This window comes from Rhamphochromis sp. 'chilingali' (genome assembly GCF_963969265.1).
Source record: "Rhamphochromis sp. 'chilingali' genome assembly, chromosome: 21".
Classification (NCBI taxonomy): Eukaryota; Metazoa; Chordata; class Actinopteri; order Cichliformes; family Cichlidae; genus Rhamphochromis; species Rhamphochromis sp. 'chilingali'.
The window spans coordinates 30,442,718-30,579,900 of record NC_137949.1 but is presented as its reverse complement, the minus strand read 5'-3'; the positions used below and the strand labels follow the sequence as shown (position 1 = coordinate 30,579,900).

General features: G+C 42.2%; 4 protein-coding genes across 6 annotated transcripts; all 4 read right to left on the bottom strand.

The window, feature by feature from the left end:
- Positions 1–6,671: 6,671 nt before the first annotated feature.
- vsx2 (visual system homeobox 2) lies at positions 6,672–12,528 on the bottom strand. 2 transcript variants are annotated; one of them, XM_080871003.1, is made up of 5 exons: positions 11,740–12,528; positions 11,256–11,340; positions 10,646–10,769; positions 8,019–8,199; positions 6,672–7,643 (listed from the first exon to the last, which is right to left on the bottom strand). In XM_080871003.1, the coding sequence occupies exons 1-5, from the start codon at positions 12,155–12,157 to the stop codon at positions 7,264–7,266; spliced, it is 1,188 nt and encodes a 395-aa protein (XP_080727129.1). In that variant the 5' UTR covers positions 12,158–12,528; the 3' UTR covers positions 6,672–7,263. The 2 variants fall into 2 exon arrangements, with proteins under 2 accessions (XP_080727129.1, XP_080727130.1); XM_080871004.1 differs by having other exon boundaries at positions 6,672–7,580.
- A 3,889-nt stretch (positions 12,529–16,417) lies between these two features.
- lin52 (lin-52 DREAM MuvB core complex component) lies at positions 16,418–27,887 on the bottom strand. Its single transcript, XM_080871254.1, has 6 exons — positions 27,845–27,887; positions 25,742–25,816; positions 25,619–25,656; positions 25,453–25,519; positions 25,182–25,265; positions 16,418–16,813 (listed from the first exon to the last, which is right to left on the bottom strand). The coding sequence occupies exons 1-6, from the start codon at positions 27,861–27,863 to the stop codon at positions 16,758–16,760; spliced, it is 339 nt and encodes a 112-aa protein (XP_080727380.1). The 5' UTR covers positions 27,864–27,887; the 3' UTR covers positions 16,418–16,757.
- Positions 27,888–28,419: 532 nt separating this feature from the next.
- On the bottom strand, positions 28,420–37,086 carry pomt2 (protein-O-mannosyltransferase 2). The gene is made up of 21 exons (XM_080871252.1): positions 36,010–37,086; positions 35,850–35,934; positions 35,660–35,764; positions 34,780–34,888; positions 34,451–34,559; positions 34,173–34,332; positions 33,971–34,077; positions 33,805–33,887; positions 31,983–32,092; positions 31,814–31,880; positions 31,629–31,689; positions 31,452–31,530; positions 31,162–31,313; positions 30,984–31,075; positions 30,818–30,894; positions 30,657–30,728; positions 30,525–30,584; positions 30,339–30,444; positions 30,120–30,260; positions 29,741–29,852; positions 28,420–29,151 (listed from the first exon to the last, which is right to left on the bottom strand). The coding sequence occupies exons 1-21, from the start codon at positions 36,300–36,302 to the stop codon at positions 29,046–29,048; spliced, it is 2,286 nt and encodes a 761-aa protein (XP_080727378.1). The 5' UTR covers positions 36,303–37,086; the 3' UTR covers positions 28,420–29,045.
- A 2,742-nt stretch (positions 37,087–39,828) lies between these two features.
- On the bottom strand, positions 39,829–132,506 carry LOC308389590 (latent-transforming growth factor beta-binding protein 2-like). 2 transcript variants are annotated; one of them, XM_080871073.1, is made up of 41 exons: positions 131,547–132,506; positions 128,877–128,950; positions 111,905–112,175; positions 94,347–94,606; positions 93,275–93,448; positions 90,226–90,426; positions 88,567–88,850; positions 87,477–87,579; positions 78,283–78,357; positions 73,472–73,594; positions 73,213–73,377; positions 71,466–71,786; positions 70,284–70,303; positions 70,019–70,055; positions 69,003–69,077; positions 68,013–68,138; positions 67,437–67,565; positions 67,139–67,258; positions 66,697–66,816; positions 63,210–63,329; positions 62,896–63,018; positions 62,659–62,784; positions 62,416–62,541; positions 62,095–62,220; positions 61,851–61,976; positions 61,223–61,348; positions 60,142–60,267; positions 59,764–59,883; positions 59,503–59,628; positions 57,708–57,830; positions 56,932–57,060; positions 51,251–51,379; positions 49,523–49,657; positions 48,298–48,495; positions 48,106–48,201; positions 47,372–47,500; positions 47,081–47,221; positions 46,746–46,919; positions 46,313–46,582; positions 43,998–44,147; positions 39,829–42,535 (listed from the first exon to the last, which is right to left on the bottom strand). In XM_080871073.1, exons 1-41 carry the CDS (start codon positions 132,014–132,016, stop codon positions 42,360–42,362), a joined length of 6,243 nt encoding a protein of 2,080 aa, XP_080727199.1. In that variant the 5' UTR covers positions 132,017–132,506; the 3' UTR covers positions 39,829–42,359. The 2 variants fall into 2 exon arrangements, with proteins under 2 accessions (XP_080727199.1, XP_080727200.1); XM_080871074.1 differs by having other exon boundaries at positions 46,746–46,916.
- Between the last annotated feature and the right edge of the window lie 4,677 nt (positions 132,507–137,183).

The following is a 137,183-nucleotide window of genomic DNA, read 5'->3' as shown; positions in this document are numbered from 1 at the left end:
GAGTGACACTTCTTGTTGATGCAAGGGGTCAGAGGAGAATGACCAAAACTAATTCAACCTAACAGGAAGGCAACAGTAATGCAAATAACCACTCTATATAGGCAATGCATGCAGAAGAGCATCTCTGAATGCATAACATGTTGTACTTTAGAGCAGGTGAGCTACAGCTGCAGAAGACCACACAGGTTGTCAACTAAGAACAAGAAACTGAGATGTTGAGGCTATGATTCAAATGGGCTCGTCACAATTGGACAACAGAAGTTTGGATAAACATTGTATGGTCGATGAGTAAACAACATGAAAGCATGGATCCATCCTCCCTTGTATAAATTGTTCAGGCTGCTGCTGCTGGTGCTACTGCTGATGGTGTAAAGGTGGCAAATCTGCAGCAACTGTGTGCTGCTGTCATGTCAACATGGACTATAATCTCCGAGGAATGTTTCCGGCTCCTTGTTGAGTCTGTGCCGTGAAAACTTGAGACAGTTCTGAAGACAATATAGGGGGACCAACACTGTACCAGCAATGTGTCCTCAAAGGCATAAAATAATCTCCGATCACTGAACTTAAAACTGTGTTTGCTGCTGAATATATGCAAGTCCAAAGAGAACCTTCTGATTTTAAGTGCTGGGTTACAGTATTGTAGTTATGGCAAAAAGAAAGCACATCCTACATCAGTTCTAAGGTACTTTTCAGACTATCATAAAAATAATCATTGGTGGGTCTTAAAAGTAGGTTGAAATCAGATGGACAGCACATGACATATTAGACCGTGCCATTATTTATTTATCAAAAATTAAACCAAAATGCAGAAATAATGTCTGAAAAACTAAGCACACCTTAACTGCTTCGATAGGAATTAGGAGGATAAGTAGCAGCCAGCTGCTGCTAACCAGTCACATCTGATTAACTGATCATCAGCAAACAAGTATGAATGCCTCCATAAAAGCACAAGCTTTAGTTTGCAGTATATTGAGGTGTGTGTTCGTTTGGTGCCGAGAAGCAAAGACATCAGCGCTTGTCTAAGAGAAGCAATTGCTGCTGCCCATCTGTCTGGGAAAGGTTATATAGTCATTTCTGAACAATTTAAAGTCCATCATTCAGTGAGAAAGATGATTCACAAGTGAGCAAGAAGTGACCCAGGAGTGGTCATCCCAGGAAATTCACCCCAAGGTGAAGGAGTGCTATGCTTCTGTGTCTGTAATGGACTGAAACAAAGCTATGACATGTATCAATTATAATATCAAAACTTTTTTATTTGCACCCCTTTAAAAAAGTCATATCAAATATTCAGTGCAATAAGTTATGAACATGAACCAGGGACGTTTACTAAAGTATCATATATGAGTACAGTTGAGTTTACATTAAAGTTCTTTCAGGGTTTTACTTCATTAGACTTCACAGGGAAATGACACTAGATTTTGTGACATCATTGAGTAATTTATTCGTCTGTTTTTCCTCTTTTGGTTGTTTAACTAGTACTTTGCAACATTTCTAGCTTTTAAAATGAAGCACAGTCATTTTGAGTCCTTTTAAAATACAATCTTATGAAAATACCCAGTGTAATATTCCATAATAAAACACGCACACATACATCTCAAGTACTTTATTTCAGTAGAGTTTTGAGGTACTTCTACAGTACTTTATTTTTCCACTTTATACTGTTTCATGGGTCTGCTTCATTATTTTTCAGAGAGAAATATTGTACTTGTCACGCCACTACATTTTTTAACACTACACCGGCTGTTCTTTTAAGCTGTTGGTTTACGACCTTTCCTACCTTTGAAATGAAGCAGCAAATGAGTATTTTTACTCATTTGCTGCTCTGATTATTTCATTTCAGTGAATTTAAGGGATTTAAAGAGGTTACCATATTCAGTGTTTCATTTTGGTGTTTCCTGTATATAAAGGTACTTGTTTTCTGGGCTCTGAACTGCAATGTGTGGGAAACAATGTTACACAACATTGATATTTTGGTGGCATAGCCCACCTTTACTTCAATTCAGTTCAATTCAGTTTTATTTAAATAGCACCCTATCACAACAACAGTCACCTCAAGGAGCTTTAAGGTAAAGATCCTACAATAATACAGAGGAAAGTCCAACAATGAGACTGTGAGCAAGCACTTGGCGACAGTGGGAAGGAAAAACTTCCTTTCAATAGGAAGAAACCTCCAGCAGAACCAGGCTCACCTAATCATTCACACTGTAACCTATGGTCCTTGTAATTGAGATCCATGTAACTTAGTAGGAAAAATCTGTATTCCAAACAGGTGTTCCAAGGCACTTTTTAGTATGCATCAGGAAATAAAGACATCCCCACAACTCTTAGCACAACACTTGTCAGCATCCGTTTCTGTAAACCCATCTGTCTTCTCTTCTCTCCCTCCCTTCAAACCCCACTTTCACATCAGCGTTAAGCTCATCTTTGAAGCATTTCACACATTCATGCTTATCTGCCCTCGCACCTTTGTCGCACAGCAACATGCCTCCCTCTCTGTGGCGCCGGCATTTGCCAGGATGCACACTGGATTGATAAGGGCCTCGCAGTCTCATCTTCTGGCTTCACTTATCACCCTTGAGCAACAAGGGAGCACGGTCTATGCATTCATGGTTCTCTTCATTGATAAGAACAGACTGGACACTTTTTTCCCTCTTTTTTGCCTCTTTGCTCAGAGCATTCCTCAAAACTGCTGTCTTATGCCAGCCAAAGCATTTAATACAGCTCTAAGATAAGACTCTAGAAGATGTGATGGTTTTTAATTGCAACCTGAGTGCCTGACACCTTACGGGTAGTGGTAATGTAATTTTCCTAGACAAGAAATATGAAGCAGCAAGTAATAAAAGCCAATAATATCATTTTAACGTAAACAGAGTCTAACACAGTTTATGTCTGCCCAGATGACTGGAGCTGGCATCTGAAACTATCTACAGATGGCCTGCTGAAAATACCAAGCACCGAAGGCTGGAGGGCGGCTGCAGTGGATGGCTGCTGGTGTCATGCCACACATCATAAATCTTTCTGGGACAAGCAGTCAAGTCCAACTTCAAGAGATAACTGATATCCATTAGTAGAGTAGGCAGCAGTGACAAAGAGCAGTCTTTGTCTGTAGCACTCAGATGAGACAGAGGACACACATCCAGAGACAAAGAACTCCCATCATGCTGCTTTAATCGGGCTATAAATCTGACACACAGCATTTAGAGAAATTTGAAATCCAGCAGTGTGTTTTATGCAAGGGAAATGTGTGTATAACATTTTTGAAGGAGAAACATTGTGAAAAAATCATTCTCTCTTGCTTAATTTCACAATGTTGATGCTATAGGAAATGTCAACAGGTGAGCAGGTGAGGAAACATAATGAAATGTTCTTGTTTTTTACACCAGCTACTCATAAATCTGCTATACTGGGGAGACAATAGAGGATTATTCAATGCAGCAGACGTCAACAACAGATTAATCAAATGATTTGAGGGTTAAAGAAGCATAATTATTGCACAAAGAGACTAATATATCATGCAGACACTCAGAACACTGATTTCAGTGAAATTTAAATATTAAAGAGATAATAATTCTAATCCAGAGACTTGTAAGAGACAGCCAGCTGGGTCAGTGTGGCTTTCCAAAAAAAAAAGAAAAAAGAACCTTGGAGATGAAATCAGTCCCCGGGCAGCACAGATCATTTAGCCACAGTATCAATTCCATCTCCATTAACCCACAGCAGACAGCCTCATCACAGAGAGCACCAGAAGACTGACAAGAGATGACAAATATTGATCAAGATATCAGATCCTGTCTGCTCAGAAGCTTGTTATACGACCCTTTTTCTCTTCATCCTGACAGATATGAATCGATGATAAGATGGAAATGATTTTCTTGGATTTTTGTACATGGACAGGATTTTGTGAAATATGTAATTGAGAAGCTGTGTTTTAATTAAATTTACATGGACATACGTGAACTCAGGGCTTTTGATTTTAAATGTTCAAGATTGAAGCTCAAGACTGCCACCGTGTGGCCAGAATAATCGATTTCTTTATCAACCCAGAGCATTTTACATTTTATGGTATTGATAGATAGAGTGCAAATACTCTACCTATCTATGTTAACAGACTGTATATGCACACTGTTTGTATTTATAAATGTTATGTTAGTGTATAGTATGTGGGAAAATAAAATACCAGTGCATGAATACGTGCACAAATCATGGCACACATGCTTTTGCTATGGTTATGGGCATATAACGATTATTTTATGAGATGTGGATTGATCGTTCAGATTAAAAAGGAAAACAAAAAAGAGAGAAATGGAAATTTTGCAAGTTTGCAGACAACTCAGCCATGTGCTGATAATGAAATCTCCTGAGCAGATATTGAGTTTTCACCTGGAGCTTTATTATTTCCTATTAGTATTATTGTCGTTTTAAATCTAGCTTGTGGCAAAACCTTCATGCACAAGAGAAAGGCATGTTATTCATCACACGAAGAATCACTTGAGGTGAGAGTTTTGACTTCTTTAGTTGTGCAGTGGCTTTATTTCTATGGTTTGGGGTTTTATTGTTAACTCCTGCTTGTGTGCTGACATTTGAACCACATACTTTGCAATTTCTAAACCCACCAGAGAACCTGTCATCATGTTCTCAAATAAAGATGTAATGAAAAGCCATCTGCTCAGCCAGATGCTCAGGTTTTTGATTGTACTGTTAGGGTTATGCAGCAGGGGGCAGAACAGCACCACATTTCATTACACTGCGGTTTATCTATATCTCCATTTGATTTCAAGTCTGCATGAAACTGGAGCCAAGAGGCTTCCAAAATGATCTGTATGCACTTAATCTCACTCATAAAGTCATATCGCTCAGAACCCCATCAAAAAGAAATTGAATGTTAATATTGCATTAGTCAGAAATCTTTCCATAAAGCTCCCCCAGATATCACTTTGCATGGATTGAGATGATCTTATCATGGTCTTCAACAAGCAGACTGCCCATCAAAAGGGATACTGTGAATTACCTCCTCATATCCAATGTAAACAGCTTGATCTTCACCAAATCTGGTCTATAATAACCTTCTATTTCACTCTCAGAGGATTAAATAGCTTTGCACTTTAGAGGAATAATCCTAGCTCTGTATATGTCTTGGCCTCAATAACTGAAACGGGCTGAGGGTATGTGCAGTAGATGTGTATGTATATTGCCATTCATTACGCTCACTCGATTTCTTCTTCAAGGATGGTGCAGTAAGGAGGATGCAGTTTAATGTGATGTTTATTTTCAGCTTTAAATTCTTCAGAATAGTAAGAAAGAGGAAGATTGAGAAGGAGAGAGAGAGATAGCAACTTGTAAGAGTTCAAGAGTTTAACTTCAGGGCGCTTTAGGAAAGACAGGAACCATCAATCGCCAATTAAGTACTGTTAATTGGTTGGCAGTTGCCTCTTATTGGCACCACAGAAGAAGTCATGAGACCACCAGTAGGGTTTATCCTCTGAGGATCATGAATGTCAGTGCAACATTTGATTGCAGTTCATCCAACAGTTTGTTGAGACCAGCAGAAGGGTATAAAGCTAAAATAAGATATCATTTAGTGATACATAAACTGAAAACATATGTCTAGGTTAGCAAAGGATACGAAATAAGATTAGCTTGAAACCAGTAATGGTTCTTGTGAGCATGAAATGTATCTGCTGCAGTGTCCCTTAATGCTAGATCTATCAGGTCTGAAGATTATTCTGCAGCTGGTTATTTTTATGCTCTGCCCTGAAAATATAGCAGGAACAAATATCACAAATGATGACATCTGAAATATCTTTCTAAGGTTATAATCAAGAATTAAACCTTCCTTAACATTGCTGCTCACAAATTAACTCATCAGTGGAGAAGAATCTTCTTAACATCAACATTTCCTGCTATCCTGGCACATCCCAGAGCATTTTTACCCATCATTGTTGATTGTATGTATACTTATCTCTGTCAACAAAGTAATTAACAACCTTTTCCCTATCGACTGACATCATGATTTCGAACTGAGAGCCATTCACTCTGGGGCCACACTGAGCGCAGTCATCCCTTGCCTTTTGAAATTGCTCTCTGTTTAATTGGAATGGAACTCAGTTGTTCAACTCATTAAGAAGCCCCATTAGAAAGTGTGTGAAATGTGATATGGATTATAGCTAATGCGACCACGTAGATGTGTTGTAAAGCCGAATTCAAATGCCCTGATAGAAAGTTTTATAAACAGCCGGGGGAGAAATGAAGATTACCAACAAATGAAGCTGTTAGACTTTGGCTAAGTATTCAGATAAGAGGATGAAAGAGCTTGAGTGTTGGATGCTAACAGCATCTATTGAAGTGATTTGAAATCAGGCTAAGGTCATCCTGCTTCACTCTCTTCTCCTGTCCCAAAAGCTCTGGTTCCCCTAGTTTAATCTGAAATTGAAGGCTCTCAACTGCGACAGATTATGGGGGGCTAACCCAAGCATGTAGCCAGGGGCGGTCTCCTAATGAGCCCAGCCAGCAGAGCAGCAAGTGACAGCAAGTAGCTACTCCAGCAAGGAGGGGGTCTTCAATGCCATTCAATAGTTAGAGCAACAGGGTGGTAATCGAATCATTTAAAGCAAAAGAACTGACACCAAAACCCGCATTTAATAAACAGTGATTTCTATTTTATGCTTTGTATTTTGAGTGATACATATTTTGAAATGAAAACACAAACATTTTTAAGACTACATGAAAACATATTTCAAATTTGTGTCTTTAGTGGGAGCGATTAATATATCAATTATTTACAGCACGATATAGGACAACATTTACTTTCTTTCTCTTGAAAGAGTTCTGTCGGTGGGGCGCCTCTTATCTAAAACGCCAGCACTTAGTAACTGTACAAGCAAAGGTTAAAATGAAATGCAGACTTTGACACACTGACTGCTCGTTGCAAGTACTTCATGTTGCACTGGATGAAATTCTGCTCATCTGGCTGTCTCTATATAATTGCGGGATCTATATACAGGGATATTTCTCACTCTTGCTCTTTTCAACCTTTCTATATGATGATCAAGCAACAGCTGTATGTTTTGAAGTGAATCAGGGAGGGGGGGAAAGTGCATTTGCATCTTGTGTGCAGCAGCAAACCAGATGAGTTTTCTCCTTAAAGGAGTCCCGATGCAGACCATCTGCAGGACAGTGAGTCATACCAGGTAGGTCCATGCTTAAAGCAGCCAGACCACTGGGTTCACTCGTGAAAACAAGAGTCCTCAGCGAATTCGACAGTCTCTATGGACTTTTTTGCTCCTCTGGTGAACTCAGGGGGTCGCTGGCCTTCTCCTCGGCTTCCTGTCTCTCCGGTTTGCCCTCCAACTGTCTGTCATGAGAAACTGTTCCCAGCACTTTGGCACTGTGCTCCTGTGCCTTGGCCCTGAGCGCGGCAATGCTGTTCTCTCTCAGTTCCTCTTTAGAAATGACGGACTTGCCTTCTGACCTCTTCTCCTCCGCCTCGGCGTCTTCTGCCCTCTGAGAGCTCGGCTGCTGGGGTGCATCGTCCTTTCCTGACGGCGGGGGTGCTCCAGCCTCCACGGACTTTTTGTGCATCCCTGCAAAGAGTTGCGGGTATTCAGATTTAGAATAGCGTCTGTTGATTGGTAAGCCATCCTGGACTGAAAATAGCAAGCAAAAACAGTTGCGGTTTAGAAAATAATGTTTAAATGGACAGTGGCAATGCATGACCAGGGTACTGGATGAAAAATATTTTGCATGCTGATTTCAATTTAGGAAATATATTAGTTTTAAAAGGTCATGCTTAGGGGGGAAAGGGAACAAGACACGGGGTACTTGTGGAAAGTCAGAATAAACGCATTAATCTCAGCTTGTTAACTCAATGAAGTGCAACCTCTGATTATTTAAAATTATGATTACTCAGTCATCACTAACTGACTGAACTGTGCAGCTAAGATGTGCTTTACATCTACAAAAATGGATGAATTAGAAAAACAAAAGCGGAAAAATCAGTAAAAGTAAAACAAAAGCCTCACCAAGCAGCCAGGGGGCGCAGGACTCCATGATACCATCCTTTGCAGACTTGAGGATGGACTCTGGCAGAGGGATTGAATGCCTCACCATGGCTCCATACAGTCCATATTCAGCCATCACTGTGCTGCGACCCCAGCATTTCTCCCTCTTCCTCCACTTGGCCCTCCGGTTCTGAAACCACACCTGTAACACAGGAAGAAGTTCCCCAGTTTTTAGCTATATCGCTTAAGTCATCATATTCATCAGATTTCAGGTCACTGCAGCAGAGGCCAAAATACGTGCAAGAGATTAAATTTGATTCATTCAAATAACCTTTTAATTTTGAATGAATAGTTTTTGGAAACAGCCGAGATGGACTTGAATAGTGTTGGGGCTTTTGATTACTGTTACAGAGGATATTGGGAATGAGTTTTCAGTAATTTGGGAACCACAAGAAGAGGAAATCAGAGGAGTTTCACCGTGGCAGACTGTTTCACAATGGCAATCTTATTGAATCTGCTGCATTATGTGCAAGATGCAACAATTTGTATCCTAAACAGGTTTGGGCTTTTTTGATGGATCGTCTGCATATCTTCTAAGCCACCGATGAGAGCAAATATTGAGGAAAAAATCGGTTTGAGTTGTGTTTATCCAGCCAAAACGTGCTGTTAGTCCAATAATAAACGCTTAACGATGACAAAGAAATTCTAATTCAAACGTTTCCAGAAGGGATCATCAAACCCTCCTAAAATGTAACTAATTAATCCATTCCATCCACTTACTGACATTTTAGGCTTTTCTAAAAGCACCCTTTTAGAAATGTTAAGCCTAGTCTTAGCTATTTTAAAGATGATCCATTTAGGAATCCAGTGCGATTCAAAGTGACTTAAGATAACAACTTAAGTCCTGTTTTGCTTGAGTCCATTGATTTCCCATAGCCTGCAGGCTCCAGGTGTAACAGATCTCTGCCTCCTGTCACTGCTTATCGCAAACTACCTGGTGGCATTATAGATGGTGTGACACAACAAGACACTTCACTTGGCTACAGCCAGCAAACTGCTTAAAGCCCGGAGTGTCTGTGTGTGCGCTGAGAGAAAGAGATAGGCCAAATTGATTGTATAGCACAACACAGGATTGTTAAGCACTCAGCTTAGGCACCTCTGGCTCTGAGAGAGGAGGAAGGTGGGAGGGCAGAAAGAAGACTCGAGCGAGGACAGATTTTAAATCGAAAGCGATCAAATCGTTTTCAAGCTTTTTTATTAGATTTTTTTCTTCTGGTAATTCTGATGGATAACCCTTATTTCATACAAGATACTTTTTTTAATGAGAAATTGCTTATGTGCCCCTTAAAAAGAAGCCAGTGTGTAAGCCGCGAGGAGGAGCGACCCAGGGGCACGCCGAGGCTGATTGAAAAATAAGTTAATTTCAGGCCCAATCGATGGTGGGCAGGCGGGCAAATATCACGGGAAATTAAACTACCGGGACTCGTGGGATCAGCGCTATTGACCCATGCTAATAAATTCAATGTAGTTATTTCATTTGAACTCCCTGCGTCTCTCTCCAAGCAGCAGCAGCAGCCAGCCTCCCGAGCTTGTCTGATTTAACTAATTACACTCAATGAGAAAATTGGGTGTTAATTTTATTTAGGATGGGAGCAGGGTTATTTATTTATTTCCTTTTATTATTTATTCCAGGCCCTACTGTTGCAGCCCGGTAATGAGAACGAGATTAAAAGGCACCCCGGCAGATGGATGGTCCAGGTCACACTGCAATCTTCTTCCGCCTTGATAGCTTGATTAGGTCGTTAGCGGCTCCTTCTCTGAGAACAAATTGTTTCACATCCAACTGCGCCTGATGAGAGATTATCTGTCCTGGCGAGGATGCTGGAGGAGAGCAGTCTTTGTTCAGACGGGAGGAGGAGGAAGAGGAGGAAGGGGAGGAGGAAGGGGGGCCCCATCGCTGATCGATTTGCTGGGGCTCACTTAGACCATCGTCCCTTTAACATCAGAGCAGCATCAGGGGCAGCTGGCGGCCTCCACTCAAATATTACAGCGGGTTATTAGCACTGATGGAAAGGTGAAGGATGAGCGAAGCGCATTCGCCCGAACAGGTGCATATTCATGAGGAGAGCGATTAGAATATTCACACAAATCATTACGGCAGATGAGTTCAGAACGAACCCGGTTTTAAAGAGACTGTTGCTTATTTTTTCAGAATGGCCCACAAAGCCCAGATGCGCTGTTTAAAAATGTAAAATTAGATCGAATCCTTTGAATACAACGAAATGAATGTGAAACACTATGAGATACTTTCACTCTGCTGTTGCTTTGATTAGCCAGTTGTTTGTATGTGCAAAGCAGCTGTACGAAAAAAAAATATGTACAAATAAAACTATGCTTCAAATGAAGCATTCCTTTATATTTTAAATGAATAATATGAAACGTCGCATTTTTACAGGCACAACTGGGCAAAAGTAGATTGAAATAACCGAACAACTTTATACTTCATATAAAATAAAATAAAATTCTTTGAACAGCAAAAAAAAAAAAAAAAAAAATTGGAAAAGCTCCATGGTCTTTTTTTTCTAATTCAATAAATATTCATAATTTTTTTTATAATTTCTTATTATAATTATCAGGGGTTTTTATACCTGTATCCTGTCTTCAGGTAGCTCTGTTTTCATGGCCAGCATCTCTCGGGCATAAACATCCGGGTAGTGCGCTTCATTAAATGCCTTTTCTAGCTCCTCCAGCTGATACGAGGTGAATATGGTCCTGTGGAAACGGGTTAAATACAGGCGAGAAATATATATTAATGTGCTTTGAAAACAAAAAACACACGCACACGCAAAAACCCGATTTTTTTCTTTCTGACAAACTAATGAATACATGTGCATGTTTTAACACACACAATTTGCACTGGAGAAAAGCTAAAAAGGCGTTCAGCTTTAAGTGCCAGTTTTAATAACTTAAATAAAAACTAATCATAACATTACCCTGTTTTTCAGATAATTTTTTTTTCAATTTGCCTAGATGGCAATAATTTGAGAAAATAAAAGCTCACGTGCAGTAAATCCTTATGTGCACAGTTGTGAGTGCCAAAGAAAGAGTAAGACCAAAAATTAGAAATTAAAAATGTAAGAATAACAGCCACTGTGCATTTTATTTTATTTTATTAAGTTGAACAAAGGGATGTTGTATTAACATGAAATTTAACATTTTCATCATTTTCCCCCCTGAAATCCAGAAATCAGCACTAACCGGTGGCGTCTTTTCTTCCTTTTCTTGCTCTGACTTACTGACGACTTGGAGAGTTTTCGTTCATTAGAAGACAAATCTTCAGAGTCTGAGAAGAAGACGTAATGTTAAATGAAATTAAAAGATCAGAGCAAATGTTTGCAACGACACAGCACAGGTTTAAATAAACCTGTCACAGCCTAAAACATTCCAGTTCAAACACGATACTAATACTACTATTACTATTATTATTATTATTATTATTATTATTATTATTATTATTATTATTATTAATAATAATAATAATAATAATAATAATAATAATAATAATAATAATAATAATAATAATAATGATGATGAGGAGGAGGAGGAGGAGGAGGAGGAGGAAATGGAAGAAATCTGGAATCTGTCTTAATCCACAGTAACACAGTGAGTGGAAATGCGATAATAATATAACTGCTGTAATAATTTCACGGCTATGAATCATTAGAAAGTGACTGCAGATCACCTGAGCTGGCAGACTGGCTGGTGTCCAGCGGGCCCACGGACCTGCTGTGGGGCTGCAGGTGAACATCTTGCCCGTCAGACAGCACAGTCTCCAAAAACGCTGGCTGGCTGTAAAACGATGGAATCCCACCAGGGCCGATTAATCCCATCCCGACACCCACGCCGGCGGGGCCCAGCATGGACCTGGCGGCGATAAGGTGCGCCCCGGCCGGCAGCGAGGCCAGTGGGCTCCTCGGGGCTGCGGATGGCTCCTTATTCAGACCCAGTATCTCTTGGATGCCGAAGCCGGTGCACCTGGGCGGTGGATTGGTCGCGCCGCTCTTCGGCTGGTGGCTGTTACTCCCTCCATTAACACCCAGAGAGGTTTTCTCCGATAGATTTAAACTTTCCGACAACACGGAGCCCTGTTTCCCCGTCATAGTGTCTCCGATGTTCCTTGAAAGGCCTGTTTCTTATCACGGCGTCTAACAGGACGGTCCCCAGTGCATGATCCTCTGCGTAACACACAAGAGCCCTTTAGAAAATGGTCCTTTTATCCAACAGGTCCATCCCAACAAGAGGCAGAACCAGCAGCCAATCAGCTGCAAGGATTCGGGATTCCTGTGGATCATGGATGCATTATACGCCCTCCCGAATGGATATCTGTGTTTTCCTGAGGACTGCGTGGATAAATGAAGACTAGATCCGAGGTAAAGAGGAACAAGCGATCTTTAAGTTTGCAATCTGTTGGAAGAAATACGAACAATGAGCGATGGAACAGATACACACACACACACACACACACACACACACACACACACACACACACACACACACACACACACACACACACACAAAGCCAGTTCTCTCTGCCCAACCACTGGCTCATAGGAGTGGATAATTGATCTCCAGATGCTGTGGGAAACTCATCACACGCAAATCAAAGGCCCTCCCAAAAACGACAGCTGGACGACATGGACACAGTCTGCGCTGCACGGTCCTGCACAGCGTTAATCCCACAGCAGCAGCAGACTACACAGATTATAAACCACAGGGGGATTTTTCTTGGAGGATGTGGGAAATTAAACAGAATATGAGCAACGAACACACAAAATAATACAAAACTAACAAGAAACTCCCACAGCATGTTTTTTTGTTTTATAATAATAATAATAATAATAATAATAATAATAATAATAATAATAATAATAAATTATAATAATAATAAATTATAACATAATAATTTCATTCATTTTATTGCAATAACACAACAAAAGAAAAAATGTTTCTTTGCGTTACGGTTTTAATGACCTTTATCTTTATTATTATTATTAAAGATGCGGACCAAAATGTTAAAAATAAAAAATCTTATAAGGATAATTTAACAGTTTTCTTTAAAAAAAAATACTTATGATACATTTACTTGGAAAGCACAGAGGACAGGGATTTGCCCGCTGTGTGCAGAGATGATGCAAATGTTTTTCATTTACTTTCTTTACTGAGGTAAACGTGCCAGTATTATGCAAAAAAGCAATCTGTGTGGTAAAATCAGCATCGTCACAGGTATATCATTCTAATTAAAACCTGTGGGAATGAGTCATGTGGGTGGTGAAAGCGTGGGTCTCCGTTATGGAAAGAAGAGTCTGGTGGAGCTCAGAGCCTCAGCTGATCAAGACTTTAAAATATGACTATTAAGAAGGAGAAAAAAATATTTATTGCAATCAGTGGTTGGCCAGTTGAAACTAATTAGGCCCTATTTGGTGGAAATTCTATTAATGACGAAGTCAATGTTATTAGGATATGCTAATGGCACATCGGCCCGCTGGGATCGAGTCATTTATTAACAAGGAAGAGTGCGAGTCACAGGGACATGGCAACTACAGGGAACTTAGTTCCCTCCCTCTCACTCAATCATCACTCCTGTTGCAATCTATACGTTTTTTTCTTCTCTTCTCATGATTTTGTCGGTAGTAGGATGGTTCCTCCTTTGTGTTTACTTTTATTAGTCCATCTCCTCTGAAAACTGGTCCGTGCGGATTTACATGCAGAAGAGAGGATGACTAATAAGGCTCGAGATTAAGGGAAGATTTAGTTCAGTCATTCGTGTAGATTAGGTTGCCCATCAAAGACCTGCAGGATCTAACGCATGTAGATTAAAAAGAAAACAGCTGTTGGATTTGTTTGTTTTTTTCAGTTTGTTTATTTACCCCCCCCCCCCCCCCCTCCCCCTCCGAGAACGCACATACACACACACCCTACATCATTTCTTTTCTTCCCCCCGCTCTTCGTGCTTCCGTGCTGCGTGTCCTCAAACATTTGGAAATGAAAGCAGCTTTCAGAGAGGAGTGGCCTGCAGAAGGTGAGGCTCTGCTAAAACAGCTGTGAGATTTAAAATGTTAAAAATAAAAAGGCCAATGCAGCGTATTTACGGGAAGGTCACACACACACACACACACACACACACACACACACACACACACACACACACACACACACACACACACACACTGGTGAATGGATAAGTCACATGGACTGCCTGTGGCTTTCTTTTGAGGTGTCCAATCTGACTGTTGTCAAACTGTTCAAAAAACAAAACAGAAACGTCTTATGCAAGAGGTGTGGGTGCTCAATCAGTTTGAATCCTCGGTGTTGAAACAAGGTGCAGGCAACTTGATGACAGCGCACATGTAGCGCCGAGTCAGGGAGGGGGGGGACTAGTAAAGCTCAGCCAAAAGCCTCTGCTTTCCCAAAGCACTTCCAGGGCATGATGTTATGCGATGCCCTCCACCCCTCTCCTCCTCCCCCGGTATACTGAAAGAGTTTGCAAGCCCCGCAGCTTTCTCATGGCTCCTCCACAATGGCATGTTTGGTAGCTGCCCGTCGGCATTGCTTAATTAGGCGAGGAGTTGATTAATTTGCACTAATTGACAGCTAATTTAAGGACTCGGGGCACATCGGATTGACGTTTGTCGGGGCACAGAGGCTACGTGAGGTCAGGGCAACGCACTGCGGATGGATGGAGTGTTTCTCTTTTTTTTCTCCCTCCATATGGATGACCAGCTCTGCGGGGACTGACCCGTTTCTCGAAGAGACTGCTTGGCTGGACTGAGGCTATACGGGTGACAGGAAGCCACAGTGCGTACACCATATTGAGGATGTCAGCTCGTTTAACACGTCAGCGCTCAGCAGACTGATCAATGTTCGCCAGTCAGCATCAACAGGTGTCTACATTCAGCCAGTCCCACAGACGGCAGGGGCACTTCAAATGGGCACAGTTGTTGCACTGAATGCATAAATGCGGGAAATGCAGACACACTGACTTTAAAATAATGCACTTTTTTATAATGTGTATAAGTTCTGCAACAGCCTACGATTAGAATCACAACATCGTCAAATGCACTCTGTAGAGCATAAATAAAAGAATGCATAATCTAAGCTTCTGCACTTTAATATGAATAGAATTTGCATGATTTCAACCAATCCCCTCACAAACTATTAACTTGTCCTGTTTTGATATAACATTATTACACGTTTTTGTGTGGGGGCTTTCACAGATAATATGAAAGTAGTTTTTAATATTTATATCTAGAGGGACTTCACCTTTTAGCAAACTAGGAAGTGTAATGCGCTTTAAAGTTATTGAATGCATTAATAAACGAAGGCCTTCCGAAAAGAGAATAGAGACGATAAAACTGGAAACACTCAGTTTATTTTTTTGTGGCTTTAAAATATCTACAAATTATCAGTAAATGTTTTAACTTCATAAAGCCACCGCGTCACAAGTCATTGGTGACACTTGGTGGGATCAGATCTAAAAAATAATTCTTCAGTTTGATCCCTGGTTTTATTTCTAATGTTTCTCAGCACCCGAATGACAAACTCCAGCTTAAGAAGCGTGCACAGGCCTTCAGCTTCTTGAGGCCATAAATAAAGACGGGCTGGGCTTCTTTTCTGTCCACGCTTTGCGTCAGCGGCTCGCCAGACTGCGCGTCCCAGGACACTTCAGTAAGAAACACGGACAAAGCCAAAGTGCTGCATGAATACATATTTTCGGAGGGGTGAGCCAGGGTCCGTGTAGGTCACGAGGGGTGAAGCCAGTGAGGCAATGGCGGCCTCTGTCCGTGTGAATCGGAAAGACGACTGGGGGCTTATTACCGGCCTGGGGAGAAGTGTAACTTGTTGGGAGTGAGCGGCCAGAGCCCCTGCGACATCTCCAGCCGAGAACAGTCCGAGGCATTGTCTTACCTAATTATGGCGGATGGACTTCTTTTTGTTTCCCATTCGGCATGCCTGTCTGATTCTCTTTTTGCCCGACCGCTAGCTCCGACAACGTTGAAGTGTGCTAATTAGAAAAGAAATGGTCCTAGTAATTATGTCAACTCTTATTAACGGCGATGACAATGAGCAATATTATTTTTACTCAATGTTTTGTGTAGGAGACCCTGCTTCCAATGCTCATTAAAAAGAAAACATGCCCCGATAGCCGAGAAAGTACTCCCACGTCGGAGCTCCTTACATGTTCACAGCAGAGAGGTGCTGCACTCTGTGGAGTGGCAGAGACATGAAGTTATTGCCCTAATTAAAAGAAGTTGAACAGTCTCTAAAAACTTTTGCATCACTACAGTTGGCTCCTTTGGCTGCAAACGTAATCAAGTCACAGGAGACTTAAATTCTTTAAAAAAAAAAAAAAAGCAAAGATCTTTTCATTTTAATAGTTTATTAAATAATTTCACAAACTGAAAAAAAGTTTCATGTTCAAAAGTATGAATAATTAGGGAACATTTAATCAAGGTAGATCTACAAGTCAGAGAGAAATCCAGAGAAAAGCAACAACTTTCAAAAAAAAAGAAAAAGATTATTTAGAGAACAGCAGTTGTACAGAGGAGTCTGATGAGAAGACATCAGCAATGTTAGTGAGCATTTTGCTCTATTTAATCAGAATGCAGTCCTTGAACTTGACTGTGAATGTCTGAACATGTTCATAGCGTACTGGTGAATGCAACGACTGCAATCACTGTGAAATCCAAACAAAAAGATAAATCACTTCTTGGGCTTCTCCAAGATGTTTAGGAACTTTCCTCTGGTCATTTCTCTGGCTGGAAAACAAGAAAACACATATTTTAGATAAACTACAGCACAGTGTCAGAGACCTTTCAACAGTCTTCTTAGTAAGTTGTTAAAATCAGAAACAAATCAGTCTTGTGCAACACTTGGTTACAGCTCTAACAACTTCAGAAAAGCTTGTTAGTAATGCACAGCATGTATTTAATATCTCCAGTGTCACATCGGGAGGCAATTTATACAAACATCTGTTCATCCAGGACATGAAAATCAACATAAAATTGAGACGTAACTACCAAAGAGTCTTGTGATTACAAAATTGTTGGCTCGCTGTAGTGAGGTACAGGTACTTAGACCTATGCATGTATAAAAGTATTAATGTGTATGTGATTTAAGAAGCAAAAATGATTACAGGTTATGAATAGTGACAGACACTAACAGAAACATAATACTCATTCAAGTATTAAGATGAATAATTGAGTGAGTGAAGGCTTCATTGTTAGGGTTGCGCAATGAACTTAGTAGTTGCCAGCCTAGAGGTCCCATTGATAAATGTACGGGGCTGTGACAGGTCATCCTCCCCAAGAAATATTACATTATTCAGACAAGATGCACACTGTCCTAAAAAACTATGAGTTGCTAGTTTAGTTAAAACTCTGGATACAACTGTTTTAAATCTGTTGGTTTTCTTCCCTTTTTTCTTATAATTTAACTCTGTGGAAGCTGATGCTTCAGATGAGAAGAAATTTAAACATAATACACAGTGAGTGCAGCAGCCTCACTTGCTATTAAAATGTTATGTTATTAAGGGGCGGCCAATCAGAAAGAAGGGGAGAATTGAGGAAAGAAGAGAAGAGCCCAGTAAGGAGGATTATTTTCAACTCTGAAAATAGAATAAAATGTGAAAATTAAAAAAAAAGAGGTGGAAAAGAGCATAATAGATCCTTCTATATTGTATCTACAGGAGATGAGTCTTCATACCATTTAGATTTTCCATTATAACAGAGTGTAAGCTATTTAATTTGAAATGTGTATAATGAACAGCAATTTTATCACATCCACACACTAATAAAAGACCAACCCTACCAACACAGTCGCTTACTGTCACTATAGCACCAGATAAAGAAATGTATTCAAGTGGGATTCAGTGAACAAGGTTTTGCCAGCATCTTGGCACCGAGTCTTGAAACATAATCGTCCCTGCTGAAGATCCTTTGTTAAAATGGCTTTCTCTGGGAGACCAATCATTGCTGAGGCTTTTCTATCAAAGACAAACCCGAGTGTGAATATAGAGACTACAGACAGTTTCCTGCAGCATCATCATAAACCCCACAGAGGCACCTTCTTGGTACAGTAATTACTCTACTCGAGATAAGAAGACGATCAGCCTCTCTGCTTCAACTACAGATTTTAAAAAGCACAAAGCTTAGATCGCCTTCTTTACTGTTACAAATGTTGTACATCAGACAAATAAATGATGACAGAGCAGCAGACAGCACTTATTTTAAATGGGCTTTAAGCACAAAGTCGCCCACCTTCATAACGCCTGTTTGGTGTCTGCGTGTGCTGGTGCAGAGGGGCCCCGCCTCCTCTGTCCAATGTGGCTAATGAAAAAGCCAGGGCAGTTAGTAATTTAGATGAGTTGCCCAGGGTGGAATGATAATGGTGCATCTGGGCGTGGGGGCCATGTCACCTTGAGGTGTCCATCATTAGGTTGAAGATGATGCTAACTGGAATGGGATGGGTTCATTTTCCAATTTTCCATCTCTTCAAATCACCCTAAACGGAGTCATCAACGGACCTCTGGCCACGCATAGGATTCTTTAGATTGAAGTGAAGCCATCAAAATTAGGCAAGGGAAAGCAATTACACTGGGATGACCCTTAAACTGGCAGAAAGATGGTGTCACTATTATTTGAAGCAGCATCAGAAGGAACGGTAAAAGGGCAGCAGTTAATATTTGCATTTTTAACATGAAATGCTTCTCTCCTTCTTATTATCAATTTCTCCAACCCGTGACGAGCTCAACCTGTAAAACAGATCAAAGATAGCAGTGCCTCTCCTGAGATTACGCGCCCTGCTGAATGTCTCATTCACTGTTACAGCTGCAGCCTCCAGCATGCTTCTGTAATATACTCATGTACAGAATTTTTATAAATGCTCAGAGATATGACAGCTACAATGTACAGAAAAAACAGCAACGTAGTAGAGTCTATGGCCTTAAATGTGGTGCAGCATTCTGCTGTTCATGCAACAGGGATAATAAAAATTATGCCTATTTGTGGAGTGATGATATATTCAAGTAAAGTACAAAATCTCTCAGTCACACAGTTCAATTCAATTTTATTTTTTAGCGCCAACATACAACAAGAGTGACCTGAACGTAATGACATTACAATATTAGAGAGTAAACTCCAACAATCAGATATAAGCGAGCACTTGGTGACAGTGAGAAGGAAGAACTCCCTTTTAACAGGAAGAGACCTCCATCAGAACAAGGTTCAGGACAGAGCAGCCAGATGCCATGACTGGTTGGGGGTTGAGGGGAAAGACAAGACAAAAACTATTGCAAGGGAAGATATATGTTAACAGCTGTCTGCAGTGGTTATCTAGTTAGTGCACAATAATCACACTTTTTATTGCAGGACTGAGTAGACTAGACATAAATAAAATTTTGAAGACAGCCTTTGTCTTCTCCCATTCAGACTGCATTTGCACGTCAATGGCTGTGTCCCAATTCAGGGTCTGCAGCCTTAAAGGCCGCATTTTAAGGCCGATTATGTCACAGCGACGCGACGAAGGCTGTCCCAATTCAAGGGCTGCTCGAAATGCGGCCCTCAAATGCGTCCTTCATTTCCCTGAATTTTAAGGACGTGGCGGTGTAGACTTCGTGACCCAACGTATCCCAGAATGCATAGCGCGGCGCTGGGTGTGGATAATTTTGCCGGAAAAAAACGGCGGATGAGGGGCGGCCGAAGAGTGAACTTTAAGTACTGAATATTATGTCACTTATTTATGTGCAAATGTTTAATAACGAAGAACATTAAAACATTCCTGTTGGCCACATGTCTGCAAAGTTATGTGACGTTAGTGACGTTTGTACTAACTTGGTTTTACAGCCTTTACTTTAAAATATACGCCGTTCAATAGCTGAGCTTAATCTCACAGAGAATGATCAAAGCTCATGTAGAAACAAACAAATGAACAAAAGATTTTGTCCTTCATTTCTGTCAAACACAGCTGTATGACACGTTTCTATCATGGTTGCTAGGCAACCTGGGCAGCGCAACGGAGGCTAGAGCGTCCCATTTCACAAGCCTCGCACTTCCGGCCTTAGCGGTCTTTAAGTACGCGGCCCTTGTGGGCCGTTAAGGCTGCAGACCCTGAATTGGGATACAGCCAGTGTTTTCTACTTCGTATCCATGTTCTCTTTTCCCTGTAACTCATTTTGGATTTGAGCCCAGCATCCATGTTTACAAAGTATAGACGGACCAAAGTGGTACCCTCACAACCCAAAAATCACACATAGATTGCCATATACATATACTGTAAACACACTCAGACGAAATTATGTATCTCAGATAAAATGTAACAATAAGTGGTTGATCTTAATTACAATGTTTATTTTGCTGGATCTGTCTTTTCGAGATTTTCTATGACTGATCAAAAGAGACTCCAATAGCTGTTCATTTTTGGAAAATAAACAAAAGAGCATTACTACAGAAAACCTGACTCACTCAAAAGCTTGCTGACCAACGCACACAAACACATACACACAGGCTTTGTCATACACCCGAAGAGATCAGATCAATACTGATTAGGGAGACTTAGAGATTTGTTTAGTTGATTAGAAAGGTCAATCACTAATTTTGCACTAAGTTAATCAGCATCTTGTTACGACTACCATCCATACTAAATGGCACCTCATGGATTCTGCAGGCCATCGCCTTGTCCTGTTGATTTGTTACCATCTAATTATCATTTAGCCCTAATGGCCACAGATTCCATCATCATATGTTATGGTAGGTTATCAAACACAGCCACAACATACAATATATGTCAATTTTACCTAAATTAAACATTCCCCTTGGCTTGATTTGCAAATTTAAAAAAAATAATAAGAAATTGTACCTTATCAGCCCCATACCCTCTGGATGTGGATTTTGGCTCTGATTTGGTCCACTGAAACAATGGAGATTAACCTATATCTGCAAGCGGCTAAGTATGCCAGGAAATATGCCCTCTGAAGTATCAGAGCCTGCACTGTTGCAACCCAAATGTTGCTGCAATTTTCTGCTCCACACTGGTAAATCATCCTCACTTGCCAAATCCCATGTGGACGAAAGGAAAATGCAGAGGAAACGCAGTGGTGTAACATCTCACTTTCCTCTCATTTACAACAAGTGATCTGCGTGCCATTGTAACAGCCCCCCTCCTACCAATCCCCTGTGTATAAAATGAGAGTAATCATCACTTTGCCCAACCCAAATCCCCCCCCCCCCCACCACCACCCAAATGACATGCTCCCAGTGAGCTCCCGGATGCCTGTTAGAAGCCAGGACCGATGACCACCTGGGTTAACTGAAGTCGCAGACCCCAAGTCTGACGGACCCGATTCACTTTCATTAAGCGTTAAGAGGACTTATCTGACCCTCAATGACCATCGCCGAGAGGTGCTCAGCTATTACGGGGTGTAAGCTTTATTTAATGGATTTAACATCCACTTTCACTGCCCTTGTCCCCAGGGATGAGGGAGACACAGAGGAAATGACACACACAAACACTCAAGCATGGAAGGACTTGGAGGCACACATATTCATCCAACGCACCCGCTGAACACCCCCGCCTTGCTACACATACACCTGACGCTCATGTTTGTGTTCAAAATTCAATTACCCACTTATTGATACTTCACAGGGATATTTAAGATGCAGACACGAGCTGTGATTTCCCAGGGGAGCCACTGGTTCCTCTTTATGTCCCAACCGAGAGAGGCCCACCCCTCCTCCTCCTCCACCTCCAATGCATTTTCGCCCGGTTGACTGACACACACACACACACACACACACACACACACACACACACACACACACACACCAAAACAAACACATCTGCACCTCCCAACCCCTGCCCCAGCCTATGCCTGTTCAAGAGGTGTCCTTATTAATAGGCAATCAGTCAAAAATCATTCATTAAAAAGCCTAAAAGGTTTTACACCCGCACTATGATTAGCTGGGAAAGAAAATCCAATGAATTCCTAATGCCTTTATGGAAATGAGGTGTCATTTCCGATCTGCTCAGGGAGGCAGCAGCAGGCAGGCAGGACTGAGGAGCAGTGAGTATGTGTGTTTGTGTGTTAGCTCTGCCTCTCTCACACAGCCCCAACACTGATTCTTGTATAAGATATGACGAAGCTCTGTCAGATACAGCTGCAACATGCTTACCATGGAAGGAGATGCTCATGTCAGCCTTTTGCAATATGTCTGTTGAACTACTTAAGAGTTTTCAAGATGATGAATGATGACGTGTATAATTATTAGTGCTAGTTATGAAATAAACCCCATCCATATTTTAGCAATGCCTGTGCGGGAGCCAATTTCAGAAAGCTAATAACAGAAAGCCTACAGGTACTAAGTGCTTAAGATGATTAAGAAGGTAAGAATTGAACCATCCTAGATGCTTATTTTACTTTCAGCACACATGAGGTGCCACTGTGAATGAGATGCACCACAATGCTGCCATTCATTCTAACTATGAGACCAAAGAAAAGCAGGGGACAGGTAAAAAGGCTAGCACAGGGAACTAGCAGAGGTTAGGAGGAGGAGGAAGAGTGGTAGCGGTGGTGGGGAGGTATCCTCTGTTCCTCATTCAGCTGTTGTCAGCTGAGGTACTTCATAACCACCCGCCCTGCGGTCAGCCCGCCCTGATGGATTGATGGAGGCACATTAGCACTAGTGGGGCCCAGTGAATGCAATCATATTCAGCAGCGGCATGCTTCTAATAGGCCGGAGATTGATCCTAAGGGTGTGGAGGAGGTGGTGGTGGATGAAGCCCCATTAGGAGCTGTCAAAGCAGGGTGACCTTCAGTCTCACCTTCACACAAGAAGATGCAACAGAGTTGGCCGGGGTATGTGCTGGGTGGCATCATGGCAGGAGAGAGGTAACGCAGGGTGCAACAGAAGCCACGACATATGATTGCACACCCAGAAGGCAACGAGTCGTGTCGTTTTTCTTTTTTTGGAATCGAATTATAAGTGATATTTTTCCTTACAATTTTTATAACAATGTGGAGATGACAAAATTATTTTGATTAGTTCTAGCGCCTGGCAAAATTTTGAGGGAGGAAAATATATTTAGGGTTAACTTTAAAACTTTAAAAGGGTGCATGTTCTGAATATATTATAGTAACCACTGCTGAGAAACATCTGATGTCACTGTTATAAGTTCATGAAAACACTCAACAACCACAACAACAACAAATTTTCTGTTGTTCTGTGTAATATGAATCTTCAATAACAACAACTAATGACACATTCTAGGGAAGACATGTTAAATGGCAGTCAGTTGAGGCCACAAGTGTGAGAGTGCAAAATCCCACCAGCTCCAGCAGCCGTGTTACCAGTCGTGTCAGTAGCTGAGGCCCTTCAGTGCATCCCAAAGGAACACTCAGCTTTCAATTACCTCCAATAACAGCACTTATCAGAGTCCTCAGCTTTCCCTAGAGACCACAGGCTTGATGCCCACGCTCAGTGGCCCACGACAGGGGTATTCATCATGGGGCGGAGTAACAGATGGGGCCTGAGGAATAGGCACGCGCCAAACCCTCTGGGACTAACTGGGCCAGCATCACACAGCCCTTTTTTAGGGTTGCTTGTGGGAGGAGGCTGTGTCCTTATCCCCCTCATATCCATGTTACATACATATGTACAAATATTAGAAAAAGCAAAAACCTACACTAATTCTGCTTAAGCGCATTCTAGGAAAAGGGACATTTCTGGTTCAAATCTCCTTTCTCACTGCAGTATGGTGGGCGGGTTTTCACTACTTGATTGTGCTCTGCCATTAACCAGCTCCAACTTTAATGGTCCACATGTTGAAGGGGGGAGGGCAGTAAATCCTGTCCTCTGCCCTCGCTCTGCCATGCCTCTGCGGAGTATGTTTACGGGTACTGAAGAGTGCACAAACATGATGAAAAAGTAGCTGAGATTTACAAGGCCTCCCCTGACAGCCCGGAAAAGGAGAAAATTAAACCAGAGAGCATTAAACAGGCACCGATTACAGGGCTGCTCTGACACCAATAATAACCGTCATTGCGTCCCGTCATCCCGGGGTACATGACATGATTGCAAAGCCTGCAGTCCTGCACCTATGACAGCTAACATCTTTATACCAGCCAGATTACATGCTTCTCCTGGTTTAGGCAAAGGCTGGGAGATCAGACATTTTTCAACTAAATAGATTTTAAAGTTATGGCTTATGCAACTAAAGCACAGGCACCCTGTTAATATTTATGTACCGACAGACATTTGTAGATGAGAGCATTGTAGCAAATCTTTGCCATTAAAATCACTCAACCATCTAAAAATCTCACATTGTTAGACAGTTGAACATGTGCTGCTTTCAAATTTTTATCAAAGCCTATCCATATTATTTTTTGCATTATTTGGCTCAGATTGTCTTTATTGACTCTTACAAAGTACTGCACTTCTAGTGTAATTGAGCCAAAATCTGACCATTTTGCCCTTAGGTGGTAATTTAATTGAGTTAGCAAACTTTCCATGTATATTTGTAAACATAAAAAAATGCTAAGGTTGTATTGCCATGACAGGGGTATATCACAGTTTTTCACCACTTGCATGCTTCTAAACTGGAAAAATTAAAACCGATTTTTCTCTTCGGGAAATATGAGCACTTAGCTACATCTCTCTAATCCACACTCCACAAGGATTATGACAACGGTGGCACTGAGGGAATGGATTAAAAATAGATTTTGCATCCATCAAATGCTTAGGCATTTGTCTCCTCTGGGCATACTTTTCTTTCTTACCATTCAAGTTTACCAATATTACCCTAAATACGGTATTTAAGGCGTTGAGGTCAACATGCTTGCTGTTAGACACAAGCTTTGGGAGTTGAAGTTACATTTTCATTTTTTTTTCTGTCTTTGGACAAAAGCATACAGGCCCACGTGAACTTAAATCTATTAGGATTTCTCAGTGTTATGATTCTTAAAGATGCTGGGAAGTTACTTCTTCCAGACAGAGAAGCAAAACCCAAGAGAGGCCTATGAGCACCATCTAGTGGTAACATGTGACCACATCCTTTTCGCACTCTCAGTGATTTTAAAGGTATAAAGGCTGGATTATCTGTACACTGGCATGTGTGTGCTGTTTGTGTACTTACACTCCTCTAAGCCCAGTTGGTATGCTAGATTCTGAAGTCCTTTGACCTTCTCCATCAGGTTGGCTGTGGTCAGGCTACCCAGCTCTACAGAAGGATAACAAGACCCATAATAAAAGCGCTAACCTAACTTCAGCAAAATGTTAACCATTTTGACAGGATTATATATTAAGTCTGCTTCTGTCCACCAGTCTTTCTGTTTAACACCAACTGTAACAAGTAAATTGAAAAATCTGTCTGGAAAAACCCCATAATTTTAGCTATTTGGACCAACCTTTCAACATTTCAATATCCTCACTCTCCAGATCTGACATCCATTTTGGAGGTGAATTGCAGATGGGCTGTGATAAAGAGTTACAGATCACACATCATGAAGTGTGACAAGCCTATTTATGTTTCTAATGTGTAACTCAAACTCAGCCATATTAAATCTAACTCACAGTTTTACAAGATGCAGCAAATTCTGCGACTCCAGGCACTGTATGAGAGATCAGAGAATAATAAAGTTTATGCATAATAAAAGCTACGGTAACCAGTCACATAGGAGCAGGAGATAAACTTACACTGCTCTGGCCACAAGTCTGGTGACGCTCTATCCAACTTCTCAAAACTCAGCAATGACGACTCAAAATCATCACCTATCAAGACAAAGAAAACAAATTAGAGCCAGTAGATTTATGTTCCTACTGTAACCACGAGGGACGAACTGTGGGCGACGAATACAAGAATGACATTGTGGATGCAAGTGGCAAAATGATGCTTCAGCGTTTTCTTAGAGCTAATATTCCTCTGCATCAGAAGGAGCCACCTCAGGCATCTGACGAGCTAGGCACTAAATAGATGGATGGATTTTTACAGAGTAAAAACATCTTTATAAAAAAAAAAAAAATCTTTCACCCAGTGACAGTTGTGATAGGGTCCATTCTCCCTGCAACACTGAATAATCCTGAATAAGTGGTTTTTAGATACTTGTTAAACTGTAGCCAGCAGGGTTTAAGTGTCTCTGTTATGAGGAGGGAATTTTGTCAGCATGATTCGGGTTCACTTGTTCAGAAAAACATGGGTCTCCTAAAATCAATACATAGCTGTGTTTAATAATCACCTTTATCATATAATTAAAAACAATTCTATTTTGATTATAGAATAACAATGGTCCCATCTATATCAGATTCTATGGTACTCACAGTCACTAAACCTTATTTTGGACTGATAAGTCACAAGGCGCTCCATTAAAAAATAACAGATAAGGATCTATGTTTAGCAAGAATGGTGTTTCAGTGAAATTACAGGGATGTAATAGCCTTAAGAATTAACATAGAATTAAGTTGTCTATGTATACTTACAGCATGTCACAATTATATAAAAAGTGGAAAATGCTGGGCTGTTTACCAGCTTTCCAACAATGTATTTCACAAACTTTCACAAACACTGATTGACTGTGCACCATTATCTGCTCAGCAGTAACATGACCTGCACACAGTAGTGACAATACAGGCAGAAAATTGGGTCAGAGCCAATCTGTTGGGCAAATTGTGTGATAACACCTTATTTTAACAGCCTTGGGCATCTTCTTCCATGTTTAATGTCATGTACAGTACAGTGCAAAAGTCTTGAGCCACCCATCATTTCTTTGCATTTTCCTTCCACTGAGCCAGACTTTGACCAGTGTTGGCTAGTAGTTTTTCTTTGGCCATTTGTTACTTTTCCCCTTATTTTCCACCTTATGATTAATAGCTGACCATTTTCAGAGGATTGTTTGTCAAACCACTTAACACTGATTTATGAATTCATTCAAGCATACAAAAGCACTAAACTCAAGAGGTATTAGGCACTTTGTTACTAGCAGCCAATTGCAAAACATAATTTTCTCTAATTTCTTCAGTTGAATCTACAAAGAAATGACAAATATAACACGGACTGAAAATATAAAATAGCATTTCGCACATCAAGGAACCCAAAGAGCTATTACCCCCAAACCTGGCATATTTACAGAATGCAATGTGCATCTGAGGAAAATGTCAAAGTATGTCAAATTACACAAAGACTAGATTGGATGGATTGCAATGTTAAATTTTGGGTCAAATTACTCTGAATTTGTATGGATGAAATCACGAGAGAGGTACAACAGTGAGTGTCTACAGTCATCTGTAAAACACACGGTGCTTTACTGTTAAACATACAAGATGATCAATTTCAAGTACACAGCTTCCAGTAATAAGAATAACGAGATGTACAACACAGAAAAAAAACGTTGGGAAAAAAAAGAAGAAGAAAGCAATACAACCAAAACAAAAACACTATACTTGTTATGAAACTGGTCTAAGGAGGGATGATTTAACCTGTTAGTAGTACAGCAGTAACTAACAGCTAATATTTTAGCTAGCAGGATGCACAGCTTCAGCTCTGCGAGTCAGACTACACGAAAGAATTCAAGCTTGCTACCCGCTCTTCTTCCCCATTTACTGGACCGAACACCGGGGCTAGTGAGGGCTTTAGCCAACAGAAAAACATGTCCAAACAGCAAAATTACGGCACTAACATGCGTATTCTGTCGTCTGTGGGTGTTCAAATAAAACAGGATTATAGTTCTTAACGGTTTAATGTGCTTAAAGATCTCAATTTTACATTTTATACACAGCGTCGCAGGGTAAAGAATTAGAATTTACCTCCATTTGGAGACGCCATCTTCACAATAATCACGTGATAAACGACAGCCAATGGCAGCGGCAGCAGCAGCTCTGACAGTTGACGAGTGTATGTGGTGTACTTCAGAAACACGCCACCAGGCGGCCCGCCGGTTTATTGTTATATCCAGCATTAAGTTCAAGTCAGAAAAAAATACAACGAACATTAAGTAACTGACGGTTATATTTGGGTCGGGGTGACTTCGGTTCCTACATTTAAACTAACAATATAACTTTGGGAGCACAGGAATATGTTTATACACCTGCAACCAAAGCAATGTATTATATTATATGTAATTATTTTCAAGGGGACCAATATCAAGCTGTTGCAGTGTTACTTTTTATGTTTTTACATGGATATTACTGGAATGATCTTTTGAACTCTATGACTTTTATCAGATTTCTAAACATTTCTGAGCTTTTGGGGATATCTCAAGTAGTCAATCATATTTTAATTATCAACACTGAAAATACCATGTCTAGTAAAGACATGCTTCATGTTATTGTACAGAACATAAAAACAATTTAAAGGTTTCCTTCAACTTCAAAAATGTAGAAAACTTTACATGTATAGATACAGAATGCAGTATCACTGTTTATTGATCACATTAAAATGTAAACAGAGTCGGTAATAGTCTTACATAGTATAAAAATAGTGTGTAACACACAGCACTAATGGCTAAATACAGTACCAAAATACTAAGTAATGAGTAAAATCAGAAAATCCCTAATCAAAATACAGTCTAATAGTTTCTAACTGTACAAAATTTAAAAACGAAAATCAGGGAGATGTAGCATTTAAACCTTTAAAACTTACTTTTTAAAAACTTTTTCCTTTCAGGCACTTTAGCTTATTGTTTTTAATTACAGTACACGTTAAATCTAGGAACAGAAGTTGTGATGTTAGTTAAGGCCTCTCAGAGACAAAGTTAAGATTCCCACTTACACCACAATCGGGCTTTCACATTGCATTGAGTTAGGTCTGCCTTAACAAGCATTCTTCATGCATGATAGACAACGTCAGGTGCAAATGCTGTGACACAAATACTAAGACACGTAGAATTTCAGTCAGTACCTTTTAAGAATCACTTCTTTGTGCAAACACTACTCTGTCAGTTTTAAGTCCCTTATACTCAGAACAGGTGCAAGTCACATCATTAGTGTCATCTTCCTGCAAAGCAGACTAGAACTCCCAGGAGTCCATCCACTTCAGATCAGCCATGGCGCTGCCCGGCTCGTGTGCTAGTGGACCCGTCATGCCATAGGACAGCGGATGAAACAGGTAGAAACTGACAGACAGTGAATGGATCAAAGTCAGTTACACTAAGTAGATGAAATACTTCCATTCTTGTGCTAAAATGGGCTATGAGATCTAAAGTCACAGCAGCAAGAAGTTCAGTGTAATTATTCTTTTAATATTTAGTAAGAATTAGCAGAGAAGCTTCTTTCTGAGAGCCAGATGAGAAGGTTGTAATCCTATTAGAATATCTGTATGATAGTCCATCCAAACTTGAAAACTGTATTAAATCTACATGATATACATGACAATATATAGCATATTAAGAGCACCTGCTTCCTTTAACTTAAATGATTTATCAATCATGATGGGCTGTAGGTATTAATCTTGTCATTAACTCTCAACAAAACAATAACAATCCTTTAATAATTCATAATCTTTTCATCCACAGCAAACAGAGTCTGCTACAAGAACTTCATGGCTAATTAAACCATTAGGACCATCAAGAGCATCAATCAAAGTATAAAACAATAGTTGGACTATCATAAGGAACTACATTATGTAGCAGATACCTCACAGTAATGATAGGCTGTTTCTGACAGTGTTAAGAACAAGCTGATTCTTCATAGTACTCAGCTCACCTGTAAAGAATACTAAACAGAAGCAGCAGCTGCCCAGCTCGCTGGAACCAATAGGAATAAGGTGGGTGGAGTAGAAGGTCAGCACTTCTGAAAAGGATGTCTAACGTCAGTCCTGGAGGAAAAAAATACAATTATTTAACCAAAATTGCAAAAACTGTCTGTCAAGTATGCAAAACTGAGATAACTGTGTCCTAAACACTGTCGACTCTAATGCAAGCCATTAAGTGAAGTAAGCTGTAAGTGAAGTATTGGCGACACTTTCACCCACCAAACCTGCTGAAAAAAGGTTCTTATGTGTGGCTTCTACTTCACTTCTGTACCCCTGCACTCCCCTCTACACGTTATAGTTGGAATACAGAAATCCAGCACAGTTTGGTACCTGTTAACATGCTGCTGAAGAGCATTGCAGGGAAGTAGTGGTGAAAGTAGAGGATACGACCCATGGTAAAAAAAGGTGCATAATGCAGGAGCCAACCGAGCATCAGCAGTCCACCTCCTCTCACAAGCACAAGAGAATGCTCTGAATCACAGGACAATAACGCTTTACTTAAAGTCACGATGCAAACACATACTGTTAAGGCACCATTATTTACCATACCTATTCTTTGTTGGCCCAATGAAAAACCTCTTTGGGTGGCTATGGAAGCCACCGCCACCATGGTGAGATACAACCCCAAACTGGCCAGATTTATCCACCACACCACCTGAAAACCATTTTCACCATGAGGACACTGATCTGCTGGTTAAATGAGATTGTAAGCATAAAACTTAAAAACAAACTTACAGGGTTCCCCAGCAGGTAAACGCGGTACTCTGTCGCATTTACTCCTGAAAACCTCAAGCCCTTCACGGAAAGAAATTACATGAAGTTAAAAGATATTAAAAAAATAATTTTATTTATTTATATTTAAAGCACCTGGTAGTTGATTGGCCAGTGCCAAGGTTTGGAATTCATCTCATTGTCTTTGGGTTTTAAGCCACTATTTCCCTAAAAGACAATAAAATAAAATGAAAAGAAATGAAGATGCACTTTCTTTTAAAGCAGATGAGCTTATTTATTCTCTTATTATTACTTACTCTAAACATAACAATATGGGACTCCAGTAAGATTTCCAGAAAATTGGGCTTCAGCACAGACAGACTAATGTTGGGTACTGCCAGAACACACAATACACAACATGTTAGCTGCTGTCTGACATCAAGAAGTGCAAACACAAAATAGGAATGAATGAATTAATCATACATTTTGGATTAATATGGTCCTCAATGTTCCACTGAGAGCTTGGGGTCTCCTTCAAGTAGGGACTACAGGTCACCTCTATTTGTTCCCAGCCCCTAAACAGAAACAACACTTGTAGTGCGTCGTGTACAAATCGGTTGTGTACAAAGTCATCTCAAATTTAAAAGTATGCTCGTTTTACCACTTTGGAAGAGTTTTGCCAGAGGAGTAAAGCACACAGCCGGTAGCTCGATGTAGAAAGCGAACTTTGCTGCGCAGCACCTTTACTGGGTCACCCTTCCGACCTCCGCACACCTCCACCTGCCACAGGTCATTGGCGTCCCCTGTGCCATTCTAAGAACAGACCAAAAATAATTTTAGTGTTGGGGTACAGAACACCCATAAAACCCCAAAACAGAATATGCAATAAATCTGTCGAGTCCAACTGAATCTGTATTTTTAGTGCAGATGTTATGTTAAAGCCTTCCTTACAATGCCATAACCTGTAACCTGGAAGTGCTTCTTGGTCAGAGGCGCCTCATGGAGGTGACTGTGAAGGTTACGAGTTGTCCTGAAAGAAAAACACACACACAAAGAGATTTGGGATAGAACTGAGACTGAATCACTTTAAATAAAATGTGCATTTTTCTTGTCACTCATAATACTTACTCTTTATGCTCCAGTCGAACGATATCACCATGGCGAACAAGATCAGGGTTGCCAGATTGAGCTTATTAAAAAAACAAAACCCCAAAACAATAGATATGAACAATAAAACAACAACTCTTTATCCCAGCTGGATTTTAACATTGTATTTGGCAACATTGTTAAATATATCAACGTCAGTTCCTCACAATTATTATCTTGTTGTCTGTGAACCACCCACAAGTTGTTGTAGTCCTTATGGAGGTAGGCTGTCACCTGTAAGCAAAGAAATTATAAGAAAACATTTAAAGTTAAAAAAACAAAGAAACTACAAATATAAATATATAAAATATTTCAGTTTTCAACAAGTAGCCTGACCTGCTGCTGCCTTGCGCCAACTCCTTCTGGGTATAAGTGCCAATGAGAGTGCAAATAACCTCCAGCAATACGGAGGTTTTTTATCGTAACGGTAGAGCCAAATGCCAGGTCTGCATGAGAAAATCAACAAATCATAGGATCACTACCATCGTCAGAAAATGTAAATTAATAAATTAAATTAAACTTTTTTTTGTTATGTCTCACATAACCACATAATGCACACAATCAAAAAAATTTTAAATAGCTAAGAGACTTAATAAAGTCCAATTATTTTACTGTTAAACAATTAATTTGCATTTAATAATATTTATATTATAATAATAATAATGGATTGGATGTATATAGCGCTTTTCAAGGCACCCAAAGCGCTTTACAATACCACTATTCATTCACTCTCACATCCACACACTGGTGGAGGCAGCTACAGTTGTAGCCACAGCTGCCCTGGGGCAGACTGACAGAAGCGAGGCTGCCATATCGCGCCATCGGCCCCTCTGGCCAACACCAGTAGGCAAGTAGGGTAAAGTGTCTTGCCCAAGGACACAACGGCCAGGACAGAGAGCCCAGGGATCGAACCGGCAACCTTCCGGTTACAGATGCGATTCCCAACCCCCTGAGCCACGGTCGCCCCAATCTGTAATCTTACAGAACATATTTCTTTATATTTTGCTTCGAAGGAGCAAGACTTTGTTGCAATGCAGTTCCTTATTTTAAAAGTGCTCTTCTAAAAGTCTTTCTTTGGACATCGGCTGCTTTTTCACTCAGTTTCAGTCCAGTCCTCGTCTCTGATCACAGCAATATTTTTTGTCTGTTAAGCCACTTAAGAATCAATTTTAAATTGTTTCTTTAGGCACACTGTTAGTAGAACTCTGGTACAATAACATGCCATTTGTTTCCATTTATTTAGCAAAGATAACACAGTTTGACAGGCACAAAATTATTGCACCAAGGTGATTCCCAAAGTAAAAGTGGAAAACCTGGCATACATCATGTGAAGTGTGCCGTAAAAATAATTGAGGAAACTGGACAAGTGGAGGACAAAAGAAGAAATGCCAGGTCTAAAAACTAACTGTAGGAGATCAACAGCATCTAAAAGTCATGTCCTTAAGAAATGCATTTAGTCAAAGCTGTTAGGTTTGCTTTTGCACTGATCCTGAGAATGAGACCGATCTGTCTTCCCACAGCCTTTCCCGAAACCAAACCATACAGTTAGAGGAAAGCACAAAATGAAAACAGAACTTATCAGTGAGCGAAACAGAACCCAAATTGCTGTCTCCAAGTCTTCTGTGATTTATGCCACCGCAAATATCACAAACATAAATTTGTGTGATGCAATGTAGTATTGCAACGGCTTCGACTTTGTAATAAAGACTCGGACTGCGTTCTACAAACAAATGATCAAACAATTAGTAAATAATGATTAGTAATCAATATATCATTTGACATTTACGGTAAATAACTATTAACAATTGCTGAATTAACGATAGATTTCCCATTTATCAGCAACAGTTGATGTCAAGGTGTTACATCATGGAAACAAGTAAAATAATTACATTTATTCAGAGTGTCTATTGAAATGTTTTGAAAAGTAACAAGTGGTCCTTGCACCAACCGCTTAAGGGATTAAACCCTTGATAGTGAAATCCTTATAAAACTTTCCCAGGACAGTAAAATGTAAGCAAACCTTTCAGCCCATCTGGCTATCATATTAGAGGAATGTCTACGTTTCTCTTTGACCTCTTTTTCCACTTTCTGAGTAGCGTTTAAGTAAACACAGCTGCAGTGACATTTGGTTTTATTTAGAGCTCTGTTTGCAACTCACACTCAGGCATAGATGCATTGTGTAGGTTGTTCCCAATTAGACGAGACTGAAAGGCCGAACTGAAGAAACCATCTCCTGGTCCACTGGCAAGAAAAAAAACATAATGATTACTCACATAATACGGTGAATGTCAACATATGTGTACTTATTAAACACCCATTCTCACCTTTTGTTCAGCACAACAAAGTGGACAGCAAATATTGTAACATAGAGGATGACGGGAAGCAGGATGAGTGCAAAAGCCCGAGCAAGAAAGTGCTTTGCAATGTCCACCTGGTGCCAGGAAACATGAGGAAAAGGGCGGTCAAACCTCCAATAACCACTGACGATATCGGCACCAGTAAGCTTAGTAATATCCTGCTGTTTACCAGCGAGAGACTCATATCTCCCAGAAGTCTCCATAGGTCCCAGATTGTGTTCAGTCCCACCAGGATGATGACAAACAGACCCACAAACTTTACCCCCAAAGCCCCAGCAAGGTTTATACCAGTAAGTACCAACCAAAGCCACCAGGAGGCACTGAAGGACCTGGAAAAAGAAGAAAGAAAAGAAAAGATTCAGTAGGGAAGAAGGAAAGTAGTTAATATTATTAACAGGCCATAGTGAACCTTTCACCTTTGACAAACAGATTCTATTGGTGTCCTACCTATATCTCTGCTGGTTGAATTTCACCATACTCAGCACTGCTGCCATGATGAAAAACATGAGTATAGGGTCTAACAGGATGTACTGGGAGATGGTGATGCAGCCAGTGTCTGTCAGAAAGGTGTTGAACATATTGATTCACCTCAACATACACAGTAATCAAAGGAGGTATCAGCTGAAAAGGAAGACGATGACCAGGATGGAAAATCATTTTTAAGTCACTCTGAGTCAGAGTCATAGTGTAGTCATTTCTTCACTGCTTACATACTGTTCGTATGTGTAAGAAATCCATAGCAACTTTCATCATAAGACAATTAAATGATGATTTACCAAATATGAGCAAGGTAGCAGCGATGATAGCAGCGGTGCAGGAGTTAGACAGCTCCAGCACTATAAGGTAGGCAAAGATGGGGAGGAAGGAGCCCAGCGTGGCGCAAAACTGCAGGAAAGGAGGAAGAACAAACAAATCAGCACCTTGAATTCATTTCTTAGGTATTTCTTACATTTGTCTATTAAAACTGTATCGGCAATCAATTAGGAAATTCCATGTCGACTGCATACATGCTTCCAGTCTGACAATCTCTGAGACATTTCTTCATAAAGAAACTACCAATTTTGAGCTTTCTAATATTTTAAGTTTGCATATAAAATATACATATTTTGTGATGAAGTTAGGGGCATTATACATTTTCCCCAAACTAATTTTTTAAATATTTACATTTTTCTTTATAAGCACAGCCCCAGAGGGTACATTTCAATACTTGTGAAATTGACAGACTTTATGAAAAAGAGCATACATTTAGTATGGTGGTTAGCAATACCTCACAGAAAGAACGTTGGGTTCAAATCGACCATCCTACTGGGACCTTTCTGAGTGGAGTTTGCATGTTTTCCAGGTACTTTGGCTTCCTCCCACAATCCAGAAAGATACAGTTTGTGGGGTTAGGTTAACTGGTGATTACGCAGAAAATGCACTTCAGAAAAGGCCCCTGGGATCAGCACAAAAAGTCTTTTTTTGTATTAACATGCAAACTAATTTCAATTCAATTCAATAAAAATTTAATTTAGCAGATTTACTGTTAAGAATCATATCATAAACCAGGATTTTTTAATCAGGGAAATCAGAGAGTGTCAGACAGGGAATTCTTATATTTGGTCAATTCATGTTTTGACCCAAAAAGCAGTTTTCCAAGTGTGACAAGCAGCATACCCCTCTCATCCCCCAGTAGTTTTGGTTTTCATATTTATCTCCTGGCTTTATGAAAGGAAAGGTGCCATCGTAGCCACTCATGTAACCAGCCAGCCCTATCAGCATCTGCAACAGAGTGTCAAAGGTCAACAGGTACGGGACTGAAGAGCCTTGCATGAAGACAGACCAAAGACATACTCTGCCATCTCACCTTCCCAAGAGGAGGGTGGACATCAAAGAAGGAGGTCCTGTTGATGTAGTAGCTCCCCATTTTTCCAAAGTGAGTCTCATCCCAGCTGAAAGACCCAAATCACTCATCTTGTAAACAAGACTCAAAGTAAACATTGCTTCATGGAGTAAATGTCACTCACCACACATGAGGGGGCTCAGTTATCATGTAGAGGCGTGTAGAAAAAGACAGCCCTGCCACCAGCATTAGCAGCACTTTGCTTGGAGACTCAATGCTTTCTCGAGCCAAAAACTGACCAGATGGTCCGTTTGAGGACTGTGTGTCACCTCCTGCTAAGTGTCCAGCAGTTTGACTGTTCTTGTCCTTGGACACAGGAGTGAATGTGGTCTGAAAGCTCTTTTCTGGTGTGGGGCATGTTTTCCTGTTCCGTAGTGCTAAGGTGTTCCACTTTGGAGTGCATTCTGCTTTTGCCATTAGGAAAATAATCCTGTAATACAAACGACTAGATCCCTTTCCCACCAGGTAAATCAGTATTTGGGTGATACTACCTAACCATATGATATGTGGTGATACCTAACTGCGCTGTCAGGGGGCGAGGAGCTAGACTCAGCACGGATATAAATAGGAAGAAACGTTTGAACAGCTAGCAGCACTTCTCAAAGCTGTGTGTCAAAACAGGCGATACAGACAGTGAACGTCACACCTACTCTACTCAACAAATTACAACACATGATATCAGTTACACTGCCCCCAACTTAATGACAAATTTCTTCAATAACCCCCCTCTCTAACTTTCTAGCTAAGTACGCCGCTGGTCCAATGGCGACATTTAGAACGATATTAGCTAGGAGCTAACAGTCTACAATTACTGCTTAATTAATCAGTGGTTTTACATTAGGAGGAGCCCGGCACCTTACGGGAGGTTGTAGCTCGAGTCAATGAAACACGTTTGAGACACGCTGGCTTCTAGGAGATGTATTTCTGTGTAATACATCCACGTATTTATGTGGACGATGGATGATGAAAGAATAAACTAAATTTCCCAAAATCCTTCTTCTTCTTCTTCTTCTTCTTCTTCAGTCAAGTTTAACGGCAGCTTGCATCCAAAACTGTTGCATTACTGCCATCTCCTGGCTGTTAACCGTCCGTCACTCCTGAACCCTCAGATCCTCATGATGAGACCAGTACTTCTCAAAAAACGAAAAACCACCACTTTCCCTTCACCACGACTTAACTTTTTAACCACTTGTTCAAACGTAAGTTCTTCCCAAAATCCTTCTGGGATGCCGTAGGGATACCTACGGATCCCTGAAAGGGTCATGTTGGCATGTTAGGAATTTTTCTTTGAGATTTTTCTAAAATATTGTTTGTTAATATTGTTTAATATTGTGTTTGTACATTTCCGTTTTCCTTAATACACTCATGGTATACTCACCAGATCAGGGAGCCGCTTTTTAGACTGCGAATAAACGCATTTAAAATTTGGCCAATGTGGAAAGGCGTGAATACGTTGGTGTAGTTCAGAAGTAAGCCCACTAGAGGGAAATATAGTATAATAAGTACGTTTAATTAATAAGAGAACATCTCACGGTAGATTTTGTTAACACAGTATGCACTTGCTGACCCCACACTCGTTAGCCTAGTGGATACACATTTTTTAGGAACTGGATTTGGTCCATCACTGATCAGTCTTGCGCTGCAATGTTGAATCATTTTTCTTTGACATTTTAAGCTTTTAATTTACCACAGTTTGAAGAAAAACGGTCAGCATGTTTGTGTGTGTTCATATCTGTCAACCCCTGCATTTAAAACAAGTGTATTAATTTAAATAAAATGTTATTTTGTCATAGATCATCCTAACAAATAGTTGTCAAAACAAAAGGAAAAGTATTATCTTTATTTAGCTTTATTTTGTATTTTTAAACGTAGTTTAAGAAATTTGTAGTGCAGTAGAAACAGGTGCAAATTGTAGGCTTTTGTTATGTTTTGAGTACAATTATTTTTTATTATTTTTTATTTACGTGGCTATAGCTATATATGGGTAGGATTCAATTGATTACTTAATAAAATTCGATTAAATGTTTAGTAATAAAAATCTAGAGGGTTTTTTTTGTTTTCCAGAAAATAGTAATACTCATTCAGGAACATGTATTCATATTGTTATAACTTGTTACTGTAATATACGTATATATCATTCTTTATATAAAACTGTGGCCTTCAGATCAATCTTTTGACCCTGAAGCTGAGGTCAGAGGTCAAATGTGACAAGATAATTTTTATTGTTTTATGTTGCTTTCTATATGTTGACAGGACACAACATACGTGTAAGAATCTGTCATGGTCTGCGACTCCGTGTTTATGTTTAGTTTATTAGTATTCTGTGGTTTTGGTTACCTTGGGTGTTTGTACTCTTCTGTTTCATGGTTCATGTTCCTATGTTCTGTGTCCCCCAGTCTGTGTTAAGTTGGTGTGTTATGTCATTGCGTGTATGTGTTTCCTGTTTTATTGTGAAGGTCTGCGTCTTATGTGAGTGTTTTCAGTTTGCCTCCCTAGTCTCGTCATGTTAATCACTCCCAGCTGTGTTCCCCACCTGTGTGTAATCTCCCTGTGTTCTCTGAGTGTTTTTAAGTTGTGTCTTCTGTCATAGTAGTTGCTATTTCGTCTGTGTTGTTTCCCCTCGGTCTCCCTGCGTCTCTCCACGTGTATTTCCCCGGACCTCCCTGCATCTTCGTTTCTGGTTTGTTTTGTTAGTTTTACCCAGTTTAGGTTTTCCTGTTTCACCATCACCCACACCATTGCTGTTTGTATTTTCTTTTGTTTAATAAATACTCATCTGCACCAGAGCTGCCGCATTTTGGGTCCTATCTCCTATTCCACACGTCTGCCACCCGCGGTCGTGACAGAATCATAGTCATCACAGTATTTATCGAAGTCATAAGGCTTTTTGTCCATTTTTGACCAATAAATCATTGAGCTGACCCTGAAGACCTTGGTGGGTGTAAGCCAGATTTTAATGGATTTTAAACATCACATCATTCTACACCCCTGCAAAGTTTCTCAAGCCTTTTTGAGCTAATGTGTTTACAGACAGAAAGAATGGCGTGCACGCAAATGCTACCAAAAACGTAACCTCCTTAGCAGAAGTAATAAAAAAATCAAAATAACTCTGCTTCAATTTATATGGCTTCTCAAACAAATTTACTTTAATAATAATTCAGTAACATCAGTAGTTCCTAATAAGGCTTAATTTATTTCAGAGGGGAAAACACTGACATTTGTGAAAAAGAAAAGAAAGAAATCCTACACGTGTTTAACGACAAGATGTGTTTCTGCATCAATACTTTTACTTCAGAATGATTTGAAAGCTTATAGTACAATTAAACTCTATTTTAAAAATATAAAATAAGTTATTAGTTTTTATTTATTGATTGAAATTGTTCCAACAATTACCACCAAACATATCATGATTACAAAATAATATGCCCATGATTGGTGTAGATACTTTAACCACACTGTTTGGGAACCTCACAGCTTTGTGTAGCAATAAGCCCTAATGACTTTAATGATCATCATTTGTATATTGCATACTAAAACAAACTTACTGTTCTTGTTTTATCCCAGTAAACTCCCCAAATTACTCTGCGCGTATACACATGATGAATGCAATGTGTGTTGGGTGCTATTTGTCAAAGTAAATTATCAAACGTGTAGATCTTTTTTTATGTTTTATTTTGATGACTGATAGTGATTACAGTCAAGAGGTAAACAAAATGAATGAGCATGATGTTTCCACTGACCACAGCTTTACATTTATCTCAGGTTATTTGTGGTTTTGAAAGATTTTAAATATTCTTTTAGTTCTTTTAATTCTTAAAGTTATGGTTCAGGTGATGATTTAACCAGAAGAGAATAGTGGATGTAGAAAACAACACAAAATATTTATACAACTGTAGGTTTATAGGCTGGGGAAGCAGGTTAATGGCAAAATGTAGTCATCCTCCAGACTCTGAATTAGACTTTAATGTTTCTGTGTTGCTGCAATTTCATCCTGAAAATACAAGACTACAAGGCACGTGTGGTTACTCAGAAACCAGAAAGCTGATACTGTCTATGATACATTCATGACATAAGGATCCACCAGAGACTAAAGCTCACAACGACTAATATTTAGCTGTAAAGTTGTGATGTGCAGAAGTGGGTGCTCGCCTTCCAAAAGCATCGTCTTTGCAATGGAGGAGTCAGAATGTCTGTAATTAGAACAGTGCTGCCACTTCCAAAAAATATAATTCATTGTCTGCTCCACAGGGCAGGGTATTCACACAGTTCCTCTGGTACAGTGTCAGCCACTCTCCTCATACATAAAAAGAAATGCTTTAAAAAACATTTTTACAGACATATAAATCTACAAAAAGCTATAATGACAGATATTTCTTACATTTTATGTTTTATGTTGAACAAAATATTTGTTGTGCTATAATGCAATGAGAGAATATATAACAAAAATAATACATAGTACTAGATCTGTACAAAATATACCAAACCTCTCCAACAAATGAAGCCTTTGTCTTTACATGTGTTCAGAGATGCAGACATGGGAAGTGTCTGGATGTGAGATTCGAAACCAAATATGTTATGTGTGGAAAAAGAAATCCTTTTGCCTGTTTGATGTGGTTGCATGAAACAAATTTGCCCTCGCACACTTTCAAAGCCAACAAAGAGAATCAACGCTGTGATCGTCTACTGTAAAACAAGCTTAATACTGTTAATAAGAAAGGTACTGTTTTCCTACATTGCTGCTGATATCGCATGAAAATGGAGTCAAACATAAGAAGACAGGTTCTATACGCTCACTGTCCATTTCATTAGGTACAACTGTTTATCTGCTCCTTAATGGAACTTGCTAATCGGCCAATTACATGGCAGCGACTCTACAATTTAGTAAATAGACCTGGTCATAACGAGTTGATGAAGATCAAAGTACGCATCAGATGCTGCTGAGATTTTTCCCACATGACCATCTGTAGGTTTTAGAAGAAGGGTCTATGTACATGTTAAACTTTGAATCAGATTGGCTACGGCAGCAAACGACCAGACTGGGCGCTAGGCCTGTCAGGTTCACCAAAATTGGACAAACAAAGATTGGAAAAACGCTGCCTGGTCTGATGAGTCTCCGTTTCTGCCATGACATTTAGATGGCTGGGTCAGAATTTGGAATAATCAACATGAAAGCATGGATCATTGGTTCTGGTGGTGGTGGTGTAATGGTGTGAGGGATATTTTCTTGGCACATTTCTACTCCTGAGAACTGAGAGAAAAAAAATCTTTTAGTTGAACTTTTTTTGTGATTTGTTTGTCCACTACAGAGGACATAAATGAACAAGCTGGGTCTCAGGAGCATAAGCAGAGATCCCACCTGGGCTCATTAGTACCAAATAAGTCCACCAAAGTATTGTTGCTGATCATGTCCATCCCTTTATGACCACTGTGTATCTTCAGATGGCTGCATCCAGCAGGAAAATACTCTGTGTCACAAAGTTCTAATCATCTCAAACTGGTTTCTTCAACATGAAAATGAGATCACTGCACTTAAACTGACCAAAATCTCTGCTGAATGTTTCCAGGACCTTGTTAAATCTATGCCACAAATAATTAAGGCAGTTCTGAAGGCAAAAGGGGGCCCAAACCAGTACTAGCAAGGTACACCTAATGATCTGGTCAGTGAGAGTACATCACAATGCTTTCCATGTGTCACACAGATCATCTTATACATCTACAGTCTCTCCATGCCCACATAAAGGGTGAAGCTGGTATTATGGAAGCTTCGCTGCTTTGACCTCCCAGTTCTCAGTCCAGAGCTTCTTCAACGGCAGCTTGTAGGTCATCTTAAAGGAAGACAGCTGTGGGAAAAGTTCCGTGTTGAATTTCTGTTTAGTCCAATGTAACTGAGACTGAGAAATTGATGAGAGGTTTGACAGTGATGAGCATCCCGATATACAGTATGGCTGATTTCTGATGACATTCCTTCTTTTACAAAATACATTTATTATTTCCCCACACTGTCTCTGACATCAATTACCGAGACAAGTAAAACGAGACGAATCAAGTACGCCATCTGAAATATTTTGCTTTCTTAGTTAGCAGAGGCCCGTCATGTAAATGAAATAAATAACACACAAAAAGAGAAGGTGATAGAGAAAATAAAGTGGAAATATATATATCTGCATATCAAATTGCCTGGGCTTACTGAATAAAAAAAGTCCACAAAATCCCTTTAAGGCAAATGGATATTTGGAGAATGCTAAATCCCATGTAATACATTCACTGCACAATTCCTGGTCCTCTTGAATGTGTGTGAGGGGGATATAATGCATCCTGTGCTGAATGCAAGTGTGTGTTTTCTATATGTACATGTGTCAGTATGTGTGCGTGTGGTATGTAGGGAAACGAGACTGGACGTTTCAGCATTACTGTTGGAGGTTTAGAGTCAAGCCCTGGGGGAAAATGGGCAGAGAAGCCGGCACTCCAACATACTCAGTTTCCTGCCTCCCTAAGCCTAGACTCTGGGATCGCCGGGATGCATTTGTGTGGATTGGCGGAGGCCACGAAGCCCGGCAAGCAGGTGCATTTGTACGATCCCTCTGTGTTTGTGCACTCCCCGTTCTGACACAAAGGCACTTTGTCGCTGATGTCCTCACACTCGTTTATGTCTGAGGAGAAAGGACACAGCATGAGTTAGTCAGCAGGGAGAATCCCAGAAGGAAAAGCTGCCTATGACACATCTGCTGCTGAGGGGTCACCTCAAAATTATAATTCTTCCCTTTCCCGTCCTTTCCATGTTAAACTCCAACAAATTTGAGTTCTGTTCTAACTTTTCATCGTGATAAATGATCACATCAGAAACTATGATTTAAACACATGAAAATACTTTTGATAATTACTTGTTTTTCAAGAAAATAAATCAAACAGCTAATAGTTCTCAAATGTGAGGATTAGGTGCTTGCCTTTCTCTTGAAGTATTGTTCGACTCACATCATACAGTACACAAATCAGTGAATGCATCAGGGGTAATTTGGGGTTCAGCTTCCTGCCAAGGACACTCGATATGTGGACTGGAGGAGGTGGGGATCAAACCACCAACCTTCTGATAAGTGGACAGCTCATCCTATCTCCTCAGCCGTAGCTGCTCAACAAGTGACCAACACAAGTGTTTTAATTACTTTCACAAAGGTTTGCTGTTGGAGTTACTTTCCCTCAACACGATAAACGTGTTGCATAGAATCTCATATATCTTTAATCAAACATGCCGTCATGTTGCGTGTCAGCTGGACAGGATCTGCACTCGATTTCCCAGCCATCTTGAGAGCCGGACTTCTAAGAATGATGGTAAAATTAACAATCCACTGGATTGTGTTTCCTTTTGGCCTTCAACAGGTTGTTCTTTCTCTTTTCCAGCATGGGAGGTCTGATTGTCATTTCATAGCAGTCAATCTCAAATGACCCTCTTTGTGTTTATGTCATGTTCTGCTGGGGAAACGCTAGCGGTGAGATTTATAAAAGGAGGCAGGGCATGAGTTGCATAGCTCCCACATGTTTCCACAGTTTTCAATGACTTTTCTTGGGAAAACTGGCTAACCTTGAAGTCGATAAGCCTGTAGCGGACACAATCTTGCAATCATAGAATTTCATTACTAAAAGACAGACTCTGTTTTCTTACAAAACAAACAAAGTACATTTATAAAAAATATCTCATGTAACACACAAGTGGCTAAGATTCAAGGCCTCCTTGCTCTTGGCAGTGTACAACCAGGGAATGTCAAACCAAAGGGTAACACACGATGGTTTTGTGGAGTACACGGCTTTCATTAGTTTCCCATAAAACACAAGTTAATGCAAGGTTGTTAAATTTAAAGCTTCTCCTTGAGGGCAAAGATTTACTGCATGAAGAGTTAACCTACTGGCTCCAGAAGTTTGAAACATGAAAGCAGAGTTCACTGTGGTTTGTTTTCAAGATTCAGCACCATATTTTTAAATGAGATATGATGTTATATGAAGTGACTGATTCTCCTATTGATCCAAGGAAGCCCCTGAACATTCTTTATTAGGAAAACATGATCTAAATGTGGGCAGCCTACTGAGAAGGCCCCTAAAGATGCTGCAGGAAAAACCCACCTATACAGGCCATCTTGTCTAGATCAAGTTCATAACCGTCTAAGCAGTCGCAGGTGTAGCCCTCTCGCACTCGAACGCAGCGACCGTTTTCACACCCATTCAGGATTCCACATTCCTCCGCCCGGAGACCTTCAAAACCTTCATAGCGTTCTGATTGGACAAATATACAGACAGACATGATATTGTTGCAACATTTATTTAAAGAAAATATTTTCAAACTCTCATAATGCTAGATGTCAGTTGACCTGTTAGGACATCCAGTCCACTAATGGGTCATTTGATATCCTCGTTCACAAAACTAATATAAAATATTCTGGCTTATACGTTGCTGTACAAAAGTTTTGAGCCACCCGTCATTTCTTTACATCCTAGTTCTAAGGAGCCAGACTTATCTTGTACTTGAGCTACAGTTTTCCAGGCTTTTAAAGGTCTTTCAAAGATTTTCTTTGGACATTGGCTGCTTTTTCACTCATTTTCACCCCAGTCCTTAACCATTTTCTCAGCAATGTTTAAGCCATTTAACACTGATCCATCGATCATTCAAGATTAAAAAAGCACCAAACTTGAGGGATGAACTAGTGTTGTGTCTACACTTAAGAGACAACTTAGCAAAGAACCAATTTTAGGTCATTTCTTCAGCCATTTTGCTACTATTAACCCTTTCAACAACACATCATTTGCTCTAATTTCTGTTATTGAATCTGCATAAAATTTTAAATATAATGATGTTTGACAGCATAAAATTGTATTGTAATTGCACCAACAAGGTGACTTACAAAGAGCTATTAGATGAAAAACTGACATGTATTGGAATGGTGTGCGGTGTGTCTTTAAAACAAAAAAATTATCTACAGCAGATGAAGAGTGTTTGTAAGCTACGTCTTTAAGAAACTGGACAAATTTCTCAATGAAGCCTTATCAGGAAAGGTCTCATTCAAAGGGTGGCTATCAAAAGGCCATTCTTAAGGAAGGGAAAGAAGGAGAAATGTCTGAAGTATCCAAAATGACACAGTGATTGGGCTGATAATCAGAGATAACAGGTCTTATGGAGTAAAGAATCCAAATGAGAAATTTTGGGTTCAACTTGTCAAAATGTACAAAGGAGATGACAGTAGAGAGGTACAGCAGTGAGTGTCTACAGGCATCTGTGATCATCTTGGGATCTTGTCACAACTGTTAGAATTATGAACAATAGATCAGATTTGATCCACCATGCAATACTATCTGGTTTGACACTATCTCTACTTTCAAGATTAGGCTTCAAACTTTCCTTTTTGCTAAAGCATATAGTTAGGGCTGGACCAGGTGACCCTGAATCCTCCCTTAGTTATGCTGCAATAGACGTAGGCTGCCGGGGGATTCCCATGATGCATTGAGTTTTTCCTTTCCAGTCACCTTCTTCACTCACTATGTGATAACAGACCTCTCTGCATTGAATCATATCTGTTATTAACCTCTGTCTCTCTTCCACAGCATGTCTTTATCCTGTCTTCCTTCTCTCACCCCAACCGGTCGCAGCAGATGGCCCCGCCCCTCCCTGAGCCTGGTTCTGCCGGAGGTTTCTTCCTGTTAAAAGGGAGTTTTTCCTTCCCACTGTCGCCAAAGTGCTGCTCATAGGGGGTCATATGATTGTTGGGTTTTTCTCTGTATCTATGAAGCGCCTTGAGGCGACTTTTGTTGTGATTTGGCGCTATATAAATAAAATTGAATTGAATTGGAAACAGCTTCATTCTTAAGCATGACAATAATCCTAAACACACTGCCAATACAGTAAAAACATACCTGGATAGAAAAACACAGAATGGAATACTGTCAGTCATTGATCTCCCCAGAGCCAAGAGCTCAACATTATTGAAGCGGTGTGGGATCATCTTGTCATGATGCTTAACAAGTATGAGCCAACATCCAAAGAAGAGCTTTGAATGTCCTTCAAAAAGCCTGGAGAACTATTCCTGAAGACTACTTAAGCAATTACAGGAAGCTGCCTAAGAGAGTTCAGGCTGCGTTCAAGAATAGAGGTGCTCATACTAAATACTGACTTTCAGGCTTGTTAGAAGTGTACAAGCTGCTAAGTTTCTCCCTAATATGCTATATATCCATGTATGTTTGCACAATTTAATAAACTGATGTACTGATTTCCTAGCAAAACATAAAGAAAGCAGGGTGCGGCTCAAGACTTTTGCACAGTACTGTAGCTGCTGTATATATTAAAGCTACTTTGAATCCCAGGTAGGTATATTTGCCTATACCTGATAAGCTTATGAAATATTATGTTAAACTACTAAAACAGAACACAACTGCATGCATATAGTCACCAGCATATGGATCCACTCGCTGCGGCTGGTACTCTCTTGGCTGCACACTGGGCACACGGACGGGGACGTGGAGGGGTGGCTGTTGAATGCCGTAGTAGTTCTCACCTTCAGAAATATCATAGGGTCCACCAGCACCGCCGTAATGATCCCAGTATGGAGGGCCAAAATGTTCTGCAGGGTCATCTATCCCCTCAACACCGTACTCATATCCTATTCGCTCTCGCAGACTATCTGAACTTCCTCTTACGTTGCACATTACTGCATAGTCAGCTGTACACAGCAGCAAACAAGGGATAGAAATGATCATTTACTTTTGAAATCAAATGGAAAATTACAAAATCATTACTGTATGAATACGCTATGCTATGAACATGGTACATAGATTCATTATGAAACTAAAAAATCACTATCTTATCTGATTCCTGCTTCTCACCAGAGTCTTTCCTGGGACAGAGGGCACAGTGTTCACTCCAGGCAACACCGTGCAGGCAGCAACACTCAGTGTATGTAGTTCTGCGATCTGATAGCGGTTTGGCACACATGTTGTCGCCCTCGAGTTGCTGCCAGCAAATATCCACGTGCACGTCATCTTCTGAGTCCACAACTTCTGGGATGTACAATGAGAAGGGTTTAAGAGAAAAAATAAGAGAATCAGAAAAATATCACTTTAAGAGTCAGCTAACCAAGTTATACTTTTTCTTTGAATATCCAAGAAGAATAAATTGTCAAAAAAAAAAAATTGAATCGGTTTGTGTGTGTGTGTCACACCCTCTGTGGTGTTGAGATCAATGCAGCGTCGCCGTGTGCTGTCGAGAACCAACGGAGGACTGCAGAAACAGTTGAATGACCCGGCCGTGTTCACACACACCCCGTTCTCGCAGACATTTCCAAATGCACACTCATCATAATCTTAAAAAAATTAGTGCAAAGAGACTCAGACGTCACCAAAATCATTGCATTTTAGCACATTAGCATGGTAATACAAAGCAGACCACGAATGAGACCATACATTTATACATACACCATACATAATAGGTAATAAAAAAAAGACTTTCTTACCCACACACTCAAGCCGGATGTTATCGTAGAAGAAGCCGGAGCGACAGTAGCAAGTATACGTAGAAAAGAGATTTGAACACTGCCCATTCTTACAGATGTCGGGCCCAAAAATCTCACATTCATTTGCATCTAAGGGGCAAAGACAGAGAGAGCTGCGTCATGTGCGTCACGTTGCGATGTGTGAGCTGAAAAAGTTTCAAATCCTGACCCTGTGCTAGAACTGTCATTCGCTTCTTTTTTTAAAAGCTGCAATTACAGTAAATACTCAGGTATAGAGGCACGTTTACCATGAGGCCGGTCCATCTGGCTTTAAAAGTTGCTGCAGGTGAAAATAAAACATTTCACCTTTTTGTGCCATTAAAAATGCTGTTGACAGCCAGTCCTAACCCCTGATGCACTTATTGTATACATTTGAAAATCCTGACTTCCTTCTCAAGTTATTGCACAAGATTTTCAGAAAACCTGACCCTGTGACCCTGACTCTGAGGTCAAGGTTACTAATATTAACTAACTAAGGTGACATCTTTTTTAGAGATTTTCAGAATACTTGACTCAAGGCCTCCATTATTTAACCGTGTGTCTTTCTCGAGTTATCACATTTGCAAACTTGGGAGTCCATGCTGCATGCCCAACCCCAGTGTGAGAACAAAACCCCATCGTGCTTTAACGGCTGAGGGGTTAAAACAGGGAAAATCTACAAAACGAGGTAGCATTTACAAGCGAAGAGTGTGTACCTATGTAAGCCCGTTGCTCATCTCCAAAACTTTGTACAGAGGAAACAGGCAAGGGTAGTAATCCACTGCCGTAAGGGCACAGCTGTTTGTAATCATCTGAAAAACAAAGACAAGCAGATTAACAAAACACAGAAAAACGCTCTAATATTACAATATGTTCACTTTATTCCGATAATAAAGCTCTTGTTGTACCACTTCCTTGGACGGGACAGGCGTGGATTTCACAGTTGTCGCCCCAGCCTGCTCCAGCCGTGCAGCAGCACTCCTGCTTGGTGGTGTTGTGAGACAAGACGTTGTCGCAGAAGTTTGCGTCATTCAGATTATAATAGCACTCCCTCCTCTCCTCTGCCGAAGTGGGGAATGCAGGAATGGGTTTGGTGTCCCTCTCAGCTGTAGGTGAACAAAGAATAAAGCAGGTGAGGCGATGTCAGAGATCACGGTCGTGAAAGCATCTGTGGATTTAGTCACGGTCTGGTGTTTGAGGAAGGAAAAATGCTCTCTGATACAGCTTTTTGAAGTCATACCTCACTACACAGACGAGCTCTCCAGGAAGCTAAAGTTACAATAAATCCTAACCTTGAGGTGCACATCATCACACCGTAACAGCGTCAAAGGGCCTCCGCTCTTTCATCCGTCCACATCCCTTCAGCAGGTAGTGCATTACCCTCGCCTGCCACTGCTGAGCCTGCTCATTTGTCCAAAGGCATGGGCTCAGGCATTTCACCGTTAAGCTGCTGGCTTAGCCAAATGGAAACACTGGCATGTGAGTCAACACACCATTCAGTCTCACATGATTGATTAACACACGTCGAAAGCAAACAGTGGAATGTGGCAGAAAGGTACACAAAGGCATAACTGGGGTTTAGAGCCCAGGCAGAAGAAAAAACATCCCCGCTGAGGGCACGTAGCTTAATAATGTAAATACCCCCAATTTGTGTACACATGTGCCTATCAAACTGGGAATGTGATGATATTTCCATGACTCAAAAGGCTTTAGTCATCCTGAAATTACACTGCATTACATATCTTTAACCTCTGCACTTTCCGATTATTTTAGCACAAGAGCACAGAGCAATGTGTCTTTAGCTCTAATTGCTAATAGCTACACCTTATCCCTGTTTGTCTTGGTGGGGAAATGGGTTTACGGTAACTAAGGCCCCAGGGCATTTGCTTGGCTCCGATCGAGAAGTTACTTCATCGTTTGTCTGGCGGATTAGGCTGATACAAATTTTTGCGGGAAACCCCAGCCTGTAAAGAAAAAAAAAAGGAAACACGCAGGTCAAAAGATACTCTAAGAGATGTGGAGTAAGCCATGTCCACCTAGTCGCCCTTGTTTGGATAATGAGAGACGGCTCATTAAATCAGGGAAAACTTCGTCTCCCAATGACGGGATTGAGTTCTAGTCCTGCTCTATTACCCATGGAACGGCACTGGCTGGTGCGGGGATCAAATTCCTCATTGTCGTTGGGGCAGATGCACAGGAAGCTGCCATCGACGTTCTCACACAGGGCCTCCCCACACAGCGCCAAGCTCATCTCGCACTCATTCACGTCTGAGAAAAGCAGGAGAGGAAGCTTTAGGTCAGTAAAGGATCGGGAACATGCACACGGTTGTCAGAAGAGTACTTGATATTCAAATGAAAGAAAAGTCCTTCATGCATTTCTTTATAAAACTATCTTACATCTATTCTTACATCTATCTATCTTAAGAAAGATTTGACTTTTTACAAATAGATGATAAATGTAAATTTTTATTGTTTAATAACCAGCCAATAAATTCTCAGCTGGAGGATGTAGTTTTTACCATGAGTGTTAACAGTGTATGTGTTAGAAAGTCTTTCATTTGCAGATTTGTACACAAAAGATGTACTTTTAAGATTTAGACTATGAGAGTGCATACGTGGAAGTGGTTCAGAATGACTATTAACAGTTAGTTTCATAATTTTTTGGACAAAGATACAATTTTTGTAGTTTTGTCTCAGTATACCGCTGCAGTGTTTAAAGCAAACAGTTAAGATGTGACTGAAGGTCCAACTTTAACTGAAGAAGTTTAACAAAACTGCTGCATCGATTGTTTAGGAATTACACCCATTTTTATGCACAGTCCCTCATTTTCAGAGGCTCAAAAGTAATTGGACAATTGACAAGCAGGTTCATGTCCAGGAGAGGCCTGCTCCATTCTTATTCCATGAAAAATGAAGCAGACATAATCGCTGAAACTGATGCAGGGTGTTTAAATATGAATATGACGCCACCAATAGGCAAAAACAAAAACTTTAGGAGTCGGCGAATCGTCAAACTGGGGCATTTTTAAAAAGAATGAATGCACTGACCAGCTCAGCAACACCAAAAGCGCTGAAAGATCACAGAAGACAACTAAAGTAAATCATGTCAAAATTACTTACATATCTAATAATTTAAAAAAACAAACACTTTATAGCATCTAACTGATGTTGTGAAGCAGCAGGATAAATGAAGTGTACAAATCTACACTCTCTGCCCAGATTCAGCCGAACGCTGCAAAAGTAATCAAACAGCTCTTCACAGCGTTGAATGAATTCCAAACCATACTGCGAGAGTTTTTCAAGGGAAAGAAATAGGATATTCTTCATGGCCAAGTCAGTCTCAGTCCAACAGAGCATGCTTTTTAGTTGCTGAAGACAAAACTGTAGGCAGAGACACCCACAAACAAGCAGCAGCTTAAAGTGGCTGCAGTAAAGAACTAGGAGAGCATCTCCGGGGAGGAAACACAGCATTTGGGCCTTGGGTTCTAAACCTCAGGAAGTCAAGACAGCATCTGTATTAAAAAATATATATCATATTTAAGATTTAGGTTTTGGAGCCTCTGAAAATGGGGTACTGCGTATAAAAACGAGTGTATTTCCTAAACAGTTCATAGACTATCTTTATAAAACTCCTTATGCTTAAACTGCATCTTTGTTTGTCTGATTTAACATCCACCATGGAGGTGTACAGAGTATGCCTCTGTACACCTCCATGGTGGATGTTACTACTTTGACCAACAAATTATGGATTGTATTGGAATATATTTCAACATAGTGTATTTAATTTTGAAAAACACATTTATATGAACAGGCTAGTTTAGCTTGTCTACAGCGGATACTTTCTGGACAGCAGTAACACACCGACACATCTGGTCATATCTCCCGGAGGGTTGGTGTAGCCTCGGTCACACTGGCAGCGGAATGAGCCGTCTGTGTTCTCACAGAAGCCGTTGCTCCCACAGATGGTTTCGTTGTCACATTCATCAATATCTGCAAGGCGAGAGCAGGCAGAGAGGTGAGCGCAGCGTTAATATTTACAGTGTCATTCTGCACAACAGACTCTCGGACTGCCTCCGTAAACACTACGCCGCTTTCTCCAAAATAAACACCACTACCATTCTGACCGTACAATAACAAGAGAAATCACTGCCATCATAACATGTCAGGGACAGTGTACAGATTAGACAATTCGTTAAGAAGCTTTTCAAACTTTGCTCCTCATGGATTGATTCATGGGGACTCGCTCTCTCTCTCTGCATGGACACAGTGTAAAGTGAGCGTGATGTGGGTCTGGAAAGCTGCGGGTGAATGTTCTTTAGTTGTGTCAGCCGAGTGGGAAGTGACAGAGGAGTCCGCAGCATCCAGCCAACATTCAGTACTCACCAAGACTTTACAAGCAGCTGGAGAGTTCAGATCTGGCATTAAGAGCAGCTCTCTGGCATGAACCACTTTCCAATCTAATCAATGAATGTACTGAAAAACAGGCTCTTACTACGAAAGGACTGAGAGCATAGGGGGACTTTGTGGGGGCCTGAAATGGACGTTAGGAATCTGGCGGGTCTGCAGTAGTTTCTTGTTTGCAAGGCATTAAATCATAAAACATGGTTGATAAAATCACAAGAGAAACTATATGCTTTATGTCAGTTCGGCTTGTCGAAACTGTTAACAGCGGACCTCGTAACCGCACTGACTCCCCCTACCAGTTGCTGTTTGAAAGGTAACATTTGTTTGCAGTTTCTAACATACATGATTTAGTATTTCTTGGCATCGCCAGCATAGCAGAAGCCAAAGACTGATGCTGCAGGGAGGGGGGTAAAGCTGATTATAATTGTTTTAAAAAACACTCACAGTGCTTAATGGTCACACTTTAGTGACATGAAATTATTCTCTGGTCAGTTTCCCTCCTTCTTGGGTTGCTGGAATATAAATTCAGGTAACTTGATCAACAATTTGGATAAAGTAAAAGTGACAAACACAGCCAGAAGTTAAGTCCTTGTACTTTTTCTGCAAGGCACCAAGTTAAAAACATTACAACAGGCAGACCTCACAACTGATATGAATTGTACAGATGAAATTAAAGAATACTACTTTACTGTGTCTGTTTTATTGTAAGCGTAATTTGATTTTGTTAATATTTTCTTTTTAACTTTCATAACCTTCCATGGAAACTAATAGTTTCCATGACTAATAGTAACTCCACTGGAGTGATAATAGGTTTTGGAAAAAACAAAACAAAACTTGAAATTAAAAAACATTCTGAACATGGAAAAAATCACGACATCTTGAATATTTAAATGATTTTTGATCCGTTCCACTAAAAACTCTCATACATCTGCCTCTAACTGTAATAAAGACAAGATGTTACGTCCAGTGGTACCTTAAACTTTCGTGACAATATGATTTATGGTGTAAAAAGCGCCATCATTCACATGTTGTCTAACCCTGTTCTATTTTGCCTATGAGGACTAATACAGGCCGCTTCAGCTGAAAAAAAAAAGGGGGAAGAAAGTGGGACAGAGAAACCGCAATCCATCTGATTTGAACAGCACGCTTGGCCAGGGCCCCGTCCTCTCCTCCAACGCAGAAATCTCCTTTCTCAGGCTCATTGGGGGAACTAATCCTCTACCAGTGTTTCTGTCCTGACTTGGACATTTCTCTAACATGCCTCTGGGGTCAGAGACAGGGTCTCCCACCAGCTAATAAAACTGTGGAGACAAAATTGCCTTTGTCATTTGTAAAATATTTCCCTGGAAGGGCTGAGGAGGACTGAAATTGCTAGAATAGACTTGTGGGCTCAAATGGACGGACACATACTAAGAACCGCCAACTTACTGGATGTGCTTTTGAATACTTTAAGGAATTGCACACAATTGAAAATTTTTTAGGGAATAACATCTCAAAGGCCTAGTTAGCCATGTTTCTCTATTAAAGGGGGGGAAAGTATTGTATACCAAGGTTTAAGGAACATTTTTCTCAAGTGTGAAGAGCTTAAGTGGAGTTAGGAATGTTGGAATTGACAGCAGAGACCAGCTGGGAGGTCCGGGAAGGGAAGTCGATGAAAGCTCTCTGCTAATATGTGAAATAATCAGTGTCTGAAGGCGGATTTTCATTCGTGTGTGACATGGAAGAAAATCTGTTGCAAACCACATGTTGGGATGAGATGCACTCAAAGTATCATATCTGAGAGGAACAAGAAAATCTGGACCAAAACGAAAACTGGAATTTAGTCATTGCTGTGCCCGTCTTTTTGCAGTGTTTGAGTGATAGCATTACTTGACCAGCCATTTAGGTCTGTCAACCACAGACAGTCAGGCTGATAATTGCAGCACTAATGATTTGTGGGAAAAAATGAATATTACAGCATGAGATAACTCCACCAAGAGCGAGTCTCACACTAGCACGACATGGGGTTGCCTTTCTTAGTCTTTCCATGCGATCATCAGTTACGTCAGGACACATGCAGCGCTGTAATTTGCCTGGGGGGAAGAAGTGAGGCAGGAAAGCTGAGATGAAGGGGCAGCACGGGCCCAAAAACAACCTACTCTAACGGCCTGACCCGGGAGGACATGCTTCCTGGATCCGGTGATGGTGGATTTGGGTGTGGAGGAGTGTTAAAAACTGGTCTCTGTGCCATGTGTTAATCTGAAGCACATGGCGGCAGGCAAAGAGAATACAGGGATACATCAATGACTGTTGACTCACCCCGCCACAGTCCACACTTCTCCGTTGTTCTTCGGGCAACCCCTTGTCTGATTGGACCCATATGCAGAGGTTATTTCACACATGATCGGTTAAGGATAAGGTGAGGTATTTGCCTTCAGGGAAGCATGTTTGCGGGCTTTATCAGATATTACATCAACAACCGGTCCTGGGTTAACTACACTGATGACCAACCTGCGGTGTGACCAGTGTACATCTTAAAAAGAAAGTACAACTGCACGAGGAGTCACACACATGTTAAAGTCTTCAGATTTCTATACATTTACAGGGGTGGGAGGCTGGCAAGAGTGAGACCGCAGACAATTTCCGCCCTTGGGTAAAAGCCTTATTAAAGACGAGGCATAGCTCGGGGGAATTTACGAGCGTGATGGTGAATTAAAGCTAAAAACAATGATGTGCAGCACGCATACACACACGCGTCCAAACACTTATGTACGGCATCGTGTTAGATTTGAGCGTAGACCTTATAGCACAGTTGCGGTGGCATTTGCTGTGGCAAAAAAAAGCCCCTCTGTTTTTCCCTTTTTGTGTCACGGCCTCTAAATCTAAATGAGCGCAGGGAGCAGAGCCAACGACAACCGCTGCCTCTTTCAAAGGCGGGTGAGTAAAAATAAAGCAATACCCCCTCGCAGAAACTGCAAATTACCACGTCTGGTCTCTTCTTGAATATTTGATGATTTTCTTTTTGCAAGCCACCAAAAAATGCCCGGGAGTAATTGGGCTCCATCCTTGGGCTTTTTTTAAACATTTTTTTATTGAGGTGACGGCAGCATCTCCCAAAACTTCCATTCGCGAGGTGAAACAAGCCACTATTGTGTGTAACGCTGAGTGATTTTAAACGTAAGAGGGCTTGGTTCTCAAACCGGGGCTGTGAGTCAACGCTGAGCTGTGCGAGTGCTTGTTGTAGCATCTAGTGAAAACAGCATCACAACATAGCAACAGGAGAAAAATGGTCAAGCACCCACAGAGATGAGATAAATAGAGTTTTGTGGAACTATAAAAGAAGATTTTGTAATCAGGCCACATCTCAGGACTCCTCAGGAGCATGTCAGACATGTTAGCAACTGGGTGAGTGGCTCAGAAGTGGAATCGGACTAAGAGGTCCAAACCCAGGCAGCTCTGTGTGGAGTCTCCACATGTCTGTATGAGCTTTCTCCTGGAGATTGGGTGTGTCTGCTAAATTCCAGCACAACTCCTTCAAAAGACACTTTCAGCATCAAGAATTTCACAGTTTTGGGCAAATAAAGGTATAAAAGGGATCATCACACTAGAGGCAACTAAAGGGCACATGGGGTGATTTAAATAAAATGCATATATCATGGCAGGCAAAGTCCTTAAGCCCTAATGCACAGCAAGCAATGATGAAAATCTAACCTGTGTGAGCTGCTTAGCAGTGTTTTGTCTCTGAAGTCAAAAGAGCAGAGGTGAGCAGCTGGCTTCAATCAAGTCTTGTTGAACTAAAGGCCTCTGCACTCAGACAGACAAGATCATAAAGTGCAGTGAGGAGGCAGCCACACATAGCCAGGATCAGTGTAGTAGACGAGGGGTGGTGGGCAGATCTACGATCTGTCACCGGTCAGCACTGCCCGCAGCAGCATTTTCTCTCCAGAGCATCACTTGATAGTCTAATAAAAACTTTGGGTCATGAAAACATGTGAAGCCACACTCTGCCCTGAGTGCATCTCTGCAACCACCACAGTCTCTGGTTCTCTTTCTCCAACACAAACACACACGGGAGGATGCCAAAAAAACCCCAAAAATAACCCCACACTTAACCACAGACGTGCGCACACACACACACACAGTCACGCTGACATGCACACACAATCGGCCACAAACACCCACAGCTTCAATCTACGGTCCAACACATCATTCCATTCTGATGCTCTCAGTCTGCTTTCCCTTCTTCGCCTGTCACTCTCCAGTGACTGTTTGGATCCTCTCTAAACATGAGGAAAATATCTAGACCTTCTTTTTTTCTGGTCATAAACTCCATTTGTTGTTTTATGGTGCTATGAGAGTGACAAAGACAAGCAATACCACATTACAAAATAAAGAGCAAAAAAAAAATCCAATTTGTTGTGCAACAAACTTTGCAAATGTCTTGAGCCCAAGGTGTTCAGTCCTGCCAGGAAATACATAAGTCTTCGTGGACTCTGGAAGTCATGGACATGTGCCTGTTGTTGTTGGCTAGCTGTGTTCACAGATGTAGCGTGAGTACAAACCCATCCAGCCAATGCCAGGTGACTGTGGCTTCTCTACGAGGGTGGGGGGGACAAACAGTAAGCTGGCCTTGCCTGACTATCTCATCTTTCATCTCTTAGAAGAACTGCAGCGATCAGGTTCTACTTTGGGACTCTGCCAGAGTGCCCCATTATCTCTGTTTTCAGGTGAATGACTTCTATCAGCTTCTGGCCTTACAATTGGCTTCCAATGACAGTGCGGTATTGTCTTCAAAGGGCCTCAATATTGGGCTATTTCTCATTATCTTCCATGGTGGCCTTTTGTGCAGGAAGACCCAGAGGTCTTGATAGCTTTTAACTTGCATCTGTCCCTATGTGTGCATGCCAACCTGATATGTGCGATGGGGTGAGAGACCTGTAGAGTGGTGTGGTGGTGGTGACTTGATTTGAATACTAAACTACAGCCATGGAGTAATGAAGTATTAGGTCATGCACAGTCTATAAATAGATCAACCCCCTTTCAATACAATTAAATTTGCTTACACACAAAAACAGGCTAAAAATGCCTGTTTAATTCTTTTTCTCCACATAATTGAGCGTGCTAGTCTTTTTAAGTACAGTGCAATTTTGAAAACTCACCACAGCCTGTGGCGAGTTCTCCCTCAAGGCCAGGCTGGCAACCCACAAAGCACCGGTAAGAGCCGATGGTGTTCTCGCAGCGCCAGGTGCCACAGACTGAGCTCCCAAACTCCTTGCACTCGTTCTGGTCTATAGAGAAGAAGAAAAGAGAGAGAGAGAGACAGATGTTTGTCAGTAACCGACAAACAGAGGCGCAAACGTAACCACATGTGCAATCAGACACAAATGCGCGCACCCCCGCACGCAAACTCATATTCCCACCACTGCTCCTCTGCTCCCGGTGTAATGGCTGCAAAGCAGGAGTCGGCCAGGAGGCCTGTGGTGTAGCTGTCCTCAGTAAACGCAGCAGGCAAAGGGAATGGCCAAGAACAATATTATCACAGCAACCAAAGAACTTGTGAAGGAGCTAAAGGGAGACGTTCCAGAGGGAGAAACACCTCCTGCTCACAATGGGGTCATTCATGCTTCCCACTGGGGAGAGGGAGCTGAGGGCTCCAGCCATGTAATCCAGGCACCCCTCAGTCCCAAGACCACGGAGGAAAGCCTCTAAGCCAGGCTTGGACACTTTCACTGGAGCCTGACGTGCTATAGATAATCAATCATATCCAACTGTGCTATACTGTGTATGTTTGAGCCTTAATGTAGCGTGACAATCAAACAGCTAAAGCTGACATGTTGTTTTAGTCAGACAGATGAAACTTCTGGGCAGAGGTAGGGTCAATAACAACCGTGACAAACACAACTTGAAAACAAAAGGAAGTTTTAATCAGTCTTACCCTCACAGTCAGCCGTATCAGTGTTGAATTTGAAGCCGGCCTCGCACAAGCACAAGAACGAGCCCTCGCCGTTGATGCACTTTCCTCGGATGCACACATCATCCTTGCTGCATTCATCCACGTCTACGACGGACAAAAAGTGGGGAAAGAAAAGCAGACAAATTAGCGGAAAGTGCGGCTCAAGATCTTACAGATTGATTAACAGCAATTATCCGCACGGATCCTCCATCTTCAGCGAGTCCACGGGGAGCGCGGCTTCTTCTCGTATCAGAAAAAGAATGTGTAATCAAGCGCTCATCTGAACACTAGGCGTGCTGGCCATTTGGAGCGCTTCATGGTATACTTGCAAACAGGAAACAAAGCAGAAGAGAGATCTACCTCAGCTTTTCAGGCTGAGAACATTTCCCCCAGACTCGTTAAAATTAATAACGAATGCTCGATGCCTGATTAGCTGTAGATGGGTGGATAATTGCGGCATTACAGCATAGCTTATACAGTACTTGGACTTGTGGTGAAAGGTGAGGGAAAACGCAAGAAACCAGAGGAAATTCATCACTGAGGAAAATGCCTGCCTTCCTTTTCCAGTCTTTTGATAATCAGATGAATCTTACAGAGACGACAAGGTAAACACCCGATTGCAACGATAGGGAGGGAAAAAAGCAGCACTCCAGACTTTAGGTAAATACATAAATATGCTGTGACTGGATAGCTTTGGAGTGTATTCAAATCCTTCAAAGTCTTATTGAAAGGAACAGGAAGGCCATGGCAGAAGTTGTTGATTTGGATTAAGCTGAGGTATGTTTCAGTCCGCTGTCAGTCTTTTATTGCTCATGCTGTTTTTTGCTGGTCTGGAAAGGCCAAGCGTCGTTTTGGCCCCACCTGACTGAACGTATCTTTCATTCCCATAACCTCACAAACCCTCGTCCTCCCTTCTTCGCGTCCTTCAGGCTCATGTCAGAAGGGGGCCTGGCTTTTATTGTGTCAGCACTGTACACACAATGGCAGACTGCAAGAAAATATATGACAACTGCTGATTTATAGGATAATTAGGGCCCAGTATTTGTTGGGGCGAATAGCCAAAGTACCTGATCCATGTTGGGCAACTTGCTCAGTTTGTGATATCTGAAGCACTCCAAGGCCAAAAGAACGCCCCTGCACGAGGAGTGACCCTTGTCCTCTGCTGCAAGTAAATTCTGCCAACTCCATGACCATGCCAGCATCTCGCAGAGGCCAGCCTACCTGCTTCATATCATGACAGAACAGTTCACTGCCAGACATCTTTTACTTAACTCATCCTCCACCAGATTGCAAGACCCACCAGAAATAACACTGATCCAATTCTGACATCCTAGCCGGAGTTATTTCATGTATTGTTTTAGTAATTGCTCCAGATTCTTGTAAAGCCCTCCTTTAGCTGATGATCAGGCTACTACCAGTGGGTCACTGGGTGCGGCTGGAATAACATCAAACTGTCCAAGCTGAGGGAGGGTGAGCTGAGATAGTTGATGAAGCCATGGCCCATTACAGCCTGTGCACCCATGCCAGGTGTCCCAGGCTTGGCTTCAACTCCTAAGAGAGCATGGCAAGAACAGCCTGTCTGCACTCAATGAAAAAAAGAAGAAGAAGCAAGCCAATAATGTTACTGTAAATGACTTAAGCAATATTTGAAAAATCCATTATTACTTTATTAACAACTTGCTCCAATCCCTAGTCTACTCCACTTATTTACACAAAGCCCAAGAGAATCAAGATTTCCCACTGCTCTAAGCGTTCTAGCTCCAGTGCTATACTGCACCTTGGCAGCCGGGGCTTCCATCGGTGGTGGTATACCCATTAGGACAGATGCATAAGTAGGAGCCCTCAGTGTTCAGGCAGTCTCCTTCCCCACAGATCCCTCCAGCGGTTAAACACTCATTGATATCTGTCACAAACAAGCACAAATACACATAAGTACAGTTACACAGCTGTGTCAATATCCCAACATGAGGTAAGCCACGAGAAACGGCTAACCACTAATTTCATATTTTAGAGCTATAGTGCATTTGCATGTTTATACCTCTGCAGAACGTCCCATCCACCAGCTCCATGCCAGAGGGGCAGGAGCAGCTATAGGAGCCGATGGCGTTTGTGCATTGACCTCCCACACACAGCCTGGCGTCCTCACATTCATTGACATCTGAATTGACACACACACAGACGTCACCGGCATGACATATCCACACCAGCTGTAAATCACCGTGCGTCACTTCAAATTTGCCCAAGTTTTGACATCTAGACCGAAAAACTTCCAGACCACACTGAACATGTGAGAGAAGTCGTGCATCATGTAAGACGGCAAGTAATGACTTACTATATTGGAACAGATGACTGCGAAAATGATTGCATCGAGATCATAAAATCGAGCGACCGCAGCGAGCCGCCCATTTCAGTGTACCTTCACATGAGCGCCGGTCAAATGCCAGCTCGAAGCCCGGATCACAGGCCATGCAGGAGAAGGAGCCCTCTGTGTTGGCGCAAACACCTGTGGGGCAAGCACTCGGAGACTGGCACTCATCGATGTCTAAGAGATAGAAGAAGAAAAGATTGGCTGTAGGTTATCATCGTGAACAAAAAGGTATATAGAGCCCCGTTTTTGTGCTTCCACTGTCTTATCTGCTAAAAATCATTAATGAGCTCAGCTTAACCTACTGTGCTGCCTAATGTACAGTAAGCAGAGCCCTCCTTATTAGATCACACTGACAGTGTTTTATTAAAAAGGGTAGAAAGATAAGTATGTGGGACAGTCACTGAATCCAAAACAGCAAGCTATTACAGGTGGCGTATAATTACTATATCTACAAACAGTCACTGGCTCACTGTTATGTGATCTCTCGAAATTCCTCGAGCTGGTAGGATTGTATTTCTTGTGGTGAAAATAGTGCGGGCCATTGTTAAGTGATTGAGATGGCTCGATTTTTTTTTGCCTTTGGGTGAACAGAGTGAGTTCAACAGGGCGAGTTTGCTGCAATAAGTGAGAAGCAGGGGAGTGGCTGACTTCATTTCAAATTAAGTCCTTAATATTTTCCATGGCATCAGAGACATCCATTAAAATCCTATCAGAGGCTGACTCAGAGTCGGGCTTTTACTGTGCGACTTTTTCCCAGCGCTAAGATACATCGGTGGGGGGGTGGGATCTTCCTCTGAGGCTAGATCCACACTTCTGTTTAAAAACACACCAAAGTATATGAGGCTAACTGAGACCATGTTTTAATCCATTTAAATAATCATTCCTGTTCTGCTTCCCATGAAGTCATGACAGACTTTACTGGATTCCTCAAAGCAGCCATTTCCCTGCATTTATCCCATAAATCATGTCATGAAAAATTACCAGACGCTGTAAAGATTTTCTGTAATCATGTTCTGGGCCTAATGCATTCCTCTTGTACTGTGGTCCACTATAACTTTGGCTCAACTTTGCAGCATACTGAAATATCAAACTTTTCTAGGCAGGTACTTAAGTACAGATGCCCTCTTACCTTCACAGTAACGGCCGCCCTCATTCACTTGAAAGCCGGCTTCACAGCTCCTGCAGGTGTACGATCCTTCAGTGTTCAGACACAGCTGACCCGGGCACAAGTTAGCCACTGAGCACTCATCCACATCTGGACACAGATACAAAGGCACATCATAGCACAGATTACCATCTCTGGCTTCAAATAAATAAAGCTTGCCAGTGGTAATCAGTTAGATGGGTAATCACTAGGGCTAGGAATCACAAATGTCGACACCTCTATCTTTTTAGCTGAGCTATCTGCAGGATATTTGCCTGACATCATCCTGTTCTATTTGAGGGCTGGTGTCTCATTGTGTTGAGCAAGGAACAGATGATTGGTGCCAGAGCCAGAGGGGTCCAGGATCCAGCTATGATGTGATGTCTAGAAGTATTTTAGAGCTGTTGCCTCAGATGAGGAGACTTTGGGTTCATGCTACCACACCTCATGTTATTTACATACAACATAAAGCAGCTGAGAAACAAATCTGCAGAGCAAATGAGATTCTGTTAGGTGTAGAGGTGAAGTCTGGCATGTTTGGAAAGCCAGATCTACACACACCTGGACTCAAGCATGCAAACATAAGCAAAGACATTCCACCACAAACTCTCACCATCGCACCGCTGTCCATCCTCAGAGACTCTAAAACCGGGCTCACAGACAACACATGTGAACGAACCCTCTCTATTTGTACATGTTCCCTGGGGGCAGGCAGTGGGCAGGGCACACTCATCAATATCTGTTAGGAAACAATATGGAGACTTAGACATTCACTGGCAGATTGCAATGTTTTCACAACAACAAACTCAAAAATAAGAAAAAGCTCCATTTAAGTGAGTAATTTTCAATAAGCCAACCTTCACAGAGCTCTCCATCAAACGACACTCTGTACCCCGTGGGGCAGTTCTCACAGGTGTAAGAACCTTCTGAGTTTAGACAGATCCCGTTGACACAAGTAGACAGGGACTGGCACTCGTCAATATCTGGAAAAAACACACCGTGTATATCAGTGTAAAGATTCCGTACATACAGGAAATGCAGTTTCGAGGGAAAGTCAATTTTACAGGGAAACGACAAGCTGCTCAAACGTGTTGAGTAAGCCTTTAATAGTCACAACAATGCTAATGACTTTCGCTGAATGACGAGAACAGCTGGAAACAGCTGGAGACTGTTTTTACCTTCACACCTCTGCTGGTCTTGAGACACTCTGTAACCAGCCTTACACCTGGTGCAAATGTAGGACCCCTCTGTGTTGGCGCACACCCCACCTAGACACAAGTCGCCCTGGGAACACTCATCAACATCTGGAAAGCGAAAAAGGGGCGAATATCATCACAAGTGGGCAAAAATATCATCACCGCCTACCGGTGTTACCTTAAAACGACACGTTAGTGTAAACCATTAGGCGGCCAGTTTCATACCTTCACATCTCAGTCTGTCAGCAGATGGTTCAAACCCAGGCCTGCAGTTCTGGCAAGTGTAGGAACCTGCAGAGTTGATGCAAATTCCCGCAGGGCAGGCATTACCAGTTGCGCACTCATTGACATCTAGCAGGGAAATAATTTGCAGCCATTAAGTTGCTGTCGAGAGTGCGCCACGAGCAGAAAAGTATGCGGTGATGAGTTACACCCAACAGCTCTAGATAATCCTTTGCAGACCTTCACATGATTTGCTGTCTGAGGTGACTTGGTAGCCATGGTTACAGGTGCATCTGTAGGTTCCGTCCAGATTGACGCATCGGCCGTTGAGACAGACTCCCGGAAGCAGACACTCATCCACATCTGGAGAGAAATCATAGGGGGAAAAAAGAAAATAAAGCCAACCTCTAACTCTTTGTAGATTTCTTTTTTTAAATAAACCTTCAACGGTACTGCAAGGCTTCCACGACTGCCCTGTGGAGAACTACTCACAGAGAAGTAACTTTAACATGGGGTGTGAATAATGTCTGACCGATCTTCTGACTGACATATACCTTGGCAAACATTGTCTGGTGAGAGTTTGTAGCCTTGGAAGCAGTTGCACCTGTAGGAGCCCTCGGTGTTGACACACCGCCCACGGCCGCACACGCTTTGGTTCAAGCACTCGTTCATATCTGAAAACGTATACAGGAAGGATGTTTAGGTTTAAAGGGCAGTAGCATGGTGCAGCGTTTAGCTTTGACACCCCATACAAGGTTCTGGGTTCAAACCACCTCCTGGGTGACTGTGTAAAGCAGGGGTGTCAAACATAAGGTGCGGGGGCCCAGAAATGGCCTAGCAAAGACTCCAATCCATCCCGTTGTACTGCTTTGGAAAATGTTGGGATCCGTTTTGGATGTTTTACTGTATTTTCACAAGTTTTTCAGCTTTTCCAAATGATAAAGACCTCACACAAGACCACTCATACTAATAACTAATACATTCAATGTAATTAAGAGATAGTTAAACAATAAAATGACAGAAAAGTTCCTACTTTTTTTACTCTCTGATAAAGAATTTTCTAATTTTCACAGTGATTTCAGACTAAAGGGGAAAAAAAAGAAAGTTTTATAACAAAAACTTTGTTTTATAATTACAGGACAGTCTGGGCAATGACATGCCAGAACGTTTTCTGTAATTTTATGCATTTATTTCTTACAGTTTAAGCCCAAAAAAACCACGCTAACAGATTTCTTTCCTTTACTACAGAAGCATGTCTTTAATACGCACAAAGAATGAGACATGCTGCTGAAATGTCACTTCTTTTTTCCTATTTTAAGATATTGCAGGGGTTAAATATGTAGTTAAGTTTCTTTACACTGGTGTGGCCCACTAAAGATCAAAGCAGGCTGTATCTGGCCTATGATTTAAAATGAGTTTGACATCCCTGGTGTAGAGTTTGCATGTTCCCCCTGTTCTTGCAAGATTTTTGTCGAGCACATGGCTTTCTGGTTGCTTGGTGATTTTAAAAAGGCCACACGTGTGGATCTGCGGGCATGTTGCTGCCCTGTGATGGACCGGTCATCAGAACAGGGATAACCTTCAGCCCCGACTCTGACCATAAGTTAGAAAAGCGGTTAAGAAGACAGATGCATGGATGGATAAATGGATGGATGAACAGATTTTAGGTTTCACCCTGCCACAACTGTGCTGTGGGACGAGCATAAATTAAAAGGCTTAGCTCACTGAAAATAGAACAAAAAACACACATTTTCACCACTTTTGCAGAATCTAAAATTATAGATTTGTTTTTTATACTTTCAGAAATTGGCCTCTGCACACAAAAATCTTTGGATATAAAATTAAAAAATGTCTCTGTTTGGCTTGATGACACTGGGAGTAAATGAAAAAATATACTTTTATGTAAATAAAGCCTTTAAAAAAATACAAGTCTGACAAAATGAAAAAAGCACAACACAGCAAAAAACGCTCTAGATCTCCTTTGAAAATAAGGGCCGTGTCAGCATTGTTTAGCAGGAAAAGGGAAACAATTACAGCATAATTAGTGTGTGTAATGACTACAAACAGCAGTCATTAAATTACATCAGTGCGCAGACCATGCCTCATTCATGAAAGCCTTTTACTATTTGTTGAAGAAGCTGTCTTTTCCACCTCATGAGTCAGAGCTGTTGACCCAGGAATCATAATTGTGGAAAACCTCATGTAGAAACAGTGTTTTATAGCATTGTAGTGGAATTTATCAAGTGTTAACAGTGGCGTATTTATTTATTTTTTAGGTTAGATTAAATTGCGGGAAGAGAATGAGAGTGAAGTGTGATCGTGTGGGCGACTGAGAAGAAGACTATCAAAGAGGAAGGAGGCGGTCTGCGAAAGGAGGAAGGGAGAAGAGAAGATCGTATTGAGAGGTGATAAATGTTCGGAGACTGAGCACACACGCTGGAAACTGCACGAGAGTCACAGAGCGGGTTTTGTTTGCTTAACCACGGGCGCTGCCAGATGTCTGTCAGTGTGGCCCAGTGTTTTGTTTCTGCTATCACCCGGCATCTCTTAGGCCTGCCTGCGATAAGCCCCGACAAGGGAGTGGAACCGTTTTCTCAATCACGCCAACAATTAGGCTTATCCACGATTTGGTCAATTGGATTCAAACTACTGCACTGTGCTGTCGGCAATTGACTGAAGCAAACGCTGGAAACTTGCTGCTGATGCTGTATGTTTTATGTGACTCCCGAAGCGGCAGACCTATGCCGCAGGACTGTTAGCGCTGCTTGTGCAAATGTCCAGAGCAAAAATATTTACCTCTGGCGTTATCCCTCATTTACGAAGTTCCTCTCAGTTACTATTTATACACCACGGGTTTACAGAGAATGTATAATAATAGCAGACTGGCAGAAACATGAAAGTGGCTAAAGCGGTGTTTTCTTTGGTAGCACGAGAAATTGTGAGACTTTAAACCTGAGCGTCGCTCAACTGACTCACTGATAAATCAATTTTTAAAGAACTCACAAGTGTCACTGAAGTTTACTTCCATATTTTCCGTTGTGCTTTTTCGCCGTGCGAGCATTTCTGCGTTATTTCCAAACAAATTAGAGGGGTGCAAGGTCATACGGAGGGGATGTGGTAACTAACAGCAGTTGGGTTGTTATGTAACAGGGCCACTTTTAGGTTGGTAGCCGCTGGCGTGTAATCTTAAACAAAACACATACCGAGTGTAATCTGTCAGCCATTTGCGTGGTCACGTCTAGTAATCTGCAGTGAGACCTTTACAGCGGGCCACAGACAACATCACGGGTGAGTGAGAAAATTTGTTTGCGTGCCGGGACCTTTTAGCGGCGGGGGAACAGAGCCTTCGACCTTCTCATACGTCTCCTGAAACACTCACCTAGCCCAGCAGTGGTAATAAAGCCTCGCTCGCCTCTGCCGGGAGAGCTCTCCAACAATAATACACTGTTTGTTCAAGGCTGTAGCCAAGAGAAAATATTTGGACTCTCCCAAATTGAAGTATTACAAACAATCTTTTTACAGGGCCAGTGATATCAAAAGATCAGCAATAGCACGGTGGATGTGTTTAAACAATATTTGGGATATTCTGGGGCTGCTCGGGTGGAGGAGTCGATTTATTATACGTGGAAGCACTGAATAGACAAAGGCGGTGGAGTCGTGCTCTCAGTCCATGCTATATAGCCATCATCACTGTGGCTTTTGGGCTGTCGTTGGGGCCCAGAAGTGCTCCTTGCTCGACATAAAACATCCAATATAAAGTCGTTTGAAGCGCAAAATACTATTTATTTTATCATTTTAATGCACATCAGCAGTCCCTTTGAGCAAAAAGCCACAATCCTGCAAATTTAGTTCTGCTTGTGATATTTGGGGAGCTGTACTGCATCATCGGCTGTCAACACATCTTTAATGGCAGGTAAATTAGGTAAAAGTTACCTAATACATAATAGGGAAGCCCTGTTTGTTTCCATGCAGCGGTTGGAAACACCCTTAGGATCCTGGGTACTGGTGCCACTGCTATAATGGGGTGTGAGGTTGCCTTACCCACACATCTTTCACCGACAGGCCTGAACCCTGGTCCGCAAACCTGGCACCGGAAGGAGCCGAGAGTGTTGACGCAGACACCGTTGGGACAGGAGCTGGGATCTCTGCACTCATCTATATCTGCTCCGGGACAAAGTGGAAAATATGAAAAAGAAAAATCTGAATGAGTTGTTGCTAAAACAATGTTACTAAGACAATACGTGCATGCATGGAAGAAAGAGAGGGTGTAAGGCCGCAAATGTACACATACACAGTCCGTCTGTCACAGAATGAGCAACGTTTTCTTCCTGGCTTTGACTAAAGGAAAATACAATATGTGTTTTGTTAGTGCCCAGCTCATTCAGCTAATTCATGGAAGCAAACAAATAGGCCTGGCCAGGACTGCCCTGTTATGTGAACTTGAGCCTGTATGCGTAGCTGCTTGTGCACGCACGCAAGTTACCTTCGCACACGCCTCTCCGAGACTTGGCGTAGCCAGCGTTGCATTCACAGGTGTAAGATCCCTCTGTGTTGACGCATTTGCCATTCTGGCATTTGTTGGGCATGCTGCACTCATTCATGTCTGCCAGTTTGAATGAAAACCAAGGAGAAGGGAAAAAAGAAAGTTACTGTTGTGTTCCGCAGCATTAATTAGGGCAGAATACTTTTAAAATGAACGGCGCTGACAGACGAGGACTTGCAGTGCTTAGTTTCCATTGGAAACTTTATATCTCCTGCTGCTGATTGGGGCTGTGTCTCACCTTGACAGAACTTCCTGTTCTGAGTGATCACCTGGCTGTAGCCACTGTGGCAGTGGCAGGTGTAGGACCCATAGCTGTTTATACAACGTCCCTTTCCTTCACATGGATCCTCATCGCACTCATTCACATCTGCAGAAAAAGAAAGGAAAGCACGTGGCTGTTGCACTTCACCAGCACAGTACACTTTTAAAGCACCGACTTTAGAGCTTCCTCTATGAAACAGAAACAACACGGGCCAAAACCCAGCTGTGTGGAGCAGAGGCTGTGTCCAAAAGCCTTTGCGAAAAAAAAAGGACCACAGCATCAGCTCTCTGGGTGGGACGTGAGCTGTTGTCAAGCATCACAGGACAGGGTAGCATAAACAGAGTCCTATCATTTTGGCTCACTTAATTTCTCAAAGGTTTATAATCACTGGTGATGAAGACTGGCTTTTACTGTGATGATGACGGACAGAGCTGCCGTGGCATCTGGTGTCAGCATGTCTGTGTGTGTTTGTGTGCTCCTCCTTCTCTTTGAGTGTCCCACTGTTACCCCTGTTTTGCTTCATTTTTCGCTCTTGCTCCATTTGTTAGTTACCAATGCAGTTGGTCTGCAGTGCACTGAGCTTGAATCCTGGCTCGCAGAGGCAAATGTAGCCCGTTTGCACAGAAACGCATCTCCCACGGCCACATATAGAGGGGGTCGTGGCACACTTGTCAATACCTATGGATAGGAACAAAGATGTGCAGAGTTGTCACTTGAAAAACAAACAAGATTATTTGTGACCTAAGGTTGCGCAACATTGGTTTAAAAAAACTAAAAAATATATAAATGTGCATTCCACGAACACATGTTGTTCTCCAGGGGAACTCATCGTGCTGTTTTATAGGTGGAGTCGTGGATGGGAGCGCTGGTTTTACAGCACTGTAGCGTTCCAACAGGTGGTATGGAGCGCGTACAAAGTGCTCGGCAAGAAACAGGTCATGCACAGTAGAGCCTGACATTAGTTTTGTACTTGTGTTTTTCTGTCCAAAAGAGCCATGTTAAACTGGGCCTCTGGGTCTGGCTGACGAAAAGAAAAAAGAAAAAAATCCCATTTCTCTATAAGATTACTAAAAATTCTTCTCACTTCCTAAATCTCTCTGTCACTCTCTCGCTGAGTCTGTCACACAAACACGCTTTCACCATGTCCCGTGCTCTTCCTAAGTTTTTCATAAATCTGGCCTCTGTCCACTCAGAGTAGCTTCCTCTTCCAAAAGGCACACTCTTTCTTGGTTTCTCGCCCTCTCACCCTCTGTGCAGAATAGCAGCTTCAAGCCAAATTGGCTCTGGGAAAAGAGGTCAAATTAAGCTCTCTCCAGCTTCACTTTGGGTAAGCCTACAAAAATGCCTTATGAGTCGTGCTGCTGTCTGCCAGAAGTTTACAGAGTGTATAAAAAATGAAGAGCTGAGCCCTGTGGTGCTCTTTCGCATAGCAACTTCCTGTCCACCTGTTCATTGTCATGTTGTTTGTTTTGTTTTAGATGTATGAAGTGGGGCTGAATATATCTGATTTCCTATAATGTGACTTTTTAATCTATTGTTTACCTGTAGCTGAATCAGTATGGGATGGTTCCTTTGAATCCGGCCTCGGGTTGATGCTCGGGAAGTCCGGAAAAATATCTATTAAGACAGTTAAGGTGAGTCATGGGGCACTAGATAAGCACAAATGACAAAGTCAACTAAATCTCTCTTAAACTTTGACAGGTTCTAGTCTCTACAACCAAAACAAGACGCCGCTTGATTTGCCAGCCACTCTAATGCCTTAGCTGCCTATTCAAGACTATAAAAGTGATCTAGTCATTTTTCCGGGCTAAAACAAATTACAATGACCAAAATAAATCAGGTAGACTCATTGAACATAGCCTTCAGACTTGAATGTCAGTGTTTTCACTGACGTGAGGGCAAAGTAAGGACTGTGAATGCCACTACTGTGTGGGAGCAGTTTATAGAAATTACACAACATGTCTGTGCTTGACAGAAAGCTTAGAGATTGTAAATCAAACCCAAAGAGGCAATAAACAACAGCAGGAGGCAAAACTCCTTTGTCCCACACGCCATCAGACTGTTTAACTCCTCTCTGGAGGGGAGAGTGGGGGGGAAACAGGAGGACAAAGGAGGGGGGAACAACTAAGCTGTAGTGCCTCTTCACCTCACTGTACAATACCTTGTGCAATACTTTTTGTAAATAGTCAACAGTGCAATAGACTCAATACTTGAAATGTGCAATTCACTTGTATTTTTATTTTTTATTCCTATTTATTCTATTTATCCCCTTTGTATATTTTATTTATATTTGTCTCTGTATTTATATATGTGTGTGTGTGTGTGTGTGTGTGTGTGTGTGTGTGTGTGTGTGTGTGTGTGTGTGTGTGTGTGTATATATATAACAATTCTGTAACTGTAACTTCGGTCGTTGCTGTGCTTTTTGGAAGTCGAATTTCCCAAAGGAACCCACCCGAGGGATTAATAAAGTTCTATCTTATCTTATCTTATCTTATCTTACTTGTTCAACTACCAGTCTCGTATGATCTGAATGAATAAAGAAGGAAAAGAGAAGATACCTGGATACTGTGGCGGTAACTCTGTCCCAACAGCTGGCTGGAAAACGAGCAAATATTACTCATTAAAAAACATTGGGCTACATTTTTCACCACCATATTTATATTCACAGCATTCCGGTATTTGTTGGTAAATTCTGTGCTAATTAGATGTGCGCATCTACCAAAATGTGGTCTGAAGAAGTTATATAATCATAACAAACCCTCCAGCTGAAATAGCTAGAACACATGCCGAGAAGAAGCATGCACCAAAGGAGGGAGAACTTACCGGGCTCAGACTTTCCACATCTACCACAAAAAAAGAGGAAAAGTTTATCAGTGGAGAACACATTACATCTGCATTAACATGTGCCATCACAAAACACATTTTTGTTCAATTATGTATACACGCATGTTGCCTTTAGACACTCGTCTGCAGCTTTGGTGATCCTTTTTTTCCCTAACAAAAATTGGCCAGATTTTTTTTTTCAAATATTTGTGAGAGATAGTGTACACTGTTGGCCAAGAAAAATGAAAGAAAAACATGGAATTAGATATCTCCGATAATGAAGACAAAAATCCCAAAATATTTAAAGAACTGTCTCCACATACAAATCAAAATGTTGCAGCACTGCCAATACAGTATCTCACAAAGCTTAAATCAGGAAGATGCATTTGCTTAAAATCCTGAGGATTAAGCTTCATGATCCGTGTGGATTACTTGTTGTTGCAGGCTTTTTTTGATGCTCGCTGGGGTTTCACTTAGACCGCTGTGAATATGTTCCATCTATCAAGCTTTTATTCACGGAGATCAAAGCAGCTTGTTGATGTTTACATTTTCACAATAATGTTAATGCACTGCATCCTGTCTATAAAAAACTGCCATTGTGCAATCATTGCAGCTGCTCTGAACTGTTTATGTCACGGGCTGTGGCAAAAATCAAGCTCGTCACTCTTCTGACAGACTAAACTCATCAGCTGATCTACGTGCCAGCCCATGTCAGTTGATGGGTCAGCTCATCCCCTTTGATGCATCCAGCTGGTATGTGTTGTTTAAGCACTACTTAAGCTCCTCTAGCCAACTTATAGTTGCTTTGCATCTTCGAGACACTTTGCAGAACAGCTCCACCCCAGCTTCCCCCTTTTCTTCTGGGTCTGACTTAATGAATGTCATCTGCTCTCAGTGATGCCTGCTCTGATCTGAATGGCCCTGCTGCTGCTTTGCCTGGCATGAAAGGCTGACTTGTGCTTTCCAGGTCCCAGATCAGAGCCATACGGTCAAATGTAAATCATTGCCAGAGAATTGACAATCTTCTTTTGACCACTGTATGGTGGTCCTGACTGAAACATCCTCGGGTTTAAATGAATACCATGTTTAGGTAACATCCAAGGCCTACGCATTCGCTAAGAACACTGTTTCAACTCTTTGTCATACAGTGCAAATATTTACCAACATAAAACTTATTCTTACCATCTGTGTGTGGCGGTCTAGGTGTTTCTCTGGCTGGATGTGAGGGATGCTGTGGAGTCAAAGGGTACTGGGGTGCTTGTGGGGTCTCAGAGTATTCGGGGTATTGGGGTAGCTGCGGTGTTTCGGGGTAGCTGGGGTACTGGGGCCCACTGGGAAATGAAGGCTGAGAAAATGGAAACTGCGGATAAGTAGGGCTCTCATCCTCGAGTGACACTCCCATGCTCTGCAGCTCGACATCATCCAGCTGTCGAAGAGAAATCTGGACGTCAGATCGCGAGTAAGTGTATCCGTGGCCAGCGGGGCAGATCTCCTTGAAGTGGTCTGCAGCACAGGAGACACAGGAGCGACCAGTAAGTGATCGAAAACATCACCTCTGCATTCTGAGCTTCAGCTCGAAAAACTGACATTTAACTTTTGACAGCATAATCGTGGCTCTTATTTCTATCTGATATTCAAAGTAACACCATAAGCCATCCATGTAATACAGTTACGACAGGCACGCTGTACTTTATGCTCTGCTGTGAACAGGGAGATTGGGTTTCGGTGACTGCTGCAGAACTTAGCAAGCTGCCAGGCCAGTGACAGCTGTCAGAGGAGGCTAACAGCGACGGGATTTGAAAACATGTGGGCATATCGGCACTCTCAAACTGTGGGAAGTAGAGGATCATGTAATGCTGAATGACCTTTGAACTCTTTGGTGTAAAGGCATGTGAGTGAGAGGCTAATGGAGGATTGGCTGGCTAGATAAAAGGCAGGAGACTGCACCTCTTTGTATCGGAGTCCAAAAAGCCTCAGCAATGGTGAATCCATTACAAGTGAGAGGCTCTTTGTCCCCTACCTGACCTGAAACCCGGCTACTCTATGCCAAAAGAGTCTGGAATAGAGATATGAGTAATGACAGATATGCGGTCACTGTAAACGCTTGTGTAAATACAGGAAACGTGGATATGATAGGCTACTGAATGATGAATTTAAAGTGGAGGGAAATGGGGCTATATATGATCAGAAGCCACATCTGAAGAATCGGCGTAAATATGGAATTAAACTCATTGGGCTCCTGTTACCGAGTCACAAGTAATGGCTCTGGCTGCTCTGTTCAGGGGTCTAACAGCTTTTCAGGCCATCCAAAAAGCTAACGTCCGAAATAATCAAAGGCCGTGCGCCCATGCACTGCGTCGGTCCTAACTGAGCAGCACCGTGGAGGTCTGTGTCTATGATATCTGATCTATGACAATCCCCATGAATCACTGGCTAGTACAGACACTCAATAAAACCAGCTTGTTTCTCTCAGAGACTTTGAAGATTAAATCAGTATGAAAAAACGACAACTACTTCCCATGTTTCACTTGGCGAGGTCACGCATTTCTGCTGTGAAGCTTTGCCGGTTTATTAGTGGGGTTTCTCTCTGAGGGTTGGAGCGATAACACAAGACTGACTCCCACTCTTATGTAGCCTCCAAAATATGAAAACTGTTATGTTTTTGGTCCTTTTCCACTCCAAACACAGTTAGCTATTTTGAACTGCATTACACGCCTGGCAAAGAACAGAATGGTGACTGAGCGGTAAATATTTTTTCCCCCTATTCTTTCATTACCATTGCTAGCCCTTGCATAAGCTTGCATGCAACACTTTATTTCTGCAAAAGCGTTTAACTCAAGAAGGGGAGTACAGTCAATGCAGAAATAGAAAACAAGATCATTTTTTGGGTCAGCAGAAGAGGAGCACAGGGCAGCTTTTGGGGCTGTACCTGATCCTGGTAAAGGACAACGATCACACCCAGCTCCCCAGGCCTTGCCCACTCTGCTGCAGCAGCAGATCTGCTTGGTGAGGTGATTAGTGAGTGGCAGAGAGCATGTCGCCGCTGAAACAGACCTGTAGCACGGCGCCCTCTGGTCAGACACTGCTTTGTCCGCTGGTAGAGAAGAGAAATTGGAACACAAGAAAGGCATAAAAAAGCCTAGTCTTAAAGTGTGTGTTACGAATCCAAAAAAACAAGCAATACTTACAGACACAGTGGCTTCTGGCAGGATCTAACATATAGCCTGGTTTACATGTGCACCTGTAGCTTCCTTTGGTGTTGAGACATTCAGCGTTTTTACATATTCCAGGCAACAGGCACTCGTTGATGTCTGTGAAATAGGCAGAGTACATCAGTCATTTCAAATATATCCTGGCTTATGGAAATTTCATGAAGTCATGTTTATTCCCAGGAAAAAAAAACGATTTTCAGTCTCACCCCCCACCAAAACTGCACATATCAATATCAACTTTGGTGCATTTTCTTTCCAATACACTGGGCAGCAATGATTCACACATTGAAAGGTGTCAGAAAATTGCAACAGATCATGTAAGCAAAGCCGCTCGCTGTGGGGAGGCGATGAAATATGGAAACATTAAGGTTACACAAGTGCATGAAATCGTGATGACAGGAGGGAGACATACACATTTGACGGGTGTAAAACAATACACGCTCAAAATCCTGTCTTGCTTGGAAAGTAAAATATTGCAGCTGTGGGAACACGTGCAGTCATGTAGACATAGAGCATATCACTGAGAGTTTCAGATTGTCATCATCCTCAGCATCTTTCCTTCACAGCGTCCAATATGGTTACGAGATCCTCAGCTTACGTCAATAAGTGAAAGTTATTAAAGAGATTTTTTAAAATGTATTTATTTTTTCCTCTGTCTGGCTTAAACCACATGCAGAAATGGTAGAGTGGCCAGAGGAGTTTGCCTCTCGCTCCAAGAGCTCCTGAGTCCCTAAGGTAAACGGAGACAAGCTAACAAGTGTGCCAGCCAGAAGCATAGGGGGACATGCTTAAGGCGCTTAGTCATGTGATCACACTGGGACCAGGCAAGGATTGTTGTTCTACCGTGTTAAACAAAGAGTACATCATTAGGTCTTTTCCCACTGCATTGACGACTAGAACCCGACAACCTGCCACCACAGATTTTCCCCCAATTTGAATGAATCTGCTCTTGTTTTGTTGTTTTCCTTCCTGCTGGAAAAAGTGAGCTTACAAAAGGTCGGGGCTGATAAAATCAATGGGCTGAAAGAAATCCAGGGAAAGCCTTAATGTTTTTCTTGTTGTTTGTCGCCCCTTTTTCGTTTCCATTTTGGGTTTTCGTTGCGCTTTTCCACCTTACAGTGACGTACTGTGAAGAAACGACTGATGTCATGCCGGTTTCCCCCAAGTCTACACTTTTTGTAGTGATTTAACTTTAGTTCAGGTAGCGTCTGGACACCTGAAATCAGGTCACCGTTTATCTCATGGTCTTTAATCCATGATTCAGTCGAGTCCCAGATTAGTGGTAGTGTTACAGTCTGCTGGTGGGTTGATTTAAATTGAAACCGGCTTCCGTGGCAACCTTCCATGACCAGCGCTAATCTCAACATCTATTCTGAATTTATGCTTGGTTGCTCTTCTTGACAAACATCACTTGTGGTAAGAGCTCACGGCTTTTAGCGTGACTGTTTTTATAGTCTACCAGCACATGACAAAGTTCCCTGATTTGAGCATCAGTCTGCTGCTTACTTGACCTTTCCCCTCTTTGTTCAAAACCCATGTGAACACCTACAGAATTATCTACAGAAACTATGTAAAGCAAACTGGCAACATTGCTCCCTATACTGTGTATTTTGGGTTGTGAGTAAAGAGAGCACCTTTGGACCACTTTGGAAGTCTGTGAAGTGAATACACATGGTCAGAATTTAGCCAAAGTGCCATTACTGGGAAAACCAGGCTTTTTCAACATATTTCTCTATCAGTATTGCAGCCTGAATACCAGGCTAGCAAGTCGACACGATGAGTGTCAAATGTCAGTGTTGTGAAATCATAAGCAGCTTTTATTAACTTGATCAAAAATGTCCAAAGAGTTGCATAAGACTTCATTAATCTCCTCTTTGAAGTGGTGTATGAGTAATGTGACCTGCTCCCAGCACTAGTTTACCACACACAACAGGGCCTGCACATGCATCTCTGCGGGCTTTTTCATCTAACAACCACAGCTACAAATGGCCAATTCAGTGACCTAAATTTTTGAGAAGGAAGCCTCTGAAGATAAGGAATCATCTCTGAAGTCTGAGACCTGAGAGCATGACGCTGATAGGAAATCTTATCGTGCTGTGGCGACGATGTCACTGACCGCAAAGGTCAGCGGATGTAGGCAGACTGGCAGTAAATCAGGACTATTACCAAATACGAGACAAGCCCTGTTCTGTTCCAATAAAACACATTACAAGCAGCTCGAGACTGGAGCCACAGGAAGGAGGGCTTGACCCCGTCCTAATAATAATGACAAAATCTCAGAAAAAGCTGATTTTTTTTCCTTCTTGGCAGATAGCAAAAGTCCTTAAATTAGAAATAATTTTTGGGGGAACGGAGTAAATATTGTGGGTAACTGTCAGCTTTGCTTTTTTGGAACTCAGGAAAGGAGCAACTGGAAGAGGGAAACATCTTGAAGCAATCACAGAAGAAAAGCATGAATAATAGAAAGATAAATTTCTACATTCATTGGCTGCTCGACACATTATTGGAAAACAGGAGCGTCCTGCTCAATAATTACCTGAAAACATCAATATTGTGATTGTTCTCTGCAGAAAACATGTTGAACTTGCTGAACTAAAGGATGAGGTCTTCTATACGGAGAGTCAAAACTGGACTTTTAGGTTGTTCTACTCCATATGCCTCAGCAAGCATTGCCCTTTGGATCATGACATGATAATGTGAGCCATCAGAAAAGCTGCAGTTTGTAACTGTTAGCCTCAGTTGTCAGTGTTAGGTAGATAGCTCAGTAGGTAGAGTGGTGGCCCCAAGGTCGGGGGTTCAAATCCACTGAACGGCTACCCTGAGGTACCCCTGAGCAAGGTACCGTGCGTACACACTGCTCCCCGGGCGCCCAGTGGCTGTTTCACTGAGTGAATGGGTTAAATGCAGAGAGGAATTTCCCCACGGGGATCAATAAAGTATACATCATTGAGCCATTTCCAAGGCTATTTACTGACACCAACAAATGCAAATGGTTGGAATTCTTTAGCGGGAGAGTTGACACCGTGGGTGTTTACTGATTCCTAAACCAAACACAAGCTGACAAACAGCCACTGCTGGGATGTTGAAATGGACGATAACACAGTGTATATGTTCAGGGACAACCATGTTTGTTTTACATACAGATGGACGGGAAAAGCAGGCAAAGCAGCAATCTGATGCTCACAAGTACTCAGAGAGCCATCCATGCCACGATCACAGCCTACCACATTAACTCAGAACCCCAAGACCAATTAAAACAGGAGCCCCAGGTGCTTATTGACTGCTGAACTCTGACCCCAGACAAACCCTAACTGTGGTCTTGACCTGTTTCCCAGACATGGGAAGTGGGGGGCAAAAAAGTCAGTCTCCCAAGCAAGGACTTTAATTAAGTGTGTTCTCCAGGTACATCATCGGTTACCACAGTATAATCTGAACATTTGAAGATTTTGAAAGTACTTCTTTGCAAACTCGAGTTTCCCCACTGGGGGGCTAACCAGGTTGCTGCTGGAGGTCTTCTATGTCATTTTGTGTTGTTACCTGCAAATGACAACAGCAGTCCTTCTTCTGCTCTAGAAATGTGCTGTGAGCTAGATGGCCACTATAAGCAGCCCTTCTAGGCGGTGGAGAAATGATTCATATGTAGCTATCACGAGTAACATTCAAGATAGTGGATTTGGTGTCTATCAATGACTAGAACAGGCATGTATTTAGTTCTTTTAAGCATGTAGACATGGTCAAAACAACCTGCTTAAGTTTAAATTGAGAATCACAATGTGGAGGAAACTTGATTTAAGTGACTTTGAATGTGGTTGTTGATGCCAGACAGGCTTGTCTGGTCTTCAGTATTGCAGAAACTGCAGATCTACTGGAATTTTCCCACAAAACCATCTCTAGGGTTAAAAGAGAATGATCAGAAAAAGTGAAAGCATCAAGGGAGCAGCAGTTCTCCAGGAGAAAATGTCTTGTTAGATAATGGCCACACTGCTATGAGCTGATAAGAAGGCAACAGTAACTCAAAGATACACTTGGTACAACCAAGGTATGCAGAAGACCATCTCTGATCACACAAAATGTTAAACCTTGAAGCAGATGGGCTTAGTCTAATGCCTCTTGATTTCAGCTGAGACGTTCAGATGGTAGGGTCAGAAGTTGGAGTAAACACCATGAAAACATGGATCCATCCTGCCTTGTATCAACAGTTCAGGCTGGCGTTTGTGGTGTTATGGTGGATGGATGTTTCCTTGGCACATTTTGGGCCCCTTAGTACCAGTCAAGCATCATTTAAATGCCACAACCTACCTACGTATTGTCCATGACCACAGTGCACCCATGTTTTGATGGCTGCTTTCGGCAAAGCCATCAGAACACATCATGTCAAAAAACTCATACAATTTGAAACTAATTTCTTGAACATAGCAATGAGTTCACTTTATTCGACTAGCTTCCACATTCACCTGACCTCGATCCAACGTGGTGGAACCGTAAATAAATATAATGGAGGAGCAGCAAGTGTGATGCTGTCATGTCAACATGAACTAAAATCTCTGAGAAATCTTTCCAGCACCTTGCTGAATCTATGCCACAAAGGATTAAAGAGGTCCTGAAGGTGAAAGAGGGTCCAACCTGGTACTAGCAAGATATACCCGATGAAGTGGACAGTGAGTTTATTTGATCACAGTGATTTAATTATTTTAATATATCTTTGTTACTGCTAAAATAAACATGCAGTCACTTAAAGCTCATAAAATGTTTAAACCCTTTCCAGCATATTTCATGCAAAGGCTTACCTTGACAGTGTGTGACATTCATTCGTTTAAAACCTTTGGAACATTCCACCTGTCCATTCGCAATCACTGCATATGCTGTAAACAGAAACAAAAACAACAGTTCAGAGAAGCTCAGTGATCTTAAATGATGTGCTATGATTCTTTGGTACAGAGGAGTGCTTTCATCAGAGAGGGAGAAGAGAAGGAGCTCAAGTTTAGGAGAATTTAAGGTCTCAGTAATAGGAAAAACAAGGAACCCACAACTGAGCCTTGAGGGACTCCAGCAAGAGTCAAATGGGCTCCCCATCAATTACATTTATAAGGCAGCTTTGTCATCCAACAAAATGTAATAATGCTCTATGCCATTCATAATTGTGTAAATCCCTAGGCACATCATCATAAATTTGTTGACTAAGCCTTTATGACAGCCCTGACCGTTTTCATCAACCACGGTGCAAATCTAGTTAAACGAGAGACTAAAGCTTTAAATGTGCGCACAAGGAATGACGATTAATGTGCTGCTCACAGGAAAATGATTGGCCAAAATGTCTTAACGCTTGTTTTTTGCCAAAGCAGTACAAATCACGTGGCATGTGTGTGTTTCAGGTGTGCGCTTGAGAGGTGCTGCAGTAAATAACACATTTCTCGGTTACTGCCCCAGTGCGGGCAAACTGTCAGTGTTAGAAGCCTGAAAACATGGTGTCATTACTTATTCGGCACCCAGTCAAGCCCCGGCACGCTCCATTAAATGTACAGGGGGTCAATGTGGCAAAGAGTAAGTCTGTTAGTGTCTAAATGTGTGTGTATCCATATCTGTGTTTTTTAACAGAGATTAGGGGGAACTCTATGAAAGTCTTTCTTAACATAGACAGTGATTATTGGTACCAGATCTTTCCATGACTCAGATGACTCAGATTCTCTATGACTGTTGAAAAGATAATATCTAACTTCTGATTTTGAAAGAAAAAAACATGTATTTTTGGCTGTAGAGGACTGTAAAGAATAACAATATGCTTGTTAGCAAGACAGAAGAGTCTTTAGCTATTATAGACTGTACAGTGTGACACACATCAGACAGCTCAGAGAAATGATTACAACACCCTGTGCTATATACACTATATGAGGTGCAATCAAAAGTTCTCTCTCCGCCCATAAAAAGCAAAAACTATTTAAATCTGGTCACTGTCTGATTCAAAGTCATCTCCTTGTGTACCTCTGGAGCACTTCCATTACTTCTAAGCCTGAAAATGGGGCATCAGGTGCAGAGCATGACCACCAGTATGCTCATTACTCTCTCAGACTGGTAAGGCTGAATTTGTGTAATAGCCTTAAGCATCTGAGGGAGGATATTAAGTGCAAGTGATCATGCACCAGCATACAGCACATGAAAAGTCAGGAGTTTTAACCATGCCAACACAACTGCCACTCAGCGCCCACACAACCAAACAGATTTGGCTAAAGACTCGCCCTCTTCAAGTCATCATCCACTGAGAGGAAAAAAAACATGAAGGTTTTCTGCTCAAGAAAGGAATGACAGCAATGACAATCTTTTGATTCACACTATGGGCGTAAAAAATAACATTATACCACAGCAATGCATTGCTTTGAATCTGCTGCCACAGTGATGAAGGGTCTAGAAAAGACGTGACGCACGCAAGAACGTAAAACACCACTGCTTTGCCAGCAGAGGTATTTGGGAAAGGGAGAGAAGTCAGTTCGGTTCAGCCCAAGAAAACCAATGTGTTGTTGACTGAAAGAGTGCTCTAGTAAGATGTAAATGATGCCTGACAGGGTAAGAAGAACCAGAAAGAAAGAAGAAAGTGTACTTTATTGGTCCCCGTGGGGAAAATCCCTCTCTGCATTTAACCCATTCACTCAGTGAAGCAGTGGGCAGCCATTGGGCGCCCGGGGAGCAGTGTGTAGGGACGGTACCTTGCTCAGGGGTACCTCAGGGTAGCTGTTCAGGGGAATCAAACCCCGACCTTCCGATCATGGGGCCACCACTCTACCTACTAAGCTATCCCTGCACTAAAAGAAAAGAACCTATCTCTATAATCCATCAGTTCTTTCTGTCTGTACATGCCACCAGTGTTAAATACATGCTTCGGGTATTGATTCAGCTGCTCCCTTATTTACTATATAGTGTACAAGAGTCAAAATGCCAAGACAGCAATCCATCAAACCAAAACCCAGCAATCAGTCATGAGTTTGTGCCATTTTCCCAGGAGTGACTGGAATGTGTGGCACTTCTGGGAATGAAGTCCTGGAAGCTGAGTTGTGCTTTGGTCCCGCTGTGACCCAGTCGACCAGGCAGGGTCAATGTACCTGAGGGTTGACAGAGCAGAAGTGGGTCAGCATGAAGCGGGCAACTCGAAAAGGGGGGAACTGTGGCAAAGCAACGCCCCTATTCCTGCCTGCCCACCTCCTCATCTTCCTCCAGACCCTCCTAATCCCCCTCCGAAGTTTCTGAGTAATGAGATGTTGTGGTAGGAGCGACGGGCACGTCCTCCCACAGTGATGGGATCAAGGAAAGTCTGGCCTGAGTGACAGCAGGGCGCACATGCCAAGGGAAGCACAGTGGGGGAGGTCCGGGAGTCTCAATAAAGCTTATTAGCAGGGAGAAGAAGACTCCCTGCAGAGATGAACAGCTTTAAGATGAATTTGAGAGACAGGTAATATGTTGTGCTTGTGCATCTTTAAAGCCTAATTATTTGAGTAACAGTGGTGAAAAACTGAAATATTTGCACATATACAGGCACATATACAGGCATGCTAACAGTAAAGTACTGCTAGCACAGACTCTGTTTTGGTGTCATTATGGTTTTAGGGGGTTTTCTGTGTATCTGAGTTTTGGATTCTCGATTGATGTCATTTTTATTCTAGTAACGGTGAGTTTATCATTATAATTCTACTTCCAGTTCACCTTTCTTATGTTTATCTAGTTGTGGTGCGTCTTTGGGTAACTATTTTCGTGGTGCAGGGGTGTCAAACATAAGGCCCAAGGGCTAGAACTGGCTCAGTGGATGGCTTTGAAAAATTGTGAAGGAGGCCATTTGGACTTTTAAATGTATTTTAACAAGTTCTACAGATTTTCCTGCTGATAAAGACCTCACCCATGGCTATTCACACTACACCAAAATAATTACATTAAATTAAATGTTGATTAAAGAATTAAATTTCCTGTTTTTTCACTACTAACTAAAGAAATTTCTGTTCTTACAATGGGACCACACCCCCAAAAAGGACGTTTTCTGTGAATTAACAGACATTTCTGCTTTATAATTACAGGACAGTATAGGCAATGAGCTACCAGAACTTTTTTCTGTAAATTTTACACATTTATTTCTTAGACGTGAAGCCCAAACAGTTGTGCTGACAAATGTCTTTGATTTGCTACAGCTGAATTCTTTGAAAAAACTGAGACATGCTGTTGAAATTGTACTTATGTTTCTAATAATAAGATATCTCAGGGATTAAATTCATGGTTAAACCCTTTTTCACTGACAGTGATGCCAAACATTTTACTCAATTGTAAACTGAGCTGTATGTGGCCCATGATGTAAAACGAGTTCAACATCCCCGTTCTAGTGTTTTGATTTTATTTTTCAATTGACCTTTAGTTCCTTACTTTGAAGGGTTCTCTTTCCTGTCTTGTGTGAGTTTTACTTCCTCCTTTGTGACTGACTTCACCTGTCATTGATTGTTCTCACCTGTCTGCCTGCTCCCAGCTGTGTCTCATCATGTAATCACTGCTCTGTGTATTTAGAGTCCTCCTTCCTCTGTGTCTTTGTTAGATTATCTGTTATTTGCACTCATGTGCCTACCAGGTCTCCAAGTTTTTGCCTTGACTTTTTTTAAAATTCCTGTTTGTTTCCTTAGATGTCAGTTTAGTTTGCTGAGTAAAGGTCGGTTTTCTCCTCTTTTGGGTTTCTAGGTTCTTCTGCCAGTTTTTTGAAGTGTCATTTATTAATTAATAAAGCTTTAGATTCTGTATCCTGCACTTAAATCAATTCCTCACTACAAGCTAACAGGCAGATAGTACTTAGAGTTTCCTTAAGCATATCCTGGACCTAAAAATGCTTGAACTTTAAGATAAGTTCAGTAAAAGTTTTATTGGTCCACAGGGTTGAGCTGTTTGTGGCTAGTTAAAAAAAAATTGCATAAAAGCGCTCTGCCTGCCAAAGTTCACAATGACTTTCCTAATTACTGGTTGAAACTGTATCTGCGAATCAGAACCTTGTCTTCTAACCTCAAGAAAAGATAATCAGCCCCAAAACTAAAAATGGGTGACAACTTGGCCATGTAATTTTCATTAATATCCAAAAAGTAAAGCATGATTGTGTCCTGATTTAATGGCGTGCCAGTTCCCATGCTTGTTTCTACAATGATTTGTGTAGAAAATATAGAGCTCGACAGCCAGTGGCTTGCAAGAGTGAGCTCAAGCTGCGCATCATTAGTGTCGCCCTTGGTTACAAAGACTGTAAACTCAGACGTGTCTGTATCCACAGAGGGAACAGACAAAACCTTTCAATTGTTGTCTATCCATTTAGCCCTGTTCAACAAAAGACTTCGTCACGCCTCACTAATTTATTGTCCATCTCCATTCAGTTGTGTTGTGCATTCCACTGGAGGCTGTTCAATAATATTTGCTCAAATTCCCTGACCTGAAAGTGTAATTCAGATTCCTTGAAACTTCTTGATAGCTGGTGTTATCCCAACTTAAATCTGAATAAATCCCTTAAGTAAAATTTGTTTAGTGAAAAGCACTGCTGGGATTTCAAATGAAAGGACAGCTTATGCAAAATAAGAGAGCTGGCTAAGAAAAAAAAGAGACAGGAAGCTGAGAAGGGAGAAAGCTTAGAGTCAGATGGGTTTCTCAGCCATACAGAAATCTTTAATTGCAGATTTTTGGTGCGATCACAATGTAGACCACCCGGCCTGCAGGCAGTTCTTCTAAGACGATTGAGTGGTCTGGTCCATCAATCACAGGGCTCAGAGCCCTTCACCAGCTTCTCCAGGGACTTGCCTCAGTGTTGGGCTTCTTCTCTTAACCAACTGGAAAACCTGAGAACTTGTGGGACAAGAGGGAGGAGGGATGGATGCCATCCACAGGATGCAAACGGTAGACAGTCTTCCTTTCTCTTCCATCGGGGTATACTCTAAGAAAAGACCCAAGAGCAAAGCCAAGACCTCATGATCCTTTCCATAAAATTACTTTCTGACATTCCGCCACAGGACGAACTAAAAGAAGGAGCAAACGGAGCTCTTTAATCATCACAGAGTTTCAGGTCTTTTGAATCGCAACGATGGCAGAGCCATCTCTTCTTGGCCTCTGAGCCAATACTTGATTGGAGCAAACAGCTTAAAGACAAGTCATTTTCTCTCAAAACAGAATGTTTCCTTGGCAAAAGCCATACTTGCCAATCTGGCACAGTCCATATCACACGGCCTGTAAATACGTCCCTGCAAGTGAAGCTAAAGCTAATCAGCAAAGATACGTGCGGTTAGCATGAGCGTCACACTGCGAATGCATACCAATGTAAAAGCTGCAACATACTGCATTTGCTCAATCAACAGCAGTCTCATCTGTATAGTATTGCTTTCACACAACGATCCCATGGGACATATGATGCAATGACAAAAACAGCTTTGATGAGGAGTTTATTTCATTTTTCTGCCACATTAAATCTTTTACTGAAAACATACTTTTCATTGTCTCTATTCACGAAAGTATGCATGTCATGTCAGTGTTTGTAGTTTGACAATTTTGCTTAATAATGTCCTTTTCCAAGATGCTGATGGCAGTGTAACCCGCATGAAACACATTTAAAACAGAACCACATTCCTCCATGATATCTGTGGACTATTTACCACCTGGGCTTCTTCCAAAATAAGGCATGCCACGGTACATTCCCAATAAAAAAAACATGCTTAACGTAGCTTGTATCGAATTAAGAAGCATCGCAAATTTCAAATCCATACGCCTCCAACTGGGATTTATTTCTCGTAGTGGTTAGGTCGGCTCAGCGCTGATTAGCTACACTGCTGCCCAGCTAATAGATTCCATAATTTGAGTTGTTAAGGGATAACGCTAAGTCAACATCAATGAATCAAATGCTGTCAAAGAGATGCGACATCTCTATCTGATCACCACGAGAAGCTGCTGTGAAGTTGTTCCAGTGCATCTGTTCTGTTGCTGCTTGTTTCTAAGGCAAAGTAATCGCATCTCTGGTTTTTGTTGGTCATTAAGAAGTGTTCTTGTTTGATCAGCGCTAATAAAAAGCAAGAAGCACAGGCTTTAGCTGGTCAGTTTAAATGTCTCAGGAATAGATGGAAGATTTAGGAAGGGATGAGTTCATGTGGGAAGATCTGGAAGTTGTGGAGCTCTCCGAGTGCCCCCCGACCCCCACCGCCCCTCCTTCGCCTCATCTGACTTTACTGATCTAAACCTCATGAAGAATAGCTTCCTCATTACAGAGAGAAAACAGAGAGGAGTGGGGAGCAAAAAGAGGCAGATGACTTACACAGACAGAGGTCGAATTGAGGGTGGGGCAAAACAGTGTGAGGGCAGTGACAACACGGTGACCTCGGTGACCCAGGAAGGTAGGGTTAGAGAGAGGAAGCCAAGGCTCCCGTGGGTGTGGTGGTTACTTAAAGTCCCTGGGGACCTCTGATCCGACTCCTTGGGAAGCCTCCCAAGGCTTCAGCCTGGCTCATGGAGAGAGTCACTGAGAGGAAAGCTGCCCATCAGTGACAGATGGGGAGACAAATGGCTTGTGAAATTCCATGAGCAGTGAAACACAGTGAGGAAAAGGCTGCCAGCTATAGAGTGTGATGCCAACACGACAGTATAGGTCAGACTTGGGCCATAGCAATTTGCCTTCAGATAACTGGGAACCTCTGATTAATTTTCTGATTGAAATGTATCCTTAACCCAGAGATTTGCACAAACAGCCCTATCACTTGCTTTTCAAGGATAAAATTCCTCTCAGCTTATAACGGATCCAGTTTCTCTTAATGGGACTCATGTAACCAAATCACCTCCTGTCCAACTCACCTATTCTCTTTCTCACTTGACTTAACAAGTCACTGGTTAGTTCTCAAACTTGAGGACCTCTGCATTGCTGAAAGAAATTGCAGTGATGGAATGAAATGGTTTAAAATCCAAGAAAAGCACAGGGTTTGCTTTGTTACTCCACTTCATCATCCGAACTAAAGAAATGGAGCTGACTTCAGCCTGGTCGATCTGGAACTCATTACAGGCCAGGAATCCTCAGCATGTGACTTTTAAAGGCACTAACTGCTAAGACCTCATCTCCCACTGAGATGGGACACACTGGCATTTATGCCTCTGCAATGTCAGACCTTCTTAATATAATGAACACACAAACACATGCACAAACAGTAAAACAAGCCCACAAAATATCCCTAAGCGATACAGTGTTCTTGGTGCATAATAATATATCATATCCAGCTGTGTAACACAACTAACTGTACATTTACGGACTTGAGACACAGCCAGACTGTAACAGTAGCAATGCATTCTGGATCTATATGACTGTATCGAGTGAGTGCGATGCAGATATACTGACAGTGATGTGCAGGCAGGCAGCAAAGACTTAGCAGTCCTGTCTGCAACAGCACCCCATTAAACTGTGGTCATTCTGGCATCTTCTACCAATATCATAAAAAATGAAGTAGCAAGCCTTGCTCTTAGTCAACAGCATGTTTAGCAATAAACTGACCAATGGTAGTAATGCACGCCTAGAAACAAACTGGGCTTTCATGACATCATTATCACGTACTCAACAGGACACACGGGAGAGTCCTATTAAGCTACACGACCTCTCTCCTCACTGCGAGCCGACGGCTGACTCAGTCGCTATAAAATAAAGAGAGACACATCATACTTCAGGAGCTCCACATCATTCCTGTCAAACGCATGAGAAAGCACACACCTAGACGAGTAAGCAGGGAATGTAGCTTAGAGATAAAGCCCAAGTCTTTACCCTGAGAACAATAGCACTCTTGGAGGAATTCAAAGTATTTCTCGTATTAAAACTCACCCAAAGACTTCTGGGAGAGAGTATATGACTTCATTTTTTACTTAACTTTTCCCTCTTTCTTTCTTTCTTTCTTTCTTTCTTTGCCATTGTGTGACCCTGGCCTACGATATGCTGCCCCCCAAAAGGAGCCACAAAAATGAGCAAATTGGGTATTCACTCTGTTTTCTCCCCCAACTTCAAAGGAGGGAGCAGGGGAAAACATCTGGGAGCCAAAAGAGATCATGCCGTGGACTTAGAAAGAATTGGAATCTGGCATGCCTGGGGAGACAGTGCGTGGGAGGCAAGAGAATAGATCGACATCTATTATCAAGGCGGGAGACAGAGAGAGAGAGAGATGATGTCTGCTTCTGATCAACGTCTGGTCAGATATTAAAGAGGGTACAGTCAATCTAACAGTAAAACTAGCAAATCTGTGGGGTATGACCATAATATGATTGAGATACGCGGGAAATAACTGAATCTCCCATGTGGCACTGTACGCTGTGGGAGTGCCAAAACCAGTGCATGGACCACATCGTGCTCTCCGAGTAGTAAAAAGAGCTGTCAGAGCCCCCATCTACAGTGGACAGTGTCACCACCAAGCCTTCCTGCCAACATACAACCACCCTGTTGCTGTTTCACTTACCTACCGCATCTCTGGTTGGGAACCAGTTGCTCATTTCCTCATTCATTCAAGGCCACATTGGCTTGCTTTGCCCGCAGGGTGGGTGGCACGCCTGCCAGGCTCTCATCTTCATGCTAAATGTGTTTTCATTTGCTTCCCGGTTTTGGTTTTATGGAAGTGAAAACAGCTTCATTTTAACAACTGGGAGCATGGGCGAGTCACGCAGCCGCTTTCAAAGGTTTTTAGAAATCTAACAAAGGACGCTATGTTCTAGTCATCACTGCTCATTAGCATTGTTTAGGCCTGTAAAACATGCTCTGATAAAACTCCACCAACCATAAACAATGGCTGCTAAGGCATTAATTTTTAGACACCTTAATATGAAGCAATCAGAGTGGGAAAACTCTACCTTTTGAGTTGATGTGTGGCACAGAGCAAGATTACCAAAGGACAAACATCAACAGCAAAACAGAATTAAACCAGATTAGTTTAATTCTGTATGAAAAAAGTGACATAACTCTGGTGGATTAGTCAGAACAGCTTACCTGGTTTGGTCGGACACTTTTGGCACTTGTTTAGGCCCCAAGAGGAGCCAATACTTCCACAGCAATCATCCTGTTTGGTTAGCCCTGGAAGAGGCTTGCCGCACTACAACAAGACACATCTGTGTTAAATCTATGAAACAAGTTTGGAGAATGAGTGTTACATGTTTGGGTAGGCACGCTTGTTTGTGTGCAAGCGCGTGTGCCAGACACATCGGAGACTGTTTAGTTAGAGGTGGACATAAACACACCGAGTCCTAAGAACAGCTAAGAAACTCCTGGTGTGCTGCATTAAGGGCTCTTGGTTAAATGTCCTATCAAACCCTACTTGTCGGATTTTGTCTGATAGAAATTAAACTTAAGAGATGATATTTTTTCCTCCAGATTGAATCTATTATGGTTAAATAATATGGAAATTTGCAGGGTGAATCTGCTCTTTTGCTGAAGTTTAGTTCTTCTTTGACATAGTGACTAAGTGGTTTAATTTAAATTGCCTTACTTAACCAGAGAGGAAATAATGGAAACAGCACTTGAGCACAAACAAACTCAAGAACTAATTCTGGCAAAAACAACTCGTTGTGTTGTTGCAACTGAAATACTAATAAGACCCAACAATAGCCAAGCTAACAGATGCTGTATGAGGTCTGAGATTAGCCGAGCTCACGCACTGCCACTTAAAGTCCTTTCCTTTTCCCAAGTGCTTTAGGATACATTAAAGCAAAGCACAGTAAATCTACAAAATGTGCCACACTCTGAGCACACAGGCGATGAAAATCTCACCGTTTGGGCCACATGGGGAGGTTTCAAGCCTCACCTTCACCTCTTCTGAATGCATCCTAACTCATAACATGCTTTTGTTGAGGAAGCGGTGGAACATGAGATGGCCAGTGTGGCCAAGCCTCATAAATCCCGGACTTTACACATAAATCATTTTCACAAACTTCCTGTTTGAAGCAACAGCTAGCAGAGAAGGTTAAGGGATGTGACTATATAATGGCAGCTGTGGCTAAAACACTGCGTTCCAGTCGTTTCAACACCTAGACCACAATACTTTATGTGTATTGATATAAGTTGAGAGCAGTGTACACGGTACCTGTCCATCGACCGTCTCCTGAAAGCATCTTCCAACATTTCCGTTCTGACGGATGTGGGTTGTGGCGTGGCCGTGGCCATTCCCATTAGCGTGTGGGTGTCTGCTGCTGTGCTCGCTGGCGTGTTCGTGTCCGTTTCCAGGCTGGGAGCGCTGCTGGACAGAGTGAGCCCCCTCTGTGGTGGCTGGTCTTTGCCCAGGTTGGACTCGAGCTACTTGGTGGATCTGGACATCAGCTTCTGGAGGATGCTGAATGTGGACGTTGACCAAGGATGGGTGGAGAGACACTGGAGAAGAAGAGATCCAAAGCTTACACAGCATAGTAGATAGTTTACAGTGTCAAAATTTGAACCGTTTAAGGGGAAGCATCCTCTGCCAAGGGATAAAATCTGTATATATATACTGCAGTGCATGAGATCTCAGCTAAAGTCTTACACAAACACTTGCTTCATCATCAAGTCATGAGATTTGGTGCATATTGGTAGTTCCTGGCAGTGAAGAGGCCCTTAAGATGCTACAAAACAACAACAACACAGAGCGTTTCGGATTCTCTGGTTTAAATCAAATCGTTTTAAAGACTGAAAACAGTTTTGCTGAAGAGTTGAGAAGATGTTGCAATGTGAGGCTCTGTTGTCCTTCTGACACGGGGTAAGCATCCATCTTCAGGGAGTGCCAGGTTTTTTCCCAGAATCCCGACCCACTCTCATGAATCATAACCTCACACGCAGACAGCAGAATCCAAGGAGAAAATGCAAAACTTAGTCCAGGACAAGAATGGCTCCATTTCATATATAAAGCATACAGGCAGGACAAACAATGTCTTTCCTGTACCATGATAACACACTGACTGGATTTGTCATTAAATGCAATTATTAAGTAATTAATTTTTCAGAAGAGGATGAAATGTGTCTGAGTGTAATTTAAATGAATTTAGACTGACCTTCTGCTTCTACTTAACTGTTCCCTAAAATGAGAAACTAAGAAAGGAGGACACGATAGCTTACACCAGGAGATGAGAGTGAATTTATCTCTTTTATTCACAACAATTGTGCTCTGTTTCTAATATCTTCTGTCTGGTGAACGCGGCATTGTGTGAACAATAAGATGACTTGTACTGAGTCATCTATGAGCTGTTCTGCTTAAAATAGAAAGTGACCTGTGCTGTTGGCAAGGAAAGCAATAACACTACACTATAAACAATGTTAAAAATGAAGCTATGCTTTTTTCTTCCTTTTTTTTTATTAAGGCAACTTCTGTTGCAAAATTCAAGTCAGGTGATTATTTTATGTTGAATGAAACAGATTAATCGCAGGCATTCATGAGATCGTTTGCTTCTGGAAGAAAGGAACAGCCAGGAAACCCACAATTGTTGTTTATTAACTGTGTTTTGCTTCTTTTTTCGACACTTCTCTGTTGGAGTGTAAGCTTTACTAGAAGAATGGAAACCTTGCAGTTATGAGGCACGAGTACAGCCAGAGTCATCAAGAAATGAACATGTTAGCTAACTGACAGTCAATCTGAGGTCTCTTAAATATGCACAATATCCTAAATGAAAAGTGATGGCCAATGTCACACACACAGTGTCAAGCTAACAGCACTCGTAATGTGAAGACATGCTAATAAAGTTAGAGTGAGTGGGGAGGCGTGCCGGAGCGTGATTACCTGGCTGATTGGACAGTGGGAGAGTGTACATGGAATGGGATGGAGATTTTGGTTTCTGGTGGTTCCTGTGGCTTTGAGGGGTGGGTCGGGCAGGAGGAGGGACTGGCAGGTGACAAAACCGTCCTGTTGAGTTTGACGGACACCAGCACATGTCCCTGCCAATGCACCGGCCTCCATTAAGACAGGGGATCTGACAGAAGACTGCAAAGATGAAGGACAAGAAACGGAGAAAAAAAGGGGTTATGAATGAGAGGAATCTTTAGAGTACACAACATACCACATTTAATTGCACAGCATCATCTAACCTTACACACAAGGATCTGGTAATAAGAAACAGAAGGCGTAGTCCTAATAGGAAGGGCATGTGCTAGGGCTTCCTGTGGACAGCCTTTGTTTGCAAACGGTTAGCAACAGTCATGCTGTTCTCTGCTTTGGCACTACCAGACACCTCATTCCACATGACGTTTATAAAATCTCAACTTTGTCCTCGCGACAGAGCCATGCCCCTCACGCTGTGCCTCCTTCAATGGCATGTTTTGCCTCTCATCAGTAATTACATACTCCTGTGCAGGATGATGAGTGATGATGTATGATTCATGCTGTAATAATTTGCAGAAAATAATAACAACATGCCATATGGGACATGTGTTTGGATGACAAAAGGCGAAAAAGTTCCCCTAAATATCAAATATTGTCCAGAAATTGATAGGAGTGCAACTGGCTCATAGCCATCCAAGTAAATCCAAGTCCAAAATGTGTTCTGTCTACAATTTGATTTATATTTTGTAATTTGCCGTGGAAAGAAAAACAGAACAGACCAGCAGTGGCCAGATGGTGTTTGACAGTAGTGCTTTAACAGCCCTTTCATTGCCTTATCTTTTGGCATAAGGGATGGGTGCCAGCCCAGCGCCCTACATACCTGGGCCTGTTCCCATCTACAGTTTCACTCTGACCTGACCTCTCCTAACTGAAAACATCAAAGACAATCAAATGAGGAAAAAAAATCTATCCAACTATGACGAATATAGAACTATTCTGGAGCATGAAGGATGAGAAAGTGAAGCAATGCACTTCTACAAAAACAAGAGACTGTTTTGCAAGATACAGATTCAAATGGCCTGCATGCTATGAGATTAAAGAGAATGCCAGACATGGAAACAAACAGGGAACTTCATCCTCTGTGTCTCACTGAGGCTAACAGGGTGCAAACAGGGAACAGGGAGATGCTGGCGGGTTCTGATGGCATGTAGGGAATGAGCTCCCTGTCACATAACATTAACAAGAGTGAGACCACAGGACGAAAAGAGGGAGGAATAGAACAAAAATAGAATCGTGTATCAGATGGGACAGTAACAGGATTAGCAGGAGAATGCTAACAGAATAGATTAAAAACAGAATAAAAAGAAACAGAAATAAAACGAAGGAGAAACAATGCAGGGACAGAGATGGGCAGAAAGACTAAATATGTCCAGACACAGAGAAAGACCTCCTGTGATTCGACATGCGGGCTAAATTATCAACTCAAGGAGGGCTATTAAAACCTCTCAGTGTTGGATGCATGTCTGCACTGGTCTGTGTCAGGCCAGTCCCACCCTGGTATGGGGCAGGAACTATTCTTAGACAACATCCTACTGTCGACTTTCCGCAGCAGGTTCCATGTCTGCCTATCTTTCTGTCCATTTAACAACCTCTAACGAGCGAGACGCACATGCGCACACACTTCTCACCCAATAAACAGACTTCTACCAATCTAATATCAGCTTTAAGTAAGTGTTGTACACAGGCTGTGCATCGAGAGGCACTGCTGCAATTATCCAGCCGTTTTTACTGCACTGTTTTTACTGCGCCGTTTAAGCAACGTAACAACAGCATGAGATAACTGTTTGCTGTCCACTTGACATTCCTGGACGAACACGCAGGCCCGAGCAATAACAGGATGCGAGCCTAAATGGAAAGCAATCTCTTTTTAATGTGCTCTTTAACGCATGCTTTTACATAACGAAGACAGGGGATTTTTGTTTTTTGTTTGAGAATAAAAGTGGGACATAAAAACTAACCACTGAGGAAAAAGTGGAAATGCCGGGAATGTAATCTCGTGAAGGGTCTCTGCCAGGATGCTGAAGTGTTTAGAATATCTACACCGTGTTCCAAAACCCTGCTAATGTGCACATAAATCTGCAACATCGACCTGTTTATATATTCATAAGCCTGCGATGTCCTCCCTAAATAAGCTAGTGCATTTCGGTGAGGGTTGTTTGCATGTTTGTATCGTTGTTTGAGTTTATATTTATGAGAGTTGTAACTGGAGCGGATCTATATATGTATGTGTGTGGTATGCGCGCCCTTCATCTCTAATCCATAATTAGTCTGAGGTCTAAGCTGGACCATTAAACCTGATGAGAAAACTCAGAAACACGCAGGGGGTACGACCCTCGTCTTGGCACTAGCCGCCCCCTGCTATCCCATGGACACTCCTGTGTGAATTTGGAGCAAAGCCCTCTGGATAAATGACAGGTTTAATGTAATCCCTGTAAAACCCTGTTCATGCTGCTACTCTTTCTCTCTTTTCAGCCTATCCCTCTCCTTTTTCATCCATTCCTGCCCTCCCAGAGAGCATGTTAAACGGTTAACGGCGAGGCCAACTGCGAGGTGTAAACCGCAAAAGGGATGGGGCTAAGTGTTGGGGAGCGTGGGACCACTAGGTCCACGTGTCTGTGTACAAGGGGAGATTAGGCCCCTTTTACAGAGCTTGCTTTTAATCTGCTCTCCCCTGTCCGTCTTTTTCTTTGACAGTGAAAGTTTTCAGCATAGCTCTCATGCTTAATCTACACCACTCTGCCTCCTGTCTAAGATTGGTATTCAGAACAGACAGCATGCCCATTTTATCTAGCTCACCCAATAAAAAAAAGAATGAGATACCAAACACAGACTGTGTGTGAGAATCGAAAGGGAGAACGAGAGACACTCAGGGACAACACAGAGCAGTATCACAGAGATAAGCAGGCAGACAGGCATTGCTGATAGTCAGAGGGCCGGGGTCAACACTCACAGAGTCGGAAGCCCTGGTTCTTCGGCTGCTGATGGGGCGAGGTCTCGCTGTAGACCTCGGTCATGTCTCCCTTCTCGCAGCTATTATAGCAACGCCCTCCAGAGCACACCCTGCGGCACATCATAGGTGTGAAGACGATCTTGATGCGATCCAGGTTGGAGGTGAGGTTGGCCCCTGGAAAACACACACACACCTGGTTGAGAAGGGGCAGCAGCAGAGACAGGCTAGAGACGAGCTGCATCCTTCCACCTTCAGCTTCACTGTGACACACTCCCCGTCTGGGCAAAAGGGAGGTTTATAAGTGCGAGGGTGTGTGCTGACGGTTGGCCAGTGGCACGCTGCAGCTGAACGTGCGATGTGCCACAGACCAGCAAAAGAAATAAAAAAAAAAAAAAAGGGGGGGTGAGAAGGCTATTAGGTTTTTGGGCTAGGCTCCAAGCCCTTTATCTTTGAGAGAAGGTGTTTTGGATATGTGTATGGGTGAAGGAAACAAAGAGAGTGTAGGTGAGCACTGTGTAATGGTGGGAAGCTGTTCAACAGCCGTCGCTGCGGTACGTGGCTAAAAACAGAAGGATGTGGAACGGCAGACAGCTGTGCACGTTGGATCAAAGAGAAGGGGGGGGAAAAACTGGTGACGTTCACCTCACATTTCCAACAGCAACCAGGGTCCAGTGTCTATCATGTCAGAGAAGTGTCTGAGTAAATTCCCAAAGGTTCTGAAGTACGTAACTGCGCAATCTCGCACATGCTCAAACTGCAATAGCTTTGATACGAAACGTCTGTGCATGTGATGAAGACCACAGAGGGTGTGAGGTGTTTGGACAGAGGGAGAAAGGAAGTGCATCCTGGGACGCTGCCAATTTTTCCTCGTGGCTAATGTTGAACAATGACACCACAGGAAGTGTATGCATGTATTGTGGTCACTCTGAATTTCGTCAGGCATTCGTAGCAATTGCATTTGTTTTGAGGTAGCTAGGGGCAGAGGATGTGAAATGATAACAGAGCCACGATTTATGATATTCACAAATATTCTAGTGGAAGACATACATGTATTCAGTCTCATTACACTTACCTGCTGGTAATAATGCATTGCTGAACTGTCCGTGCAGCTGGCTGTTGCTGGTTGGCCTGTGAGTATTGTGGGAATGTGTGTTGGTATGCCCGTTCCTGTTTCCATACCAGTTCCCGTGCTCGTTGCCGTTAGAGTAGCCATTGCCATTGGGCAGAGCGTTGGAGGTTATAGGCCCAGAGGATGATGGATAACGTTTCACAGTACGGGAGGTCCCGGTCTGCTGAGGGGAGGAGTCAGGGGGTCCCCGTCTCACTTGGGTCCTGTAAATTATCACAAGGCCATAAACACATGACCTCAGACAAAAGCTAACGTCCCACACACACATATATGCAGTCACAAAGATACACCCATGAGCATCTTATACGCGTCACCATGAGTGTAAGTGTGCTCAGTGTGTGCAACAGAAAGTAGGACTCCTAAGAGACAAACATGGCATCTAGCTCATAGATTACTTAATCATACTTAATCAATTTTATAGAATAAAACATTGAAGTTTAATGGAACTGATTTTACTGAATCATTCTTTAAGCACTACAATGCTAAAATAAAATAACAGTGGGCCTAACACTGTATTCTCAGCGCCATACTGTTATTCTGGATCTCCACTAGAACAGCTATTATTTATTTGTATGCAATCCCTCAGTTTTATCACCATCAGAAACAAGTTATTTTAGCTCCCATATCTTTCAGGCCATCCTCTCAGTAAGCAAACTTACTTCTGATTGGTTGTCGGGTTCTGCAAACAGACTCATGTGCTTGTGAGCACCACATCCTCAACTTCCCGGTTTTGAGGTTCCAAAAACAAACTTTAAATCTTTTAAACAAAACTCAGTTTCTTGTTTTGTCAGCTTCTCAAATCAGTTGGACATCTATTCTCTGTAAATATTACGCTCATTACCTGCTTATTAGTGGACTTAGTCTTTCAGTCAAATGTTGTACGAGAACAAAAGTCTCTACTGTCACCCACAAAAAACGTGTCGAATAATCGTATGCAGAGATCTCTGTTTGGTCCTCTCCTGCACGAATCCAAGAGAAGAAAACAGTAACGGCAGTCTGAAGGTCGAACTTTTGGCTCACACAAGCGGACCTTCTTCTTTGAATCTTTGAACATGGTTAAAATGACCACCCACCATTGTATCAGTGTACATATGGCAGCACACTGCAGACATCTTAAAGCCATTTCACAGGAATAGATTGGCCAACAAAATATTAGGCAGCCAAAGAGAGTCTGTGTGTGGCTCGTCTTAGAAAAGTGTGTGATTAAACACATCAGATCTTTCCATCACACATTGTCTCTGCATGACTAGATTATGAACTCCTTGTTTTGTCTGACTGTGGCCAACCAGAGAGCAACATCCTGAGTGTTGCGTTGAACTGGAGGAAGTATTAAAACTGGGGTCGACGAACAAAGCTCGACCAGGGCTGCAAGGGGCCAAGTTTTTTCCCCAGTGAGCATTTCATTTGGGTCAATTACTGAGCCAGTGTTGCACGACCTGGAAGTTGAGCTCATGTGAGTGACCTGGAGGAGGCGCGTGCCTCTCAGACAGACAGGCAGACAAGCCTACCTGGGTCTAAGACTGATTTTGGAATGCCGGGATTCAGCCCTGCAAAAAAACAAACAAACAAAAAAACATCTGGATCCCACTGATCTGCCCTGACAGACAGGCAGTGAAGGACAAAGGTGAGCTATGCTGGATAGATCAAATAAACACTTGTACAAAACTGTGTTTTTTTTAAACCACACATCACAAATCAGCTCTGTTAACCCCCACACACACTCACAACAATAATCAAGCAAATAAACATGTGCGCACACGCACAAAAATGCATATTTGTCCACACAAAAGCAAACACAGACACACCATGTCCCAGCTGTCGTAGATATGGGCAGATTTTGGAGAAAGGATGTGACACAGGGAAACAAGAGGTGCTACTGCCAAGGTAATAACGGTGGACAGGAGGTGGCAAAAGACCATTACGCTTCCATGCTCAAATGTGATTGGGTTTTTCCATCACTAACAGTGACACCTGACCTGCAAGCATCCTGCCTCACTTCCTAGGCCTAGCCAGATGTTGCTCTGTCTACCTCTCGTATGTTCAATGGCAAAGTGGTTTCCTCCCAGTGTGAGCTCATGTTTACCCTCTCTGCCTGCAGATCAGGGAGCACACGGGGCAAGCACAACCTCACTCTGACGTCAAGGCCTCTGTGGCTTAAAGCGGAATCATTCCCCTCCCTTGTTCTGGGTGACTTGAAAGCAATTTCGAAGTTTACATGGGACATGGGCTGTACAGACAGATGGAAGTAATGTTTGGGGTATCAAGCAATGGCCATACAGTTTTAATTAAATCACTTAAGTCAGCAATAACAGAGCTGCTGAGCACATGGTACAAATTCTGAAATAAGGCAAATAAAAATGAATGGGAAAAAAAAATAATAGCTGCGTAGTTCTCAGTCTTTCAGCAGCTGGTATCATCTGACACTTTTCAGTTCAACAAAGCTACTTAGCATTTATGAAATCCAAAAAGCTCTCACCAAGCACCAATCAGAACAGACAACGCTAGCATGTAATATAGGTTGGTAAAGAGGAAACACATTCACTTGCCTGGTCACTTTATTAGGTACAACCTTTCAACTGTCAAGGACAATTACTAATCAGCCAATCACATGGCAGTGACTCGATGCATTTAGGCAAGTAAACATAGTCAAGACGACCTGCCTTAAGTTCAAACCGAGTAGGGGATTTAAGTGGCTTTGTTGCTTCTAAACGGGATAGCTGTTGGTGCCAGATAGGCTGTTCTGAGTATTTCAGAAACTACTGATTTACTGGGGGTTTCTACACATCCATCTCATGGGTTTGTGGTGAGAAAGGGAGAATCTTGTGAGCAGCAGTTCTCTGGTTTAAAAGACCTTATTGATCACAGAGGTCAAAGCAGAATGGTCAGAAGGCAACAGTAACTCAAATGCCAAAGCTATGCAAAAGAGCATCTCTGAATGCACAAAAAGCTGAACTTTTGACTAAGGCAGCTAAAGACAGGAAACTTAGTTTAAAATTCACGTGGGTTCGCTAAAATTTGGCAGCAGAAAAGTGGAACAATATTGCCTGGTCAGATGAGTCTAAATTTCTACAGTAAGATTAGGATGTTACAATCAGAAATGAGTGAAAACAACATAAAAGTATGAATCTATCCTGCTGTGTTGAGCCTGAGGAACAGGAGAGTAATAATGTGGATGTGCAGCAACTGTGTGATGATATCATGTCAATATGGACCAAAATCTCTGAGGGATACTCCGGCACCTTGTTTGAAGATTTAAAGCAGGCAAAAGGAGCCCAAGCAGGTACTAATAATGAAGCGTAGAAACCCAAGAGCTGACACCAAAAGACAGATAAGAACTTACTCAGATCTCCAGAAATTTGACTAGTACTGCTTCATGTTATTTAAATACTGAAAGGTTGCAGGGACATCTACTTCCCTTTCTGAATAATCAGAACCTTTTAACAAAAACAGTAAATATGAACTGACACCAAGACTGGAAATACCATTCTCAAATCCAATGCAAGCTTTAGAAGCAGGCAGTGGGTGGGCGTATGCTAAAGCATCAGTAAAATGTACATGCCGGTATACCAGATATTAAATCTGACTTTCTGGTGAGACGCTTTTATAGCATGAGAAAGACCCCGCCATCTCCCTAAAGCACAATTGCAGCACTTCACATGCAGACGTAAAATTGGTAGTCATCAGATATCACTCTCCAAAATAAGCACACATAATGTAATTTATGATTTCACTAGCAAGGCCCAAAGTAGTGCAAGCTTCTGAAATCATAAAGTAAAATGAGGTTATATCCATTTTATAGTTATAGATGCTCTGTGCTTGGACACTACCATATAGTGCAAAGTTTGTCTGAGTTAAGCCCATGAAATGAAATAATTCATGTTCAGAACATGTGCTCGGTAATTATATTCACAGAGAGAGAACGAATTCTGATAAATCTTGATCCAAACACTTGATCAAAGCATCAGCTCGTATCTGACAGCAAAGGAAGCCTCCAACTAAGACATGAAGTAACTGTCAGTGTCCACTATCACTCATTATCATTCATTTCACATGCATGGAAAACATTTAAAGCTAAACCTCATCACATCTGAAGAAATTACAAATCACATTCGGGGCCAAGAATATAAGCTCTACATGAATCAACACTGCAACACTTCCAAAACACTGCAAAAAGTATTATTTGGCACTCAGCTTGCGACATACTGTATCTTTGAACTCATTTAGCATTACAATATGTGAACATTAGCTCTCACAAAGGCATGACAGCCGGCGTGAATGCCTGTTCCAGCCTCGTCAGGCTCAAATGAGTTGGAGAGGAGGCATTTTTGGAGCACAAACAGTACACAGTTAAGCACTGTGAAAACAAGCCAATATCAAGAACTGGAGGACAGTCAAAAGGACTACAGATCCTCCAACTCAGTGACGCTTCCAAACAAAATAGCAGGTGTAGCATGAATTTTCATGTTAAGACTGTGATCTGTGGAAGGGCGAGGATAAATGTGGATAAAGTCAGCTATCTGGATTTGTTTAAGCACCACGAAACTCCAACAGCAGTTGCTCGAAAAGCACCGCTTCCAACCATCCCAGTGGTGACTGTTGTTTCTGTAAGTTGCCCGGTGTCTAGCCTTTTGCTCCGACAGAAATTCAAGATTTATCTAATGATCCTGCTCACCCCGAGCACTCGCTCACACACACATGCATGCAGTGACCCAGATTTTCAAGAACTGTTTACACCTTAAACTGTCTCCGTAGCCCACACTGCATGACGACGCCGGATAAGTGTTTATGCGAAGCACAGCGCAGTAATGTATGGGCCACAGCTGATTCATTCACTAACAGTTCTGTCTCTGAGGCGCTTTCATTACCCACTGTCTCTATAAATCTCCTTGCTATATAAAGCACACTTGTCAGTTTAACGTATTTCAGGCAGAAACCGTTTTTTCTGGCCTCAGGATGCTGAATAAGTTGGAAAGGTCAGGACTGTGTGATATTAAATGGTTTTTCACTAGCTTGCTCACCACTTGAAGCTCAGCACATGTCCAACCTGGTATAGCACATTTTTCATTTTGATTTGTTTGAGAATACCAAAGTCTGTAGCCACATGTAATGGCTTGGGTTGTTGACTTCTAGTAGCTAATGCAGAAAATAGGCTGATACGAAGAGCTTGTCTGCTTGTTAGATGGAGCCATTTGGCTTTGACGAGACTGTCAAAACAAGACAGTCTGACAGTAGGCAGAAGTGTCTGGCACGAGCATCCCAGTCTGGGTCACAGTGGCTCTCAGCCTTGTCACTTGGTCCAGTTTTAGTTTTCTTTCTGTGGAGTAGGACATAACCTCTGGAGCGATGAGTGGCAAACCTCTGAATCCATCAGCAGGTTTAAAACCAATCAACAAGAGTCACTCAATAGCGCTGAGGAAAATCGAGTCATTATTCTTCTTATTTAAACAAAAAGTTAAATAGCTCCATTTACCTCTTTCCAACATGGAACATCAGCCAAAAGAACCCTTATTACATAAGAGCTGAGCATAATTAGGGCAATTTGAAGCCTACTTGTTAAATGGGGAAATAAATGACGGTCATCAAAGACCAAGTGTAAATCAAAGTTTACTCACATCCATTTCATTCAGAGGAAGCGCTAAACGCTGTTGTTCGGCTCAAAAAGTTATGTTTGGATATGCATATCATCGCTCAAACTGAAGGGGGGGGAGCACAAAACTGGGAAAAAATGTGCAAACAGCAGCTGAAACAATGAAAACCTTGTACTACTCAACCACTGCAAACACTGTTGTTGGCAACAAAGAAAAGAGAAGATTTATGAGCGTATTCACGACAGACGTGCACTTTCGCAGTCAAAGAGGGAGCACTGTGAACTGTACGGCGCACTTTGCGAGGGGGTACAAAAAGTTTGGGGTATAACAAAGTATGCTGGCCATTTTCCAAAGCTTTCCAAAGGTTCCTACTATGCGGCAAAGTAACGGTTACGAGATCTGAACTCGGAAAGAATTAGCCACGCAGCTAACAAACAAACAAAAAAAACATTAAACCGAGAACATCTTTGAAACAGACAGAAATCATCCATCTTTGTGTACAATATTTTACAATTGAGAACGTCAGCAAGGACATTTTTCAGCAAAATCTCTACAGCAGATGGTGCTCCGCATTACACAGACTAAAGCCTGCAGACAAGGAGGGAGAGTGCACACTGTTGAAACTAGTCCCAGGAGGTGTTATTCAAGAACATACACACTTGACTCTTGTTCGTGTTTTGCTATTCAAATCCCAGTAGTGTTGTGAATCTGTGTGATGGTCCAAGACTCCAACCACAATGTAGCAAGGAAAATAGAAAATATTCCAGATTAGCAGTAATGATACTTGAAGGATGGCTAAGAGTCTCGTTGCCAACTATGACTTGTTTGCTTCAGAATTTGATTTAGCTAAATCTGAGCTGTTTGTATCTGATATTTGATAAGAAATTAATTACTCATTGGATATTTTGAGTCTATTTTGGTTTTTGCTTTGAAATCATAGCCTTGTTTTGCCATATTCGATCTCCCCCGCCCCCCAGGAAAATGGGGGAGATGCTTGGTTAGGAGACTTTGGTCTGACTTAACAGCCTTGGTGTATTTTAGGAGGTGAAAGAAGTCTGAAACAGAATTTATTCTTTCTTACCAACCCAGTCAACGCACCAAACCATCTGCACCACCGGTGGCCAAAACCCCACTGCGGTCACACATCTCATTCCTCAGACTTTATGGAGAACACTCTGATCCATTCATCATTCGCCACCGAGGTCCCTGTGTGTTTCTTTCAATAAAACCCTGAGGTCTGATCCTAAACATGCACCAATAAATATAATATCCAACCCCAAGGACACTTTCATTTTATTGTTGTTGTGTCCTTCCTCATAGCAACAAGGTCATGCAATGGCATAGTGGTAAAGTTTGTGCTCAGTGAAACTTCAAAAATAACTCAACACCAGCCTCTGTCACATTACAGTCTTACCCTAAATTACAGCTTTTTGTGAATGTTTAATGTCTGGTAGTAAATGTTTTGACCTCCAGAGTCTTGGCGTTTGTCGCAGCATCTTTTGCAGGATAATCATGCTGATATCTGAGTCTTAGATTGAAGCAAATATCTTAACGGGTCACAAAATATGCCTCATCTCCTCCTCGACCAAGCTTAAATGTGCTGCACAGGCAAGAGAGTGATAACGGTCTATTCATTTAAGTTGTGGCAAGAAAAAATAAAGAATTTTTCCAATATTCGTGACTTTTTCTCTTTCCACTGTATATGAAAATGAACAAATTTTAACTGAGTGCACCTTTGAAATTCAATTTAAATGTGCCAGAAGTGCCAGTGGTCCAACATCTGTCCCATAATATAAAGTATGAATAAAAGGAAACACCTAGTCACTGGAACATGTGCATTGCTTTAACGATAAGCTCCTCTCTACTAAAACAGGTTTTTCTCGTATACGTGGCCGCATAAGGCCAAACATCAGTGAGCAATTAAGGCCCAGTCTTTCTTTGATAACATCTCTAGTCATTATGACTTGGATAATTGTGGGTCCTGGCAGAATATTCCCCCTTGTGAAAATATGGGTGTGTCTAAGGGCTTATCGCACCAGCCACGGAGGCTGGATTAAATCATGTTCTCTCTGTCTGGACGGCCTTCCAGGAATCCCACTAGTAGCAGCCAGAGCCTGGGTGAAATGAGTTACAGTGGGGCTGGATTGATTCAGAAAGCTTTTTATTCTCCCCCAGGGGAAGAGTCTTATATTAGTGCAACAACTGGGCCTGGTGCACCATGGAAAGCAGAAAAGGGTCTTGAGAAATTGACTGAGCAAAGACTGTTATTTGGATCAGCCGAAGTGCCGCGCAGACAAATGAAGAGATGAAGTTCCACTTAATTTTATAGGTATAACTTCCCCCAGCGTCTGCATGAAAATAGATTTTCTGTAAATCTGACCTCACTGAGGTTTGCCGACATTACATGATCAAAACACATGACTCCTGCCGTCTGCTCAAACGCAGCGCAGGCCAGCACCTGTGAAATAATCAGCTCCCTTTTTTTATCTCCGGGGGGTGGGAGGGGGCAGGCAGTAGCCGTGCCAATGTGCCAAGTTTTCGCCTCAGCATTTAAAAAGCAGGGTTTTCAAATCCAGGAAGCAGTGAGTCTGGATGAAAGAAAATCAGTGTGGTTGCTGTGGTTCAGGGGCCAGAACCAAAATGCCTGCAGGCCTGGTGAGCTGAGAAGCCATTTAATATTCTCCCGTTTATTGTAGTTGCTCTGATCATTAACTTAGTAAAAATGCCGCAAGACAGGTCAGCAGGAAGAGCCATTACCAACTGCTGACTGAGGCTATATATGCTGGTCAGAGTCATATGTCAGACTGCTTTCACGATAAGCCAAAAAGGGTTTCCATTTAGAAGAGTGATTAAGCAAATTTTTGAATTGGAATATAATGCTGGTTTGAAAAGAAATTTTACAGGGACCACAGGGCAGAAATGTAGACATGAACAAGTCCCGCTTTTGGAGGTCTACTTTTGTATAGTTTTAAACTTTTGGAGGTCTACTTCATCCCCCAGTGGAACCCACAGGAACCCTACATCCTGACATCTGAATGGATTAACTGGTCCCATGCATAGCCATACTGCTAATTCATGCTTTCAACACCATGCCCCATATCTGGGAGATGTGTCTGATTGATGCTATCTCCATCTGCCTCAGTGCCGGAGGTGGAGGCCGGAGAGCATTCCGGGACAGGCGTGCTTCTTTCTTTCTATAATTGCTGTACAGTATTTGTCCGTCCGACAGCTGCATCTGCACAGGCCAGCTTGATGAGGTGGATTTGGCCACGGACGCAGAGCCCGCTGGCACGGCGACTCAGAGAGAGTGTTTCAGATGGGGCTTTAGGAGAGGTGGGACGGGGGAGAGAAAGACATATCTGTCCCATGCTGACTGCTGAGTTCTCTATGGTCCTTTGTTCCCTCTGGCCCAGCAGGAAGCCAAACACTCATGGGACTCGTTTGGCTCTGTGATTGTAGGAAAAAAAAAACACCAACTCTTCCTGGCCTGGCTCGGTTAGTATTGTTGTGTGTTAAAATTGCTCACATACAGCAATCTAGAATACATTTAGATGTGCATAGTAATAAGTGTAATGAAAAATAGCTGATCAATCTTTACTATTTCACGCTGAGACGAATTTAACACGCCTTTTCTATCATGTGGAGGGTTCACTTAAGGACAGTGTAGCCTCCATAGCTCTACTCTGGCATATTAATGCGAAAGCAAAGGGACCCCCTGCATCCTCCAATACCACATCAAGTCCTGTAAAACCACAACAGATGACCTTAAGCCATACTCCAGAAAGCCCTGGGCCATTCACAAATTTTAAAAAAAAAAAGCTCACCAGGGATTGAGCTTCAGGGTACATGTCAAGTTTGCAACATCAGCACAAAATACTGTATAAACAAGCAGAAAGCCGGTGAACCTGACTCCACACAATTTCACTCCCATGCCGGGAGACAAATCAGTCCTCTAGACATGCAGTCATATGCCTGGTTTAGAAGAGAGCCCTATTCAGAGGAGAGCAGCACACACAACCTGCTGGAATTAACTTTTACCCCTTTACTATACTTTAACCATACTTCCTGTGTAGCTCTCCTTGTTTTTGGGAGCAGCCAAAAAAAGAGGATGATTCTATACAGTTCTTCTTTGAGTAGCAAAGCAGACTGCCAGGTGATACAGTCAGAAAACTTTCCCAGGCTGAGCCTTGGATATATGTTTCAGTCATAAGAAAACACTTATCTGATCAAAGTTATAAGTTTCAAGTGCAACATGTGATGTAAAGCTAATGTGGGATTTGGGCTGCTCTTAATTTATTATCCTCTCAACTCAGTTGTATTAACAGAGGCTTCCTGAGCGAATATCCACTCCTGCCTTTCTGCATTTAAGCTCTTTGTCTCTCTTGCGTCTGATACCTGAAATTCCTCGGCAAGCATTGTGATCATTGCTCCTAAGAAAACTGGCGATAACAGCAAAACAATAATTCAGCGCAGGTGCAGAGTACACCTAGGGGATTTTGACAGGTCCCAGCAGCGCTGGTGGTGTGGTTTGTCTGGAGTGGGAGTGAAAGCAACCAGTGATCCATGATTAACATGGAAAACTGCCACTACAACCACAGTTTCCTCTGAGAAATGGCTGTGTGGCTATGTACAAAGCCTTGAGTCAACAAGCCACATAACCGCCAGCCCTATTAGTCACTAGGAAAATGGTGGGGCCGATATAAGCAGAGAACCTGTACGTATGACCAGAACACTGGGCGTTTTTCTTTTTCTTGTAGTAATTCAAGTGAATTACTTGTGAGGAAATTCAAACAAAGAACCAGTGTTGATGACACAATGATCCAATTTCGTTTTATCCACTACTTCCAATATTAGTGGCATTTAAACCCAAAGTTATATTTCCTACCTGACTGCACTGAATCATTTTTTGTGAAAAGACTGAATCTGACAATACTGAACGACTTTATGTTGTACATTTTGAGCACATCATAGTGATTATTAATCAGATTGATTGTATTATATGTTTTATACTTATTCTAACAATGATAATAAATTTGATTAAATTACTATTAGCATTGTGGCTGCAATCATTCAATATAATCAGTGTGATCACTTTGTTCAATTTGCTTTACATTGTCTGTCTATGAACAAGATGTTTTAGGGTTCACTGTAACAGTCAAATTATCTGTGTGCCACCACAATCTAAAATGAAAGAATAAAACTCCTGCTACGCTATGTGGAGCAGTGGTTTGGTGGATTAGCACTGTTGCCTCACAGCAAAGAGGTCCTGGGTTTACCTCCAACCATTTGGGCTTTCCGTGTCATGTTTGTAGGTTCTCTCTGACTATTCCTGCTTCCGCACGCAGTCCAGCTACATGAATTTGGTGGAGTTTGGTTTATCTAAATTGGTGTGAATGTGAGAGCGAATGGTTGTCTTTCTCTCTGTATTAGACCTATGCAGAGTGCACTCTGCTTCCTGCCTTATGGCTGCTGGATAGGCCCTGCATTGGGTAAGTGGAAAACGATGGATGACAATCAAAAATCAACTGAAGTGTTGGCTTTAATTTACTGGTCTGATTTTTCTTCTCACATTAAACAGTGAACTTTGGACAGATAAAAGTGGAAACTCTACCTCAGGCCTAGAAATCTGCCTTTTCTCCAAAATTAGAAGACATTACGTTTGACCAAAAACAAATTATGGGGCCTGTTTCTGGTGGGTTTCCGTCCCACAGTTCAAATATATGTGAGGTTAATTGGTTTGTACGTTTCTAAAAGGTTTCATATTGTACAATGTCACTGCACTGTGTAAAACTGAGGTTTAAGCATAATCTCAGTAAGGTACAAACCACCATGTTACAGAAGGGTATAGTAGCAGTACCATCATGGGCACCACGATGTATCACTATAGCTAGAATAATGTACTTTCTTTTGCTGAAAGTGTGTCATTTATTTTCTACTGTGAAAGTCTTCAGACCTGAAGTCTAGTCTAAACATAACGGCTTGAATTCTATGTGGTATGAATTGCAGCTTTGTTATCTATGTAGCTGCCGACGCTGGCCCTGAGTCAGATCATGTAACAGACCAGAGAGAGATGACCTTTAGAGGGGTAACCTGCATGCAGCATACATCCTGCTCTACCCAGCTTTGTTTCCTGCAGAGAACTGATGTCAGAGAACGGCAAGGCAGTGAAGATTATATGAAGGACTCATGGTGGTGGTGGTGAATACACCCTTTACACATGATCATTGGCCCTGACCTTCATACCAGGGGCCAACTGTGATCTACAGAATCTAATGCTGACATCCCACCACAGACATTACAAGAAACACTGAAATGCATTTGTTCTACAGGTCAGAGGAGGAAGCAGTTATTGGCTTGCCATATACAATGTGCTGAGTTTTACGTTTTATGGTTAATCCCACAAAACAGGCAGTTAGGACATTTGGGACAAAGCTGAAGGGGGTCGGAAGAGAGGCTTAAGACTGAAGACAGGAATACAGGAGGAGGGAGTATGACAAGGAATTGTGCTTCCCAGAATCCCACAGCAAAGGAGGCTCCTCATATGTTTTGTCCATCCCACCAAGACTTTTATTTTATGCCGTCAAGCATAAATTCATTCAGTGGGGGTATTCATGGTGCACTTTATTCTCAGTCCCCCCACAAAAAAAGGCAGACAACAAAAGAAACAGTTTTTCTTGATGGAAGAATTTATCACCATGGATGAGATCATTTCTAATAAATAAGAAGTTAAAAAATATGTGATAAAAATAATTTAGATAAATTATTCATAGTCAAACCTAGGTCAACATAAAGACACGTGGCCATGAATAGAAGGTGAGGGTCTTAACTGAAGAGAAGACATGTGAATGGTTTTTAAATATTCCACATTTTTTGGCAGATTTGATTTATTCTACTTCATAAATGTACAAAGACTAGAAGGAAATGCAGAGAGATGAGGACAAAATTATAAGACCTTAACTTGGTTGGTCATGAGATCGGACAGATGCTGAGCTGCCGCTCAAACAGTCAAGCACTGTTGATAAGCACGCATTTGGCATACTGTATATGATGCTGGCTAACTGGCTGCCTGTACAGATGTAAAGACATTTGGCTTATTTGGCTTAGTTGGGCTAAACATCTGAATAGGTAACTGAATAAACAATTTTTACACAATGAGCTAATAATGAGCTTAATTCTTTTTTCTTCTAAACAAACTTAAAGAGGTTTTTTTGAGAAAAAAAAGCTAGATGGAAGCCTAGAAAATAACAGAATACTGTGACTTGCAACAAGAAAACATAAAATTTTGCATGAAAAAAACAACATACTTTTGATCCATGCATGAGCTTAGGAGAAGACAGAATCAAATTGATATGGATTAACAGGGGCGTGTAATAGGAATGGACTGTACACTGAACCATCCTGGAAGACAAAGACCAAGCAGTTTCAAAAACCTGGCTATCACCATCCACCAGCCACATCAACAGCAAAGTGGGATACAAAGAGTGCAGAAGAGGAAAAGCAAGCCGAGGTGTGAGGAGCTTTGAAAGCTAGGAAGAAGTCACTGCAGCTCTGTCAGATGAATCTGGTCCTTTTAAGAAAAAGAGGGTGATAGGTGTAAAAAAGTTCTCAAAAGAAGCCTGACTGCAGAAAAGTCATACGTAGACTGTAAGATGAACTTCTCCTGAGTCTTGCAACAATCCAGCTGCCTCACAAGGTGAGAATACCTCCAGAGTGATATTTGACTCTTTTAACCTTGAGTAATATTACATTATAACATTATGATAAGGTATTTTGAATCCCAAAATAAATTATTTTGTGTTGTTTGTGCATAACAATGCTCAAGTGAGGCCTCAGTCACACCTGTTGGCGAACATCTGGAAACCTCCGGTCTCTAAGGAAAAATGTGCATTCTCTGACCAGTTGCGAGTGATTGCTGGAGGTCGCTGCCAATTGCTGTAAAACCGGTACAACCCCATTCATACAGGCTTAGAGACTAATCAGTGACTCCCTGGCAACTAACCATCACTAGGGCAACGTCTGCATTATGCAACTGGTTGGCAAGTGGTTGCTGGTAGTTGCTAGTAGTTTTCACTGAAAAAAAGTGTTGGTTGCAGCAGTAAGGCAAAACTTTTACTTTGAAGTTCCTCATTTCTACAGCTTGAAGTCTGTGTCTTCCATGCAAACTACGAGCAATCTCCTAGTGACCAAAGTAATCACAAGCGCACCCTCTTTCCAGCTAGCAACTACTCACCAACTGGGTGGGGAATACATTTTTTTTCCCTAGACAGGAAGTTGGCAGGAGTTCATTAGCTACACTCTAGGCCTGTGTGTCTGAGGCCCAAGTAATTTCATATTTACTTATTTATTATATAACACAATTAAAAACATAAATGGAAAACCAAAGAAAATAAATATTTTAGTCAAGTGTTGACATCCTAATTTCTTTCATGCAATGGCAATTTGAAAGATGATGTTGCACCATTCTCTATTTGGTTACTGAGTAAATAGTTAAGTAAAAACACTCTGTAACAAACTTACCAAACCACAATATGAATTTCGGTTACTCTGTGCCTAATCAAAAAAAGCCTGAGTCCAGACGCAGAAGTTTTGCTGACCTGCCGAAAACTGAGGAAAGTATCAGATTCTCAGAGATGTTGACAAACCTCAGCCGCAGACACTACACTTTCCCTGTCTGCCGCCTCCTGACATTTGCGCAGTTGGGCTTCAAAGCTGAGTATTGACTGGACAGTGAAGAGGCCAAGCAACGTGTCTGGACAGAAGAATTACAACAGATCCGACTACAGTATATCCTGGAACTTCATGTTACCTTGTTGACTTTTTCTCTTGTTATCATTGTTTTTGTTCTTTCCCTCCTTGTTTGACTCATTCCTTTTCTACACTATTTCTTACTCTTGGCGCCACTTGACAGGCAGGGTTAGTAACAGGGTGCTGCTGACATAACAAGCCAACCCTGCTCCAAGTAAGACATATATAGTACCTCACACCTTCTGTAGTAGAATAATTACAGGAGACTGGCTGGATGCTGCATGTACCGGGAAACTGCTATCTCAGTATATAAGTGAGGGCAAGGCCAGCATGATCTATCTCAGCCTGAGCATCTGTCCTCCCCTCTCCAGTCTTCTTACTCTTTCATTGAGCCTTGGCACCAGTCTTTCTAGCTTACTCTCACTCTCTGTGACCTCACGTTGCTCACGCTTTCCTGGCTTTGAAAACAGTGGAACCTCAGCCTGATATATGAAACCGAGACTTGCATCTACCACTTCTCCAGAGGGAGCACTGTTCCACCCCTTAAAGATCATTCTAGGCTGACAATGCAGAAAATCTGCAACAGTTCACAAGGGCTAAGCTTTAAATGTGAATCATACAAGCGCTCAAATAGTTTCCTGGAAGTGTTCAGAGTCAAGTATTCTAATAGCTATTTGATTAATGTTTAAATGAAGACATTTTATAATGTTGGCCGAAGCATTTATTTTGTTCAGAAAATGACAGAGAAATATGTTGGTCACAACAACTAATGCTTGGAAATTTGGAAACTTAATAGCACTTCTTACAAGCAGTTAGTCAGCTTCGGCAGAAACACGACAGTGAAAAAGTCATAGCTGGGGTATTCATGATTCAGAAACACTGTCGGCTTCGAAACAATGTTGAACCTGCAGCCAAGTCTCACTATTTATCCCAGATCAGTGAGTCAGGACGCAAATATGTCCTGTGAGTCAAGAACAAAGCAAACATATGCATAGCAACTGTGCAATCTTCAGAAGTCTTGTATTGATTAAAAGATTTACTATGACTTCAAGATAATTGTTTTAGGAAGGAGGAAAGGGAAAAAAACTCTTTTATGAACCATCTGCCAAAACATTTCGTTAAGTTTTATTGTGCTACCACAAACACGTGCATAGTTCATCCAGCATAATTCCATAATACTAGCGAAAAAGCCCAAAAAGACACAAGACCCTGGCAATTAGCAAGAGGAGCGCCATAAATGTCAGACATAATTGAGCATTTTTCAGTGGGTTGGTGGAGAGAAATTACCCAAATGACAAATTGTCCAAAAAAGGAAATGATGATCTCAGTGTCCAAACGAATTATGGCACTTAAACTGACTTTGAGCGGATTAGAAAAGCACTGGGCCCGAGCCCAAAGTAGAGCACAAATTGACAAGATAAGTCTGAAGCTGTAAGCAATAAAAATCCATCAAAATATTCCCGGAAACAATTACTCCATTTCAACATCATTGACCAAAAATATGGCTCTAGTCATGGTAAAGTGATTAATCAAACCAAAAAGCCTTTTCCAACAAGATTGGAACTAAAACAGTCAGTCATCCAAGCCAAGAAACTATTAAGCCTGTCTGATTAGCAGTCTTTGGAGAATTTGCTGAATGCGCTGTGAAAGAGGCCTTCATCTGAGCAATTATTAGCTGGATACATTATAGTCGCAAAGTTATTCCAATAAATCCAAGAACAAGCAGAACTGGTCAAAGCTTAAAGAAAGAAAATAATCTCCTTGTACTATTTTAAGAGCAAATAGCATGGGACGCACCATGTTAGGTTTTCCTACCTTTTACAGATTTAACTTAATACTTTTCAGAGCAAGTCAGAAAATTCATACTTGCTTTATTTGATATTAGTTCTACTTAGTGTGTATTAAGGATTTAACATATGAACCCAGTCATCTGGCTTGATTTATTGCAATGGTAAACATATCCAGCACTAAAGTTGTTGGTAATGAACTGCTGTTTGTTCATGAGCCTTTAGATAAATTCTAAAAGCACAACGTGTCGATTTTCTGTAAGCCTGTCTGTATGAGAGCAATTGTAGCTGAAATAAATATCTCAAAACCACAAGAGCTGTATATTCACATGCATTCAACAGTGAAGTGAAAGGAAAAATCTGATGATGAGATAAAAAAGCAGGTTGAAATCTTATTCTTTATTTGCTCAGATTAGTTTTTCACACTCTCAGCTCTCTGCTCAGTTCAGCTACGGTTTGTCTGCTGCTCTGCACAGCCAGCAACCTGCCCGGTTCTCTATGTGTCCATAATCTGCTCTGTCACGTCTCAATATTCCATCTGTGTCCCGTTCAGCCTGAAATAATTATTCGTCTTTTATCTAACTACAGTCTGCTAGCTGCTACATGAATGACAACAGATGGCTAATCTGGTAATTGCTAATAGTAACACGGCTAACGTCAACATGTTAACACTAAAGATAACGGTTTAATAGTTTCGGTGTTGTTGAAACGGTATCTTTACTGAAAACCTTCATAAAGTGTTCAGTGTTATAAACATTAACTACTTCAGCTTTTTGTGAGCAGAGGAGCTTTGTGTTCGTCTGTCTGTAGCAGTTGTGAGTAAGGTAGAAGATGCAAAGATGGCACTGTTGGCATCAATACTGCTGCAGGAGTATCTTAATAATCTGAATATCCTTTGTTTTTTTGGGGGGGGGGATAATCAACCTACTACCCAGTGCATCACCGTGTCCCATGAATCACTGTCCTGAAAGGAAATAAACTAAAGTGACAAAAACGTTTTTTGTGCCAGGCTGCTAAAATGCTTTTAAATTCCCTGTAACATGAGAGTTAGTCAGAGCTCATTCACAAGTCTCCAGTGGCCAGTTATGAATTCACATTTTTTAGCTTTTCTCATTTTCAGCTTTTTTTTCTTTTTTTAAACTGATATAGGACCTTCTACACTTTCTTGCACTTTTCAGTAAATCTAATGAATGAAATAATAAGTTATTGCTAGTTTGTTAGCTGATAGCTTGCAAACCACGAGTAGTACCTGCTGTATGTCATAACCTTTCCAGTGTGGCAGGCCTCAGTTTCTAGCTGAGAAAAGGCTTTAGTCTTCTGAGCACTGGCAAAGCTATGGGCTATTTCTGCCTAAAATAAGAAGAGTTAGGTAATCACTTACGCAGTGTGGGCTGGCTGTCTTGTAGTCGAAGGTCGTGTGGTCTTGGCCTTTGTGGTATCAATGGTGTCTCTTTCTGAGGGCCTTTTCTGTGATTGGTCTTTCTGGAAGGGGTTGGTGCCAGGTTGAACACGCCTCAGGGCACCTCTATCACGGATGTACACCTGTTCTGGAGCCACCTCTTCACAGCGGGCGCCCTGGAAGCCTGAGCGACACACGCAAGTATGTGGCCGGCTGCATGAGCCACGGTTTTGGCAGGGGGGCTGACAGTCAGCTGAAGAGAGACCACAGATGGAGATCAAGTTATCAGCAGGTCAAGTCAAGGCATGTACCCCCTGTGTACGAAAGGGCAGAAACAGAAAAGGCTTTGCCTGAACACAAGGGTCCACTTTAAATTGATTTAATCGAGGGGTCGTTAGTTTCACTTTTTAACCAAGTTGCTCCTATTCCTTCAGCAGAGCCCCGACCTAAGAGCCTGTAGGGGCTGTCAAGCACAATTTCTCTTGTGTTTTAAACTGACCTGTTTAGTCTAAATGTATATAATCACTTAGATTAAATCCTTACCCAATTTCACTCTGAGGTAAAGCCTTTAAGACAAGTTCATGGCTCTTTCCAGTGAAGCTGGTATTTCTATATACAGAGCTTTCCTAAAAAGACCTTTTGTCTCTGATCTAGAGTCCAGTATGTGCGTTCACTATAGCGCAGCCAGTTCAAAAAGGTAATAAAAGCAAGCAATCATAAAAAATGAGCAAATAGGAAAAACTGTACAGAAGGCCAACTGCAAATATCTGACACTTCATCAAAGAAATGTCTTGTAAAGCTGAAAAACAAACTAAATCTGATGGGGCTTACGGTACTTAAGAGATGAATGTGTGCATAATATTTATCAATAGTCTGAAAATACAACGTACTGAGGTTATTTCATGGTCATGGAAAAATAATCTATGTCACTCTACAAGCCCACCCACATCCTCCAGACACTTCAAATACTGAAAAACACTGTGGCACGCAACTTACAGGAAATTCTGACTGATACTAATATTATACTGATATTTTGGAGTGAAACTTGAAACCAATTTTCAGCAATTAAAATTTTTTGATGTATTAATATTTGAATATTACAGTTTTATCACGCAATGTTCTTGACATACATGCATACAGTACTGTGCAGGTCTCAAGCTATCCCTCTTTTCTTCATATTTTCTTACAAAAATGCAAAAAGGGTTCAGAGATTTTTAGAAACATGCAGACATAAATGGAAGAACAGAGTCTGCACAATTCTAACAAGCTCGAAAGTCAATGTTTGGTATGACCACCTTATGACAGCCTAAACTCTCTTATCCAAGCATTCTTGCCAATTTTGTTTAAATAGTCTTCAGGAATAGTGCTCCAGGCTTCATGACGGACATTTAAAGGTCTCCTTTCGGTGTTGGCTGCATTTTGTTTCATTGTCTGTCAAGACAATCGCACATTGATTCAGTAATGTTGAGGTCCAGGTTCTGGGAAGGCCAGTCCATGTTTTTCTATGCAGGCATACTTTTACAGTATTGGTACTGTGTTCGGGATCATCGTCAAGCTGAAAACTGAAGCTGTTGCCCATCAGAAGCTTTACCATGTTTTACCAATGGCTGGAGACATTCCCTTCCTTAAGAACAGCATTTTGACAGCCACCCTTCCACTGACACCATTTCTCAGGAGGCTTCTATGAACAGTCGATGGATCAGCTGAAGGACCAGGTCCTATATCAGGTTTTTGCTGGGGGGGGGGGGGGGGGGGGGGTCTCTTTCTTAAGGAAATGACTTTCTGATATACTGTTCTTTTAGGCCTAATACTTCCTGTTTTGTCACTCGCCCAGTTTCCTCAGACTTTTTTAAGGACACACTGCACACTGTGCCAAGACATGCCAGTCTTTGCTCCCATTTCTTTAGTTGAAAAATGCCAAATTACCCTGAACAAGACTCAGTCCTGTCTATTGCATATGATGTATTAAACACAAACAAATATGCAATAACTGCTTATTAGCTTTCCAGAAGTGTATTTCATGGACTCCTTAGCAACTTGCCGTAAAGATGCTACCACAATGATTTGCATACTCTGCTACATGTGCTACAGAGAGCGCTCAGTGGAGGCAGGGCTGCTCAAACTTATGTGGTGATGTCAAAATTCGTTTTCGAATTGCTCCGCAAAGTTTTCATATTGACTGTACCACAGGATATTTATGTTGATACCATATATATATCAATATCAAGCAGCTCTAATACAGATAATAAGCTCTCAATCTCGGGATACGAATGTATGCAGTTGACGGCCCTCGAGGATTCATGGCATTATCCTCAAACACTAAATCGAGCCACTGGTCTGTAGTGGCTAAAGCAAACAGCGGCGCTCTGTCAACATGGCTATGGAATGCTATTGACACAGATGCTGGAGTGGACACTGACAAATCACAGGCAGGAACGCAGCCACAGCTCTTGGCAGTGAGGAGCGCTGGCAGTCAGATGGACCCCACTGGGTGCGACCGGCGCTCTACCTGCTGCACACTTCCTGTTATTGCAATACTGGTATGACTTTGGACATTTTATGTTTCCTTTTAGTCTTGAGCAAAAGCACAAGAGGACCCCGAGGATGCTGTTTCTGATGACAGCAGATCAAACTGACAGGAGGAAACACGACAGCGCTGTGTAACAACTGTGGCGTCACACATTTACTTTCAAAGATAAGATATGAGTGCCAAATCTGCGTTTGTAGCTCTGTTTTTTGGTTTTCACATTAGAGCCCTTGAATAGTTAATTGAAAACCACTACATTATGCATCGTCAGGCTGTGGTATGATCAGAAATCCTAACAAATTGCGGCTTAAATATCAGACATTCACCGCTCTTTTCAGTTTCATGGTGGAGCACATTTTATTTAGACCACCTAATTCATTTCTTTTTAATTACTCTGAGGAAAATGTACACCCCATTTGATGAAGTGTACACATGAGAAGAAATGTGGTTGTAGATTTGTATGACTTGGTATGTGATCCGAATTTTCCATCATGGGATAAAACAGGGATTGTCTGAGCTCTACTTGGCAAGAATCAAAATACATCATCTAACTAAAGCACGAGCTGGCTGGATGCCACCGTCTTGTCCGGAGTCTGCTTAACCTCAAGTTTGTGGATGAAGCAGTGGATCAACTAGGCCACAGATTCCCGGGACATTATGCTGGAGGGACAAACTAGGTGTAATCAAACTGTATTCTTCAAATAGGCTTTTAGAAACAAAATGACCAAAGTGCACGGAGAGAAAAATAACCGATTCACGGCTGGCTTACGATGAGATATGTTCAATCGCGTGACCCGTTTTCAGCTGCGAGGCGCATAATTGACACCAGACAAACAAATGCTGCCTGTGCTGACAGCAGCACAGGCAGGTCAGTGACTCTGGACCTGACATATGCCCCATACGAACCTCACATAGGCCGTGACGCCGTATACCGTGGGTATCTGTGTTGTCTCTGTGCCCTGCCTCTGGGCTGTTGAGCACATTGTCACAGTAATTGCTGCCGTCCAGATTTGTCTTGCACATCATTAAAACTAATTGCCTCGCATTCCATCCATTTCACAAATATGCGCAGCAATTATTACTTTGCGAGAGTAATAATAAAATGAGAATCCATTGGAAATAAAAGAGGAGAAATAGCAAACATTCCTGGCATTTGCCGCTTCAGCCTTAATTATGAGTGAGGCAGACGGGCCAAGTTTTTGGAGTTTGCGTCCACATCCAGTCATCTGAAAAGAGGGGGGCTGCTGGACGGGTATCGAAAGCTTTGATCGATGAGCGCAAACACGCTGATCCACACACATGAGAAATGAAGGAAAAAATCTTTAGTCTTTAATGTCCAAGTGGCATCTTCAAGGAAGTGCTTGACAGCTACGGTTAAAGCAAATCTCCATCCAAAATTCACTCATGCAGTGAAGAAACACTTTCCTTTAAATTGCTTCATTTGGGAAAGTTCTTGTTTGCATAATAACTCCTCACCAATATATAAGCAATGCCAGGGGTTTTACTGTTTATAGTTTCTTTATTGGGTTACAGTTACCTCATAACTTCAGGTTTGCATGTGCACGTAAGTCAGACAGATTCTTGTGCCTCTTCCTCTGGTCTCTCGTTTCCAGCTCAGCGCTCGTTTCCAGCACATTACAGTCCACCAGAGATTTGCCTTCCCTTCTCTGTGATTCAAAGTAACACAACCCATTAAATCTTTACAGTCCTTTCATTCTGCAAAGGGTGACCTGAAACCATATCTGACACAATACAAACTTGTAGAAAAATCTCCTCGCTTTACACAGGTCAGAAGAGCAAGCAAGAGGTAACCTGACATTTCTGAAAATAATATTAGTATTGAAAGCCTAATCACAATAATCTCAGGCAGGACCCGCTACAGGCTGAGAGCATTATGCACCATTATGAGATTTAGAGGCTGAAAGCTGCTCTGGAGATTAGAATTTAGTACAATGTGATAAAGGGCTCGACTACAAACCCTGAATCTCAGAGGCAGGAAGTTGGAAAATAAGAATGAAAGTGCAATTTGAGCAACTTGCTGCAAGTTTGCAATCTCCGTCCACATGCATGCGGATGCAATGTTTGCGAAGAGGCTCAAGATTCTGAAAGGCATTCAGAGCATCGCAGGCATGAGTAAAAATCTTGTGACTCAACATGTAGTGGGGTAAACCTCATGTGATGACAGCAGGAGGCTCTTTTTAGGAGTCACCACAGAACCTGACAGATCTCATGAAATAGGTCGAGTGTTCAGGATTGTGGGGGCCACGGCGAAGAGACAAGCTGAAAAAAATTCCGCTCATCTGGACTCCCTGTCCACGGAAGAAGTAAGAATTGGTCTATTGAGCAGTTAATACAATTGACCTTCAATGCTAACCATTTCAAGTGAGTGTTAATCTCTCCGCAACATGTGATTTCCACATGGCTGCTGGAGCGAGTGCCATCATTTCATGCATTCCCCGAATGCTAACTTTGCTGTCTATACCCAAACTGCTGTTACTGTAACTTTGCAAGCCTTCATTAAATGCTCATAAACACACATCTCTATTTTTATAATTAAAACCATAGGGGGAGTGCGCCTGACGCTGTGTGACTGATCCCATATTTTCTCTTTGTGGTGAAGCTTACAAGGGTAATATTTCACTAAATTAAGGTGCTTCTGTCATAGACGTGCAGTTACAGTCACAATGTGGGTTTTTTCTTTGCTTGTTTGTTCCAGTACAGTAGTTAAAAGCTTTTCTTTTCCAAAATCTGTGTGTGTGTGTGTGTGTGTGTGTGTGTGTGTGTGTGTGTGTGTGTGTGTGTGTGTGTGTGTGTGTGTGTGTGTGTGTGTGTGTGTGTGTGTGGAAGGGGGGGATTTGTTAACCTACATCTGACCCATAACAATGTATACATTACTTTTAGCCATGCTGCTGTGTGCCTCTGCCACGCCCCTCAATCTCCCACATTCAGCCCCTAATGGGTCACATGCTGGGCCAGTCTGTTGAGGATATCTGGATCGGGGGGGATTGCAGCTAGTAAAGCTGACTCTGTGAGACGTGGTGCTCTCCAAAAACCCACAAACCCCATCCTCGTGAGGGATCACAATCCCAACAACTTCCATATGGTCTTTAAGCAGGAGGGTGCTGTGATATATGGTTGGCTATGGGCTGTGGCCTCAGTGAGAGTGTGTGTGTGTGTCGGTGTGTGACTGAAGGAGAGCGGTGCTTGCTGTTAATGTTCATCTGTAAGTGTCACTCAAGCTCAGGCTTTCTTCTTGGGGTCGCTGAACGATCTACTTCAGCAGATGGACTTCTCGCAACACGATGTCACGAATAAAGTGTCGCGTGTTAATGAAGTAGCTTTGTGTGACTAATTGCGCTCTCCCTCTCGCCTCTCTATTTAATTCTTAGCAGCTTATCAACGATGATAAACAAAAGAGGCATTTTACAAGGAGATGTTTGGGTCCAGACACTGAGCAGTACATAGTTTTCACCACACTTTTGTCTGTGGTAGCAATTAGAAAAACATGTGGTGTAGGAGGCCAAAACAGGACCCAATTGCAACCTACAATGAGAAGCACCAGCTGGACTGGAGAAAACAGCACTCCTGGTTTGGGAAGACAAACTGAGAGCGGGCTGTCCAGTGTCTATGTTAATGATGGGGTCTGGGACAGTGGGGTGTGTATTGATTACAGGATCTGTCTAACAGGCCATAACTCTCTACAGGACTGCCAAAGGAGTGTCATGCCCCAAAAGTGTAAACTGTGCAACCCCCACAAATCCACACATATGACACATGACGTCAACAGAAACACAAGCATCCTAAAAACCTCTTCCTGTTTTTGTAAAGCAGAGAATAGTGCTATGTTGGCCAGGATCTCGCTGGTATTAGGCCTGATGTCAGTTAAAATTCACTCCTTCAGAGTATTAATGAGTCTTCTTTTTTGAATTTGAATGACTAATCAGTGGGAATGCAGGATTTCTTTAGTGTCTTTGTCTTCATCATATTGGTTGGGAACTAAATTCTGGAAATCCCATAGAAGCTTCACATTTACACATTTTCCTATCATCAGTAACTCTTCTGCTGCCATTAATAAATAAAATATTCTATAAAATATTCTCATTTTGCACATAATAGACAAACTAGGTCACCTACACATTACAGGAGCTCCTCAGACATGGAAAGCCATGCCGTGAAGCTCCCAGCACACAGTTTCTGTGCTGATGTTAATGCCTGAGGAGGTTTGGAACTGCTCATGAATCAGAGCCGCTGTGACTTTTACACACCGTGGCCCTCAGCACTTTGTGACCCCGCTCTGTAACTTTAGATAGTCTGCAACTTGAGTTGCTGTGAATGCTTCCACTTAACAATAACACCACTTACAATTGATTGTGGAAAATATGTAGGAGGGAATGTCATGAACTGACTTGTTGCAACGGTAGCATCCCACTACAGTGCCAGGCTTGAATTCAGAGAGCTCTTTAGAACGACCCCTTCTTTCACAAGCGTTTGTAAAGGCAGACTGCATGGCTAGGTGCTTGATTTTATTCAGGCACCTATTCAGTGAGATTGGAAACACCTGAATTCAAAGATTCAGTACTTTTATCCATACAGTGTGTATGTGGCGTGTGTAGACAAGGGTGCAAATAACACTAATGTGCAAGTCCAGATTCTTCATTTCAGCATATGTCAAAAGATTTGACTTGATATGACTTGATATGTCTAAATATGTCAAAGTATTGGAAGTCACAGACTTTTAAAAAATAGAAAGTGATGCAACAAATATGCTGAAGCAAAGATGGCAGACCTGCATTTCGGGGAACTGCTTTGAAGGTCAGAAGACACGTGCATGTACTTGTTTCTTTGCCAGCTGCTTCCCACATGTTATAACAAAGATGAGCATTAAATGCATTTCACACATAAGATCAGGTTCAAAAATGAAGTGCTGTGATGAATAAATAGACAAAGAAGAAGGCATGGTCTTATACTTTTACGGTGAATGCAATTAATGAATTAATTTATAAAGAAAAGGCTTTGTAGGAAGGGATAACCATGAAATTTTAAACAGCAGGGTCGAGCCTTTACTGTACTGTCGGTGTTCCAGACAGGAAAGTTGTAATCCTGCTCAAGCTACCCTGGGGACATGATGGAATCAGAGAAAAATGTTGCTTGCTTTATTTTTTTGCTTTGAGAGGAAAGTTACCTTGTGGTGGCAAAGGTAAAAACTGAGGGAGAGCGATGTTTCTGCATGAGGAGTTACTTTAGAGCCAGGATGGTGCTCTGAAGAGCACAGCAGGCCAAAGAAAGCTGGAAGGGAATCAAAAAGAAACTCCTTTCTACCACCTTACACTCTGTCAATCAACAACAGCCTAAGAGACTGACAACAACTTTATTCCTCCATGTGAATGAAGCACCTTTCATCTGCCCTCTCTAAGAAACAACAGGGTTAAATCAGGAGCCATCTGTGGGGTCACGCTCTCACTGTTAGCCGTACTTGCAGCATGTTGCCATATGTATCACGTGCTTTTGTCAAAACACTGTGATGTATAGTGTGGTGAAATTAATTCTGCCGCTCAATCCAAAAGCGTATGCTTCGGGGAGCACTACGAGCCGGGGGTATAAAGAACGGTAGTTCCTGTCAGTGCTGCAGTTACCCTTTCCCCACTGTTTCCTGCCCTTAAGTATTCTATATTGTCCCATGCATTCACTCTGTGTGTGGCAAACCATGCCATTAATCTGATTAGTAAAACAGCCATCAACCTTCGAAGCCAGAACAACCCAGAACAACTTTAGTGCGCTCTTTTAAAGTAGATAGTAGTATTTATTTATTGTCATTGTCAAGAACAATGAAATTGCGTTTGGGGCTTCCATACAACCCCAAAAAAAGAAGAAAATAATAAATACCCCTTAAAACCCAAGTGTACATATTTAACCCAGTGTGACTCCAATGCAATAAGACAATCCTTAGCAATAATGTTCGTAGAAATTCAGACAAAGACCTGAGAAACATGACAAAATACAACAATGCACCCATTCAATATTATTGTACTGTGAGATATGATATCAGATATGATAGTTATCTATTTAAGAAAGAGGGGGGGGGGGGGGGGGGCAGGAGGGGGAAGAGAATAAAGATATGGTGCACCAATGCAGACCAGTTCATTGCTATTAAGAAGTTGGATATGGTTATTGTCCGTGAGAGGGGGGCAGAGAGTTCAGGAGCCTCACAGCCTGTGGATACAGGCTGTTGGCCAGTCTGGATGTTCTGGCCTGTATAGACCTGTACCTTCTCCCTGAGGGCAGCAGATGGAAAAGGTGGCGCGCAGGGTGATGTTGGTCCCGCAGGATACTGTGCACCCTCCTCAGACAGCAAGTGGGGAAGATATTACTGATCTCTGGCAGACTTGTTCCAATAATTCTGCCAGCTTCTTTCACCACCCGCTGGAGTGCTTGCTGATCGGCCTTGGTGCAGCTGGGGAACCACACTAGAAATCCATACGTCAGAACGCTGCTGATGGCACAGTTGTAGAAGTTCAACATCAGAGATCTGGGAATGTGTGCGCTCCGCAGTCTCCTCAGGTAGTAGAGGCGCTGTTGGGCCTTCCGTGCAACTGAGGTGATATGGTTGCCCCAGGAAAGCCATCCTTTTCAGCACGCGGACTGAAATATTTCAACAGCAGTTGAATAAATTTCTATTTCTTTTTTAAAATAAAGAACATCTGTCTTCTCCCGTCTTCTCTGCTGCCATAATGAGGTGTACACTGTTCAATTTTAAGTGACATAAGTATTTGATGAAATTTTATAAAGATGTTCGTGTCCTTTTCCTTCAGTTTGGCTTTATGAGAAAATACCTCACCTATTTGTAGAATCCTCATCAGCTACAGCTGTGTTTTATGTTTTATGTTTAGCTCTAAATGAAATGCATATAATAATTGGTAATCATCGGCATAGTCACTCAACACATGAACTCAGAGAGTTCAGATTGGGACCGTGCTTTCTCATATGTAGCACACAAAAGAAGGTGGCCTTCCTTAGAAGTGTTCTCTCTGCTTGAAATACTCAGTTTTGTTGAGGAACAGGATGGAGCTCAGACTGAGCACACAGGATGTAACACATATGACGACCACTCGAATTCACAGGTCAGTTCTCACATGGTCATAAACGGACATCACACTGACTGCATGATCCTGGGCTAGGAAGCACTGAATGCCCTGTGGTACTGAGCTGCCCATTTGCATTGTAGCAAACAAGCTCAGGGCTGCAGTCGTCATGCTAACATTATCACTCTGTGCATATTAGCAGGACTGCTTTAGGTGCAGCCCGACAGAGCATCTGTGGCTGCTACTAAACAAACTACAGTAAACTGCTTCCATTTTGGCACAAAAAACCCCCGTGTGAGCAATCCGTAGTACCCTATCCACAAAATGATTTACTGCCAGCCACATGAGCGCAAAGATATGAGTGGAAAAAACACAGTAGTGTGATTTAAATCTACATTCCGGTTACAGGGGGCTTTAAAAGTTTGGGTTCTTTTTTTCAAAACGTGTTTTAAACCAAAACTTTAAAACAGTAATTTTACGCTGGTGTACAAGACGTCTAATTGAGGGTTACTGTATTTATTCTAAAACATGCCAGCAGTTCAAACTTCCCCTCTAATTCCATATCTAAGTATCTCACTGTTTTGTAAATAGTGGTTATTTAGAAGCCGGTGCAACAGATTTGTCGGTACTAAACAAACATGCTGCTTTCTCTCGTTTTTTATGGTTTACTACTTATTGATGTATTTAGTCGAGCTGATGGTTAAAACAACACTTTAAACTGATGGAAATTCTTATGTTTTAGTTAGAGTTTTGACCATGAACTATGTGCAGTTTTCCATCTGAGAGCTGCAGATAGTCACGAGGTTGTTGACAGCACCAGTAATGGAAGCTACAATATGGGCTCCTTCTGCTCCTTTTTTCTGTGCAACTGCACTTTTGATGAACAGATGTGAATCATCACACTGAGGAACTAAGTCTTAAGTGCTGACCCAGAAACAAGATTCCCCATTTAACTCACCAGGAGCTTCGATTCTACTTACGAGTAAACAGATGGAAATATAGCCAAGCTTGCACCTGGCCTCACTTTACCAGCCAAACGCAACACACACACACACACACACACACACACACACACACACACACACACACACACACACACACACACATACATCTTTGGTTATAAGCCACCATAAATAAAATTAATATTCTTTAGGTAAAACTGTGGTAATAAAAGCCTATAAGCTTTCATCTGTAATAAAGGCAGTTAACTTCACCAGAAGGCGAACAAGCATGACACAGCAGAGGAAATGCAATGTTCTTCTCAATGATTCAAAGCCTAACAGTCAGAACTCGCTGGCTATTTTTGGCACATGGAATTTGCTTTAATACATAAACAAGTCTGCTAACCATCAATCCTGAACTTGAAAACAGAGATAGTCAGCACCAAACCTTCCAGGATGTGGGCAGGACCGAGGATTTAGTGAACCAGATGACGATCTCTAATCAGACGCACGACCGAGACTGAGACGTCAACCTTTTAATAAACACGGCTCTTAAACGTAAAAATAGGCGCACTCCTGGGACGACCTGTGATCCAGTTCCTGTCACGTTTTCTCTGACCTCAACGCAACTGAACAAGGAGGTATTGTGAGGAAAGCGTGATTCTAGACACTCAATGCAGCCTCGCGGGTGAAGCCCTCAGCCGCCACTTTGTATTAGACAATAGTTCAATCCCTTCAGTGAAAATTTCCTAGACACAACTCAGCCACGTTATGTTTTTACTTCTTGCTCCCGCCCGGCACGTTTGTTCCTTTTCTTTCCCCCACTGTGAACATGTTTTCTCAGGTTGCCCTCTCCCAGTAAAGCAGGCTGGATGTCGGGCAAAGACGAAGTATAGATATCCTGAGCTTGTTTTCCTCCACGGAGGTCTTCTACATGGGGGCTTCCAGTCCGCGCTCCAGTCTGGGGCCTTTATGTTGGCACCTTGCCGGCTGTGGCGCTTCACTCAGCTGATGATAGCATAGCCTCCAGTCAGACCTGGGTCAGGGCCAAGCCGTAAGAGGGTCCAGATGGTCAGACAGTCCCCTGGCCTGCTCAGATCCTCCGCCTTGTTTAACATAGGGGCGCTAGGCTGAACCTGTTATTATCTGGCAGATTAAAAGTATTTACTCTTTTAATTTAGGTAACTCCAGCTCCACATTAAATGTAATTTACGCCTTGGTAAGTGTGCCTTTAACTCTGCATTGAGGGAGGGGGGTGAAAATGGAGGGAAGCTTTGTGTTGAGCACGAGGGAGGCAGATCTAATAAGAAGACCGCTGGAGCCAATCAGCTCGCTGTGTACCGGCTGAAATGTGCGTGAAACGGGGTTGCGTGTGTGAGGGGGAGATAATTAGCAGAAACAAAACAGAGAAAACAGTAAACAAGTCAAAGAAAAAACCATGGCCAGTTTTACTGGATGTCACTTAACAGTGTGGGTTTTACTGCGCTTGTAAAATTTAAAGATAACTTTTACTAAAAAAAAGGTTTTTCATTCCAACCTGTTATTTTTGCCTACAGCACAACATGCAAGAACCAAATGTGGAATGAGTTGCAGCAATCTTACTTTAGGATCATCTGAAATAGCATGTCTAAAAAATGGATTTTCTCCCAGAGATTAGGGCTGCCACGATTAGTCCACTAGTCACGATTACGTCGACTATCAAAATCGTCGACGACTGATTTAATAGTCGACGCGTCGTTTGAAGCTTTGTAAGATCCCAAAAGACGCAGGAATAATAGCAGGATTTAAGAGTGTAATAACGGACTGAAACAGAAGATGGCAGCATTGCATGTACAAGGATGTCAGCTACCGTTAAACCCCGAAGAAGAAGAAGAAGCAGCTGTGTCCCAGAATTCATAGCGCGGGCCAGCGCAGTTTCCAACAATGGCGGCAGCTGGTTAGTTTTAATGTTACTCTTATTATTCTTTCTGGGTCACAAAATAAACGTTTAACATATTTTCAGGCGAGAATGTAGCTGTGTAAACCTCAAATATCGGCTCAGTTTATCAGGACACCGCATATTTTCTTTTTTTTTTTTTCTTTTTTTTTTTTTTTTTTGGCTTTTTAAATAATACTTTATTATAACAGCATTAAAAGACCCATTAATAAAGATAAATTGATCATGTTTAATATTGGGGGTTTAATTAATGGTAAGACATCTTTGAACTGTCTTGTAGGAACAAACATGCTGATGATTTGGAGGAAGTAATTATTGAGGTTAGCACTGTGGTTAGCTACTGTGATGATACATCTGTGGGAAGGATGTGATTATTGTTTTTGCATTCATGGTTAAATAGTTGTCATGAAGTGTACAAAGGCTGATTAGTAAAGTCAACTTTGAAATGATTTGTAATCACCCAGGCTCAAAATTTCACTGACCCTTAACTGTTGTCATAAAACTCTATTCTTGCAGCACAAAGCAGACGAAGCCTTCTGCTGTTGACTCTCCGAGCTAAAAACCATCAACAGTCAGTCTGTTCTTCCACATTACCTGCTTACACTTTTAGTCAGCTAAACTTTAACAACAAATATGATGTGAAGAAGGAAACACAGCTGTGTCTGATTACATCTGTAATTAGTCAGTTTTTAATTACTGTATCACAACAAATGTGTTGATACTAATTAAAGAAGTTCAGTGACAGGTGATTCTTTTTTTTTTTTTTTTTTTTAATAGGACAGGGGGAATGAATGAGAGAAAGAGGGGGAGAGAAAGAAAGAAAACCAAAGGGGAGAAGAGACGGTGAGAAGGGGGGGGAAGAGAGAGAGAGAAAAAAAAAAAAAAGAACTCCTGGGTCACCTGTATGGAGAAAAAAAAAAAACAAAAAACCAAACAAAAAAAAAAAACAAAAAACAAACAAACAGAGGAGACAGCAAACAACAAAGAGCAACATAATAATAGAGAAAACAAAGCACCATCACAATAAACTAGCTAGCCATAGATATCAATATTTACTAAATAATAAACGATATTGTGCAGCACGCAAGATAGACAGCGCACAGTGTGCTTTGAGGCAGCAGCCAAGAAAGCTTTAGTCCGCGTCTGTGAATACCCATGTGTGCATACCTGTGTGGATCAGCATGCTTGCATTCCAAAGGTTTCTCCATGTAATGATCTGCTAGGGAGTGTGGGGGGGCCACAGCCCCGTCCTCCAGGGTGTGAAGCGGGTATGGAGGAGATCAAAACTCCAGACATCCAGAGGCCCCCAGAACACAAGAGACCATGGAAGACCAACAGAGGGGCAGCCGCGCCACTGTTCCAGTAAGAGCTGAGGAGAGTCCCAGATGAGGGCTCGCCCAGCAGCCGCGGAGCAGAAGTCAGGGGGAGTTGCAGTGACGCGCCCGTGAGCTCCGCCGGCCCCCAGCTGCGCCTGAGTGACCGAGCCCCAGGCCGAGAGGCCGGGGGCACCCCACCTCCAAAGGGGGCCGAGCGAGCCCCAGGCCCCAGGCCCCGACAAGCGGCCGCCAAGGAGTGAGCCGGTGTGTACCCGGACGCCCACCCCCAGACACAAAGAACCACCAACACACCGACACCTGAGGGAGTCCGCCACCGGCAGGGGAAGTGGTGGTGGGTGGAGATAGGCCTCCAAACCTTGGAGGGCCTGAGGTGTCCCCAGAGAGGTGGCGTCTGATACCCAACCTGACATATAGACACAGACATACAGGCACACACAGACACAAACATCCATTCCCACCCTCATGCTCTCATATGCACTCACTCCACACTCAACCAACGTGGAGACAGACATAAAGAGACGCTGTACACACGATCACACTCCCCAAGCGTACTCTACAAACCGGGTCTAGGTACCCTTGCCCCTGGAGGGGGGAATTGCACCCAGACCCAGGTGGTGTTACCCTTTTCCCTGCGGTGGGGAGAGGCAGACCACCCCGACTCCGCAGCAGCAGGGAGGCCCCACACCCCAGACCGCAGTCGGACGGCCAACTCCTCCTACTAGCCCTCCCGCTCCAGCAGGCCGCAGAGAATGGGGGTGGGAGAAGACTCCAAACCTCCCTCCACCCGCTCATTGTAGTGTTGATGCATATGTGTTCTAAGGTGCAATTAAAACCCAGGAGGGCATGGAGCTACCTGCCATGGAGCAGCAGGTAAGCGCATAGTCCCTCCTGCTAGCCCTCAATGTCTAAGTGTATTTAAAATTGAGAGGTGGGCAACGACGTCAGGGGTGAGGTATACACCCTGATGGTAAATTGGACTCCGTGATTGTGCCCACCCCCAAGATCCTATATGTATGTGTAATGAGAGTGTGAATAATGTGAATGTCTAAGTTTGTGGGATAAAATTGAGGCAGAGGCAGCCAGAAGGGGACGGGGGGGGGGTAGCCTCCTCTGCACCCTGGTGACATACCCCCACTCCAAGGCCCTGCATGTGTGGGTGGTTGTGGAGGAGCGGGAAGAGGGAGGCAGCTGGAGATGGGGAGGGAAGGAAGGGAGGGGCAGGTAACCCCTCCCTGGGGCCAGCTCCCCCGCTGACCCCAGTAGGCACTCCCACCCTCCGCGACCCGCCAGGGAAGGGGGGCCCAGGCCCATCAGACCGGGGCCCAGTGCAGTAGCGCCCCCCGGCTCCACAGAGCCCTGGACAGTCCACCCAACCCCACCACAGAGAAAACTGCACCCACCCCACCAACCACACATCTTCCAGACTACATAAGACGGTAAACGCCCAGGCTGAGATCTTCCTCCACCTCTCTTGTATCTCCCCCTCCTGCAGAGAGTTCCTGAGAGAAGAAAGCTCCTGCAAGATGTGACCATCCCCCCCCACCAGTTGAAGAGCCCCCCAGGCGGCTCGATGCACCGGCGGCACCCTGCTCCAGGGCCGGGCCCCCATGCACCCACCCGCCCACAACCCCGGCAACACACCAACCAGGACCCGAGCCCCCGAGGCCCGGCCCGGGCCCCAGCCCAGAGACGGAGCGCCCCCAAAACCTCACGCCCATCCCGGACCCACCCAGGGGCAGCCAGGTTGCCAGGTCAGTAACCCACGTCCGTCAGCACAGACCCTCCCCTAGCCCCGCTGCACGCAGCCGCGAGGAAACAGTCACCTGAGAGCCAACAGAGCCCCCAACCGGACGTGACCGCTACCCCGGTTTGAGCCCCCCAAGGAAGATGCCTCCGGGGACACCACATATTTTCAAAAGCGCTCCGACGTTTTCGGAGACATCTGTTACCCACTAGCTCGTTAGCGAGCCGGGGGCTAGGCTCACTAGCGCCGTGAGAACACCGGACTCCCCGCAAATCGTTTTCAAACCCACCGCTGTCTTTCGCTACTCAGGTTAAATATATATGAGTCACTTAGATAACTTAAAATGTTATTGTTTGGCTTTTTTTTTTAGTATTTTATTTGTTCCTGAGTAAATCAGTTTGTCTGAGGTTAAAGTTATAGTTTTTACACAGCTGAATAAACGTCAAGCAGACAGCTGATTATCAGAAGTGTGAGATGCTCCAGAATATACTCCAGTGTCCTGTTATATTTTAGATAGCAAGGAGTTTATTAAACTTCACCGAAACAATCTGCAAATTTCATTAAAATTTAATAAACTATCATCTTGTCTTTATTTTTAGTTAGCACAGACCTTAAACACTTAAAGCTGTAAGCTAATGATAGTTATATAAGAGCAGATGCTGCTGGTGCAATAAGCTGTAGTTTTGCGTCCAATGGATGATGATCTGATTAGTCGACTAATCGCAAAAATAATCGGTGACTAGTCGACTATCAAAATAATCGTTTGTGGCAGCCCTACCAGAGATAGTCCATATGCAAGCTAAAGAAAGAAACAGCAACAGTGACCTGGGCTGAAAAGCGCTTTTTCAGCCCAGGTCAGTGTTACATTTTAAAGATATGGCTCTGCATTCATTCACAGCCTGTGTCTTCTGTTCCACTTTTAATTATCTGGTTATTCAATACTGCTGCGGTCGAATAAAAAGAAGCAGCAGTTCCACCCATAATTAAGGACTGCTGTCACAAAGACAGCCAAGTGCTAAGTGTCGGTAATTTCCAAGCGAGGGTCTTACATGAAAAGAAAAAGGCAAACACTGCATGATGAACATGACCATGGGGGCAATAACACTCAGGGAAAACTTTCATAGGGCAATTCCGCTTGACAGGATAGTCATTAGTAGCCATTTACTATGTTATTTTTCAGTCTGAGGGCCTTAGATTGTAAAGCCTCTCTGTCTGCAAAGTTTACTAGCAGAGGAAGTTCTCTTCTATATAATGCATGGCAGTGTGCTTGTGTGCCGCTTCACCAATTTGTGTGTCCTCGGTTGCCAAACTGAGCAGCCAAATCAAAGGATATCCAAGCAAGGTACGTTTATTTAAAGTTTACACAGGGTACTGAGTTAACGACACTTACGTTTTATGCAGCGGTTGGTTCCTGGTGCCAAAGCCCAACCAGAGCAGCACTGCTGACCTCCACAGACATTCGGCCTGAACAAAAGATCACAAAAGACGAGAAAAACAGGGTGAAATAAAAGTTCTTTTTCTCAGGTGTTAATCCACAAGGCAATAACTGTGAGTAGGGTGAACCTCCTCGCATGACAAACTGATCTGATTGCAAAGGCTGTTAAGGGTTTCAAATCCTTCTGATGTGGCTAGGCTATTGATAGGAACAACTTGGAGATTACGCTATAATTGCATTTTATTTAATAATGAAAAAAAAATTCAGGGCAAGTCACGAAACTTTATCTGCGTGTGGACCCACAAGTCCCTCGTGCTGTTATGCGAGAGTCCAGGGTGAAGACAAATACAGAGTTATCTGAGCCCTGGAAGGATTAAGCGAGGCAAACGGGACACGAAAAAACACCCTGCATCTTCTATAAATCATAGAGCAAATGAGAGATGACAAGTTTTAAACAGCTATATCTGGATTCTTTTACTCGTTAATCCTAACTGGTAGTCCAGGCCAATTTTTGCGGCGAGATAGATGAAAAGGCACCAGACCGCAAGAGCAACTCTGGGGCAACAGTCAACACGCTGGCATGGCTCTGTGCCCCATCATCTTTTCACAAGATATTACAGTAAGTGGATGTCTGACTCATGGTGATTTGAGAAGATAACGGGGATTGACTCATTGACCTCAGTTGGATCGCGCTCAGTGGATGCTCTGAGTGTTACTGAGGCGTCACAGGGATAAAATGCAGTTATTTGGACCCTCTGGCAAGATTAGTTTTGTCATAAATCAAACACATCAGGTCAGCCTCGTGCCAAAGACATCAGTCATCACATTCAAATTCCATCAAGGGATTTATGCATGTAATGGAGACCTTTATACAACATATTAGTAGCATGCCCTAGGCTAAAATATAGGTAGATAACACCTTGTTCGCACCTTGTTATATTTTTATTTAAACCTTAACATTAGGAGGCATAGAATTATTTCACCGCTGAGCTATCTGGATCAATCACCTATCTGACAGGTGCAGCGAAAACAGAAAGAGGAGTCACACTGAGTCAAGTTTAATGTAAAGGAGAGCTAAGTGAGCCCAGCTCTGCCAGTGCTGCGGGGTACGGTAAATGAGCGAGTGGGAATTCCAAAGAGGAAATGTGTCATGCGAACACTTTCTCTAACAAGCAGCAGATGATTCATCTGAACTAATAAGTGTTAAAATCACCACGCAGACTACTAAAAGGTAATGTTCCCGCAGATTTACGCAACGCCCACCTTTATGTTGCTCGAAAACTCAAAGAACCCCATTCATTCAACGCTGGAATATGTGTTTTTGGCAACATCAAGTAAGGCATTCGCCCTATCCTGCAATAAAGCATGTTGGATCTAATCCTGTGCCGAGCGATTTTCTTTGCACGCTGCTTTAAACAGACAGCACCTCGATGTCTGAGTGATGGATTGGTCCGAATGTGCTGGTTTTTTCAGGTTTAATGGTTCAGACCAAAACAACATAACACATCTGCTACGCAGAGAGAAAGGTACATGTGAGCGCTGACATCATCATATCCTGTCTGTGAAGCCTCGTGAGTTGCTACTTCTCAAGGTCCTGCTCACCAAAGGCATTACAGTAGAGTCAGTAGCAAGTAGGTAGCTGGGGTAGCAGGCTGTAAGTGCATATCATATGCAGGCCCATCTATTTCTTCTAAACAATCCTCCATAACTTGGACATATCAATAATAGACCTGTTATGCCACACAGAAGAAATGCTTTTTATATATTTTCTGTGACAGCAGTCCAAGATGAGCCGTTCAAATCTCCCTCTGATTATTATGTAAACATTCACCCTCCAGTGTGTATCAAGCTTTGTCCCAGTGGAACAAACAGGAGTGGATGCAGGAGGCTTCATTTAACAAAAAGAAAAGAGGTCTAATATGGAAACAGCCCGTTGTCCTGTTTAGAGTTTAACAGAGACCCAACAGGAGATTTGCAGGCTGGAGCGAGTGCCACTGGAGAAACAGGTGTTTCTGATCACCGAGCAAATTTTTTAAATGCTCACCAGCCAACGCTTTGGTGGAGCCACTACAATACATGGCCACAGGCAAAAGCCTAAAACTGGAGCACTCGCACTGAAGCAGGCTGCAGCCACTCTCCTCCTGCAATTTGAATATACTGTGTGTAGTAATGGGAGGAAATGGTGATAATGCAATGTTAAATAGTTCAAACACAGTTCACCCATCTGCATCACATTTGCTGTTCATTACTGCCCCCGCCACATCAGCCCAGTAATCAACGGTGTTTGACCTCAGCTATTATTTCATGTTCTGCCATGACCTTGATAACAAAACCCATACGTTATTATAATTCATATTTAGTTGGCTTAAAGCTGTCACCTACTGGTTGACAAATTAATGCAGTATACGGAGTGCTTTGGGGGAATGTGCTGATTTACCTTACAGGAAGAAAGATTACGCTAAAGGGGCCACCATCACTTTGCAGTAAATCACATGGACTAACCGCTACAGCTAAATAGGTCACACGTTCCTCCTAAAGTAGCCCACTGCTGCTCACCCAGAGTTTGATAAAGCAAAGTAAAACTTTTAGACTGCTGACAGTGGGGAACTTGGCCGTCACTCTTACCCGATAAGTCGCTTAGTGCTGGCAGAGCTGTGCCTGCTGCTCTGCCTGCGGTTCACTCTGTTTCGTTGCTGCTGGCTGGTAGGGTGTCTGGCGGTGCGCCGCGCACCATCCCTCGGCGCAGAGACAAGATCTTCCCCGGAGGTGGCAGCAGCATGGACCGGTCTTTCTTTGGATATGTGCTTGCGATTCTCCTGAGATGATGTCCCCCTGGGCAGGCGGACCAGAGTCCTCGACTGACTGGTCCCAGGTGAAGAGTCACTGGATGTTCTCGAGGACGAACCGTCCCGCGGTCCCCTCGGCGAGTGACCTCGACTGATCCCCCGGGACTGCAGCTGGTCCCAGACCGCCCGGCCTGCCCCCGCACCCTCTTTCCTCCCACCTGCCGCGTCCCTTTGACCGTCACCAACTCGCACGAGCACAACAGTCAAAATCATTAAAAGAGCAAATCCTGCACGGTCCATTTTGGGCATGCAAATTTTTTTGAAACTACCGCGTAAAAGGACACACGCGTTACCGTTTCTATCAAGAGCCACTGAAATAGGAGCAACTCAAAAAAATAAAAAATAAAACGAAGAAGAAAATACAAATAAAACGAGAAACCGTTTTACACGAGCTCAGCAAGACCGCATCCTCTCCCAACTATGAAAAATGCCCGGATACCTCTTCATAATGCCCAGGTAAGACGTAAACAGAATGTCTTCAGGTTATCAAGTCTTTACTTTTCTACAGTCCGAAAACACTATCAGCTTTTTTCTTTCCCCCGCGCTAAAAAGATGCTGTTTTACGCAAACATTATTCTATCTGCGTCTCTTTAGTTTATGTTGAACAAGAAAAGAGGGGCAAAGAGAGCAGCGCGCTGGCTCTGGGCTCTGAGGCTGTATTCTTACTCTAAGTGAGAGAGTTTGAATCGTGCTCGCATGAGTATCACCACCTCCTTGGATCTGAAGTCACTGGGAATTTTTGTAGGGATTGCATGCGCTTTGCGTGGAGAAACTCCCCCTTGTCGGATGTATTCTTGCTTCTACTTACAGCATCGCTCGGTCCATGTGCCCACACGCACTTTCTCTGCCAAGTTACATGTTGTTGCTCTGAATTTCTTCGGAGCAGGACTGTTTTATGAATGCAGCTGCATTAATCATTACCTTCAATTTAAATTTAAGTTGACAGCGTAGAAAATATTATACAACTTCGAGATGTTTTTTCTTCCTTTCGCAGAGCTGATTGTTTCATTATTTCAAAGTCACCGTTTTATGATTATTTTTAATTAATTAGGCTTATTATTCTATTAACCCATTTCTGTGGTAGGACACACTGTGAGTGCAGTGTAAGGGCACTTTAAAGCTAATTTACAGTGGTACTGTTAAGCTTTTATAGATTGCAGGATATATGTAAAACGTGCTTCCTGACCATACACACATTTTGATCTGGCAGTAAAAAGCTCACAGTTCAGACTCCCTCAAACTGAAACCTTGGAAAACTGGTCAAGTTATGTAACATCTAATTCATCTCCTCTTTTCATCTGCTGCATCATCACTTTCCTTCTCACTGTCTGGAAATAACACATTTCTCTTCTCCCATAAGACCCTAAACTACCCAAAGAGAGCTGGCTCGCTTCTCTCATTCAGCCCACAAAGATGCACGCCTGTCTCTTTCATGAGCGCTCTCCTTACTCCCTAAGCACCATTACCACTCACAGAACTGCCATCCAAAACACACAGAGTGCTGTTTTCTACCCATTCATTCTTTTTCCCAGCCATGAAATATCCAAAACCCCTGAAAAGTGATGTCTGTGTTCCTTTTTTTGTTAGCGATCCATGCAAACTAAATCTGTGAAGGCTCGGACTGACCACTACAATTGATTACAGCTTATCTTCCAACCCATACTAATCTAATTACAAAGGATGCCACATTTGTCTTATGCATCTCTAGCTTGCTGCCTGCTACTGTACCCTATTTTTGCCTGATAACAGTTAAATCAAGCATGCTTTCCTAATGCAGATAGCAACAAAAAGATCACAGCCATCTGACCCCAGCATCCATGAGGGTTACCCCTACATGGACAGACAGATCTCCTCAGTGACCTGTGCGAATGAGCAGCTGGCTGCTGCTCAAGTGTTCCTTGCTGAGTTTAAATCAATGTCTTAATCTGTTTCTGAGTCATGTTAGATGCTCTTGTATCTGTGTAGGGCAGACGTTGCCAACCTTTCCTGGCAGGTGTACACCCGTGTCACACTTAAATACCTCCTTATGTTCCAGTCAGTTGATGCTTTTATTAGAAGTTTTTTAACACTATTAATTGTTCTTCCACTTCTCACTTATCAACAAGCATTTTAGACAGTTACATTTAGTTTAGTTTTATTTATCAGCTACAAGAAAATATGTCAACAGGTTATCTGTCCAACGCCTTTAGTTTCTTGTCAAAAATCCATAATTTATGTTCTTCTCAGCCATCTAAAGAAATTTTCACCTGAACTACTCCAAACTTGGGAGGTGTGTTGTTGGGAGACCTGATTAAGTGCATTAGTTTCACATCGCTGTGGATGAATTGTGGCTCGCTGGTCTTTGCAGGATCTTTTAAAAATAAGCCACATGGGAAGGGTTTTGAGCATGAGCGACATGTTTAAGGTTACACCAAAGCATTTCAATCAGATTTGACAGGGCCACTCCAAAAACTTTCATCTTTTTTTAACCATTCAGACGAGGACTTGTTGTTGCATTTACAGTCACCCCCTCCTGCAGAACACAAGACTGCTTAACCTTCAGGGCATGAACTGATGGGTGGACATTTACCTTCAGGATTTCCTAGTAGAGAGCTGGCTTCATCAATTACAGCAAGTTGTCCAGGTGTTAAAGCAGTAAAGCAGTCACAGACCATCACACTACTACCACCATGTTAGACTGATGGTGAGATGAACGTTAGGTAGATGTGTCTCTGTCTGCTCTTCGGCTATCAAAGGAACTCTTGATGCAAACTACTCCAAACTTGGCAGATAGACACATAGATCTATATCTGTTTATCTGATAGATAGATAGATAGATAGATAGATAGATAGATAGATAGATAGATAGATAGATAGATAGATAGATTCAGATTACCCTAGATACAGTCTTTAACATACCCCTTAACTAACCCTTGTTTGGGAATCATTAAAAGTTTGTGGAGCAACAATGTTATGAAAGTGGACTTTAATGTGGCCCAATTTGATAGGCTTCAATTTGCAGCATCTGGAGGAACTCTAGAATAAATACCAGGAGGATGTCTCTGGCTATGACCGACGCTTCTACACAAAGAGTCCTTTGAAAGCTCTGGCATGACAACCAAGCCACTCCTATCATCTTTCAAATGCAGAGCAGAAATATAACTGCATTACACTGCGAGGTTTCACACAAAGCGCAGGGTCAAATCAGCAAAAATATCCAAGTCCCATGACTGAACCGACGATCCGCTTATGTGTGCGTGCCTGTGATTGATACAGCAAGCCTGAAGTGGATTTGAATTGCCTCCACATTATTAAGTGCTTTTCATTGTCTCACGTTCGATGGCGTAATCTTGGACAAATAGATGGAAGCTGATTAACTGCATCGAGTTGAATCCGCGCTGTCAGCGTGAATGTCATCTTTGCATCAGTTTAGTTGACGGCCTTGTCACTGCTGCACGAGCGAGGGGTCAGAGGTCAAGTGTAAGACACAAGACAACTAAGCAGTATCATTACCAGAATGTAGGGCTCCTGTTATAACCAAGTATCAACTGTGTATTCTTAGCCTCTCCTCCAGAATTTTAAGTGATCTATGTGAATCGGGCTCTTGTATTGACTTTCAATAGAGAGCACTAACAACAAGGAGCGCCAATCTCTTCATTAGCTACCTTTTGCTGTTTGTATCAAGGACTTCAACTCTCCTTTCTTTTTGCCCGGGAGCTAACATAATACTGACATTGTTCAGACTGGGCAGTGGTGAGGACCTGAGGGAAAATGTGGAAAAAGGAGGGTCATTTTGGCAGAAAACCACTTTGTAAAAACTTGAATTACGTGCTTTATTGATGTGTTATTTTTCATCGAACATGGCAGCTTTTCCTTAGAAGGATCATTACAGAAGTTCTCCATCACGCTTCATAATAGATTGAGCACTGTACATAAAACAGGCATTCGCACAACTAGAGGAAACAGTTAAAGATAGAGCAGGATCAATCTAATGCACTTGGGGCTTGGGCTGCAGGGTCTTTCCCAGCTTGTGTGAACAAAGAGCTGTCAGCTGGATAATAGAAGTAGGTCACATGGGTGTTATTTAAGACATCCACCTTCACTTTCCCTTTCGTGATATTCGTACTTTTTATGGGTGTTAGAAGTGCAGCTGTGAAACAACTGAGAAATGCGTGTGCGTTTGCCTCTGAGCCATACTGTACGGTGCTGGATCTAGAGGGAAATCTTTCAGCTCCATCTACACTTTCAAATGGCGGAGCACTCCAGAAACACGCTACAGTCAGACAGACTGTAGCGCCACTGGCAACGTTTCTGATGCATGTCATAGCACTGGCAACGCGTCCGCCTCAGCTGAGTGATCGGCTCTTTCATTTATGGGTGTGAGTTGTTAAGTTAACAAAGACCTTTAGCTGACTGGAATGATGAAAACTGTAACAAAGATTAGATTAAGTACTTCCCTTTTACAAATTATCCTTTTGCCCCCTTTCAAAAGATTGGCTTTGATACAGAAATAATTATGTATTATTATAACCCATATTGCAGCACAGTCTGTGAAACGGAGAAACTCCTAGCAGCAGAACTGTGTATAATAAACAGTATAGTAGACAAAGACAAGACATCCATTCTTGTACCTGCTAGCAAATGAACCCCCGTGGAGCTTTTGCACAACTTCTTGAATATGTCAGTAGACTCTGTCTACTGACATAGACTCTGTCTTTCTTTCTGTGATTCAATCTAGGTACTTAAAAAATTGATTTCATCTGATTGGTTTTGTCTAGACCAGGTGTGTCAAAGGTGTGTAGAGCCCACTTTAACCTTAAGTGGGCCAGACCACTGAATCTCCTCTTTCCATCAGTTCAACTAGTTATAATACTAAGACTACAGGTATTTAACCAACGAAGAAGTTTAACCTAAGTGGTATGGTGTGGTATGAGCGGTCATGGGGGAGGTCTTTTTATCCACGGTTCAGTATTCACAGAATCACCTATTTCTGGAACGTATTCATGGAAAATTCATCTATTCACAGATTTTTTGACTTGACAAGCTATTGGCTGGCGTTTGCAAAGCAGCCAATCCAGGAAAAAATCTGGTACATTAAGATTAAAGAGTCGGAGAGAAGGAAAACCGTGGATGTTAGCTTCTGCAGCAGTGGGAAGATGGTTTCTACTGCGCGTGATAAGAGCATCGTCAGGTATATTTGGTGTTAATAACGCTTATAACTTGACGTTGACTTTTATCAGTAGGAAAGATTTTCAAACGCATGTCCTCGTTAATGTCTTTGCCAGGCTGATTCTGGCCCCCGGGCCTCATATTTCACAACCCCAGTCTAGATACTTCTTGGTGTTAATTTGCTGAATAATGTATGCTACTTGAATTTTGATCCAGAAATCAGATAATAAATGTAAGGTTTATATTTGATTACGCCAAAAGTCCTGCA

Excerpts from the sequence above, each read along its gene's own strand:
- LOC308389590 (XM_080871073.1), bottom strand. The coding sequence starts at position 132,016 with ATGCCCAAAATGGACCGTGCAGGATTTGCTCTTTTAATGATTTTGACT. Across the intron at positions 94,607-111,904 it reads AGACAGCCAGCCCACACTGC|GACCCAAGTGAGACGGGGAC; the intron begins GTAAGTGATTAC and ends GATAATTTACAG. Across the intron at positions 93,449-94,346 it reads CAATGCATTATTACCAGCAG|GGGCCAACCTCACCTCCAAC; the intron begins GTAAGTGTAATG and ends TGTGTTTTCCAG.
- vsx2 (XM_080871003.1), bottom strand. The coding sequence starts at position 12,157 with ATGACGGGGAAACAGGGCTCCGTGTTGTCGGAAAGTTTAAATCTATCG. Across the intron at positions 8,200-10,645 it reads TACCTGAAGACAGGATACAG|GTGTGGTTTCAGAACCGGAG; the intron begins GTATAAAAACCC and ends CCTGTGTTACAG. Across the intron at positions 7,644-8,018 it reads CTGCGCCCCCTGGCTGCTTG|TCCAGGATGGCTTACCAATC; the intron begins GTGAGGCTTTTG and ends TGCTATTTTCAG.
- lin52 (XM_080871254.1), bottom strand. Across the intron at positions 25,657-25,741 it reads AGACTTGTGGCCAGAGCAGT|TGCCTGGAGTCGCAGAATTT; the intron begins GTAAGTTTATCT and ends TCTCTCATACAG. Across the intron at positions 25,520-25,618 it reads TTGCTGCATCTTGTAAAACT|CCCATCTGCAATTCACCTCC; the intron begins GTGAGTTAGATT and ends TCTTTATCACAG.
- pomt2 (XM_080871252.1), bottom strand. The coding sequence starts at position 36,302 with ATGGCAAAAGCAGAATGCACTCCAAAGTGGAACACCTTAGCACTACGG. Across the intron at positions 32,093-33,804 it reads CAATGCATCTATGCCTGAGT|ACCTGGCATTTGGCTCTACC; the intron begins GTGAGTTGCAAA and ends TTTCTCATGCAG. Across the intron at positions 31,881-31,982 it reads TTGGCGCAAGGCAGCAGCAG|GTGACAGCCTACCTCCATAA; the intron begins GTCAGGCTACTT and ends CTTTGCTTACAG.